This window comes from Cinclus cinclus, chromosome Z (genome assembly GCF_963662255.1).
Source record: "Cinclus cinclus chromosome Z, bCinCin1.1, whole genome shotgun sequence".
Lineage (NCBI taxonomy): Eukaryota > Metazoa > Chordata > Aves > Passeriformes > Cinclidae > Cinclus > Cinclus cinclus.
In genome coordinates, this window is record NC_085084.1 from 13,732,207 (window position 1) to 13,876,385 (window position 144,179).

Sequence of the window (144,179 nt, forward strand, 5' to 3'; positions counted from 1 at the left end):
TCCATTAAACCGTCTCTATTTCAAGCCATGAGTTTTCTAACTTCTGGTTCTCTCCCTCGTTCCACTGGTGGGGGAATGAGTGAGTGATTTTGTCGGGCTCAGTTGCTGGTTTAGACCATGACAGCACGAATATTTTCCCTAAAACCAACAAAATAAATTCTCTCACCAGGTTTTTAGGTAAGAAAGTTGACATTATTCAAAGTTGGGGTACGTGGGAATCACTTCACAGAACACATACATCAGTTATCACATTTAACTGTTTATACATTTTAGCAAACAAAGAATTGTTGTTCATTGGCTTATAGGTTATGCAGTTCTCTTCATTAATTAATATTCCATCTTCTATTGCTTACTGATTTCTCACTTCTCATGGCCATTAGTCCACTTCTTCAGTCTTCTTGTCTTTTTCTCAGATAGGGAGAATCTCAGTAATTGCTGGTTTTTTCTTCCTCTCTGGTTTCTGTAACCTATCTTTGAATTTTATAAATTCAGTATTCTTGGTGTCCAGGTCTCAACAGGAGCAGGCAGCATGATTTCCTTGGTCTCTCCTGAGCTCTCCCTTGAAAATTCTTTCAGCTGTTTCACTGGGATTGCTATCTTCCCATCAATAACTGCCAAAAGTGCTATAACTCCCATTACAACAAGATTGTTACAGTTTTCTTGACCAAACTAAGCCTAAACTGTCTCTCAGGAGCAGTGGCAGAATGACCCATTGGCTCCTGAATCCAGAGAACCATCTACTATAGAAAAGAAAATCCCTCAATGTTCCAAGTGTCACCAAAATATAAAAGAAGACATGAATGAATGCTTTGCTTTGGCAAATATTAAACATTCTCTCTTTCCTTTATGGAACGGTATATCTCAAACAGAATCCTTACCCCTGGTAGGTCTTCCTACGTGACTTCCTTTTTGTCAAACCCTGTCCTGGCTACAGAAAAAAGGGGGAGAATCTTCTAGCACTGTCTGTTCAATACTACCCACATCATTGCTGGTGGTGTGGTTTTGGCAAGACAGACAGGGCCAGAAACTGAAATTTTGCCATTTTTACTGGCTCACTCTGAACAGTGTGGGACCAGCATGAGAACCAGTTGGCTGCTGGGCAGCAAGAGAGAGCCCTGCTGCTCCGGGAGAGCTGCAGTGGGAGTGTCCTGTGCCATCCCTGGAGAGCCCCAGTAAATTGTTGTTCCAATTTATAATCTCTCCTAGTGTTTCTCTTTCATCAGAAGGATCAGGGGAAAGGGAACAGCTTGAGTGGGGTTTAATCTTCCAGATGGGTTTTGAAACACTACAGACCCCTTAAATCTTAAAGGAGCAGCACACACCATTCCTTTCAGAACATGAGGGTAACCTTCACTCCCCAGGGGACTGGCTTTAATTAATTAAACAAACACCCCAGCAGTAAACAGTATAGTACCCCTACTTCAATAATTTCATGAACCTCCCACATACTTGTTTGCCACATCTCATTTCTTTGCTTTTTTGTCATCTTTCCTACTATAAAATTCTTGTATTTAAGACTTAAGGATCAAGCTGGGCTCTTTCTACATGTAAAGCAGGAGTAATGAATACTGCCCTCTCTCTGATGCTGAAAGATATTAAAAATCTGATGTGCTCTTCACCACAGGTTGCATTTCAATGCTGAGAGATGCAATTGATACACTCAGATATTTATGGTAGGACAAAGTGATTAGATTGTCTTCTGCTGATATCTATGTTCTGGAAAGGTAGACAAGCTAAACAGCCACCTCTATACTGAAATAATACAGGGCGTAAAACCCCACATTTTCAATCAGAAAATTATACTGATATTAATATCACCTGGCAAAGCTTAACCTCTTCATTTGACCTTTATTTGAGTGCTAAGGCTTTTGATTCTTCTATATTTTCAGGATCAGGCACATAGCTTGAACAGCAGTTGCACTTGGTTTCCAAATATGTGACGTTGGACACGAACTATAAGTGTTGGGGGTTGTTTTTATTTTTTTCCTTTTCCCTCTGTGGAATTTTCCCCATTGTCATGCTAAGATACCTGTTGACTGGGCCCTGGTGACAAGGGGGAGGGGACAGAGAGGAGGCAAACCCCACGAGATTCAAACATCCAGAAGAGCAGACGGAAGGCTCTGGCTCTCCCCATTTCCCCCGCGGAGTTCAGACGAGAAGGACGATCGGTGCCTCAGCTCCATCCCTGCCATCCCAGCACCAGGAGCCATCCTCACTGCTGTCAGACCCTGCCCTGCTGCCTTCTCGCTGTAACCTGCCACCATCCAGCACTCTGCTGAGCACTGGGACCCACACCGTGAGCAGAGGGCTCTCTCCATCTCTCTCTCCCCCTGGGACAGCTCTGCCATCACCCCCAGCCCTCCTGCAGCTCTGTGGGACCTGCCCGCCCCCAGCACCGGGAACTGCAGCTCAGGGAAAAGGTGCCTGCAGCCAAAAAACACTGGGACTGAGTTACTGTTCTGTTTGTGGCTAATTTCATAGCTGTTGTTGTTCTTGTTTGTCTTGTTAGATATACTAGTAAAGAACTGTTATTCCTACCCCCATATCTTTGCCTGAGAGCTCTCTTAATTCCAAAATTATAATAATCGGAAGAATCACATTATTTTTTCAGTCCAAAGGGAAGCTTCTGCTTTCCTTAGCAAACACCTGTCTTTCAAACCAGGACAATGAGAAAACTGTATTACTTTTCTTTTTTGCAAATCTCATATCCTATAGCTTCTTGGCACCAAATCCACCCAGCACTACTTACACAATCAATTACTCCAATAACATGAGTTCAGATTCTTTTTCATTTTCTTATTAAAAAGCAGACCCAATGGCACAGAAAAAAGAAAAGAAAAAAGAAACGAAAAAACAGAAAAAAAATCCTGTCACAATTGTTTTTGGAGACTCTTATGCCTGTGAGATTAGATTATATTACAAAATTAGATTATAAACTGCAAATTTGGCACCTCTGTTTTGCTACATTTGAGTATAAAGCCCTTCACAGATTAACCCACCTACCTGTCCATGCATAGCAAGAAAGTCTGTGTCCCAAGGGTGCTGTAATGCACATTTATGGTTTTATATTGCACATTTATTTATATGTTTGCACTGAAGATGGTTTATCCCACTCCCCCTCTCGGTCTGCAGCGTGGTTCATCCCTCCCCTTGACCCCGCCCCCCCGGAGCCATCCCATTGGCTGTGATGTGTTTCTCCCCACCCCTCTCCCTGAGTTTGCCATTTCTTCCCTCCTTCTTCTCTCGCTCTCTCCGTTTCCCTCTCCCCAGAACAAACGTGTGCTGGGCACGATCCAGTGAGTGAGAGCTTTTGCTGAGTTTTTGCTTTTGTCCCTGTGGGGTACCTATTCTTTTCTGGCCTGGGCTGGCCTTATTAGTGCCAGGCGAGATTAGGGATCTCGTCACAGTTGGCGCCCAATGTGGGGCTTCCGGGAAGGTCAGAAGCTGACAAATTGGTTAGATTTCCACATTTGGAATTATAAGCTTGTGGGTTGTACAGACTAGGTTGTAGTAGATGCAAAAAGCTGCTTTTCACACAGCAGTTATAGACAAGGAAAGAGCTGGTAGCTTCCTTTGCCCAGGCAAGTTGGTTCTGGACAAAAGACTATTTTAGCACACTTTCATGGCGCCGAAGAAAAGGTAAGTAGCCTTTTCGCGGTGTGGTCGGGTGAGGGACAGCGCGGAGCCAGGTGAACTCGCGGCAGCGCAGGGCCAGGCAACGTGCGCGTGGGCTCCAGCGAGCCAGGTGCAGCAGCGCCATGGAGTGATGTAAGCTGTGCGTAGTTGCGGTGAGCGGTGCCAGGCCCGCTGCAGCATCGGGCGCGGCAGAGCAGCGCGGCTCAGGCAGCGAGGTTGCAAAGTTGGCTGTGCAAACGGGCTGTAAATGGTGCAGTGCGCGGGTGAGGGTGCGAGGGGCAGTGACCGGCATGGCGCACGGGCGGCGCGGCCAGCGCATGGCCCCTTCCAACTGAGGTTGGGGGGAGGGTGGCAGATAGCTGCCTGCGGTCGTATTTTTTATTGCTAGGATAGGTAACTGAATTTCTGTAGCTTGCTTTTAATATCAAAAATGGGCATATGGCTTTCTACACAACAGAAGAGTTTTTACAACCAAGTTAAAAAACAACTTAAGGTGATAAAAATATTAAAATATCTAAGAAACTACTAAAATGGTTTATTCATTGGATTTTGCTTGAACTTCCTAAGATTAACCTGCAAAATCTGGAGTCTATCTCTTATTAGGACAAAATCGGAAATATATTAACAGCAAAAAAGGAAAATGGAGATAAGATTGTATCTCAGCTCCTCCAATGTTTTTACTAATTTGAAAGAAATTCATTCAAAAAGAAACTGAAAATCAAGCAAAGCCAACTGCCTCGTTTCCCCCTAATTCTCCTCCTTCTCCCCCTGCCCTCGAATTTGAGGGGACACGCATGTCTCTCCAAAATGTGCAGGAAGCCTGGCATAGCCGTGGCTTCCCAGGACCCGCATGTCTCCCCCAGTACCCCGGCCCTGGCCCCACCCCTGCTGGCAGCTCCCACGTGTTAGGGGTCCAAAATGGTGCTGGCCACATGGCGGATCCCCGTGGCGGTCGCTGGCCACGTGGTGGGGGGGGAGGAGTCCACAATGGTGGCAGCCACGTGTTTGGTCCCCCGGATTACCTTCCTTCTTCCCAGAATCCCTTTTTTCCCTCTTGTCCCTCCCCCAACCCTTTCTGCTCCAATAACCCTTTCCGTCCTTCAGACCTGCCCCCTCCCTCTTCCAAGTGCCCACCCTGCGGCCCCACCCTCATGTGTTGCAATCCCGGTTCCCACCGTCCCCCATCCCACCTGGGCGGCTCCGCCCCCTCCCGTGCTCAGGTTTCCTATGCCTGTCCTCAGGGCTGCTACGGAAACGGGGCAGGGGAAGAAGGAGCCTGCCCTCTGAGCGGGGAGAGGGGTGGGGCCATCCCCCCTCACAGACCCTGCGGGGTAGGAGGGATTCTCCCTCTGGATTCCCAAGCAAGGAAGATAAGCCCTTGCCCGGTCCCCGCGACAGGCAGGAGTTGGCAGCCTCCCGGGCCTGGTGGGTTTCCGAGTTGGGGAAAGCATTTCCTCCCTTGGTTACTGCGGGTGTCCCCCCTACTGGCCCCTGCGGAGGAAGGGGTAGCCCACCTCCCGGCTCCCGGTGGGTGAGAGGAAACCTAGGGAATCACGAACCCAGGGGTCAGAACTGGAAGCTAAAAGCCATATGGTCAGTTGCTCCAGTTATATATACAGGAAGGAGAAATGAAATTAAAAAATTCCAGTACCTGTCATATCAAAGCAAGAAGGAAATTTGCAGAATACAAGAAGAATTTGGCTGTAATAGTGAAATCTTTAAAGGGATGTTGAAAGCTACCCTAACATCCAATGAATGAATCCCAGCCGACCTTTGAGATCTTTTCAAGTGTCTCCTAAGCCCTTCAGAGTTTGATGTGTGGGAAAACATTTGGAAGAGATCTCTAAGGGGACTCCTAAAAGAACTTAAACAAAGCATCCAGGGAGCAACTGATACAGATGGTAATGATATCGCCCACGAACATCTATGTGGTGAAGGGGAGTGGGCTAACCCTGAGGACCAAGCTCGGGTGTTAACCAAATTTGTTCTAGATAAAATCTGAAATAGCAGAAAAGGTTTTTAACCAACTGCCTGCATCAGAGACTATGGGTAGTTATATCAGAATTAAACAGTTTGCCTCTGAGCTCTTTTTACAGTTTATTGATCACCTTTGGGAACAGATACAGAGACAGGTTGAAGACCCAATAGCACAGGCAGAAATTATTAAGGAGATGGCCCAGAAAAATGCTAATGAAGCCGGTTGCAGGGTGATCCTGGGCCTGCCTCTAGAACCTACATCAACTCTAGCAAAGATAATAAAGGCCTGTGCCAAAAAAAACCAGAACTGTTCAGTGCACCAAAAAGGAAGCTGGGAGTGGCACAGCCAAAGATTGCAGCAGCTGTAACATAAGGAGTGGAGAAGCAGCCCATGACACCAGAGCAGCTTCAGCACATCACCTGCTTCCACTGCAGAAAACCAGGCATTTCACCAGAGACTGTCCACAAAGCCAGCAACAAAACAAGATCAACAACAACAAAAAACCCACAGCCGAGATAATTGCACGCAAAGATATAAATGCAGCAGGCTCCACACTGGCAAAAGTCTCTCTCTTAATCAAAAAGGGGGAGGAAGGGAAACAGCGTGTGGGGAGGCAGGATAAATGTTTGTTTAACAAGGTTGGGCAGCCACAAGGCCACTTTGCGTCCCCAGTGCATGCCGAAGAAAGGGAGGCCATTATCCTACACTACATGGATGATGTGCTTGTGTGTACCCCCAGTGACTCTATACTCCAACATACACTTGACCTAGTGGTTAAAGTTTTAACCTCTGCTGGATTTCAATTGCAGGAGGACAAAGTCCAAAGGATGCCATCTTGAAAGTACCTAGGCTTAAAAATAACTGCACAGAGCATTGTGCCACAGAAATTAGTAATTAATAGTAATCCCAAAATCCCAGTGGATCTCCATTGCTTGTGTGGGTCTTTGAACTGGGTCAGGCCCTGGCTAGGTCTCACCAATAAGGACCTAGGCCCTCTCCTCAATTTATTAAAGGGGGAGGGAGAGCTGGTATCTCCCAGGGAACTGACCCCAGAGGCAAAAACAGTCATAAAAAAGCAGAAAAGGCTTTGGCCGAGAGGAAAGCTCAGCGTTATCAGCCCTGGCTGCCCTTTGAATTTATTGTCCTGGGGAAGCTGCCATACCTGCATGGTTTGATATCCCAGTGGATCAAAGGGCAGAAAGATGCACTCTTAATCACAGAGTGGGTCTTCCTCTCCCATCAAAGATCCAAGACTATCACCAAGACTATCACCAAGACTATCACAAGACCTGATGGCTCAGCTGATTCAAAAGGCAAGGGTAAGGCTGCGTGAGCTGGCTGGTTGTGACGTTGCATGTATTCCTCTGCCAGTCAGACTTTCAAAGGAGGGAAAGAACTCTCTTGATAAACTGACCAAAGAAATGTTTGAGCACCTGCTCCAGAGCAATGCCAACCTGCGGCTGGATAGCTACAGTGGACACATATCAGTCCATGCCCCATCTCACAAACTGTTTAATGAGGAATTCCACCTCATTCCTTGTGAGAAAAGGAGCCATAGGCCACTCAAAGCTCTTGCAGTGTTCACTGATGCGTCTGGAGCATCCCACAAGTCACTGATTACTTGGAGAAATCCACAAACTCAAAATTGGGAAGCTGATGTTGAGTTTGTGGAAGAGTCACCCCAGGTCGCTGAACTGGCCACAGTCATGAGAGCCTTTGAGAAGTTCTCGGAGCCAATTAATTTGGTAACCAATTCAGCCTATGTAGTGTCCAGAGCAGAGCAGGCAGTTCTCAAAGACATTGAGAATAAGCAGCTCTTCAGGTTGCTCTCAAAACAAATTTATTTAGTTTTGCAGAGAGCATATATTCTACGTAATGCATGTAAGGTCACACACCGATCTGCCAGGTGAAATTGCAGAAGGGAATCATAAGGCAGACTCCCTTGCTGCCCCAGCTGAGAAAGCACGCCTCCCTGACATCTTCCAGCAGGCAAAGCTGAGCCACCATCAATACCATCAAGATGTGCCAGGTCTGATCCATCAGTTCCAGCTAACACGAAGTCAGGCTTGAGCCATTGTGGCCACCTGTCCCAGCTGCCATCTCCAGGCCATGCCTTCACTGGGTGTAGGGGTTAACCCCCGAGGCCTTGGCAGCTGTGAAGTGTGGCAGACAGACATCACACACATTCCTAGTTTTGGTTGCCTCAAATATGTACATGTAAGCATTGATACATATTCGGGTGCAGTTTATGCCTCTGCCCACAAGGGAGAAAGGGCTGTGCACACCAAACAACACCTAGTGCAAGCCTTTTCAGTGCTGGGGATCCCTAGGGAAATCCAAACAGATAATGGTCCAGCGTATGCATCCAAGGAGTTCCTAGAGTGCAGCAGTGGGGAGTGGAACATAAAACTGGCATCCCCCACTCGCCCACAGGCCATGGTGTGATCAAGCGTGCCCACCAGATGCTCAAACAGGTCCTGGCTAGACAGAGCAGTTCAACTGTGTGGATGTCTCCACAGCAGAATCTCTGCAAAGCCATGTTTACTATCAATTTTCTGAACTGTTCCTTTGAAAATACACATCCACCTGAGGTTCATCACTTTAACAGTGGCAGTCAATTCAAACTGTCCCAGCGTCCACCAGTTTTGATCAGGGACCCAGAAACTTGGGAAACCAAAGGTCCCCATGAGCTTGTTACCTGAGGACATGGCTATGCATATGTATCTACCCCCTCAGGCCCTCGGTGGATTCCCCAGAAGTGGGTGATACCTTTTGTCCCCAAACATCCAGCTCCAGCAGAAGGGGATGAGGCGCAAGTTTCAGTTGCTTCAGAAAGAAGATGCCGCCGGAAAGAAGAGAAAACATCTTCCTGAAATTTGCCTTACTGCTGGCACACACACTGACTTCTAATATGCTTTAAAAAATGTTTGTTTTTCCTTTTAGAAAAATTCTACCTCCCACCCAACCTCACGATGAGCCCTAGCCATGCTGTCATCCTGTTCACACTGAACAGCCTGACAACAGCATGGATCGTCCCTCAGCCACGTCAAAACATCTGGGTGACCCTGGCACAGATGGTCTAGCAAGAAAATAGATGCCTGTCCACTGCAGCAGCAAAGAACCTTATGTCCACCTGCCTGGTGGGGATCCTATTGCAGGCTGGAGAATATCCAGCCAGCTTTGACACACACATGCCTAACCAAGTTCCTGAGTCATACAGCACCCAACCATACAAAAATCGTCAGCAGCATGCTGTAATGATTAAGAACCCCATAGAGGAGTGGCTGCTTAGTTTACACAAAGCAGCTCAGGAACCCCAAGAATTAGAGCTATTGGGTTCCTCCCCAGTATGATATTGCATTCATTTTGCCTTCAGCCCAAAGCCTTCTAGCACCAAAGCCTTCCACAACATACTGCAATATCAAGGGGAATTCAGTGCCAAAAGGTGGTGTAATACTCTAAGCCTTGTTGCAGCAGACAATCTGTATCATTCAAATCCCAAAAGCTTCCCTAAGGGACTGTTCTTAATCTGTGGGGATCGGGCATGGGCAGGAATCCGTTCTTGGCTATTAGGAGGGCCATGTACCATCGGGCGGTTGTCCCTGTTAGCACCCAACCAAACATTAATTAAAGAATGGACTTGCAAAAATAATTTGGCTAACAAAATTCAAAAGAGAAGTGCTGACAATTTGGACTGAAACTGTGATTCTGAAATTTTTCACTGGGCAATGTCGAAGAGAGTTGCTGTGTCCCTGTTCCTTCCATGGGTCGCAGCAGCCAAAGCTCTAGGTGAATTGGGCCACCTAGAGTGCTGGATGCTCAAACGGGCCAACTTAACATCCACCGCCATCAGCTCCCTCCTAGAAGAGGGAATTACCAGGCAGACCACACTCAAAAATCATGCGGCCGTAGACTTCCTCCTGCTGCTGTATGGACATGAATGCCAGGAATTTGAAGGACTTTGTTGCACAAACCTAACCTCAAAAGCTCCCAACATCCACACAGCCCTCCCGAGACATGAGCAGCTTAATTGGACAAGTAAAGCAGGAATCTGAGGATTGGTTCAGAATTGTTCAAAGGCTGGGGCCTCACGGGGTGGTGGACTTCCATAGTTAAGACAATCTTATAATTTTTTGTTGTTCTTTTTCTAATAGTGTTGGCATTTGTAATCTTATGTTGCTTAATTTTAAAAGCCATTAATAGTCTCATTCCTTCTACCTCAGCAGTCAACCACATAGAGTTGACAAAACAAAAGCAGTCTAACTTGCCCGCAAACTCCAAGTGGTTGGCAAATCAATATTCTGAATTAAAATGAACCTAACACCTTTATTTTAACTTATTAAACAAAAAGGGAGAGATGTTGTAATGCACATTTATGGTTTTATATTGCACAATTATTTATATGTTAGCACTGAATGGTTTATCCTGTTTCCCCCTCCCCACCCTTCTCCCTGGGTTCGCCATTTCCTATCTCTCTCTCTCTCTCTCTCTCTCTCTCTCTCTCTCTCTCTCTCTCTCTCTCTCTCTCTCTCTCTCTCTCTGCCTCCCCAGAATGAAAGTGTGCTGGACACGATCCAGTGAGTGAGAGCCTTTTCTGAGTTTTTGCTTTTGTCCGTGTGGGGTTCCTACTCTTTTCTGGCCTGAGCTACCCTTATTAGAGCCAGGAGAGACTAGGGATTTTGGTAAGAGTTTACAAAGAGATCCTGACTCCCTTCTCCTCAGAAAATATAGATCAAGGTTACAGAAGTGACATCCAATTACATCATGCAGGGTCCATGAAGCAGAAGAAATGATAGACTGAGCTGGTGCCAGCTTTGCAATTAAGATACTGCAAAATCAGCTACTTTTAACAAGCATATGTGTTAATTAAAAAGAAGAAAAACCAAAACAAAAAGAAAAACCAAACAAAACACCCCAAAATACCACCTGTACGTACGCCTCAAAAACAGGACAGCCTCAAAAGTCCTTACAGATGCTTAGATGTTTACAATTCAATTGAAGAAAGGACAAAAAAACCCCCAACAGGAGATATTAAGAAAGGGAAGTGTGTGGGAAGGAGAAAGGTGAAGACCTTTTATTTTCAGCCCTGCAACATTAGGAAGCACAGCTAACTCCACCTGAACCCAAACCCTCCTTATCCTTTTAAGTCTACTGTTTCATACATGTTTAGGGACATGATAAAGTAAATCTTATGACGTGATGACAAAATTTCTGTAATGGCTTAAGGGATCAAGTATTTTTATTTTCATATTACTGCAGCAGTCTTCAAATGGGGCTAGACAGGTGATTTTTTTTGAGCAGCTGAAGTTTATTGCTTGGTTAGTGAGCTCTGAAATGTGATGTATAATACACAAAATAAATCCCCTTTATAAAGTAGCTGGTAAATGTGAAAAGTCTATTTTCTTTTTCAGAACTTCATCTGTTACTAGAGCATGCCTGAAACTGAGGATTCAGACACAATAGTTAAGTTTAGATGCCATGAGAGGACATGCTTGAATTTTGAATCCAACCAGAAGCCCCATAAAAACTGATATTTTGACAGCCTTCTTGATTTTGGTAGTACCCTCCAGGCCCTCTGACTGTCACTGCCTTTCAGTAATTCTTGATGTTTGGAATTATTACACTCCTTTTCTCTCCTTGGAAGATCAGAACTTCCCTACAGATTGCAAAATGGCTCATGGAACTGCATGAAGCCTGCTTTAAATATGACAATATTTATGACAGTATTTTCAATTGTCCAAGCTCAAGCTTATGCAAAAATGTTTCCTATGCATGATGTTCTTTGAATCCATGTAATGAGGAGAGAACTGTAGATGATCACTTCTTGTTATAAATATACACCATTTATTAGATACGGTGTTCTATTTATTTTTCTATTTTGAATTTGCAGTTCCATACACTCTACTTCATTACCTAGTGTGAAGTCCAAAAATGCAGACACTAACTAGTTATTTCCAGCACTGTGCCCTCTGTTCAAATGATTAAGCAAAAGGAAAAAAATATACTTCTTGCTGTTCTAGGCTGTGCTGAATTGGAACATCCCCATATCTTTTTTATCTCAGTCCTTCCCACCTATATGTTGAAATCAGGTTAGTAAAAGTATTATGGCACAGAGCTCTCATGCTGACTCTATGATAGCTTTTCTTTGAATTTCTCCATTATCTGAACAGCTCTGTTTACCAAACCTATTATCCTTCTCCCTTGGTTTTCAAGCTGAGAAAGCAAAAGCAACTTCTTTAATGGCTCTCAGATTGATAGTTAACAATTTACACATCCCTTGCAAGGCTGGTAAGCAAAAGAACTGCTTTTGGACAGTGAAAATACTGGAGAAAAGGAAGTGGGAGTAAACTTAGGTGGTTAAGTTAATGTGCTTCATTAATCACAATCTATCTTTTATCACGTTGCTCAAAGCCAAATCCATTCTGTTCCTTGGGAACGAGTTAGATTAAAATCAAGTGCTCTTAATGCATCTTTGACATCTGGCCTAGCAGCTGGCTATCACTAATATTGCTCTTTAGAAATGTCAGGAGCCACATTTACTGTGACCATTCTAGCCTTCTGATTTAAGCTACTGTAGAGGGCAATGAATTACCTCAAAGGAGCTCCTCTGGAAAGTCCTAAGTTTTATGCTGGATCCCCTGCCAGCCTCACCACTTCATGAGTATGAACAATCATACAATTGAACTGATTTGACTTTGCTGCTCCTGGAGTTTCATTGCCTTTAACCTTGGGATGTAATGATGGTAATGCCATGCTAAGTGCCTCTTCTACCTGGGTTTGTCTGCTCAAGTAGGGCACCCATTCTTGTTAGCTGAAAACTGCACTGATTTGCAGAGAGGGGAAATAGATTGAGCATGATTAATGCCACTATGAATGTAACCTATTTTCTTGCAAGGCTTTTGAAGGTGGTAGACATATTTATTTCTATATTAATTGTAAGCTTATTCCTAAAAAAGGGCTGGGATTTCACACTATGCCCCCTCCCCCTCACCAAAAAAAAAAAAAAAAAAAAAAAAAAAAAAAAAAAAAAAAAAGCATCAGCCTAAAGCCTCTACTCCCTCCTTTCTCCAGGCAGACTTGAATATGGACTGTATCAAATTTGGATGCAATAGTTCCCCTCTAATGAAGGTGCAGTAGGAGGAGAGTTTTCCTAGCAGTGAAAGGCAAAGAAATTACACTATGTTGCCTACCTTATTTACTATCTATTTTCCATTGCCCTCTCATGTTACCTGCTTCTGACTCAATGACTTGTAAATAATCTAGGGAATGCAATGGATACGAAGTAGAATAGTAGTTTCAGAGTCATTATTATGACTTGGCCGTTCTCAGACTGAAGGTATTTAATAGAGGCATCAACTTCCTCCACAGATGTTGTGATCTGAAGAGGCCATTGTTTGGACCCATAGGAACCAGTTACTATGCCCTGGTTTTCAGTAGAACTACTGCTTACAGGATCATTGGGGCATCTGCAAGGACATTATACACTCTAGGAGGGGCCTCTCTTGACACAGTGCAATCTAAAAGCAGGTCTTTCCTGGAAAATACCAGTGTGAGAGATGATGAGGGCTTTGTTTTATTTGTCAGCCTGTGAAACACAGGTTAAGATCCGGGTATACAAATCATTAGAGAAATGTCTCTACCCAAATGAAAGTGCAAATGAGACCATATATGGGATTTATATTTAGCAATAAATGTGAGGTAAGAGAAGAATACCAGCACGTATTTGCTAAAACTTCAGTGTTACATGTGTGTCACAAAGCATCAAAGGACATGCTAAATCTTGCCTGTGTCAATCACTGAGTCATTTAGAGGAACCACACAAAGCTGATCGAGTACAACTGCAATTTTGGTGATGCCATCTTTATAACTGAATGCAAATTTGAATGCCAAAATACAACAAAACCACCAGGATAGAGAATGCAATTTTTAAAGCCCTCTGATAAGGCTCCTTTTATTAGTCTGAGGAAACTCCAGACTAATTCAGCATTTGCTCAAAATCTGCTATTGATTAATTAGTGGAACTAGAAACATGTTACATGACACTTTATTAGGACTGGGCTAAATCTACTGATCATGGAAGTACCCTCTTAAGCTCCATAATGCAGTTACAGTTGTGAAAATTTTGAAGGCAAATCACAGCATTTATTTATAAATCACTGATAATGTCCAATCTGTTTACATTCATACACCCAAAATTCTACGCATTCATATTAAATATGGATGTTGCGCACGTAAACTTCCAGTGGACATCTGAAGACCAGCCCACAGCTGCACTGGAGTTGCCATAGGTTATTCCAAATGTCCATGTACTGGAGAAAGCTCTGAGAAGGAGCAGGTAAAGGTTATGCAAGGCACCCAAGATCAATGCAAACAGGACCAATGCACCTCTGGCCAATTGAATTGAGCCTTTACAGGTAGAACGCACAGGTGAAAGACTTGCCAAGACCATAGCATACTTTTAGTACACATCTGTAGGGGTAGGTAATACTTTTACTAGACTATCCACTATAATTGGAATAGAAGTCTTCCGGAATCAGTCTCTTCATTGGGACTAACTGAAGCTCTTACGTTGCCTATAAATTTCACTTCTCTTATATATGTAGACTATTAAAACCACAATTAATCTGCATGCATAGGAAAGTAAACAGACATTTTTGGGAAACAGAAGCATGGCCTTTAACACCAACATTACAGCTACACCTGCACTAGATCAAGTCAGAGTTTGTCCTCCCAAAGCAATCTGCAACCCAAAGGACTTTTTCAAGAGGTACTGGGTAAGAGGATAGGAAGTCAGATGAACAATAAACGACTAAGAAGGAAGAGAGGCAGAAAATTTGTTTAGCCAGATTTTGATTTACTGAATACAAACACTGGACTGTTTTTAGGATGTTGATCACACTTCACAAGACAGTTTCTGCTACAGAGATGTTGCCTGAAGTTCGTGGTAAGTTATGATTGAATACATCTATGATACATCATGATCCAGAAGGCTGCATTTGCATGGGTTTGTGACTAATTGAACACCTGTGAGTATGTAATTTTTCTGGGACTGACAGCTAACTATAATTATTTAATGTTGTTTTGTATAATGCATTTCACCACTGTCTTTCTAGAAAGCGTATATTCATCCATCTGCCTTCCAGAACCTGCAATGCGAAAAATGTATACAATAGTTTATTTCTGTGGGAGGAGATCTGTTGTGGGCCTGCACACACTGGAATATTAAATGACATTTAACCAGCACAGTAGTGTAGTAAGTTATGTCCTGTAAGACTTTTATATAACTGTGTCTCAAAATAATGCGTGTAAATGCAGCACTCCATTTATTTCATAAGGCTAGTAAACTCTTCAGCTTCATCATATCTGAAATGTAAATGTTTATTTATGAACTCCCCATTACACTTGTCTGAAATTTTTTCAAATTGATGTGAAACCTCCAAATGAGCCTTAAAGACCTGGGACTTGAAAATCTAATCAAGCCAACCTGCAATTGCAGCATCTCACAGCCCAAACTTGCTTACCTGTATTGTGCTACAGTCATGTGGAAAGGGGAGATCTACTCCAAGCCTCCTATGTGATTGCCCCAGGAAAACCTCAGCCCTTGTGCCTGACCAGTCTGTCAGCATCCTGTTGTGGGGCCTGTTGTGGGTCAGGGTCACTCCCCTGCTGCATCTCCACATCTTTACCCATTGCTGGCTGTGGAGCATCTTACTCAGTGAGGGGTGGTTGTACCCTGAGGGCAGAGATCTCAGGACAGCACCTGAGATATCCTCGGGACGGGGACCTGTGGCACTGATTTTCCCCACAGCTGCTGATTCAAGAGCGGGACATCTCCTTTCATGTCTCTCGGTTTTAGGCTGCTGGGAGGGTTATCAGCTGGAAAGGACACCGAGTTCCCTCTTCTCTAGGGTTGTGACAGAGCCTGGCCATGGTGTCTCCACTCCACCCTCCATTTAGACCCCATAGATTGTGTTGTGTCTGGGAGGTCGGGTATGCTGACTGCATTCCACCTGGGAGTAGCAACTGTATTTCCCCCCATAATTTCTGTACTGTTATCTTTATACTCTCAGTCATTTTCCCAGTGATGTGAACAACATTTAAACATTGCTGGCTTTAGGTGTAAGCACTGCATTAAGCCTGCTGAGGTCAGTACACTAATAAACATGTGCCTAATAGTTTGCAAAATGAGGCCTTTTGATATTGTTGTTTTTAAATTTACTTCTGATTTAAATTTAGGGTCCTAAAAATTTAAAGTTAGCATCATTAAAAAGTACTGCTTACAGCCTTGACAGCTAGACATACACAGTCTTAAAAAATATTTGACATATTTGCCATTTCAAAAAGAGCATATTCTTCTAAATAAAGTAACCTTCTGTTACACTATTGTGCAGTTTGCTATCACACAATTGTTTCTATGTTGTTTTGCTGTTCTACTAGCTGAAGCTTCCCCCCAAATAAACAGAGAAATAAATTAGTAAGTATAGCAATTTCCATATTCAAAAGTCACAACCGTGACTAAAAATGCAAAACAAAGCCACTGTTCTTATCAGCTGATGTTGCAACATGCTGTATACCTAATTCTTTTGGTTATAAAACCCTCTGAAATTAAGTACAGGCACCTGATCATAGAACCTTAGAGTGGTTGCAGCTGGAAGGAGATCTCAAAGTTGATCTAGTTAAAACTCCTCTGCTGTGGGTAGGGAAACATGATATTAAGAATTATTTTCTCTTTTGAAAATGCACACAGTGTACCTTTTCCTGATAGATACAGGTAATTTAAAGGGACAGGAAAAAGAAAAGCCCGAACCAAAACCCACAACAGAATTTATTTTCTTATACTTTTTTTTTTTTAATTTTTGCATTAAAGAAAGGAACTTCATCAACATTGATTGTCATTTACAGAAAACATTCAAAAATCATGTGTGCATTATTATGTAATTCTAACAGTGTTTAACTAATAATTTACAGGTCATAAAATAAGACAAAGGTCTATTACATTCTAAAGTAATATAGAACCTTTTTATTTGACAAGGATGCTGGTCCTACAAGATTCGTGATAAAAATACCCTCAAAACCCTTAATGGTCACTTTCTAAATGAATCAGGCTGTCTTTTTAGTCATATACACATAAATTAGGTCAATTATACTAAACAAGGGAGAAAGATCAGAAGAGAATTGTAAAAATTCTCTATGAACTCCTAGCACTGTTGAAATCAGTGAAGAGTTTGCTGCTGGTTTCAGTGGAGCTAGATTTCTACCCAGTACGTTGCGATTCATTTGCAATTTCTGCTTTTTGTGACTACAAGCCAGTTAAGATACATCACATTTATTACACAATTAAGCTTATTTAAAAAAAATAAAAATCAGTGTTGACTCTATGAGGCATTTGATTTTAGAAAGGAACTTTTATTTGTCTTTTGAGAGTGATTACTTTTGAGTGTTACTCATTATTTTATTAGATTGTTTATTATCATACTTCTTGACAGGCAATGCAACTCGTGTGTTACCAACAGTGGTAAACATGCTTACCAAATAAAAAACAACACACCCCTAAAATTCAAATTAAATTGATTTACAACAATGTAACTACAGCCAAGCACCAAATAGCTCAGGGCTTGGATCCTGGGTCTTAACATCTCATTTCACTCTAACAAAATGAACTGGAAATAGGATAAAAACATTAGATATTTGAAAGTGGGAAGTATATGAAAAATCATTTCTTCTCATAATCCTAAAAGCATTTTCAGGGATATTTCAAAAATATTAGAAAGCTTCATTTAAATCTAAATATCTATCTTAATTATGTTTTTATTATTTTATAAATTGGTAATCACAAAATACTAGCCATTAAAGTCACATTTGGATGCCAGAAAAGCATCTAAATACTTTGCTCATTATTTATGCTCCTGCCTGTATTACATTACAGCTGTTGGTAAACTGGACATGGTTTCTTTTTTTCCATTATGACCTTTAAAATGTGCATTTGGTGAAGATCAGTTATGGCTTCAGATTACAGCTAATGAGTGACCTGACCACAAATTTGAATAAGAAATTAAAGGCATACAAAAATATTTTGCTCATTGGAAAGAGAGAAATGTTTCTATTAATATAAGTCATGTCAGAAAGATTCATAAAAGCCATATGCTATAAGGAAGCATTATTTGCTTGAACAACTTTTCTTCAAATCAGTCAAATGCAGTCCACAGGAATTATTATAGTACTAATTGTACAGACTTGCTGGGATCATGTTTCACTGACAATCCCACATTTTTTTCCCAATTGCAAACAGAAGCATACACTAAATATCAACAGCTGGTCAAAAGGCTTTATCTATTACAATCAGTTTCCATAAAAACTGAAGAGTACATTACACTTACAGGAAGCAAGTACATAATTTGCTCTTTGATGTTTTTCCTCTTTAAAAAAAACCCAAACCATTACAAAGTCTTATGTTTAAACAGAGACATAGAAAAAATCAGTGTATTCACTGTCCCAAGTTATTTACAGCAAAAATTACAGAGACAGCATACATAGTATTGGACCTTCCACAAGCATATATTAAAAGTAATTACATATGAAAAAATATTTTATTTGTCTTCTACATTTCTACAATACATACTCAGGTTTCTTTCTTCTTGTTTTGTTTGTTTAGTTTTTAAGTAACTTCTTTAGTGTTAATCAAATGAGGCAGAGAGTGCAGCTGTAAAATAAGGGATTTTGTTGCTATTATGATTTCTAAGTTCTTTATATTGTCCATTCATTACAACTGAAGTAATTAGTTTAACATGGGAATTATCTCATAGCGATTAGCATAAATTTCAAAATATCCAATGTATTTAATTTAGCTGAGTGTTGATAACAGCTTAGAGTTCAGTTGTGCTTTATTTGTTGCCACAAGTACAATCACAGAGCCGCTCCCCAAAGTGTACTAGAGGTCACATGGCAGTCACACAAGAGGCAAAGACTATCATGGCTAGTTCACTGGCTATGCTACTCAGTGGCTTTTTAAAAATAAGTGCACAAATAAATCCCCATATACTGCACGAGAATGTGTGGTCCACACTCCGTAGGGTTAAATGATTATTCGCTTTCTTTTTTTTACTAACAACAAAACACCTTTTTTTGCCTGATTCTGACATTGAAGTGACACATTAAAAAAACCACAAATGTAGTGCATCTGAATCTGAATCCCCAAAGTCAACAGCCTAATGTAGTTACTTTGACTTATTAAGCTGTGTGTCTAATCAAGACAAGTATAAGTGCTTTTTTTTTATTTTTTTTTTAATAAGCTGGTTTTATCCTAAACAGTTGTCAAGGTAAAGCCTGTTCTTTCCTGTTCTTGGTGGTTAACCATCTGCTCCTTCTTGTGTTTCAATGCAGTTGCATTCTTGCTGCCCAAATAAGGGGCCAAAGTTTTCCTAATATTGAAAACTAGGAGCCATTTTTAAAAATTCTCTCCAGACAGAGTCTTATATTGAACATACTTTACTGCTGTCAATGTATAGCCATAGACAAAGACCTCAACATTTTCTTGAAGCACAAAACATTTTCTCAACAGCAGTATCTTAATTCATAAATTAGCAGCTATAGCCAACAAATCAAAAAAATATGCAAAATCACTGTGATATCTACATTAGTTGATTTTTTTTTATGTTATTGTACAGAAGACCACGTGCAAAGCAAACAATTTCTGCAAGTACAGTTACAAAGAAACACTTACAATTTACTTATTGCTGCTATATCCAATGCTGTTTTCTTTCACTTTCCCTATGTGCTGTGCTGGAATTGCAAAGATGATGAAATTATGCAAATGTAGTACATCATGTTACTGAACTCACTGTGAGCAGTATTATCCTTGCTGCCTGCAGTAACACCCAGGAAATACTCCTTTCCCAGAGCATTTTGTTCGGTGCCTCATCCTCTCAACAGAAATGCAATGCAAGGGTCATTTGGAGGACACAGACACAGCCACCACTGGATATTCAGCCTGCCTTTTTAGGAGAGTTACTGATCTGTGAACTACCACCGTGGAAGTTGTAGGCCTCTTCTTTTCACAATGACTCTTGTCTGCAGACTACATACACAAGTGGCTTTTAGAGCTGCTGACAAATTCTGGGACGATAGCTTACTGGGATGTTGAGCTCACTGTCACACAGTCATGCAGGGACAACACATGCAGGGACAATGCATGCAGGGACAATGCAGATAAGTGAGACCATGTAGGAAGGAGGAAAGAGCTTGCTTCCTACCATCTGGGTGGAGCCTCCCTTCCAGTTTGCAAGTACAGATCAATTTTGAGAAAGAACAAAGATGAGTCATTTACTACTCCAAGCCTCATTCACTAGGAGCTAGGAGTAAAAGGAACAGGAAAGAGAGGCAAGGTCCTCTGACCATGAGACTGAACTTTTCAATGGGAAGCTATCACGCTAACAAGAACTTCAGTCACTTGGACATGGTTCTTAGCCACCTCAAGGATTAAAATTAAAATTGCAGTTGGACAGTTGGCAAAGAATATGATGATGAAAATCCTGATGCATAGGGCTGCTGGCCTTTCCACCTCCTGAAGTTGTCCATTAGTCTTCTAGGTGGAGAGAGTTTGGAGGATGGAGGGGGTAAAAAAACCACACATAGTCACTGTGATAACAGGAGCAATGATCATATTCAGAGCTGAGGAAAACCTCTTGGTTGAAGACATGGAATTAACTTAATGACTGGCAATACAATCCACTGCAATTTATTATTCTGTGTGTGGTCTTGTAATGATAGAAAATCTGTGGTGTAAAGCTAGGAATAAGCACATTTCAAAACTCTAGGAAGTGTGAGTACTTTTCACTAGCACAGGATAAAATGGGGTAATGCTTTCTTGATGTGAGAAAGGGATTAATTATACCCATGGAGAAGTATTGCTACAGAGTCGTGGGCTAGCTATGATTTTGTGCATCCCTGAGAGAAAATGGTAGCTGTTAGCCACTTGCTCATGTCTACTTGTTCTTTACAGTCACTTCTCCATGTCCTAGCTCAGTGCTCTTGTCATACTATTGCTTATTCCATGTCTTAACCTTTCCTCTTACATGCCTGCAGCAAGTCTGAGTAAGAGCTCACATTAATGGTACATAAACCGAGTACTTTGAAACTTTGCCAGTTGTCTAAAGTCAGTAACTCATAAAAAGCTCACTTGCATTTTCTTCCCAAAAGGACCTTAACATCATGAGCTGATAGGTCAGTAGGACTCTGCTGACTGTGAAACAACAGGCAAAGTCTGACAGGTCAAGCTGAGGAAATGCTGACAGTGAATTCAGTTTATACCAATATTACTTCTAATCATAGGCTCGAAAGCCTTGTCTGGGTCATGTTCACCTGGGCAGCTCAACCCATGCCCTTCAAAGCCTCTAACATTCTCTTCCTTATGACTGAATCATCACTGTTATATTTATAGAGTATTTTTAGTAATGAAACATCCCTGAGTGGCATAGAGTGCAATGTTTGCATCAAGCAGTGATTGTCATTTACGAAGCGTGAAACTTAACGAGTAAAGAAGAGGACAGGGCCTCCAGCACACAGTTCCTAATGGATGTCAGAGATAGGATTTATTTTCTAGAGTGGAGGCAGAAGGTGCTGGCTGGTAGGTATAAATACACTATTTTATGGCCAGGGAAAAGCAAGCTGTTCAGTCTCAGGGTTCCATTCCATACATCCTTAGACATTGGACAAAAAAACAAACAAAAAAACAAACAACTTCCATGTTTCAGTTTGATCTTATGTGCTATATTCCTGGGATGTCCAAAAACAATGATTGAAAATAAGAACCATCTTTCAGACTGGACCTTAGCTCTTCTGGAAACAGCACAATCAATGCAGTGTCAGGAGGGAGGAGGACTGGGGGAGCCTGAACATCTTTCAAATGATGTTTGAAGCACATCTTCAGAGGGGTGGAAAAGTCAACAGGGAAAGGAGCTATCAGCTGCACATCTGTAACTAAGCTGCCTGACCAATTTGTGAGACTGCTGCAATCCTAGAGAAGCTCGTACAGTCTGTTGGTGGAAGGCCAAGAGGCTAGCACGCTTCGCATCCTCTTTGTGTGGAAGCTCCTACATCAGAAATCCTGCAAACTGTCCCAAAGGGAAACACAGCCTGTGCAAGCTGCCAATGTGAAACTGAACAAAGAAAATCGCATAACAAAGCTCATCTTCATGGACAGCTCTGGCAGCTGCTGCACCTCAGCACAGTAACCTGATGCTGGTATGGAAAAAGCATTGGTGCCTGAGGTGCAACAGGAGGATAAACTGACCCCTGTGAAACTGGGCAGAAATGAACTACATGGATCATGAAGTCAAGGCATTTATGAGAGTAACATATGCCTTCTGCTCAACAAAGCTCAAGAGGGACCTCGTAATGCCAAGGGCCTCCAATCTTGCGATCGGCTGAGCACCTTCTTTGCTGAAATGCCTCAATTTTTAGTGACTCTAGTTAGAGCTAAGCATCTGACAACTTGCAGAACCAATTCCTTAATGTTGTCTATCTCAAGCCAATCAAAAACCATATGTTGCTTTTGGAAACAAGTTTTCTCAACTGAGGTACCTTCTACTACCATGTTTCTTTTCTAGCAATTTCCATTAGAAGGAAATATGAATCTTGGAATTATTTATTTATAAAAAGAGCAGGCAAGAGTGATATTTACAGCAAAATAAAGTCCTTGTGGTAATATAATGAACACTGTACATCTGCTTCCTCAATGCCAAGAGTAATTTAGCATAATATGGTTGAATTAGTGGAGAGCAGTGCTGTAAGTAGTAGATTCAATTCGTGCTTTAAATATATGCTTTAAATATCCTTTTGTTACAGGTCCCAGGTTAATCAATCATTAAAAAACATGTCTCATTTGAAAAGCTTGTCACTAAAAAAGTCAACAAACTTATCCGGTTGCTACAGAAAGAAGCTGTGACAAATTTTAGTTTTAGACACTTAAAAGCTTCAGGTTCTACCGTGAAGTACTGAAAGACAGAGCAAACTAACATGAAGAGCTAATATTGTGAATTATGAATTTATTTACTAAAATTCATGCTATTTTATCTTTAAAAGTCCATGGATAACTTGAATATGTGAAATCAAGAATTTGAACTTTTGAGTGTAAGTGACTATGTCAGCAAAACCAATCACAAAAATCCAGCCTGTGGCATATGATCATTTTGTGCTGTTCTACACTCAGTCAGTGAAAGGCAAAAGAGGTATTATACCTATGTGGCCAAGTCCAAATGACAGAAAATTAAAGAAAATCTAACCGCTGTTACCACAGCAGAGTTCCATAAATAAATAGCATTTGAAAATTAATTTTCATTTTCCAAATAAATAACAATGCTATTTGCTCAAATCCTGTGCCAATAGTAACAAAAATCTGTTTGGCAGTATATGAAATTCTTGGTAGAGGTTATTGTCTATCAATGACAATGAAGATCTTGTATGCCAGAGCATTCCAAGTTTTAGGACAAAAGCCAAGAGTACAATTTTATTTCTAAACTGGATACTTCTACTTTTGTGATCTCTGACAAGTCACTTAACCTTTTATCTTTCATTTCCACATCTATAAAATGTGATCATAATCATTACAGATTGGAAAAGTCATGATATTGTCATGATATAAGAATAGTGCTTTAAGGATTAAAGGCTCTGCAGATAATGATTAGTGTCATTTTCCTTGGTGACCTGTATTTAGTTATCTTGCCTGCGAAGTAATTAAAAAGTCTCAAGGACCAATTTGCTTATTTGAGAAGAAAACAACTTTTTCAAGATGTAACACACAATTGTGAAGGACCATTTGAAGACAAACCTCTTTATTATGCAGCGCTATGAACAGTAGTATTTATCATTTATTGTATATTTCTATGGGTTGGCTAAATATATATTTCTAATGTACTGTAAAGGAATATATAAAATATTTCAAACAGTATGTGTGTGTTGTGATGGGAAATCAAGGAAAACATGAATCCCCTGCAATGAAAACTGAGCACTTCTAGAGTTCAGTACAACTCGATTTTTCCCCTGATAAATCTACACAAATAGTATGTAGACATTAAGTTTTGATATACACAAACTGGAAATTTGGGATCAAGAAGGGCTGCGAACAGGTAAATCAACTTATAAAGGAATACTGGTCTTACACTTAGAGTGGTATAAAGAAGCACCAAGAGCAATGCTATAGTATGTTAACTGAAGACATATTAAGGTAATCACTAGAGAAATGTGCTCTGAATTTGGAGTAAAAAAGGGTAGCTTTAGTAACTGCTGTTCTATAGGATTAAACAATTTTGAAGAGTATGTCACATTTGCAACAAAATTCTCACAATTAAATTTGCTGGACAGATTATTTTCTTTTTTTCTAAGTTGTAATGGACCTGCACAGAAAGATTTATTAGCTGAGGGTTTGTAGCTATTTTTGTACCTGGTTTGGTATTGCTAAAACATAACAAAGAAATTGTGATATTCTCTAGACTCAATTCTGCCACAAAATACATATATACACTTGCAAACTGACTGATGGAAGGCAAGGGAGAGCTCCACATAGTACTTGAAATAGCCTGTGAATTACCTGCTCATGCAGAAAAGAGAAGCTTGAGACCAGAGGTGCACAAAGCATGAAGTTAGCACAACAGACTGATTTTCTTCACCCACCCTAGGGCCCTGTGTGCTCCCTGTGACACTGCCCTTCCAAGAGCCTGGACAATGGGCAGGTCCTTTGTGCTTTCCCTTGCCTTGCCTCAGATTGCACTGGCTTCTCTGTGGTTTGAAATAAACTGCATCTGCTTGTGATCCTGCCTTCACTTCCTTTCTTCTCCCCTGCCTGCTTCTTGTTATTTCTGCTCTATGCCCTCTGCTGGCATCCCAGGAGGAGACTGCTGTGAAAAAGTTCACAATGGGTAAAAGTGGGGGTAAAGAGAGATGTAGCAGAAACAATCCCTCTTTCACAGCTAAAACATCTGTGTTTAGTACTACTGGCAGAATGCAGATACATTAATAATGACTGGTGATCAAACTTAATTAATCCACAAGATTAAGTCCATGCCAGCCTTCCACTCCCTCTGTGTTTGCCTTTGGTTTGCAAGCAAATGCATGTACAGTCAATTCAGAGACAGACAAAAAGAAAGCTCCAATCCTTTGTTCCACTCCTGAAATGCATCCAAAATAAATCCTATATATGCATATATATATATACACAATTATATACATACAGATATATACATACATATATGCATGTGTTTGGAACATACACAGATGTATGAGTGTAATGGAAACCATCAGTCCCATCTAGATGATGACAATTATACTGTCCTTTGTATTGACTTTCCTCTTCCTTCCCTCCTTTTCTTACTCTTCAGAGATACATTTTACACTTGCTATGGTTTTCACTGAGCTTGCTACTTATCTTTCTAGTGAGATCAGCAAAAAACAAACCAAGAATAGTTGAAGCTACTCTTCAAAGAAGTATATATAAAACAAAAGCATGTGTGAAATCAGAAAAATTTACATATGAGATTGTCTACATTTTTATTCCATGTTTAAGGTACTTCACTGAGATCAGGTCCTACTATGTTCACTTTTATATGTTCTATCCCTGTAACAGTGAGAAAATAAAAAACCCCAATCCTATTTCTCTTTTCACTAAAACCATCCAGACAAGGCTTTTGCACCATTGATACATTCCTGATGTTTGATTTACACACAGCACACATGCACTACATTACACACATCTCAAAAGTGATCCTGTCATTACATACTGGCAGCTGACAATTTAACTCTGGCAAAACAAATCTTGATTGCCCAAAGTAAATCTAATACATTACTTGGAGAGTAATAAATACATGACAGCTGGGTTGAGCATCCTTTAAATGTAGGCATGTGATCTTAAGTTACAGCATGTATGCATATAATGCATACATACATATATACGTACATACATACATATATATGTACATATATATGTGAGTGTGTGTGTCTTCCATATATGCACCATAATTTCCAAGACAGCTACAAATTTCCACATGCATTAAACTATCTAAAAACATAGAACTAGGCAGTCTAATAAGTGGAATTTTCTTAAATTATATTTGAACAATAAACAGCAAGAGTAATACTGCGAAGTACTGCTCTATTATCATGTATATCTACAATAAAATTCTAGGAACAGTTGTCTCCCAAAACATCCCCCAATAAAAGTAAACTAAAAAAAAAAGGTATCACCCAGTGTTCTATATTTGTATATTCACTGTCAGTTCAAAAATGAAAAAAAAAAAAGTAAACAAAAAGAGAAAAATTACATCCCCACTCAGAGTTGCATATTTACATTCTTCAAACTGTAGCGGTGAAAAATAATTCTATTAAGTGCAGGACATTCCTAGTGTTGCAGTAGTGACATTTTTAATAATTTCTTCATGAAAACATTTCTTTTTGTCTTACTAGTGATGCATTCCATGACTACGTGAAAATTCTATTATCCCCTTCACTTGCAGCCAGTGGTTGAGTCTGGATTGAAAAGCTCCTTGTATAATGGAGGAAACAGTGTGTTCACTATGTCTGGATGAGATTGCTTAAATACCTGCAGTTTCTCTCCGTGCAAGTTGCAAAGTGCAGTAATTGTTGGTATCTTGGCTATTAACTGTAAGACATTGAAACAAAAAAAAAAAAAGAAAAAGGAAGAAAGTGGAATCATATTCTGTAAAAATTACACTTTCCAAAATTAACTACGTTAGTGTCTTGCTGAGTAACTGAAAATGATACTCTAAGCTCTAGCAAAACCCAGCTGAAGGTCTGGACACTGCTCCTTTGATAAAAGCCTAGAAACAGCTGCCCCCCAGAGTTTTAGCCAAGGGCCCAAATTGCATTTAACAAGGAACAACCTCAATGAGCACTTTTTTAAGGCAGTTGCATTCTTTACAGGGTATGAATTAAAATTATTAGTAAATTGAACAAAAAAAAAAGGGAGTAAGGCTACAGAGACAAGAGTCAAACAAGCCTATTTTCTATGCATGGGAAGCACACAGTGCATTTCTTTTAGCTTACATTAATGTGGCAATGCATACAGGAATGGCTGTGGAAAGAGAAGAGACACACTTCAGGATTGCTTGGCATTTTCTTTAAAGAACTCACCTTTGTCAATGTCTCCTCGTCGAGGTGGTTCTTCTGAATAACATGCTGAAGTGCAAAGTAGATCTTTTCCTGAAGCTTCTGGACCTTCCTTGGCTCTATTAACCAGGCTCGATCTGAAAAAAAGCAAAACAGAAGTTAAAGAATGCACAGATGTGGGGCATGCTTACGGTGCACACAGGGTACTGTGCTGGCAAGTACAATTCCACAGGAATCATAATTCTCACGAGGAAGGACTGCATGGTAATTAAAGACATAGTTTCAGAGTCAAAGTGTCTTAATCCATTAAAGGATCACCTGAGCTCTTAATTAACACATACAAAACATCCAGGAACACAGTGTTGGCTCTGCATCTCTTATTCAAAACAGGATGCTCGGCAGAAAGATGGGAACAGAAATGTTGAGACACAGCTCAACATTTTATTATTCTCTGTTGGTACAATCAGTGTTCTAATTTCATACTGGTTAGGTGATAAACATGTCATGTTATCTCAGTGTCTTAATACATAAATAATAAACTTACTGATCAAAACAGTTCTTTGAAAATAAGAGAATATAATTATTCAAACATTAATATATCTCACTATTTACTAGGCTAACATTTTGAGAAAAAATTCATTCTAAATAAAAAGAAGTGGCTTTCTTCAAGAGAATTTCTTCAATAATTCAAAAGAATTGCAAAGTGCAAGTTTTTCATTATTTAAAAATGTTCTCTTTTCAAACAACACAAAATACAAGATTATCTGCAAGAATAACAGCTATGCAGTTGTTTTAAAACCTGCATGGCTTCTGCTGGACTCAAACCCCATGTGCAGGAGGTTGTCCTTATGATCTATTTTTCTCACAAGTCATAGGTTCTGGAGACAAATACACAGAAAGATAAGTAGCAGACCCCAAGACAAACCAAACCCATTAAAGCAGCATGCTTGCAGCACCACTGAACCTTCTGTTTTCCCACATTGCAAACTGTTTTGTTTTTCCCTTAATCCAGACCAATTCTTGGGTATAGATTTTAGTTTTCATACAGGAAATAAGAAAACTTCTTTTATCACAGGCATCAATCTTCATATACAAATTGAAAAATTCAGGAAAAACCCCTTTCACTTTTCTTTCACCCATCCCCCATCTCTAAAATAAGTCCCAGAAATTGTTTAAGTTAACCACTTCAGTGAGCACATATGCCACAAGGCTGGAACTGAGCAACATTTCATCACAGGAGTAGCACAGTTCTGCCATTTGTCTGACTGTCTCTAGGGAGGAGTGTATGAAAAGAGTTGATTGTCAAGTACTGTGAAAAGAGACAAAAACAAACCTCAGCTACTTAACAGACGATCAGGAAAAGAAAACAGTATTTAGTAAATGTTAGAGAACTGTGTTCCCTGAAAGTAAGCCAATGGATCATGTGCCATCAATGGCCATAGGAATAGAATTAGCTGAGAACACAGTTGGGATACCTTTGAGGTGGAAATCGCTGTTTGTAGGGTTGTATGTGCAATACTTTGGTGTAATCTCATGACGAGTCACTGGCTCAGCTATTTCACTTCTGAGCAAACAGTGGCAAGAACTGCTCAAACTGAAGAAAAAGAAAAAGGAGTAGAGTTCTTTCAGTAGGTGTTGCTAATGATGAGAATGAATGTGTTGATACCATCTGTGATAGTCTAATTCTGACTAACATAATCTCCAACACAGATGTCCAAAAAGCACACGGTGACCTAGAAGTCTTCAGCAGAAAACGTTGGAAAAATAATGAATGGTGTGGATTTTTTGTAAGACTATTTAAAAGGTTACCCTTAGATGAAACGGTGTGTCTACATTCCCTGAGGCAAAATCCCACACCACACTGTAAGCTTGTATACTAGATCCACCTTCTGAGTCAACTTAATCACAAAAGTCTCCTCTGTGGTCAGTCAGCCATCACTCCCTTAAATGCATGCTTGCCTGTGTAGAGTTGTGATATATGAATACATGAAAAAGTGCATGTTGCACTTCTAATCTACTATTTCTCACCAGGAACAAAGTTCAGGCAGGACTGCACACCCATTTTTACTGCTTATGTTCTCATTCCCAAGAAAAAAGCCCATCATAGTTATGGACTATATAAGCTACTCAGGGTGGTGAGCTTTGTGCTCCCTGAAAAAGCTAGGAGGAACATGTACCTCTTGAGTAACATGCTTCCCTTCGTGTGGCGTGGATGATGGCCAGCCTGCATTTCTGGTCTGCACAATTCTGCTCCATGTCTGTTACACTCTGGATCCACCTCCAGTATATGTAGTTCCTCATGGTATATTTGGGTAATTCAAGTATTCTTCTACCGCTTAATACATTGCTTAGCATTATTTATTTATTTAAATAACATTGGTTAACAGTATTACTTATTATTTATTAACAGCTATTTAAGTATGTCAAAACAGATGTGGATAAAGAGGGAAAAACATCAGTGTTTGGAATGAAAAATTACCTGGAGATATCAAAACAGCAGATGAAAACAAGGCAATCTCCTCCTCAGTCAGCTGTAAGGAGCATAAATTCTTTGCAAAGTCAAATGCTTCATTTACCAGATCATCAGAACCTGCAGACCAAAGAGGACAAAGCCAATGCTAGAAATCAGCTCTTCAACCTGCAGGGATTGTTTTTGTGTCAGAAAAAATTGTTTCTGAATTTCTGTACTGCTAAAGCAAGTGCCTTTTCCACCTAAGCTGAAAATGGCGCTCAAATGTATGCTGAAGTGGAAAGATTATCAAGAATTAGGGTCAAGTACAAAAATTGCACAGACCTCTTGGAAGAGAGTACTCTTTTCCCAGTGAGGCAAGAACTGGCATTTCTAAACAGTTATTAAACCTAAGGAGGACGAAGGACCAGCCATAAATAACTTTCATATATCATTTTACTAATTAACAGTACAAATGTTTATGAAAATTTGCCATTAACAGTACAAATGTTTATGAAAATTTGCCAAAGCATCATAAAGATAAAAATAAATCAACCAATACACATTCGTAAATGCTTTAAACTTGTAAAGAAGTAGTATGCTTATGATAGACTAAGAGAAAAAACTATACATGTGATAAGTATACACATTTGAATGCAATATCCCTCTTTGAGTTTGATCCTTAATCAATTTCTGATAATATCAGGCTGATGGATGCACAAAACACAAACACTTTTTTGTGTTTATTAACATTTCAGGTAGCACTCAACATCAAGTTGAGAAACTGATGAAAAATTAATTTTTTCAGTACATTAATCTAAATGATCTTACTTTTGGGCAAAACAGTATTTTCAGCAAGTCCTCATCTTTACTTTACACCAGTACATCATTTTAGTGTCCTCATTGCTGGGACTAAAACTGCCTTCTGTAGGACACAATTAGTGGGAGGGATTTGATACATCAAGTGTAACTGAACTGTAAAGATAAACAGCTTAGCTACTGCCTTAAACTCATGGTTCATCAAAACTTCAGATGGCAAGTGATCTATTTGAAAAAACCCTCTTGCTGCTCTTTTTTTTTTTTATTTTTTAAAATTTTCTTTTGTTAGAGAAATTTTTTTTTATTTGAGAAAAACACCTATCGTTGTTAGCACCTAATGGAGTCACCTTATTTCTTCTTTTTCTGTTCCAAACTAGACATTCGGAGACTTGGAGGTTCAACATTTACTGGAGATTTCTACTGCAAGTCACTGCTCTCATAAAGACAAATTTCTTGCTATGTGGGTCAATTAAATTGTTTGGAAGAAAGAAGAGCAACATACCCAAAGCTTTAAACATTTGCATCCCTCCATACTTTCCTTCAAACAGAACAGTATTGTTAAGTGGGTTGAAGGCACGGCACATTCTCACCAAAACCACTTCCAAGCAGCCTAGCAGACATAAAAAAGAGCAAAGGTACCAGGTATTATTGCCTAACAGCAGAGTACAGGAAATCTCAAGAAGATATTTACAAAGCCATCAGTCCTTAAAAACATCAGAAGGGACAGACACTCCATGAAGATACCTAGATTATACATCTATGAATGTGAGAAAAAAATATTTCTGTCTGCTTTGAGTATAGAAAGGGGTAATTTCTGGTCCAGTCTAACCACCTTTTCTATAGGTCGACTTTTTTACCCTTTGCAGAAAATTAGCAGCCTGCACTGAATCTGAATTTGGATCTTGAGCAAATAATTTCAGTTTAAAATACTTGATCCTGAAAAATAGGCATTTATTGAAACTCCATTTTAATAATTAAACTTTAAAAAAAATTTAATAACAAAAGGCAGCTTCATTCAAGGCATATAAAAATCCCAGCTGATTTTGGCTGGAGAGGAAGACCATCACAAAGCATTTTTAGACAAAAAGTGCAAGCCAAAGTGCTGCCAAGAGCACCCATAAAATAGGTTTTACTTCTTGTGTTTTCCCTTTTCCTTTTTACTGATTTTTGAATAGAGAAGGAAACATTTCTTTTTTACTCCTTATCTTTGTATGTTATTTCCTAACTGCAAAAATATGCAGTTGGAAAAGTGAAAGGAAAAATTTTAAGATTCCTTAACTAAATCCAGATCTCCTGTAAAATGACCTTGAATCTGAGGATTCTTCCAAAGACATGCTTTTGAAAGAAAAGTCCTCATTTTCTAACTCCTGGTCAGCATAGACAGCAAAAGAGAAAATAAAACCTGACATGTTTTTATATGTTAGAGCTTGATAATGTTTTCCAACAGTAGAATGAAATAAATATTTTCCTGAAGGTGCAGTGTTGTTGTTAGCCTTGCCAGTCAAATGAAGCTTCCTGGTACCTGCAGAATTTTCAAAATCAGTATGAGATTAAAAATAATAGTTTTTGTGCTATAGCTCTGTTTTCCTAGGAGGTTGCCTGTGTATTCCCTGTGTCTCTGTATCACTTCCCTTTGTAGGAGTGCCCATCATCAGAGCCCAGTTCCTCACCAAGACAGTCATGGTGCCATAATGCCAAGGTTGTAGGTTTGATTCCCCTATGGGCCACTTCAGAGCTGGACTCGATGATCCTTGTTGGATCCCCTCCACCTTAGAATAGCCTGTGATTCTGGTTTTGCCACTGAGGTTAGCTCAGCTGGTTGGAGTATGGTGCTAATAATGCCAGGGTTGTGGATTTTATCTCTGTTTGGGCCATTCACTGAAAAACTTGACTTGATAATCCCTGTGGGTCCCTTCCACTCAGAATAGTGTGTGATTTCTGTGTATGGCGTGTTGAATCACTTCAGCCTCAGTGAGGAGATCTTGCTTCAAATAGAAGCACTTCTTAAGTTTTAACAAGCTGCTTCACACAGCATCCTACCTTTTACACATGGAGGAAGCAAGAAACTGATACAACAGGGTAAATGTAGTCAATTACTAGTCGTGGTTCTTGTGGTTCACTCAGTCATGCCATTTTGTCCTCCTGGGCTTGGCAGTGTTACTGCATAGTCATGATAAATCTTGTCAGGATTCTTTTGGAGGACAGAAATTACTGAGTCCCTTGATGAGGAAGGAAAGCCCTTTCCCCCTTGCCCTTATCACACACATGTAAACCTGGCATGCAGAGAGAACATGGCTGGAGCACACTGCCATAATCTGTTCACATTTACTCTGAAACCAACTGGCACCAGCAGGAATTTCCCCTCCTGTGCATTGGCCATAGAGTATTTCTGTAGTCTCATTAAAAAGATTAAAGATGACCACAGAGGCAGGCCCCAGTGAGCCTGCCTTCGTTTCTTTAATGACAAGTGGGGATTTTACAGGGTGGCAGATGACTGATTGGACCAGCTCAATTTGCAGGCTCCTTCCACCACATGTCAGGTTGGAGGCTGCAGTATTTGCAATGGTTGTGTGTGTGTGTATGTGTGTGTGTGTGTGTGTGTACTTAATAACCACAACTGACTATAGAGAGAAGGGGATCAGAAGGCAGTAACATCATTAATGTGGAAAAATACAGCAAGGTTAATGTACTCACTGCAACAGACAGAAATTAGGGCTGTTTCAAAATTAAAATTATTTGCAGGAAGAGACAGGAGAGCACATTTGTAGGGTGCTGGGTGCTAAACCAGTCTCAAGCCTCTGGAGCTTACCCACCTGACTTAAGAAGGAGAATTTGGTCATTCTGGCAGAGCTCCATGAAGCCTGTTATGCGCTTTGCAAACTCCACCACATACTGGATAGCATGAGTGATCTGAATGGCACACTGCTGCCACAGAGCTTCTCTCGTCTTCCAGGAAAACACACATGGAAAAGCAAAGCAGTGAGCAAGCTGGTACATCAGTGCATTAAGTTCTTCAGGTGGCCTTGCAGACAGCAGCACTCCCCACACTCCATCCCCATACCCAGGCAGAGCTAGCAGCATCTCTTTTTTCTCTAGGTACCCAACACAACTCACTAGAAGGCTGTTTTCACAAGCCATTGCCCCACTCATCTGAACTCTGTCACTGCCTCTTCAAAGGAGCAGAATGCACTGGCCAGTGTTAAAATGTGATTCTAACGTTGGCTCTTGTGCAGGACAGACTAATAGTGGCACAAAAAATGTACACATTCCACAGCACTCTCAGGCAATGTGGCACACCACTATTAATTTATTCAACAGAATATTTTTCCTAGTTTGAGACTTAAAATATATAATTGAAGCATCTGAACACAGATTATGTAAAAATTTTGACTTCCTAATAGTTTTCTTTGCACACACGTGTGTAAATGTAAATGGATGTTGGTTTCATGTCACAGCTCTGCCAGCCATGGTTTGTTTTTGTTCTTGCTAATTCTGCATAGCCCCTCAGATTTCAAAGAACAAGCTGGAGTCTCTCCTGTGTCTTACATGACCAGCTAATGTACCAACTGAAGTCTGACTCAAGACTCATAGCTAATGAAGCCAGCTCAAGAGGCAGAGAGGTTTCTGTTGACTGCACTACATCTGAAGAGGTGGAAAGTAGGCTGAACTTGACCTGAGAATCACAGAAGCCAAACAAAAATGTAGTGTAATTAGATAATTTTTCCACACAATACAGAACAGCTTCAATTTAAGGAGTACTTTCAGTTTGTTATTTTCTACTCTCTTAAGCGACAGGTGTTTTTTATTCACATAAAACCACACGTGTTTTCAAAATTATAGGAAAACAAGTTTATGTTGTGTTATTTTCTTAAAATCCTTACAACAGAGGATCCAATCATAATCACATTGAAGTTAACTGAGTTTGTGCAGGAGGTTTAGATCTGTAATAACAAGCACAGAAAACTGGATTCCATGACCATACCTAAGCTTTAACATTAGCAATCAGCCCAATATGCTGGAAAGCTTCTGCTTCTTTTTATGAAGTGTCACTGCTTTGCTTGCAGTAACCAGTTCCCCAAAGATACTGAGAACTGTATTTCAACCTGTACAAAACTCATCAGCGTATTCTTGCCAAATAAATTACTCTGTTAACAATTTCAAGTAGAAGAAAAAGCGTATTACAGGATTGTACCTTGCTCTGGTAAACCTTTATTTCTTCATATGTGTGGGTCTGCCATGCTAGCTGATGTAATTCCTCCATTGTATATTGACATGTCTCCAAATGAGATTTAATGATATTCTGTGCAATTCGATCTGTGAAAAGGAGAATAAAAAATTGTGGGCATGAAACAGTGAACAGTGAACATCTGCAACAGCAAAATGTTGAAAACATTGAAGTTGGTGGAAAAGGCACATTTAAGAAAATTATTATTTTCTTTCCAATGCTACCTTTCTCATTTGTTTTTAATTCTGAAGTTGATTATTGCAAAATGTTTCAGTATTCAGCCCAGAGCCAAATGATCTTGATAAACAGGGGATCTGCAGATGAAAATAGCAATGATTTTTGTGAAACTATACAGATTCTTTATTCTGAGAGTGATTTAATATGTTTAAAGAAATATCATTTGGAGACCCTGTTTGCCCAATTTCTTTGGTCTGCCCAAACCTAAGCAGTAACTGGTAGACTCTTCTAGCCTGGAGAAGAGAAGGAACACTGCTGTTGATTATCACCCCAGCAGGGCACTTCCTGTTGTGTGTAGGTGTTTGCTTTCTTTCCTCATTGTCCATTTCTTTCTAGTTCTACTAAAAGGACTTGTCTACTGAACTCAGTGGTCAGCAGGTTTCAGAGCTGCCAGGTCTCTCAGAAATTGACTGACTGCTTGAATTGCCATGAACATTTGGATTACCTTGGCCTGACTCATAAAAGAAGAGGAAACAAGGAAACTGTTCCTTCCAAATTAGCTTTAAACTGGATAATTTTCTAATTGCATTTGATAAGCAAGAACATGGAGACTGGGTGAAGGGGTGGAAGCAAGGGGTGAAAGCTAAAAGTTGCATCCTGGGGTTTAGAAGGAGAGATGGAGGACATAAATCTCACACACAGCGCTAAGCTACCTTAAAGCTGTCTGGAAATTGCAGCCTTAGAAACTATTTCACAACATGGAATGCAAGATGCAAAGCAGGAAAGGAAGCCTTCAGTGTTGCCATGGAAACCCACTGAAACTATGAGTAAACTTCTTAGACAAGTATTTTAAAGCAGACTTTTTCCCCTTAAAGCCACTTGAATGGATTAAAAAAAATTCCGCAAAAACTTCCAACGTGAATTCATTGTCATTAGGAGTGGAAATATTCTGATTAACCATGTTACAGAAAATGGATGATTTAATATTTTGCAACTTTGGGACCTACACGTCTAATGAAGCTCATTGCTTCACCCTGAAAACTTTGCTTAAGCCAAAGGAACAACATTGAAACCACAGAAGTGAACTGAAGCACTTGCAGCAGAACCAGCATTGCTCAGAAAACATTTGTCAAAAAGGGGGAAAGGACATTGATGAAGCATTAGCCAAATGTGAGCATGGAAAGTGGAAAGAAATAGGAATACCAAGTGAACACTTGCTCAGATCCTCAAGTTTGCACAGAGTGTAGGGATCTGGAGCGTGGAGTTCCAAAATAAGTCTGCTTCCTTGGCCAAATACTGACTGAACCTAGAAACATCAGCAAGAAGGGAACCTGAAAAAGGAATGTAGAAGTATATGTTCCCTGTGCCTGCTAGATGAGTGCTATTAGGACGGATGCCCATGCTACTCTCACAGTTAATAAACTGAGACTCAGTAGAAAGGTGCTGAAGACAAAAAGCTGCAAGTTTGTATAGGAAAAGCAAAACTTGCTTATTTGAATTAGTACGGTTATCCTTTCATAGGTCAACACTATCTTTAAGCTTTCTGATAGAAGAATTGACTTCAGTCGAAAGATAACTAAGAATCTATATTAATAGAGTGATCTACCCACTGTTCTTTTATGAGAGGTTAGATGAAAGTCTTAACCTTTGATGGTAAGGTGTTGCATTTTATAATAAAAATCTTGAAGATAAGTGGGCATCTCTCTTACAACAAATGTCTCACATAATTTCATATTACTGCATAGATAGAGTTCTAATCAGAAAAAGTGACCTGATGTTAACAATCTGAAAACAAGACCTTTTGATTTCACGGACTTCAAAATACATTTGATTAGCAGTTCTACACTACTGCAGAGCTCCTCAGCTCAGCTCTCATCCTTTTCCTAGCATTTATGTATTTACCTGAGGAATGAAGAGCTGAGAAACTCTCCAGGGCTTACTAGCGATGGCATCCTGTGTTTTACCCCATACATCTTTTCCTTACATACTTACGCCTATGTTGAGCTGACATTAAAACCAATTTAGATGTAAAAAGGCCAGGGGCAATGACAGCAAGCAGCAGCTCTGAATGCTGACATCCAAAGAGGAATCAGGTGCAAGACAGACTTGAAACTCTTGTGCTGCAGGCTAGGCAAGATTAAGTGTGTGACAGAAAGGGTACACTGAGTCTCTGAGGAGAAGGGAACTGCTCATTCAGCAGAGGAGCATGGCTTACATTCCATGCTGGAGTCCCTGGAAGGAGCTTTATGCAAATACAGCCTACAACTGGGTGGCAGAGCTGACAGGATGCAAAAAGTAAAAGAAGTAGACACCTGTCTTGGCTTCTCAGATGGTCCAGCAACAGATGATCCAACATAGGCAGAGTAAATAATCAAGTCTCTTAAAGGGGTTCACAGACCATGACCTTTTTTTCCTTCCCTGACATTTTCAGATTTTAGCATTTTTTTTGCTAATGAAGTTGGAGTCAGTACATATCTTGGCAAATCCCAAGGAGAATGACATTCCTCAACCACTGGCAACAATATAAATAACATCTGATGTAGATCTGTCCTATCACAGGTGCAGTCCTGTACCCAAAATACATGAATTTCTGTGAGACCTGGAAGCTCTGAAAGATGCCAATCACCAAGTTCAACAGATTAGTTCTTTTAATAAAACTAGAAAGAAATTGCCAATGGGGAAAGCAAGAGAAGCGGGAGAATATCTACACACAACAGGAAGAGAGAAAATGCCTTGATGCAGATGCCTAAAGCCTGTGGAGGTACCCTGCAGGGGTGAACATCTAATAGATTGTTCTTCCTTTTCCCCAGGCTAGATGGGTCCACTAAAATTACTTTACATAGCAACATATCAAGTCTTGACTTTCAGTTGATTTTGTTTCCAAAAATCTTGGGCAATAGATTTCAAGGATCCCCTATCTTCTTGTAACTGCATGTACACAACTAGAAATCCAGTTTGGATGGACTCCAAGGACCACAAAAGACAATTCAAAAGTTGTTGTGACTTCAAAGTGAACTGCAGTTCTACTTGAAATATTATCGGTTCCCATTTTATGGAAATCAAAGCAGGTTTGCTGTATGAAAAGGAAGACAAAAGAGATTATTCTGGCCACATGGGTGGGAGAATCAAAGTCTGCAATATTTTATTTTCTAAGGACCAACTGCTTCAACTACTGAGTGAAAATTAGTAATTCTAATGGAAAGAATTCCTGAGCCTGGATGACAGTACACCACCAGCCTGTAAACTGCAGGATTTGTAAAGCTTATCTATCTGCCACAGTGCATAAACATAAATGCAGACTAGGTGCTTTATTCCTCCCCTTTTGCCTACATACTGGGTTTATTACATTGGGGCTAAATCTCCTATCTTAATCACTTTATACATGAAAATCACAGCATATCCTGGCAGATTGACTCTGTCCGGGAAACATGGTCCAGAGAAAATAATGTTCCCAGTATGCAGAGTCTGGTATATCCTGGGATGTGAAAGCATTTGCATAAGGCAGCTTCATTCTAAATTTGAGGTTTTCTTAGTGTTGGCAGTCAAGGAAACTGTCAATAATTGTAACCAATGGGTTCAAATACCAGAAATGCTCAAACAAAACACATCATGGGGTGTCCACTTACATTTCATTACTGTCCTGCATGTCTCTGACTGGCTTTCTATAATGGTCCATTATTCTAGCTGTAGAGACTCATCTGTCCTTAGGGGACAAGGAAATCCAGATGGTGTTTGTTGGCATGGCCAGAGAGCAGAAACCTGCAAGGTCAAGCTGGTCCCCACTCTGCACAGCACAGCGTGTGCTGCCCTTCCCGTAGCAGGGCCTGGTGAGGCCTTGAGAGGTGTCAGACAAATGGGTAGATAATTTAATTGTAAATTTGCAATGCAACAGTCAAAAAAAAAATATAGAAGTTTAATGTATAGTAGGAGATGTCCACAAGAAGCCGAAAATTGTACAGCAGGAAGCTGAAGAGAACCACAAGAGATCAATGCTGTTTCAGGAAAAGAAATGGCTTTTACATTTTCCTGGCCTACCTAAAACAGAAGACAGAACCAAGAGACTTGATTCTGTGAGGATTTTGCAGTGAAGTAAGCTATACAGTGAAGTGGTGCAACAAACCTGGGTCCCTACAGACGCATCAAATATCACTTGCACTCCCCCTCTGACCTCCCATCCCCAATGTCTGGGTGGGCAACAGGCATCATGCACGGGCACAAGGGGCCAGTCTGCTCAGCTTGACTGCTCATCTGCCACTGCCTTCAGCGGGGAACACGGGACTGGGTCGTGGCTTCTGCCTTTCCCCAGAGCTGTCTGTCCCTTTGGCCTACTGAGTAGTCGCTTCTCCAAAACTTGAAGGAACTCAAGTGTCTGAGGCTGCTGCTTCATTCCATTGAAGCTGGAGAGTAGCCAAAGCGTCACTGAACAGCCCTGACAGAAGGACTGGGGAGATAGAAAGGCTGTAAAAGCCCTATTTCATCAACAAAGCAGGCCAAAAACATATGTTGCAAGAGGAGAGCAACTCCTCCCCTTCCCTCCCTTTCTTTTTCTTTGTCTCCTACTGTACTCTCTAATTTTAGATTTCCAGAGTTACCTCACAAAAGGCACTCTCCAAAGACTAAAACTGCTCAACTACTTATTGCATCACTAGAGAAGAATTCACTTAAATACAAGTGCATACAGAAAACTGAACATAACTGAACAAGTTCAAACTGAACTGAACATACAGAACTGAACCTATCTAGGCTGATTGCAGCCTAGATAGCAATCAAAATCAGCATACCACAGACCCACAGGGGTCCACCATCAGCTGATAAATCAGTCCTGCCTTTTACAGGCACTTCCTTGCAATATTCAGAGATCTCCAATTACAATAGTGAGGAAAAACTCCAACTTGAGGTCAAGTACAATGCCGGTGGGGATGGATGTAATCCATGGAGTGCACACAACATTCACCAGCTGTGAATTTGGCCTGCTAAGTGGAAATTATCCACAGCAACATTTGTTTCCTACAGGCTCCTTAGTTCTTTCAGTTGTCTCTCTTTTCTCAGGAGAGACTCCAGTTTTTCTTAGCATTCCCTTCTTTTGCACAGGGAACTGAAAAACTTTGAAGTGTGTCTTCTGAAACACTGATAATCTTCTTCAATTAAAATGAGTAATGAATCTTTAATTTGCCACTTACCCTTAGGATCCAGCTGGGTAGCTAAGAGCTTATCTCAGCTTATATCCTAAGTTGAGCTCTTGCAGGGATCCACTTTGAATTAATGCTGCAGTAACATCACAGCTTTGGCTGGCTGCTGTAAGCATACATAAAAAAAAACTCCAGCCAGGCATTCTAAATAAAATCTCTGTTCTAGGACCTAAAAACTTGGCATGATAGCATTGGATGAGCACTTTTTTTGTATGCTAATTCAAGAGCATTATGACTACAGATGAAAATTTTTGAAAACTGAACCATTGAATTCATTGAATTGAGAATATTCTTAAATTCTTTGGCAATTGTAGAGACAGTGACACAGCTAATAATAATAAAAAGCCTCTGTGGTTGCTGTAAAACATGAATAATAAGTCTCTATTTTTTACATGAACTGGATGAAAAGTTTGTTTGTTTTTTTTTTTCAGAGGAACAGGAACAGTTTTTTCCTTAAAATGGTTGCAAAAAAACTCATTCTATTTTTCATCTGTTTGTGGCATTCTCAATGCCATAATGCAAAATGCATTTCCCCTTAAAAAACATGCTAGTTTCATAAGCCCTATTTGTTTAATGAATTTGTAACACTACACACTATACAGCCTAGAAAGATAGCATGAAACATAAAAACACTCATATGAGACTAAAAGTGCTAAAATTTAGTTCAGGTATAACTTTTCCTTATGTTTAAGTTATTGAATGCTTAACCTCACAGAGTGCACAAAGAGTATATGTTATGTGTGTGAATTCTCTGTTTCTTCTCTCTCTCCTTCAAAATAAATCAGTGCTGCATTTCCCTTTCTAAAAAATGCTAATAAGTTTATAGAAATGACAGTACAATGGAATTAAGTCCTTATTTTAAGGAACCTAGAGGATTGATCCAGAATTCTGTTAGATTCTAGAAGACTTTTATAAATGCTTAATAGTCTCTACTTAGCAATACTTCTCCTGGGACTCAGCCAATTTAGCATAAATTACAAAACATTTAACTGGCAGCAAAAGCACTAACCAAGGAAATAACTAGAGTTCAAATGGACTCTAAAGACACCGTATAAAATGACCACAAATTTATTGAGATGAGCTGTTTTTTAGCTTCTTCCAGCATAGGTTGCACAAATAAAACTTTATATTAAAATGAGACTGCTCTGAAGCAAGAAAGTGGTTTCAGTTTTTACAATTAAGCATACACTACCTGAAATGGACATTGTTCTCTATTCAACTGATAAATATATATGGAATAATTAAAATATTACTAGTTTTAAACCATGATTGTCAGGGGTTGCCCTGCCATAGTCTGCAAAAAGCTTGGACAGGTTAACATCTTTTAGCACTTGTTTCACCGTCACAGACTTCAAATTAGCTTTCTATAAAGATTTTAAGCAATCTATCTACAGAAACACGTTAAATAGTAATGACAAATCATTCTACAATGGTTCTATTTTTCTGTGTGGCAAATGAGTTGGATGAAAGTGATGTTAGTGTATAGTGTCAGAAAGTGGAATAACTTGGCTTCCATAAGCAATGACAGAATCTTCACTGATCAAAAGAAGAGCCATCCATGCAGTCACAGGGAAAAGGAACACAAGACAGGGCTCCATCTTATATTAACTATTCCCATTTACATGTGACTTTCATTCCTCAAAGATTATTGCACTATAAAATCTGTGTTCTGATAATCAATTTCAGCATTTGTCTCTGAGCCCTATGTCTTGTCACATTGAATTTTTCCACTGTGCACATCTATGTTACTCTCTCATGCATTTCCCTTGAATTCTTTCTCCTATCTTTTCACTTTTGAACAAAAAGGAATTGTTGCTGTTCTGTGAAATAAAATATCAAAAGCTGAATGGACTGATGAAAGACATCATCACCTATGAAAGCTGGAAGTGGCATCAAAAATGCAAAACAAACAGAATTACCTTATTCTCAGGAATGAAGTGGAAAGTAGTGAAAGGCATGAAGCAAGTGATGAAAGCTAGCAGACAGAAAGCACTGTGTGTAAAACTGGACTGTAACCTTGGAAAGGCAAACTTAGGATGCTGCATGTGTAACCCCAAACTTCTGATGCCTTCCTTGTGCCTTAGGATTAAGGAATGATCAATCAGTGCAGTCCAGCATGACAAAGAAAAATAACCAGGATCCCAGGTTAAGGTCTCAGAAAGTACAATTACCTTGTAATTTTTGGGGCTGATTTCCTAGAAACACCAGACAAAAACACTGATGGGAAAGCTCACACTAAATCCTCCAAGTGGTTACACAGAGGACAAAAGCAACAAATAACCACTAGTTCAACCCCTAGCAATTTTGGCAGATAGTATGCCATTTCCATATACTACAGTGATTCCTAAAGCATCACTGCCTTGACCTCTCGATTCTCATCTGTAATTTGCCTCTTTGTGGTCTGTGTGTGAGTCACAGCCCTGGAAGACAGCATACTTCCCTCACACATCCCAGGCCCTCTGTTCTCTAGCACCTGCTTCAGTCTTTTTTTTTTTTTCTTGAGCATTACTTGCAGAGCAAGTTTTTTTATCATTTCTTCTGCTATTGACATTGCTGCTTCAAAGCATATGACAGGGAACCAGCCAAAAGTCAGCTCTTACAACTGGCAGCAACAGTATGCCTCAGTACTTACCACACCATTTGATTTACACTGATCATTCTGTGTGATTTGTGATCTGACAATATTCACAGCACAGTGTTATTCCTGAAAAGATTGCTATGATATATGATTAATATATGGGAAATATGATATGCTATTTTACATATTTTGACTGCTACAAATGGTTGAGTTCTAACTGCTTTTATTTGGAATCTCAGTAGAATGAAGATATTTTGCCAAGTTTGGTCATGGAAGAAAACATTCTCATCTTTGCTAAAAAAGGAGCAATTTTATATTCCTTAAAGAATTAGAAATTTGATCTCTTTAAAATAACTATATCAAGATGCTTTAAAAATGTAGGTTATAGATAAGGTTTTTAATATCATCCAATGTGTATTTTTAGTTCATTTTTAAAACAAGCTGAAGTTTTAAGTGTTGTCACATGAGCTGAAATGAGTAGAGAATTGAAATAGGAACATATTCCAATTGTCATCTTTAAATAGGTAACAAAGATACAGTGCCCTGATGGTGTGCGTGTAAAATGCACATTGCATATTTTAAATGTTCACTAGATGGCAACGTTGCTTCTCTTAAATAGAGCTGCCAGGTTATAGACACCAGCCTTCTAAAATTTTGACTGTCATGTAGGTAGAAGGAATAGTAAACCATGGCCTAGAAAAGGAAGCTGTAGAACATTACACAGGATAACAAAAACATAATTTCTGTTTCACTGCGGGGTGGGTGGTGGGTTTGTAAAGGGAACATAAACATAGATGTTATTGTCACCTTAGGTAAGGGCTTTAATTAGTGAGCTCATGCATTTTGGATGTGGTTTGGAGTGCCCTTTTAAATAGCATCCAATTGACCAATATATGTTCAGTAAGCTGTCTGCTAGCATTTGATCTGGCACAGGGAACAAACCCTGGAGATAAAGAGAAGGATGTTAAGGAATGCTTATCAGACTGGAGAAGTGATTTTGCAGAGAGAATGGCTTACCACATGGAGAAGTGCTTTCAAAACCAAAGGACAACAGACTTTTAAAGATATCAGTCTGATGCTGATATATGTTTATATACTGTATATCCAACATTAAGGCTTGTGGACATCCATGAAGAGTATAGACATAGAGGAATAAACTAAATTCTTCTAAAGTTAATGAGAAGATTTCTGCTGAAAGGAGAAAGGTGAAGGACTGGCTTTCAAATAGATCATCAGCAGAGGACTTCAGAATGTTTACAGGTGAAGATCTCCCTTCAAAGAGAGAGAAATAACCCCTGCTTGCACAATATTGCATCAATGGAAATTAAAGAACTTTGCAGAATAAAAAGTTGTTCACTGTGGTCCTGAGATGAATGTATGAACCCAGCTAAATTGCGACTAACTTACATGCATAGAACGTCATTTGTGGTCACCAAGAGGACTTTTACATACCTATCCTGAGTAAGTTTTAAACAAATGTAGGGTTTTCTTTTACTATATTTTTCCAGTCTGTGTGGCCAGGTCAAAAGAGTTGTGCCTTACAATATAAGGCAGGTGATGCCTCCAGTGCATGTTAGGCATCTGTCCTAGGGACTTACTACCCACCCTAAGATATACATAGCAGGGCAGGCTTAGAAGGACTGGGGAAAGGGAAGGTCAAACCTAAGATCACCAACCTTATTTTAATTTTGGAAGAAATGTAAGCTCTCTAAGCCATTGGGCATTTTCATAGAGGTCTGATGTTGTAGAAATGTTATGTAAATATCTGTAAACAACACTTTGATCTATAATTATAGAGGCTGGGCTGTGTGATCTCCTGTACACTCTAGAGGTGTCTTACTGACTACCTACATATATACAGCTACAGGACACCCTTTAGTTTGACTTGCAGTGAACGCTTAACCAATCTATTTTCTCCACAAAAGAGTTGGCTAATAGTTTTATCTTGACCTTAAGAAATCACAGGCTGGCAATCTCAACTGCAGTTAAGGCAGGGAAGCCTTTCCATTAACTATTACTGACCAAGACTGAAGATACATATTTAGTGAGGAAAATGCAATGTTCAGGTCAGTGGCAGACAATATTATGCACATGTTTTTAAACAAGATAGTATTTTAATTTCAACAAGTCTAAAAATAAGCCTTTAATGCCTCCTAATTTAAAACCACACTTGGGAGCAAGCCCTGCCATCAGGAACTGGAGCTCCCTTCTCACTTCAGAATTTCCTGTGTGAGGAGAAAACCATTCTCAAATGACCAAATTCTTGCTTTTGACATGGCAAGCAGATTTCACCCTATGGTTTGAGCTCCCGCAGCATCATTTCTGCCTTCCCAAATGTGCAGATGGCACAGTGGTCATGGAGAAACAGGATCACTTTGCTAAGTCCCTGGCAGCATGAGTCCTTGGCATATGGGTATCTCCCATGCTGGCAGCATCCCTGGCTGATGGAACACACCTGGATCATGACAATCATGGACAGCAGGACTGGCAGTGACAGAGCCTGCCTAACTCATCTGGTCACTGCACCTCACTTATTTTGTGTTCTGACCACCCAAATCCATATCAAGTATCCAACAAGATGCTTTGAATTAAGGACAAAAATTCATCACTTTAAAGAAATGGGAACTGGACTGGAAATGCACTTGATGACAAGTTGAGGTTCTGCTCCTGTATGTGTATTTATGAGCTTTGGAGTGATGTCTTTATGCTTTGAGGGTTTTTTTTTGTAACAGGAAGTGGAATATTGATGAGGGCTGTGCCTAATGGGGAACTAACTGACTTTGTACAACTTCTCTCCATCGTAAGCTCTGACAGTTACATGAGAAATTTGTGACTGAATCTGAAAATGCTTTTTGTTATACTTAACCCTCTCTTCCATAGGAGGCATCGCCTATCCTGCTTCTCCTTGAAATCAGGTAACATGAAGCTGTGTCTTGGTATACTTAACTAGTAAAATAGTAATAGTAATAGTAATAATAATTATAATAATAAATACCAATAATAATAATATAATTCCAAGTATGTGTGACAGAGTCCTATATAACTTTAATCTATCAGCTTGTTTTTCCCTTACACCTATTTGCTAGCACAGTGTATATATATATATATGTATGTACCGGTAAGCATGCAATACAAGATAAGCTATATTTCCTTGTCATTCCATTCTAATACTATGTGTCAAAGCAGTTGCTGTGTAAAAAAATTTTGCATTTCAAAACTGTAAAGTTGGACAATTTCCATTTCAACTACAAAGTCTTCGGTAGATGAATGTATGTTTGTGAAAAAGAACACTTTCACATTCAAATGAAAGCATAGAACTGTTAAAGATCAAAGTAACTCTAACCATTTAGATTAGTTTTTGGTGAAACTAGAAAATTAACATGTGAAGAAGAGTATGTAAATGATGTGTAAATTATGTCATAGAGTATCTTAGAAAATATTATTTTTATAACTGAATCAAACTGACAGGGAAAGGAAGACTTGTTACTTGGATTTTACAGAGAACTTACTGCTGAATAGCAAGACAAATGTAAATACAATAGTAATATGTGCAATTGCAGTATTTTAGTCAGGTGCAGCAGGGGCCATTATTACTACTTATTTTACCAGCATTTAACATTTTCATAATAATCTGAAAGAGAAGGTTTGTAGCATGCTAATTAAGAGACAATTCTAAACTGAAAGAAGTCACAAAGCATCAATGAAGACTGAGAGATAATGTCACAGAACTGAAAAGATTAGAAAAACAAGAAAGAGAAAATGAGATTCAAACTTAGAAATGCAGAGTCAACTATATCTTAATAAAAAATACTCTACACAGGAGAGAAGTGAGTTTGAAACAAACAAAAGCGTTAACACCATAGGAGTAAGTGAATTAGATTTTGGTTGACGTGTAATGCAGAAACTGCATAGATTACTTTTGTTCTGAGGGCTTGTGAGGAAGTCTGCTCCTTAGAGAACTTGCAACAACTTTCAGGAGCTCAAGGATAAAAGGAGTTCCCACATATTCATTCATGAGAAAATAAAAATAAGATGGTGAAGCAAGTGGTGGTTGAGGTTGTGCTTATATACAGATATTTATTTGAAAAATGTAAGGGCCAGAAGAAAGCTAAGACTCAAAATTTCTATTTGGCAGAAAATAACCAGTGCAGAAAAGATCTGTCAAGATCTGGGATACTTAGTGGTTCACTAGATCACTAGATATGTTGGTACAAAGATATTTGATTCAGCCACAAGGATCAATGCAGTATAGTTTTTCTGTCTCCTATATATTCTGTATGATTTCATCTAACAGTTAAAAGCAGTAACATCTATTTAGCATAAGTTGAGTTTATTCCTAAATGTCACTCGAGTGAGATGCAATTCTGCGATGAAATTTAAGCACACTATAATATGAAATCAGTACATCCCAGGACTGCAAGACTGAAGCTCTACCAATGGTCCAACAATCCACTGCAGCATTAAGAGGCATTTTCTACCTTTTTTTAAACACTGAAAACATCATTTGCCTGTGCACTAATCTAAATATTTTATGGTGCATCTATTCCAGTTGTGTCAGCTGATTTGTTATACTACATTATCTCTCACTGTCACCCTTACCCCTCTGCTGTAGGTGCTACAAATGACAGATGGCAGTACTTGTATAAAATTATAGCAATTTAGGAGCCCTAGTTTCCATTTTGAAAGGAAGAGAGTTAAATCCCAGAGCCTCTGAATTTTGCCGTCATCTTAGAGACAGGCCACTTGCTATGTAATGCTCCCTCTGCTCTGTGTTTTTTCCTGCTTTGTGTCAGAAGAAGATGAAAAAACTTGGAAATGTGGGGTGGATTTAGGGCTGGATGAGTTGAAGCTAGGAGAGAAAAAAAAAGGGTGAAAACCCAAGAATGATGCATTATTTATAAGGGAACCTACAAGAGATATAACTTAAACTGATTTAAGTTAAAAAGATAACACTTTAATTGTCTGAAGTCAAAAGGTCCCATTGACTTTAGGGGGATTCTGTGGTCACTAAGGATATAGTCCAATGGCCATAATCTGTCTTTGCACTCTTTTTCTGTAGCTGAGCGCAAAACTGAATGCATGGACTATCAGAACTCCTGCATTTCTGGACCTCCTCTGAGTCTCTCTGGCAACACTTCCCTTTAGTAGTGGGTCTGCAGGGAAACTGCTCTTGAGGACTGTTTAAATTGCCTCTCAGCTGGTTTGCAGTAGTAGGATTAACTGTTGCAGGACTGAGATATGCACAAGCCACATGTGAGTAATATTCATACGGCCATGAGAGCTGCGGGGAAAGTTGGAGCAAACGTTCATCTCTAATCCTACAATGTGGGTGAATAGTTTTACTGGACAGTGGCCTAGACCAAACTTGATAAATAAACATGTCTTAATAAACAGAGTACCAGAAAAGTTTAGGTTTGTCCAGGACAATTTACAATTAAGGCACACAATGTGTTATAGGGCCCCCTACACATGAGCACACATGGGCAGAAAACATGATATCAATTTTAGCTGCAACTTCATTTTTTTTACCAGACAATAACTACTATATGTCCCACTACTGCAATCTGTATTGAGTGGAGGTCACATCTCCAGGGTTCCTCAGTAGCACTGAACACACACATACATTTACAGATCTCAGTGTACATCCATGTACATGAGAGACAGCAAAGTTAGGCCAGAACCATAGAAGTTTTTTCATTATTTGAAATGAATTAATTTGTTAGAAGTGCTCTCAAAGATGACTTATTTTCCTTCTTCTTTCTTTTTAATTAAATTCCATTAACAAAGTATTACCCTTTGATTAAGTTCTCAGCCACAACTGATTTAGCATATTTCACATCCTCAGGTATACCTAATTAGGATGCCAATCTTTGTTCATGTTATTTCTTTGTAATAACAGTAGTACTTTCCGTGGCTTTGGTGAAATACAACTAGAAGCACTAGATGAACAGAAATCCTCCTTAGACAGAAGTCACTGTAGTCACTGCATTGCTAACAGTCTCACCTCACAGAGAGGTCTCTGTCACTTGTCAAAGCCAAAAGCAAGGGACAGGCTCTCCAAGGCCTTCAGGCAGAGAAGCAGAGATATCCACAGAAATACATTCAAGTTTGTGCACTTCAAGAATTTAGTGAACTTGCTCTGCATTGACATCTGTGCAGCCGAAGTATGAACAGGTACTTTTTCACAGTAAGTACCCTAGAATTAGCAGTTATTGCGATTCTGGGTGTTGACAATATGGATGGTTGGCTGAAGAGATCATTTAGCCCTGTCAGTAATGAGCTCATTTGAAAAAAGCCCCTTCCTAATTATCACTTGGTTATGATTGATTCATCACCTGCTTTGATGCTTCTATTTAATAAACAGAAATTAACCGCTGGGTTTAAGAGCTGCATAATTTTTAGTAAAAACAGAGCTGCTTTAATATTATGTCAATTAGTTCCAGACTAATTTTCTTTCCTTTACTCTCTGTACGTGTGTGCACACATATGTGTGAACTATAACTATTGCATATCTATGTATGGAATGCCTGTACGACATTTTAATGAAGACAGTACTGGAGCTTAGTTTATACATACACATTGCACTACAGGAATAATAATTTTCCTTACCTATTTCACTCATGGATATCCCTGGAGCTAATTGCCCATTGTTGAAAGAGCTATAGGTAAACAAGTTTGGTACAGAGGTGAGGTCATAGATAGGTTCCTGCTTTATCTGTTTGATTCCAGTCATGTCTAACCCAGACTGGTCTGGGGAGGGCTGGGCAGAATCCACATTATAATAGCCCTCAGACTTTGGCAGATCGATGATGTGCCCATTTGAGTAGGTGCTGCCAGTTTCGTTATTCAGATTGTTCAAGCCATTGCTGATGCTGTTGCTGTAAACCCTGGCGAGGGCTTCTGCCTCACCACTCTGCTGCTGCCGTTGTTCCTGCAGTCGCTGCTGGTGCTTCTGCACTTCAGCGTACAAGCTATCCCTCTGCTTTTTGGACATTCTTCCAAATTTCACAGCTGAAAAGCAAAGCAGAATGCAAACCATTTTCGTCTTTAAATTTTTCTTGATTCCCCTCAACCCCACCACTCTTTTGATATTAACTTGCAGGGTTAATTTGCTGTGGAAACATCTTTTTCTGTAGAAATGAGAAAGGACGCAAAGCTTTACATCACATACATCTCAGAAAGGAAAAAATATTATGTATTTTACTTTACCAGGTGACAACAATGACTCCTATTTGCAGGAGGGCCTCAGTCAAGCAATTTACTTCCCATTCTGAATGTTAAAAAGACCATGCATCCTTTTATATCTCTGTGTTCACTGAACAACAACCCAGAGCTGTATGAAATGTACAATCTGTAAATTCATATCCATTTACTAACTTTTCACAAACCTTTAGCAGTACATTAACAAGATTAGTATTCTGGGTGAAAACAAGCCCTAAAGACTTATTATCACATCCTTTCAATGGGGTGTTATCTTCCTACTTAAAAAAAAAATAAATGTAACTTATAGGTTTGAACCTAGAGGAAAATAACAGATTTGAAGGTAAACAGCACAAATGAATGTCTTATTTTCCACTGAGGAAAGTCTTAGGGATTTATGCAATCTCCATTTTAATAATCTCCATGCACAAATCCATGCACTCCTTCTGATGAGAAAGGCCGAAAATATAAGAGGGTAAACCATTTTGCCCAGAAACAGGGTTCATTACTCTGAGATTGAAATTTTCAAAGGTGACAGGCTGATTGCTGTGGAACTAAGAGTAGTAAATTCACAGCGTGCACATACACAGCTGATCACAGCTGATTATCACTCTCCACCACCATCTCTATAAATTCTGGTCTTTTACTGGGCTAGATCTTGGGATCTGAGAGCAGAGGCAGCTGTTGATTGTGCTGTAAAACAAATGAGGGATACATTCAGTAGAATTCATCAGAACAGGACATAGCTCCAGAAATACAAACTTCCATGTATTATGAGGTATATTTCTTATACTGTGTATTTCCAGTCCATCTGAAATTTGGAACAATTCAGAATCATATTTATTAGCACAGGACTCTCATTTAGCCCTTGAGAACAGTTTGAGCCTATATGTGAATAAATGTGAAAATTCCCAATCAGGAAAAAGAACTGAAAAATTAGAGCATAATATGCAAATACAGTGTCAGAACAGCAAGGTGACAGTTGCTTTGATTTATTATTACTTTTTTTTTTTTTTACACCAAGAGGGGTTTTTTTCTTATTGCCAATTTCAGTTTAGTTGCAGCCCTACACTCAGGCTACAAGCTACCTCACACAAATTCAGCCTACCCCTGGAATCAGTGCATGGTATGCTGCATACTCTTATGGACAATGTACAATGACTGTATTTTAGATAATTTTGAATAATGCAACTGTGTATTTTCTTCAAATTTAGGGCCTCAGTAATAAAACCAAATATCCACTGTTTATCCTCATTATATATTCATTAATTGGATTCTCCAGCTGCTGTCAATTAGCATCCTGCCTCTGCATGATAAAAATGAATTTATTACATGGCTGAGAGGTAAAAATCAAATCAAAGTTTTCTGTCAAAATTTACACAGCCAATTTCAAATTTGCAAGAGCTCTTAATATTCTTAATCCTAAACAATCATAAAGACCCTCATATAACCTGTGAGAGAACAAAGTGATGCTGCTGGAAGAATCACTAAATTTGTGTCTTTGCAGTGGTCTCTGAATTACTGGTTGGGAAGATGGTACTGTCAGTCACATTAAAATGCCCCTGTGATACCTTAAATCATCGGAAGATACTACTCTCAGGAGGAAAGCATGTGATGTTAAATTGCTGAAATGTTACTTCTTTAATCACCATGAAGAATTAGGAGGCAGGGTGTCAAGTAAACTGGATGCTAGGACCAAAGAGAATTCATGGATTAAAGGCCAGATTGCAAGGCCCTTCCCAGTTTGGTAAAACTGGTAAACAATTTCAGTGAGACATAAGACACACTGAGGTAGAAGAAGACCTAATATGGCCCAAATTTTAAACAAGTTTATAGTGTGTGGACCATCTAGATAAATAGCTCTTTAAATACCTTCTCCATCAATAACTTAAATTCAAAATATACATTTTGTGTAAACCTTTTAAGAGAGAAGAATGCTTCAAGGAAAATGAAATTAATACAAACTGCTTTTAAAAACTGGAACATTTTCTTCTAATACTTTTTCACTATATAAAAGAAGTTTTTGATCTGGAAACCCCCTGCACAAGGTGTGGTGACCAGGGCGTGTCAGCTGTGGGCAACCTTGCCCAAGCCTCCCACTGTCTGCAGTTTTGGTGTGAAGTGTGATGCATGTTCTCAGCCTGCTGATCTTGGATCACACCACAGTTTGGAAGGTGGACCAGAGCTCTACCACAGGATCCTGAGATGGCATAGACTGTGGAGCTTTCATCTGGCATAGGATCCATTTTCAGTGCTAAATGAGGAAATGGTTTTCTCTAGACAGAGACAGGAGGCAATGTGCAAGCAAAAGAAATGGGGTTTCTTCCAATGCAAAATATTTGGTCAAGTGCTCTGAATAAAACAAACAGAAACCCCTAATGCTATGAAGGTGTAAGTTTGTGCAGGGTTGTGCCTCCTTAGTACCAGGCCTTTAGAGATCTCAGGGAAATGAATGCTTTCATATATCAAAATTAAATGTTAAGATAAATGCTGATGTTTAATGTAATGCTTAATATAAACCCACCTCTCCAGAGGTGACCTTTCTGTGCTCTGTGCTTTTGATTAGAATAACGTTTTTTCACTTCTGACTCTCTGTTCTAAACTAATACTGCTCTCCATTTTGTGATTTCCCCTATCCTTCTCCACAGAAATAGCCTTCTTTGTTAACCAGATGGCAAAGATCGTCTCACAGTGCACGCATTACAAAGCACAGAGCTTCTCTCTCTTTGTGTAGAATTTTTTTTCAGAAATTTACAGGGAGTTTAAGTAAGTCAGCAGTGGGGAAAAGTTTCAAAGGGCTTAGATGTGAAGCATGAATTTGACTCCTTACCATCTCGAGACATTCCCAGGGCAAGACATTTCTGCAGTCGGCAGTGTTGGCAACGATTTCTGTTGGTTCTGTCAATTAAACAATTTCTCTGTCTTGGACAGGAGTAGGATGCATTGTTCTGCTGACTCCTCCTAAAGAATCCCTTGGGACAAGAGAGCAGGAAAGACCAAGTATTACCATGAGCATATTTATGTGCATGTGCACACATGAGTACACAGACACACACACAAAAATGTGCATGCAAACAACTACAGTAAACCCTTATTTAATGCAGAGCTACTTATGCTGTGGCTCTGTAGATATGATGGCAGTGTATGAAAGAGCATTCAATTATAATAAGGAGAACTGCCTATTATTGTGCAAAGAATATAATTATACTTTGTTAAAACCTAAATAATGTTACAGAATGCATTTTTATTGTGCCATAACAGCCCTGTATCATCAGCTTGCTTCTAATAGAGGAAAAACTTGTCAGCATTTGTAAGAGATGACTTCAAAGTACTTGTTTTGACATTTCTCCCTTTAATGAAGAGACTGGTAACTGTTACTGGGTACACATAGCCTGAGAAGCTGAAGTCTGCTGTTCACTTTGACCTGGCAAATGTTGATCTGATCTGGAGAGGCATCTGATTCTGGAGTGAAGTAATTAAAATTCAGTCTTCACAAAAGCTAGTATATAATGGCTGTATCAAGTAAAGCAAACACACAAAGGAGAAAGTAACACCTTTAGATGCCACCATGAGAATGTAATGGCATTTTCCATCGGCTGTTTGTCTAGTGATCTGAGGGCTGGAGGGGAAGTATATACACCTAAGTCCCTATGAGCTTCCAACTGCTATGAGGTGGTGCCAAGAGCAGCCCCAAAAAGTACTGTTATGGTGAAGTGACATGAAGAGCTGTGGTAACAAGATGAATGAAACCAGGGGGTGAAGAGAAACAAAAATAAATAGACCTATACTAAATAAATAATAATTTTTAAAAAAAAAAAGGTCAGGAGTATCTGCAAGTCCAGAGAGAAAAAAACAAAATAGAGAACTTCTCTAACCAGTTTAGCAACTTTAAATGTAAGCAGCTGCAGGTTGCAGTGGGAAAGTTGAAGGATAGCCTGGCCACTGCAGGAGGCTATGAGTAGTAAAACAGCAGAAATATCTGCACTTTTGCATAAATTACTTCAGTTACACCAGTCACCAGAAGTGGTACCAAAGCACTTGTGCTATTCTGGGGTGGCTTGCAAACACCTTGGAAAGAAGCCAGAAAGCAACAGCTGACTTCATTTATCAGGAAAAAATAGTGTATCCCTGCACAGGCTGATGGATGTTAATACTGAGCAGTGGATGAAGTCACAAGGTGACAGTGCTACAGGCCTTAATTAATTTGCTACAGCTTACACATGAATTCTCACTCAGGTCCTATCAAGCTGAGTTAGGGTGGTGTGCGGTGTCAGTAACTGTGACAGGCATGGTGTCCCATCTAGGACACTGTCAGTGCTAGTTCTTGAAGTCGAGCATAGAGACCCACTTGAACTGGCTTGAGCTTGTTCTAGCAGTGATTAAAGTGTGTCTAAAATATAAATTAAATTTTATGATTTGTACTTTTCAGAGAACAGATGTCATTTGGGGGAACCCTCAGAAAAATTCTGGTGGAAACTTAACTGATCTTAGCTGACCAAAACTTTCCTGATATGGTAGAGGTGCCTTTAAGACTAAATGGTTGCTAATAGCAGATGTCTTTGCTGAGCTTTATAGCCAATCTTGGTTTTTACTTCTGAAGGGTTTTCTCTTTTCAGTTTTAGATTTTAGCAGCATCTATGTATTTCAGACAACAAATTAATTCATCAATGTTAAAAAATATACACAACCACTTAGCACTGACAGTGCCCTCTCCTGCAGCACCTTTTTGTTCACTTTAAGGTTGATCTCATCTCAGAGGAATTAATTTCATCTTTTCCCTCCTTAAGAAAGAAAGATGATACTATGTATCACGGGTTACATAAGAAAATTAATTTACAGCAGGTAATTAATTTTTCTGAGGAGAATTTTATGTTCTCATTTTCCTGCATAAGATCTAAATGTTGACTTTTAAAGTAGAGATAATTATTTCATTTTATTTTTATGGTATCTTTATATAGATTTGCCTACATTATTCTACATCAGAATAATTCCATTTTGTGTGAAGGAAGATGTATTTCATTACTGAGTAGCTAAAGAGTTAAAGACAGATTTCCCAGTACTTCCAACATGTACAGCAAGTCTTTCTGCACCTTGAACAAGTCACTTCACCCACCACCCACAGCCAGTTGGAGAAAGGAAATTGCTGAATGAACTACTTTCTAATTCATGACAAAACAATAGTAGACAGTACTTTGCTTTGGGAGTAGGCACAAGGAATGATAAAAGGCTTAGTGAAGAAGCAGCCACAGAGATAGACGTGACGCAAATTCATCTTCAGGTTTCACTCTTTCTGTACGAATAGTGTCAGGGCTGCAAATTTGGTGAGTCCAGCAGGTCCACTGCATATGCACGCTCAGCATAAGGCAGGCATGTATGCAAACCAACAGTAATACTTCAGATGACCCTTAAGTACTTCGAATATGGACTTGCAGCAGCATAGATAATGAAGGGACACTGAGTTAAAGGATTTTCTGCTCCTTGAAGTTTGTAGCACCGCCACTGGCGCTGTAATTCTCAGATGTTATATCCTGAAATGCTTTCACTGCCTGGTGCCTGGCTCAGCATGTGTGCATGCTTGTGGAGTGAGTCTACCCTCTTTCTTCCACACATGGCCTCCATTCTTAATCATTTCAGGTTTCCAACAAACTGAGAAAAAAAGAGCCAGAAATGACCAGTATGCAGGCTGAGTGAATAGCTATTTAAATGCTGGGCACTTAAATGGATAGAAGAGCTGCACTGCCAAAAACAGTGCTTACCTTAACAGGGAGCTCTGACAGACTTAGATGCCTCCCAGTGGAACTGACGTGAAAAACCTGCACCTTTTTTTCACACAGCTCAAAAAACAAGATTAGACTAATTGATCTGATACAGCAAAACTGGCACAAACCCAACAGGTTTAAAACTGTTATAAGTGGAAGAGAATCTCTTTATCTCAATAAGCAGTCTACTCACAGAGCACAGTGGAATCATCTCCTCTTGAGGCACACACAAGGGTCAGCATTAACCCTAATTACTTCTGCAGGAGACTATACCCCTAGACAGTCCGTGGGCTCTGAATACTGAGAGAAGATGCTTTTTCTGCTTAAAGTAATTTTCTTCCATAGTTTTTGTGTCAATTTTGAACTATCAGATCAATTAGTTTAATCCTGTTTCATCTGATTGTCATAAGATGTTTATTTCTAGTCCAGTGCCACAGTAAGACAAAGACAACTGCAAATTGTTCTGCTTACGATTGTTAGTTAATGTTCCTGAAAATAAAACTAATCTTTACCAGCTGGTTCTCAGTGTACTGGCATTAAAATATTTCTCCTGCATTTGGGTGTACCCAAATTTTCAGATTTTTCAGCTGTTCTAATACTTTGTAAAGTGTTAGGCACAGACTTGTGATTTCACTCTGCAAATTGGCACCCATTTTCAAATGTCAGTTTGTGTGTTTCCACATACAAGAAATCAGAGATGCTGGCTCTCCATTTTGCAATTTCCCATTTACAATTAAAACTAAAATACCAACATGTAGTATGAAACTGCATGAATAATATCGCAATTCCTTAGATAATAAAATTGGAGGCAATTTTAAAAACTGAAAATGTAAGCCTTTCTTCTCTTTGCTTGCGTCTGATTTGTGTTATTTGAACTAATGCCTGAAATAATATGTTGGTATGTCTAAGCAGCAAGTCTGTGCATCTCCACCGCCCAACTTTTTTTTAACCTCCAATTCCCAGCAATTTCCCCTGAACTAAAGCCTACAAAGAAGAAGACAAAGGATCCTTTTACATTTCTCATAATGTGAGGCATTCTTTCTTTTTGAGATTACAATTTGGTCTGCAGATTGTGCAAATGGAGATAAAAAAACCAGGACCAAGCTCACACCTGTAAGCTCTTAAAAAAGGCTGACCAGAAGTAACATGCCAACTGTAATGCTACAGTTGTACAGTAAACAAGATAAGAAATCCACCTCTTTCAAAGCTGATTTAAGGTACAACAGGTGTGACTTACAGTTGCCAGCCTCTGTTGGTGTCAGCACTTACACTGCATCAGATGTAATTAATTCATGTTTCAAACAAGGAGGCAGCTCTAAAGACTATTTCATAAAATGGAAAGCAACTAGGAAAATTAGGCATGAAAGGCATCTTTATCAACAGTAGGCTTTACAGCCTTTGGCACCACTTGTTTGAAAGCTTGTAAGAGTGTATCATTGTACACAGGTGCCTGAGGCTAATGCAAATGATCATGACTATGCTGCATTAAAATCTCATACCTTGCAGCCTTCACATGTGATGACTCCATAGTGTATTCCAGAGGATTTATCACCACAAATTTTGCATGGTATCACTTCAATTTGTGCTGAAAAAGAAAACAAGACAGATATTTTGGGTTTATAATTATATTTAATTTCTTTTTTTCTCAAAAGGACATCTTTAGAAATAGAGGGCAGATAACCAGTTGAACCCAAACAATACAAAAATGCTTTGTATTGTGTATCTACTACTGAATGCTTTGGTTTGGCAAATTTTAAGTGCTTCACATCATGTAGTTTCTGCCACATCCCACAAAACTCTTCAATATTTTAAAATGTCTCCCAATTAGTAACTTTTTTTTTCATATTTCTTTTTTTAAGGTGGCAATTTCACTGGTTAATTTTATAATAATTTTTGCTGATGACAGTCATTAGGGGTCTTAAACAATAATCTGGATTGTCCTTTCCTACATACTTCAAATATTTGTGATTTTCATTTTTCTGAGGTAGAAATACATTGGTGTATTTTATACCCTTTTTAAAGCAGAGAAGAGATGATGAAGTTTTCACTTTCTTCAAATTACATCCAGGACACAAAGGTACTAATATGTACTATACTAACACTGTCAGAGATTGGCTGGTAAAATCTTGCTTAATCTTCCTGTCTCTTCAAACTATTTGTTTTAGCACAGGGTCATTGGCAGGCAAGACCCACAGATGGAGTTTAGGTAGCCAATGGCTGCGTACTGGGAGAGTCAGGTAAGGCCTGAAAATCTTTAAATATGGATGTACTTCAGATCCTTCTGTAAACATAGTGGTCATCTGATTCTGAGAAGGAAAACACATTTCATTCAAGACTACATACTTAGAGACATAAAGAAGAACTGTGCCAGATGTTTTAGTCAGAAGAACTGAGAAGAAATGTTAAGATTATTTTCTCTCCCTTTCATTTGTTCTAATGTGCAGGATGCATATGCCTCCCTGCTACTCTTCTCCTGCTTGGAAGCAGCATCACATTAGGAAAGTACTCCTGACTGATGTTGTTTCTCCATGCCCAGGCCAGGAACAGCAGCAGTTCTCTGCAACTCAAGTCACCCATCAAATCCTTGAGTAGAAAAACTTTTTTTAGTAGAGCTAGCCCAAGCTCAAGGATAGGCAGCTGTTAGTACTTTTACAGGACACGTTTAACTCTAAAATGGATTGAGACAGGGAAACACGATTATTGTCCAGATGCTGATCCTAAGAAGAGCATCCCATTTCAATACTGTGGGCTGTTGAAAAGATTAAAAAAACTGGAAAGAACCCATGCTTAAAAATGACTGCACATTGTAAGCTGAGCATCAAATGTGCTAGCACAGTGGATACAGTGAAAATATAACCATATAGCCTGGATTATGCCCCACTTCTACTTATAATTGTAATTTGCCTCTTTTAGCAGAAGGTAGAAGTTTCCTTCCTACCACGTTCTTCTTCCCACCACCTTGCCACCACAACCAAAACTCAGTACTGTGTCCCAGCAAGCCACCACCACACTTCCCACTGAAAGGTGCATTGCATACTCTACTCCTTCATCCTCCTACTTAGTGTAGAGGGTAAACTGCACAGGGTGAACACTAGCAGGCCCTCTACTTTGGAAAGTCAATCAACTATTCTGTCAACTATTCTGGATATGCTGTCCCAAGGGACCCAGGCAAAAGGAACTTTTATATGGATGGCTGAAGAGATTTTAGCTCCCCACTGTGAGCTCATTTTCCTGACATACTCCTTCTGATCTAGCATAAGTTTAGGCATTGCTCAGACAAGAAAACCAGTTTTAAAGCTGCTCCTAATCAATGTTGTGTAGAGGGAACTCCTTAACAGACAAGCACCTGCAGTCCTTTGGAAATTTTTCAAGGTGGATCCTGCTCAAAAATTCCTAAACCTTATGCCACTGGGATGATAAAAACATTTAAACATGTGTCTCCAGGCACTGCTGTTTGTGAGGCTGCTTTTAGTAACTGCTCACAGGTCTCTGCTTGAGAGTCATGTGGATGGAAAAAGTCTCAGCTCTGGGACCATGTGGTGCTTTATGTTTCAAAGACATGTCAATGTCAGAGGCAGGAACTACAATAAGAATGGAAAGAAATCTGCAGGAAAAGACAAGACAGAGGGAAAAAAGACACACAAAAAAAAATCAAAGTACTTTTAATGTGACTTGCATATACCACTTGTAACTCTGATAGGAAAAGAGAGAAGAATTGATACTGCGACACTGATTGCATTTAACACAGTACTTTTTACTGTAAGCAAACAATAATTTCATGCATGAGTTTCAATTATAAGCTATAGATTCATTGTATTTGTGGATCAAGTCCCTAAATGCTAAGGCTTTGGGTTTCAATTAATATGCAAATATTTTAGACTTGCGACTCTTCAGTCAATTCAAACCTTTATTTGAAAATAACCATTCTGTAAATTAGTAAATGTACGTTTGTCTAGGAAATTGCTACCATTTCTCCTTAACAGAACTCACAGAGAAGACATCCTAAGGACACAGAAGGCACTTGAAAAAGTTTGGAAAACTGTATTTTTGCTACTGTCCCCAGACTTTTTTTTTTTTCATAAAACAGCAGAAAAATTGCAGAATTCCTAACAGAAATCTTGATTGTACAGGCCAGATTAAAAAAAAAAACCACATTGTATTCACAGAAGGGCTTTGGGATACTGTAATGAATATAGTGTGCCATGTCTCTTTTGCAGATATAATCTCAGGTCACAGATTGCAAAATATTCTTGAAAGGGACCCACAAGAATCATCAAGTTCAGCTTCTAAATGAATGGCCTTATAGGGATTGAACACACAGCCTTGGTATCATTGGTTGACACAGGGTACTACACTTTTTGCACATTCTGTTTTTATTTGTCCACCTATGATTTTATGTTGCTTTTCTTACCCCATTCATCTATTAGACCAACAAACAGTTCAGGGAGCTGTTTATCTGACTCTCTTTACAGCCATTACAAAATAAGAAGCTTTCTTCTGAACTCCTTAAAGATATAAAATGCATTGATCAAGTGCCACTTCCTAAATATTCAGGCAAAAATTGAATGAACAAACAGTAGTGGATTTGCCTTAATGATAACTTTTACCAGCACATGAACTGAGCTTATTTTCTCCCAATGTAGTTAACATGGGGAAGGAAGTAGAGCAAAACTACTTAGCTCTACTTTGAAAGCCTTTCCATTTGCCTTCTCACCCATTTTTTCTTTGATACTCCGAGCAAGAAAAATGGCTACAACCTCCTTTCAAGTAAGCCTCAACCTGAGGCCACTTGTCCAATTTTTCAGCAAAGCACATTGAGATGTTCCACTCAATAAAAGCCTGCAAAACCCCTATCACCCTGATACCTAAGAAAACATTTATAATGTTTGGATATATGCCGCATAGAGTCTGCACCCCTACCACCCACTGTAGCATCTTTCCTCTGTCCCATAGGGTCATGTCTCTGTAGTATTCATCTCTTATTTTATACTTAAGTTGAAAGTTCTTTAGGACAGGAAACTGTGTCCAGTTTTATGGGACAGTCTACACATTGTAATGCCACAATGGAAATCAATTAATTCTACATGACTAGTAATTATAACCCACAGATGATGGGATAACCACCTGGAACCTAATTCATTCTATTGTGACAACAGAAAGTAGGGAAGGATTCTATCAAGGAAGCAAATCCAAAATTGTCTCACACATTTGAAATGAGCACTTACATATAAATAAACAGGTAACTAGAAACATCTCCAAATGAAACATGTGCCCCAAGAAGAATCAGAAGTACACTGAGCTGTCTTTCTTTTGTTTTTTTACCAATAAGACACTTACACATGGGCACAAAGTTCATTATCCCAAAGGCAGGAAAATAATCAGATTTCCAAAGTTGTTATACAGGTAAAATTAAAAACGAATCTGTAATGGGAGGCAGTTGCTTTTTTAATTCCTCTTGAAAGAAAGGTTAGAGTCAACAAGGCAGCTAATGTGTCTGTGTGTGTATTTGTGGGGATTGTCACTCACATCCTTATGATGCTAACAGAGAAAAAACAGAGCTCACATTTTATATAATTTCAATTTAATATCTGAAGAACTTCACTTGGGAAAGACAGGATTATAATCTTGCAGACCGGTAGATTTGGTTTAAGGGGGGAAAAAAAGACTTGAGCTTTTAGTATGTAGTTCTTGATCAAAAGATGATAATAAAGCATGCCAGGCATAAACTTTGAAAAGCAAGTTCTTTCTTTAATTTGCACATTCAGGAAGGGTTACACTTGGAAGCATCAAGGCTGATAAGAAAACTGATAGTAGAAAACACCAGTCGCTTCACCTTTCAAGAATTCCCATTATCCTTTTGTTGGAGTTCCTTGAAAATTGGTGGTAGATTGGCCTAGTTCACTTCCACTTTTCTATTCCTAACTGATTTCAAATTAAGTTCATTCATCATTTTTATCTACTTGCCAACTCTGTCTTTTTTATCCTGACCTCTGAGCAGAAAATACTATTTTTCCTTGCATGCTACTGTCAGTAGAAGTTTCCATGGTAAGTTAGGCTGCCAACAAGATCTTGGCATCCCCTTTGCTACTGGAATAGATGTTCTCTAGTGTCTCAGCAAGACTTCAGGTGCTTTGCATTTAGCAGTCTGAAAATATACTGCTGAGGATACTACTTGTGTTTACAGCCTCTGTCACACCTCATGCACTGAGATCTATATAGTTACTAGTGTCTCAGCAAATTAATTAATTCCAGATGATGTTAATTAATGTCTGTAGATATTTTAGCTGTCAATCATATCCCAAATGAGCTATTTGACTAAACCAAGATTGTGAAGTTCACACAGAAAAGTAAGGTTTCCATAAAACCTTATCACTTTCACACAGAGGTACATTAAACTCTGACTGTGGGTCTGGCCCCTGGATTTGTTACAGCAACAAAGACTCTGCAAAGATGATGGTTCTCAAATAAGCCAGTCCTACATCTCATGAGCACAGATATACAAATCTCAAGAAGCAGCAGTTCTTGTATATCTCTGTGTCTCACTGGGCACAGGTATTAGATATCATCTGTACATGATATATAAAAATGTGTTATGAGTATCGAGGTAAGCAATAGCCCTAGAATATGGATATTAAAAAAAATGATTGATAATTTCTCAAAATATAAATTGGGTAAATTAGTGCAAAAACACAGGGGTTTTTTTATAAATGTGTGCAATTGTCATATCTGATTTCTTTCCTTGTCTCATTCTCTTAGCTGAAGTCCTTTTAGTTTATAAAATAGTTATATATTTATGAAAGTATTATAAATATAATATATGTAACCATAATATAACCAATGTCACTTGGAAGGTTATTTGGTAATAGGTTTGCTTTTCCTCCTTCCTCTTTCATGGTTTTCCAGTGGGGAAAAAATGAACAAAAACACCCCCAAAACAAAAACCAAACCAAAGCAAGAGGAATTGTATATCACCTCTCCTTACAGATCAGCTCTGCCTTTTATTGCATGCCTATTTTAAAGACTATTGAAAAAGAGTATTTCAAAACATAAAGCTTTTTTAATTGCAGGTTTTTATGTAGTTACTCTGTGCATCCTTCTGTCTGCCTTTAAAATCAATTGAAACAAAAGATCAGACCTTAGAAATGTGTGTGATAATATCTGTAGACTGAGGAAAAGTTTTAAAATTACATGCTACATATTAGCTTTTTTGCATATGAAGAAATAGGCTTATATCTTATTTTAAGAGCAGTGATATGATGTTGGACATAATGGTATATTTTGGATCAAGTATTTCTTATTTTATGCAGACCTGATTATTTAAATTAATTAAAATAATTTGTAAATTAACAGAAAACCTGGATTTGGATTGTGTTATTACAAGACAGTGGTGGTGATGCAATTTCCTGGACTCCAGAAAAATACTGTACAGCTTTGTTGCCAAGAACATCAGCCCAGCACTCAATGAAAAACTAAGAGATTATTAGAATTAGATTATCAGTATCTGACAAAGGTACACAAATTGCTTCCTAGAAGCTTAATTTTGACAAAATAGACTAGCTGAAGTGCATAACAAGCACAAGGTGTTCAGAGCTTTTCCAGATTTTTTGGAATGGTTCACAGGCAAGGAAGCCAGCAGAAGAGAAGCAGAACTGTCTGTATCCTCTGTTGGGCAGTGATGACTAACACAAAGTACAGCCCATCATCCAGATCCCAGAAGACAGAACTCAGGTGTCTTGTCAGAAGCTACAGCTCAAAATGTGATTACTGAAAGTCTGTGCTCACAGAGGTAGAAAGTGCCAAGTGATGGCTCATCAGCACTTTGCAAATCTGTATAGAAGCATTTTCATTGTCTCTCAGTGTGACCTTCTCTGTGTCAGTCTATGAACTCTTTTCCCTAGTAACTTAAATTCATGGAAATTATTGTGTAACTTCAAAGGATGCTACTAGAGTAACACAAGTTATTATACAACAAAAACATGTTGCCTAACTGATGATTTGGGCTCCACATGTGAGTTAAATAATTTATTTAACTAAATTATCAAGGCCTTATTCTGGGTCCCCTAAGAAGCTCAGAAACTTGCCCTATTCATAAAGAAAGACATAAGTATATAATATAAGCTGAATTATTACTTTACAGTTACTGCTTCCTCAAAGACCAAAGCAATGGTTCTGCTGATACTGCACACTTTCCTAAAGAGATTATTATGCTAATCCCAAATATTATACTACCCAAGCTATCCTATACTTGACCTCATCAGATCCAATGTTCTGCAAATAATCTCTAGCAGCTTTAGATAATGTTTATATAAGATGGTCAGGATGACTGAGTAGTGGTGACCATGTTTTCTTTGCAACACTCTAAAACACTGAAAGTGCACTCAGTCAAAAAATAGCAGCCTATACAGAAAATACATTTCAAAAATCTTTCCTGTGAGAATTATACTTAGTATTTACTGTTTGTCATAATTTTTGGATGTTTCACATAAAATATTTTACAATATATCAGGCACTTAGCAGGAAATATTATTTTCCCTCACTTCTCCTTACAGGAAGTTATTTAAGAGTGTGCTAGGTATTTCTGTTGTTTCCTGAAGACAACAATCCATGGCTGCATTCTTTTACCTTCTGAATAAATGAACTAATGAACTCTGCAAAGGAAGAGTTCAGATACCATGATAAATGTTTACAGTCCATTTTGCCTGTTGAAGCTGACTGAAATGGTCATTCAGTAGTCAGGACCTTAAAAGTTAATTCTTTGACTAGACAGGCAGAGATCTCTGCTGTTCAGTTACAAAGCTGAGCAACACAGAGAGAGATGCTGCAGGAACATGCTGTGAAGACCTGTTTTCCAGGCTGTGGTATCACACACAACCTTTTCTTTCCTCACACCCAGCCAAGTGTTGCTGCTTGCTGGAGTGGGATGGAAATGAACTTAAAACTTAATTAATTTCTTAGTGGAAGGAGGGTGTGGTGGTTATTCTTAGCTCTGTCTGTAGCAGCACCTTCTTCTTCAGCTCTTTGCTACTGGACTGCAGCTGCAGCACACTGACAGTCTTTGCATCCCTCTTCTTCTTCCCCCTTTACCTGCCCAGATTCTTTTGAATGTTCACAAATCCCTATACATTCAGTAACACTCAAACCCAGAAGTCTACACCATGCAAAATCTTCAAGGGAAATGAGGACTGTTGCACTGTTAGATTATAGCACTGCAGCAAAACGAAGGTGTAACTTGCATTATCTGGGATTTTGTGTGGCTGCTATCACAGTCAAAGGAACAATTTGCAATCCACTTTCCTGGACCACTTTTCTTGCAATACCTTACTTTAGATACAATATAACTCCTACAAGGCAAAATTAGGAGAGACACAGGCAATAGAAAACAAATAATAGTAATTTCAACCTGAAATGACTGAAATCAATCTGATGTTCCCTTTTTAAAACTTTCTGAACTTCTTCATATTTCTTCATATTTTTGATTATCACTATGGATTTTCACTTTTGCACATTCCTATTTAAATCTTTGCTCCATCCTTTGAAAAGGATTTAAATCAGCTGGAGATATTCTTGGATTTGCATCTGTTGCTGTTTGAAAAAATGTTGTACTTACCAGCTGTCTACTTACCAATTTAATCTGCCATCTTTTAAAGACAGTAGGAAGAATTAACCTTAGTAAAACTCCAAGTACAGTTGTCTCAAGGGTAGACTTATACAACATGTTTAATATTTCTCTTTTTATTTTTCTCTATGATGTCCCATATTGTTAAGGAAGTGAAGAATAAAAATATTTCGACTCACCAGTTGCACCAGTTTTTATTTTGATTTGAATATCACACATTTTGTTGTAAATTGATAAGACTTCCAGGAGCAGAACAGTAGTCTTCCTACTAGCCTACTTATTCACAGTTACACCTGTGCTGTTGCAAAAGTGGAGTCTTAACAGACTGCATTAACAAGATTAAATGGGAGAAGTAATAAGGCACAGACTGTTCAATTTCATTAAAGAAGGGAAGAGGTGCTGGAGGCACTAAGTAATAAAACAATATTTTCTTTCGATACTCTATTAATGTATGCATTTCCTAGTTCAGTGCAATGATTGTAATTTTATCTTCCTGGAAATTCTGAATAAATCTCAGTTTTCCTTTGTCATCCGTTTTTGTTTCAGATCTATATAAAACATGGAGGATTAGAGATCTAGATGTAAGATGCCAAATTATTACAGATAAAACCCCCATGTTGTGAAATGCCACCTATATCTTGCCTACTTTCAGCCAGAGCCAAAAAGTAAGCTTTTTTCCAGTGTTTTCAGATGTCATGTGACAGATCTGCCTGAATTGCCCCTGCTGAACATCCATTGCATTAAAGGAATATTAACTGAATCCCAGTTGCCCTTAGGTTGTACAGAAAAGGGGAACTTAGGGGTAAGCTCTCAGTATGAATCTCTATCAGAGCTGCTCAAAGCCTGGAACTACTATATTTTTTCCCCCTTGGCTTCCACAGTAACTAGAATTGCATCCTGTTTCATAGGTTGCACTTGAGAAGGCATGCAGTGGCAGTTATGTACCAGATGTGGTGCAGCTGAACACAAACCAAGATTTACACTGGATCTCTGTCAAAAATAAAACAAAGCATAACAGTACCTAAGAAGAGAGCATTTCTACAAGACAGCTAATGCATCACATGCCCTGCCTCCTGCTAATCCACTTTTCCTTTCCAAGTCTTTGTGGATTTCCTGTGCTTTGAAAGAATTCCTCTCACCTCCCTGTTACATATTCCCAGGCTCTTCTGCGGCATTGTTACTTCACTTCCAGGTAACCTTTCATTTTTAATCCATTTTCTTGTGCCCTGACCTTTTGCAAAAAGAAGCTGCTGGAAAAAGGGATGATTCAGATTCTAGCAGTTCTGTCTTTCTAACTCTGCATATTAATTTCCTTGGAATTCATGCCAAAGATAAAACGGAGAGAACTTAAATTTCAAGATTCAGTTAGCCTGATACATACAGAAGACTGCTAATCATACATACCACTGGGAAAAAAACCCAAAAAATCACATTCAGAATTGCCACATCAGCCATCTTTGTTTTGAATGCTTGTTTGGTTTATATAAAACAATTGAGGAATTTTCAAATAAAGAAACTAATGCAAGAGGAAATATTAGGGGGGAGTTCTAAAGTTTATGAAAATAAACAGAATTATTGGAGATTGGGAAAAGTACAGAAAACAAACAAATACATGAGCTGGGAATAGTCAGGCTGAAAATATATTTTCCCAGTAACAGAGAAAACATTATTTGAAGGATAAAAAGGATGAGTTAATTATTTGTAAAAACCTATTTAAATTTGCATCGGCATTACACAGCTATTTTTTTCCTGTCTGTTCCTAGAACCAGTCACATATAGTCACATACATGTGTTGGTCTGGGTTTATAATCCTAAATGCAGTCTCAAACTCTTGGCCTGTGGCATTTTGATGCATAAACATTTCCTGGCTTGGTAAAAACCAGTTCACTCTCTATTATTTCATTAATTGAAGCCCTTTGATGTTATGGAACATAATTTTCCCTGACTGGGTAAATAATTGGTGTATAATTGTCCTTCTGTTGCAACACTGTTTCATTCTGCTGAAGTACTGATTGCCTAAGAAGATCTTTAAGTTTCACTGTTTCATGAAATATTTGAGTTTCCTATTAGACACACCACTTTCAGATAAAAAACATGGATCAAAGAAATGGCCGAAAGAAATGAACAATATTTAAGTGGGTTTTTCCCCTGTCTTTTCCCTCTGTAATTTGTGTAACTGAAAATTAGTTCTGCATGAGTCAGGAAGAAATCAATAGATTGCTGCCAAACACTGCATATCCTTCTGAGGCATGATTTAGTACCAAACTCGTGCTGATCAATGACTCCAGACACACCAGCTTTCAAACTATCATTTTCAACTATCATTGACTAGTGGCCTAATAAATCCCACCGTAAATCCTGCTGGATATGCTCTGCCTCTACAAGGATTAGGGTGTAGGGACCTCAAGAATGAACTGCCTCAAACACTGTCGAAGAAGGAAGATCTCATAAGACAAACCACCACAACAGGAACTTAAGAAAAGCACAGATGGCAAATAGGGAGGCATCAATACCAGACCTAAATGTAGGTGAAGGTTTGGAATTAGCACATTGGACAAATTCCACTGTGCAAACTGTGGGAAGAGTGCAGATGGCAACAACAGGAAGATGCCAGGCCTGGTGAGGCACACCTGGGTAACCTACCCAAACAAAAATTCCCACCATGGCAAACTGAGAAAGGAAACAGCTCCTTACACACATGCCATTCCAAGTTATGGGAACAGCATCTATGCCAAATGGATAGTGAGAACCTGGACCTGGAAAAGAGTGGTACCTCCAGGAGAACATTTTGGGACCCTCAAGCAGCATTCCAGAAAAATCCATGTGGTGGTATCATTTGCTGAATCTCTCACTCTGTTTGTCTTTCCCCTCTTCCTCCTATTACTATTTCTGTCTCTACCTCACATTTACAATTACATAAAATCTGTACTATTGATTGTGGTGTATAGTCTTTTTTGCACATTAATTCAGGCAGAGGAATCTCTTAACAATCAGTCACTAACACAGAGTAGGCAGAACTTGGATGCAGAAGTCTATGCAATATTTCTGAAATATTTCTGTATACTTTTTGAAATGAGACCTGAGTTCCAGGAGAAAAAGGAAGTATTTTAACTCTTACAGAATATAATGATACAACATAATTTTTAGTTTGTACTTCTAGAAATGTATCCCACTCACTCTCAGCTGAAAAAATCTCCTACACTGAAAAATAATTTCAAGAGACAAACAAATACAAAATGAATACTCCCCTCATCTACAGCACAGGTTACAGCAAGCTCTGAAATCCATGCATTATAAACTCTCTTTTGACCATGAAGCAGTCTAGTGAGCTGGCTTAATAATCTGAACCAACAGTCTCAATAAGCGGCATCAACACAAACTTAGCATTCATTTTAACTGCTTGAACACAAAGAGATCGTAAAAGCATAGAATACTTTGGTTGGAAGAGATCTTCAAAGGTCATGTTGTTCCATGCAATGAACATAGAAAAGTCATATTTGCACATTCATGACAAAATATTGCCCAATTGTGTTAAACGGAAAAGAGATTTCTTTTTTTATATGAAAAAATATTTTTGAGGTAAGGGGTTATAGAGAAATGGGGTGAAGTTTCTAATGCTGTTTAATTCTGTACCACCCATACTGTGGTGCAGGTATGGTTTCAGGAGGGAGCCACGGCCACCAGCAGCAGGGTTGCCACTTTTCATGGGCTCAGGAGAGGAGGTATGCAAGTTTTGGGATCAGCCTGGCACAGCCAGCCCCTCTTTGCCACTGGCAGTCTTCTCCTCATTGCTCTGAGCAGCATCTTTTCTGATTTGGTGCTAAAAGACACAAAAGAACCAGGGCAGCAGCAGTGTGGAGTGGAGCCCAGCCCAGCTGCATGGGAGTGAAGCTGGAACTGCTGAGCACTCCACTCCTGCTCCCACAGCCAGGCCCAGAAGAAAGGTCCTGCTTCAGAGCCCTCTCAGGTCCCACCAGGTTTTGTCTTGTCCAAGTTCTTCCAGTGTTTTTGTGCTGGGGAAGTTAAGTTGTGACTCTCCCTGACAATATCCCAAAAAACATGTGGCCCAGCACACCACCCATCAACATTTTTGCCTTTGCCTGGGAAAACCACACTGGGCACTGTCTTTGGGCAGTGTTTTTGTTTGTTCATTGATGAGCACCCATTTTTTTGTGTGTGTGAGCAAAACACTCTCTTTTCTATGCTCTTTTATTAATACTTTTGTGGTTATTGTGATTTTTCATTAAAGTGTGACTCCATTTCATAATCTTTCCTCCACTGTCAGAAGAGTGGGGGAAAGAGAGTAGCTTGAGTGGGTTTAATTTTCCTGCTGTGTTTTAAACTACCACATTTCGAAAGGAAGGAATGTGACACCACTGAACAGTTTGTAATATAGCTTTATTCCTAAATGAGTTAATTCTCTCATCAGCCTAATTTGCTGAGCAGTTAATAGCATCTTATAATACCCACAATCACAGAATGAACTATAGAAACAAGGAATGTAAACAATTCATCCGAGTAATTTAGAAAGAAAACAAAGTCTAGAATTTTTTGCACAGAATCTGATTATCAAAGCACAGTAAAAAACTCCCACAAAACGAATAGTATTCTCCTGAAAGACAAATATATTAAAATTCAAAAACTGGGTAATCCTTTTTTTGCAAAAAACTACAAACACTCAGCAACATGGTCTGTTGAAGCCACCCTGTGCAATTCCATAGCTCAGGGAGTCCTTCAGCTCCTTGTAGATAAAATCTGGTTTGGTTGATAGCCAAAAAAAGGTAAAAATTATTTAGCTAAAGCAAAGAAAACCTGGCCATTACTTTAGAGACAATAAACGTGGAGAGCAGGATGGAGGTACAGGGGAATTCACTTCCACCTAGCAACCTCACTCTTATTAAGAGCAGATGCAAGATACACCCTGTCTTGGTTCTGGGTATGTTGTTAATTTTTTCAATAGAAGACAGGGGCCATGGGTAGGACATAGAAGTTATTCTCTACCAGCTCACTGGTGGCAACTACTGTTGCTGGGGGAGGAGGAAGGGGAGTCTCATCTGGGAAGAAGGGGGTCCTTCTGGTTGAGTAAGTATGGCAGAAAGAGCAGTCAGGTAATGCTGGTTCTAAAATGGAGTGTGAAATTGGGAAAGGCTATTTCCAAGCAATCACATGTGAATCCTTTGTCTATCTTGTACACTTTGTTATTAGTATTGATCTCATTTCTCTGTCCAGTAAATTGCTCTTTTATCCTGCTCTGCTCTGCACTGAGGCAGCCTCATTTTAGGCATTATGTGCAGTTTTGGGCATTAAGCTGTTAGAGAGCATCCCAAGAAGGGCCTTGAGGGCAAGCTGGGTGAGGAGCAGCTGAGGTGTCTTGCCTCATTGTAGTCTTCAACATCCTCGTGTGAGGAAGTGGAGGGGCAGGCACTGATCTCTTCACTCTTGTGGCCAGTGAGAGGACTCAAGGAAACAGCATGATGCTAAGTCAGAGGAGGTTTAGGTTAGATATAAGGAAAAGAGCATAGTACTGAATGGGTATATCATATTCCTTATCATACACCAGCCTCCGGGAAAGTTGAAAAATATAATGGACTTCTAAAAAGCACATTGAAAGCAATGGGTGGGGGGGACCTTCACACACTGGGACCTTCATTTAGAGAACACCACCTGGTTAGTTACCACTAGAGGCTCCACCAACTGAGTTAAACTGGTCCTGCCCAATCTTCTCAGATTATAGAAGGGATAAAGTCCCTCTGTGGTGCATTTGATGAATGTGTTAGGGAGGACAGCTTGAATCAGTCCTCCTTTAAACAAAGGCAAACCCATCTGTGGGACTGTTTTTGCTCAAGGACCTGGGTGCACTTGCTGCATAATGCAGATGGATGGGGAAACACAATGTGTACATGAAGGTGATTTGATTTTTATGTGAGAGCACTCTAATGTTTCATTGTATAATATTAGTAGCTGAATGACCCTGCCACTGTGTGCCATAACTACCATGGACAGCGAGTATGGACTGCTCCAGATACACCAGTCATGAGCTTGTGATGCAGCCTGCAACCACCTGACAGCACACCTCCTGCCCTGGAGGACATCTAGGACAGACACTGACCCCACAGCCACAAACTCAGTGAACTCAAGACTATCTTGGAGGGACAGATGTTGACTATGGAAATTGTGGCTGTGTATATTATTTCTACAGATATGTATAGAGTTGGAAAATAGGTTCAAGATACGATATTGATAGTATAGGATAGGGCTGCAGAATATCTTAATTGCAGTCAGGACAGGGTTCATTATTTGCAGTAGCCAGGAGGGGCCATGGCTAGGATCCCGAAGTTATTCTATTCCACCTCAAGTCATTGGCAGGGGCAGGAGTAAGGAAGTCTCTTCAGAGGAGAATGTGTTCCTTCCAGTCAGGTAAATGGGGTAAAGGGCATGGTCCTGTAAATCTGGTTCTGAGGCTGAGAATGGTTGGGTAACATACATTCTGAGCTATCATGTGAATGAAAAGCCTGACTTTTACACTTTATTATTGTTGCTGTTACTGTTAATTTTCTTATCACATTGCTGTTTCCAGTAAATTGTTCTTATCTCAAGCTGTGACTTTTACTTTTTGCGCCTTCAATTCTCCTCTCCATCCCACAGTGGGAGAGTGAGCGGCACAAGCAGAGTCTCTGTGGGAGCACTAAATTAGGGAGTACATTCCTAAACCATGCCACATTCTGCTGTTCTTGGTACAAAGTATCCAGCTCTCTGGATGGCTGTCTGGGGAGTGAGAGAAATGAAAACAAAGAAAAAAGTGTGTTTATCTGTGTACAACCCAGACTAATGGTTCAGAACCTCATTTGGTATGGACAGATGCAGGGTTGCTACAGTCAGTGAAGCTGTATCAAATGATATTAATTATATTGACTATGGGTCAGCTCCTCTTTTCATTTATTCTGATATCACACAATAGTTGAAAAATAGAGTGTTATATAAAGATTGTAAGTAATTGTATGATTCTCCTTCTGAAAGCTGACTATGATATATCCCCCTGGTCTTAACTGCCAGAACTGTAGAAAATGGAGCAGCAGCTTCTAGATTGTGTCCCCGTACAATTATAAAGAAGGTGCTTCTGTTAATTTATTTTAGGAAGTAGGTATTGTCCTTGGGGAATGTGATCATATGAACCTTGCTCTGTCTTTTGCTTTGTATACTTTTCAGCCATGTAAGCTCTGATCAACCTTGCAAGTGCCCTTTCGGATGCTGGTCTTCCTCCTTTGCAGATACAGAACAGAAAGAAAAGTCTTACTGTATCCTGAAATCCTTGTGATCTGTAAATCTAAGTCTCTGCAGCCCTAGGGACGTTTCAACAGTGTGAATCAAATTCTATTCCACTTGCAAGCTAAAGATACAAAAATGGTGATGCTACTTTCTAGTTTAAAGAAAAATCAATAGAAACTTATCAATGCTGGTGCTTTAATCAGAGCTGCTATGTATGATAAAATATGGATGGCATAATATATATGTGGCTCCCCAATCACAGCAAAAGGATTAGTGCAAGAAATTTGTAGCAGGATTTTCTGTCAGCTCTTTTTATATTCTATTTTATTTTTTTCTGGTGAAAAGTGATCCCAGCAGACTGCATGAAGGGGAGCCATGAATGAAAGAGAGCATGCTCTAAAGGTCTATTAGTCCACTGTGCAGTACATTTTAAGTCAAAAGACTTCAGAAATTGTAAGAAAGGCCATACCTCTATGTACCGAAAATAAGTATCTTTGGACAACCTTATAACATTGAGGTGACAAGCTTCTTCTGTTGATATGAACTCTTTAGGTCTTTGAAAAACACTGAATGAGTGTTAAGAACTAGGGACCAGAGTACACTCCATGGAAAAACTGGAAAAGAAATTATGGACATGTATGAAATAATATCTTTGAATATCAGTGGAAGTGGTGACCTAATAATAGGGTGGTCTAATATTATAATTCCCATTTAAACTTGGAAGATTTATGTGACTTGTTTTGACTGACTTTGTCTCACCACTTGCTTATTGTTTTACCACCCAAGGAGTGACTGACTACTCTTGATAAAAAAGTCTCCTTCCTAAAAAGGATGACACATGTCCCTGACATACGTAAGGAGAAATTCACAGCTAAATACTTTCAGGAGCAAATCAGGTATTTTAGACTTCTACAGTCCAGATGTTCACACATCACCTAACCAGGCTACCAAACTTTTGCTGTAGGAAACCACTGACTTTCCAGAAAAATTGTTGCTCTTTTCATTATTTCAAGCATCATGTGTCACATGTTGTGTGTGTCAATATCTTGCTGCTGGATGACAGTTTTGGAGGAAATTATTTGTAATGGGCTATTGCCTGAGAAACTATTATTTCTGTAGGCCAGTTTAGTTTTTTTCTAGTGGCCAATAGACTTTGCTCCAATCTTCACTGCTTGCCCAATTTATTGATATTTTTACTATGATTTCAAAAGCCAGTACATTTTTAAATTGTGAGTCACCTTTTGAGAAAGAATACTTTAATAGCTGCTTCTAAGTTGAAAGCACAGATTTATATTACACACTTTTTGCTTGATAGTCTGAATTTTAATGTCATAGTTTGGACACGTAGAGCTACATTTATTTACCTGCACAGGACAAATAGCTACATGCCCCAAATGTTGAACATTAAGGGAAATTATTTTGATATAGCTCTTTTCTTCCTTTTGTGTTTTGACAAATTTCAGCTTTATACAGCAAGACAACCTTTGTTTCCTGAGCACTTGGTCTGACCTGTTAGGAGAAGCTGTGCTTTACATAGATTTATGTCTCACAAGAGAAGCAGAGATAAATCTAAGGTGGCATTTTATTTTTTTTTCCTCTAAGCAAGAGTAAATGGCATTATATAGCTTTTTATAAATTAGAAAAATCAGCAAACTGAATATTTTTCTATAGCTACTTAAGTGATCTATCAAGAAGCACAGTGGTTACACATTGAAAATAAAAACCAAACTGGAAGGGTTTGTAAAATTAGATAATTAAATAAATTGTATTAAATGGAATTTTTCAGAGTTTTCTAGTATCTAAATATAATGCAAGCCTTACTGATTTATAGTTTAACCAAAGTATGAAATGAACCCTCTTTATTTAGGTTTTATTCCTATAAACTGCTGTAACCACACCCTGCTTCTTATAATGTGTTCCAGTTTAAACTCTAGACTCCCTGTAACCTTAATGTCTTGTTGGAAACCTAATAAAGTGAGACAATATATCTGTCAATGACAACAATCACTGTGCATAATTCAGTGTGAGACCTCTATATTTCCACTTTACTGTATGGAAACAGTAAATTCTCTCTGGGACCTCTTCATTATATGCATTAGCAAATGGTATTTGACTGGCAGCAATGCTGCTTCTGAACTGTACTTGTATCATGTCCCTTCAGACTGTCAAGCCCCAGCACTGGAACTGGAGAGGTGAATTGACAAACACATCAGAAATATTTCAGTGGGCATCCTGAACCTAATGAATTCATACTCCATCTCGCTGGGAGGAGAATGGGGATTTTGTGTCTTATGTAGAAGTCAGGTAGTTTTCACTAACAAGAACACTGCCTGCCATATTATTAGGTCAGTCACAAAGAAAAGATCATTGCTGGGTTTCTAATAATGAATCTCATGCTCATTTATAATACACAAAAGAACACAGAGCCCTTCTAGAACAACAGGCCCGGAGCTTTGCTGTAATACCTCTGCCAGCACTTCTCCTCTGTGCTCCTGAAGACACATAATGTGCTTTTGACAGAAAGAGTGAGTGTTTTTAAGTCACTCCTCTAAATACTACCACAGGCTTGTTTCCAAGCACAGCATGTGAATAATAGATGCAGACTTTAACAAATTAAGAACAGTGAAAAAAATTATTAACTAAAGATCATCGTTGCAGGCAAAAGACATGTGACAGAGTGAGCATGAGACACTCAACGTACAGTGCTGCTATTTTAGTTATTATATACAACAGAATCTTCAAGTGCATGGCAAAGATTGTGGCATTGTCCTTCAAAGTCCTCCATGAAGGTATGAAATGGAGAGAAACTCCAATCAGTACAACAGATTTATTCAGACTCGTGACATGAAAAAGATATTCATCCACATTGAGATACACTAGGGTCAGAACAAAAAAAACCACCAAAGAATAGAGACCCCTAAGAATTTAGTACTCAGACACCTGCCTCTTGAGACACTTAAAGAGGGATTAGTAAAATTCTATGTGCTTAAATGTTTCTGCAGGGTATAGGCAGTCCAGTGATTTGCCATTGGGTCTGGGTTTTGAACTGCTAACACACAAATGCTGGAGAAGAAAAGATACTATCTTAGGTGCCTTGTGCAACATATCTAGGGATGTATTTAATTTCAAACATTTGCTTAATTTTCTTCTCAACAGCAACTAACCAATAAAACTGTACCAGTGATATACTAGTGAATTTCTATATATAGGGGAAGTAAGGAATGAGCTATTTCTACACAATCATTAGATTCACCAAATGTAAGCATTTGCTTACAGTATTCTTTTTGTCCCTTTGCCTGAAGTACCTGACATTTTATTTCTGACAAAACTTTAATGACGATAGCTGTAACTTCATTAAGGCTAAATGGAACACAGCTTTGTCATCTTAGCTATATAAAACACGCTGGGTGTTTTTGTCTGTTTGTTTGTTTTTTAAAATTTGTTTTCTTATTGCTACAGGACAAAGAATAACCTGATTGTAAGCACATACCTAGCAGCCTCTGGGATGTTGCCACATCTGAGGCAAACCACTATGGCTTGTAGGCTCCAAACAGTGATGAAGAAAAAGAAGTGCAAAATGTTTGAGCCAGATGGAACTTCAGAGACATTTAGGTAATTAGGCAAATGTGTAGTGGTGCACTAGGAGCAATATATCAGAACACTTTCACAGGACATGGTGAGAGGCCTCAATAAGAACCTCCTTTTCATCAACTGATAAAACCCATCGCTAGCTACAGAACAGAGGGAAGGAGTAATATCAAATGAATCACAAATACAGCTTCCTGCCATGCTACTGAAATAATACATTCTTGTCAGAAGCCTTTCATCCAGACATTTTAAAAGTAATGAGAGCAAGCTGTAAGAAGAGAAGAGACCACTAGAACAGTGGTGTTACTGTAACTTTTTATCAATGTCACACTACTCCCTCATTATATTAGGTATACTTTTCTGGTTTCCCCTTCCAGGAGCTGCCAATGAATTTAGAGAAGTGAAATAAAAAACTTTTATTATCTACCTCTTAGATTAAAAAAACACCTCAAAATAACCAAACTAAGGAAAAAATCTAGTTGACTAGCAGTGTTAGTCATCTTCATAAAACATAAAAGTGTGCAGCAGAAGGATTCTGATTTATGGTTTCCTAGGCTATGAAATATAACCCTTTTTCACTGGTTCATATTGATTGTTCCTGAAAACAATGCAACTTCCTCATGAGGTAGACTAGCTTATGAAATCTAAGAATCCAGTAAAAAAATCTGGAGAACTTAATTTGCTTTAAAAAGTTAAATGAGTGGTACAGTAGAACAATCATATTTATCAGTGTTACATACTACAATACTGCCTGTTGCATTCTTAAAAACAGAAGTAGAGTTGTGTTTCAGATGCCAAAAATGGAATTGCTAGTAAAAATGTCTTAATGGTACTGTATGCTCAGGTCTGCCCACAATCACCTTTCTACTCATTTTTCTTCTCCCCACAAATGGTATTCTGTGGAAAGAAAAGTGTGTTTCATCTAGCCCTCCACACAGGTGCCATGCACAAGGTAATTCCTGTGATTTTCTGTACCTCAAAAGTGCAACAATTTCCCATAAATACACAGAGAAAGAAAATGACCCTAACTCAAATTACTGTACAAGAGACAGTCCTTACTAATATAGCTCTTATTACCTAAGATGACATTGAATAACTATGGCTAGCATTAGTACTTTCAATTCAGGTGGATCTACACTCAATTATTAACCAACTCTACCTCATGTTCCCTTGGACACTAATTACTTCTGATCATGTAACTCAGGAAATCTGAGCAAAACTGTAATACTGGTCCCACTGAGAACTACCTACCTAGGTAATGGGGCAAACAATAAGCCAGGGATATATCCCATAAGTGCAGCTCATGCTGACATCTTACTCTAGCTTTAGTTGTTAGACCCAAGAAGCCAAAAGAAATAAAGTTTTGCAGTATTTGGAGGTTTACCTCATACTGTCTTAGGAAGCATTACTAAGCAAATCTGGCATTCAAACTAAAATGTACTGCTTTGCAGAAAAATGCTGAAAGAAACATTTTGAAAAATCTCATGGAGATTATTTTACCTGGTAAAAATCATAAACATTAAAAAAAGTAAGAAAAGTAACTCAAACAAGATGATTTCAATATGTCTACATGAAACATTCTGTAACAAATGTCTCTCTCCACATCATAGGTCTAAAGCTTTCATTGGCAGACAGTAAAGTCCGATGGGAAAGTAACAGTCTTTTAAAAACCTAGGAATGAAAAGAAAATTGAGTTATCACAGTGTAAATTGCAAGTAATTATGCAATGCCAATCCTGTTTTACACTGTTCAGTCTTTAAACAACATGTCTTGGAGAAAATATGAATCTCCTTTCTTCAAGCAATTCATGCTCTTGTCTCAAGAAGTAGTCAGGGCTATTACATGTAACAACAGGCTCTTTGCTTAAGCACTTCTCACATGTGGATGATGCTAACAGTTAATAGGCAATGCACAGGCAATGTACAATTTCCTCTTGTCACATCCAAATATCAGTAGCTGGCTATGAGAGAACAAGTCTTCACTGGGCAAATTTCAAAATTATCTTTTCTGCAGAAAGAATTTCTAAGATCTCTGAGAAAATGCCCCCACATGGAGACATAAAAGATTGAAGTTTAAACAATATGTACTATGCAACTGTATATTTTCACTCATACATTTAATATTCTGCTGAAATGCAACTAGATCTGTGAAAAGAAACAAAAAAAGGAATTTTAGATGTTTTGTGTCACACTCCTGACTGGTATAATTTCTTAATTTCCTACATCTGCTGTTTTTGTAGCACCACTTGTCCTTATGACATGTACACTGCTTCAGCTGCATGTCACTTAACAGACTCATCATCAGAGAAGGCTTCTACAGAGGGGGCAAGACAGGAAGCCAGAACTTTCTCTCTACACCTACCTGACAGGACACTGCAGTCAGGTGCGAGTCAGCCTCAGCCCAGGCAGCCACTGAAAGGATGAGACGACAAGGTGCACTTGGGCTGGACATCTGGATGTATTCTTTATGCAAAGGGTTGCTAAATTAATCATTGTAACAGATTCTCCTGGGAGTGGGTAGAGTCAGCATTCCTGGAAATGTCCAAGAAATGACTGCATGTGGCACTTAGTGCTATGGTCTAGTTGACAATGTGATGGTCATTTAAAGGCTGGACTCAACGACATCAGAAGTATTTCAAAATCTAAGTGATTCTATAGCTCAGTGTCAGATAACAGCTAATTTTTCTAAGCAAGATGGTCATGTGATACTGTAAGGACTCTAGGAAATATTACCTATTAATTTAACTTTGACTAATTTCCACTTATAAACTTATACCTTATATCATCCCAGGTGCAAAAATAACCCAACAGCCAACACTCATCTGCATTCTGTGTAGGAAAGACAGAAGATCCTGGTCCACAGTGGTACATTTACTTGAACAAACTCGGATTATCTGTGATGATATGGCATCCGAGTCCTTTGCATAAGTAATGCACCAAAATATATTCTTGGTAGTATCATAGACACTGAGCTCATAAAACAATTACTTGAGAACAGCTATTATGAGTATTATTATCTTTTGTTACAGGCCTCCATTCTTACCCCTAGCAGGGTGCATGCATTTACATTAAAATGTACTGGGTATTATCAAAGATGATAACCTCTGACCACTTAAGTTCTCCAAAAAGGGATGGATTACAAATTCTCCAGTTTAGATTGATGGTGAATTTGAATATTTTCTTCTGTCAGGGTACCTGCAACCATCTGGAAAACAGCATTTGGGGCTTCTTTTGCTTTTTCTTTCTCTTCAGAAGAAGTGAAATCAGCACTGTTGCTTAGTGTTCAGTTTCCCTTCCCACAAACTGGGTTGTCTCCCTGCTAGCTCCCCAATACTTTAACTACCCATCTTATGCTCAAATCCTACTTGCTAACTTCTTTCCTGACAGTACTCATGGATTTTTATAGAGCCATTTTAATAACATAGCTCCCTTCTGCTTTCCAGTAGAAGTTGCATGCATGAATTCTTCCTTTCAATTTCCTCTTTCCTCCTTAGAGCCAGAATAAACAAGTAAGAGTCTGCCTCCATTTGCCCTGCTACTGCCACCTCTGGCTCCACATACAATGTGCAGTTTAGGAAGTGGATGGTAGGTTTTTACTGGAAGGATCACCTGATTGCCTACCCACCACTGTGCCAATGACTCGTTTACCTGCCCTATGCACAGGTCACTCCTTGCACCTATGCTACATCGTGCTCTGGGATGTTTTCTATACTTTTTTCTCAAGTGTTTCAAAATGTTCTGTAAGTTGAAATATTTATTTGTACACAGCAAATAAGCACAGTACCAGGGCCCAGATCTTGCCATGTGGAACTGACACAGAAAGAGTCCTTGGTAAGTATTTTCAAATGAAAATTACCCAGCCACAGACAGTTAGAAGAAAAACAACAGGCTATTGGAAGATGTCAAAATTGCAGAATTATTAGCATCCACCCATAGTGCTTCAGTAGTCAAAATATATTACAGATGCTTGTAATAAAACCCCCTATAACAGAATTGTTTCAGACTTCAAACACAATTTATTTTAAATCAAAACTAATAATGAAAATCACATCAAGGGCAAAAAAAGAATAAATGTCGTGTTCTGAAGGACAATTTTCACCAATCACCTGGAAGAGAGTATCTTGTTACACAGACTCAAATGAAAAGTTAGCTATGGGTTTTGAAGCAGCAATCATATTACATTTGATAATTCTGTTTTTGTAGACTGTAAGTACCTAAAAGGATTTCTTGTCTAAAGCTAACACATTAGTTATAGCTTTTCTTTACAGAAACCTCAAAACAATGCAAATCAATCAACTTTTAGAGCAGAACAATATTTATGTGGTATTTAAGTAGTAGTTACTAACATATTCAAGAAAACTATCCTGATTCATGAGTACCTGAACTGTCATGTAATCACTCTAATTATTTCAGCTCTGTGTGTGTCCAGAGTTTCTGAAATGTTGACATAATATAAGACATGCCATGTTTCTTCTGATAAAGACATTTGGACTGTAGAAATGTAAACCTATTACAGAGAGTACTGAGATCTAAAGACTGTGTAGCCTAGACAACTCTCCCTGGTACGTAATTAAAACCAAGTTATTCACAGCACTAGCCTTTTATTAAATGAACAAAATGTGGTCTATTCTACTCCAGGGTTCTTGTTTACTTGATGTTTGTTTACTCTAAGAAACCTGTTCTGGAAATATAAGCAATAATTTCCTCTTAGGAAAAACTGTTTATCAGAAAGGAAAAGAATCAGAAAGGAAATGGAGATGCTGATGCTTCCTTTTACCCAACAGATCTGTTAATGACTGTGGCAGGCTAAGTATTTCTTGTTGCCTAAGGGATTTGAAGGCACATCTCTTTTGTAAACTACTTAAAATGCCTCAGCAAAGCCTAAAATGGGATTTCTATCTCACTCAGAACTGAAGAATATAAATTCTGGAGCTGAAAAAGCTTTCTTCTATTCCAGGACCTGGGAACTTTACAGTATATGAGAGGTTTCACATGACCAAAACCACCAAGCGTGGGAACAGTCATTTACTTGTATCTTCTGTAAGGAGATTTCAGTTCAGAAGACAGAAGTACAGAGTCTAGTACAATGGACTGCCCTTGAGTGCAGAGTGCCTTTAATGAGTCAGTCAGTGCAGCTACAGAGGAATCGTGTCTGAGTCACTCCTACCTGCACTCCATATGCTAAAAGAGAAGAAGTTGCAATCAGAGTTCAGACAATGCTTCAGTTTTGAACACTTAGGGAAAGAACCTTTTTTTTTTGAAAAGTACATTGCTAGGTTTAGCCACTTTGAGGTCAACAAAGAACCAGCTCATTCACGGATCTTAGCAAATCAGTCCAAATTGTTATTGTTGTCATTAAACAGGGAGCTAGACAAAGGTAACAAGACTAAGCTCCTTCTGACATGAGTATTCAGAATGAACTAAAGAGGGATAAGGCCCCTGGAGAATAGAAAGGTGGTAGTTGGAAGAGGAAGGATTTGTTTTATTTTAGGGATGATGCTAATATACAAGAATAAACATTTCTCCTGAGAAAATATATTATTCAAGCATACTTATTTATTTAGTCCTTCTGGATTACATTGCCATTAATCTCCACATGAAGCAATAGATTCAGCTTTTTCTTTAACATGTACTCCACTAACAGAGGCTTCTATGAACTTTCTGATTTACAGGAAAGCTTATCAGGTGCTATAGCTCTATGTGAGCTCTATCTGTCCTTTGCTGGCCATGGCTCATTGGGAAGCTTAGCACAGCAAGTAGCAAGAACCGTGAGAAATCCTTCTGTGGGATTAATGGAAAAAATATTTGTGGCTTCAAATCTATATTACACTTGTGTACAAGTCCTGACCAGAAAGATAATTCCTTAGATCTCTCGCTAGTATTTCTATTTATTTTACTCCAGAGGATGACTTCAGAAAGACAACAGATTTGTGAACTATAATTGAAAAGGAAATCATCAGAAATAATGTAATGTTCCAAGATGTGTCCCATCCAATTGAATGTATGAGGCAGGATTAGTTGTAGGATGTTTGGAATATTTAGATTTATATTTTATATACTTGTTAAAAGGGCTTAATGAAACAGTAGGAAAGCCCTCAACCCCTCCTCCTTCCTTTTCCATTGCAGATGGACTTTTGTTTCTATTTCTTTAACTGTATGTCCTGAAATCTCAGCACCGGAGAATCCAGCAAATTCTTTTTTATTTCATAAACAGTATGTTTATCTAGAAAAATAACCTTTATTTCTGGCTCCTCTGTCTTGTGATTAGCCTTTGGTGACATAGAAACTGCAAGCTCCTTACCTGAGTGCCTGTAACTATTTGAAATTTAAAAATCAACCTGCTGAAACACAAAAAACAAGTAGAACACAGTTAGCCCCCCTCTCATTTGGTTTGGAACTTAGAAGTTCAGTGAAAGTATAAAGGCTTAAAACGTTCAAACTGAACATTCCTTTTGGACTAAAGTTGCTATAGAATTTGAACACATGAATTTCAGTCCAAAGTTTTCATTACAGAGGCTCCAGTAAAATGGTATTATAAACAAACCAAAAAGTTACAATGAAGAATTTATTACAAGAAAGAAAAATGAAAATCTGGAACACAAATAGGTACCTCTCAAAACTGTAAAAAGTTTACCTAGCTTCATACACTACCTATATTCTTTTTTTATCTACAGTGAATCAAAGGTAAATTTTCTCTAGATTTAGCCTGCTGAGTAAATGAATTGTCTGTTTTAATCTTGATACAACTATGAACTAATTTATACAACTATAGCTTAAAAAATATGTTTTCTGTTTCAGAAACAACTTGATCTTTCTAAAATGCACTGTTTAGAAGTAGCAAATACCAGGTTAATTTATTTGTTTTCTTAAAATATATCCTTCCCATGATACTGATTAACTATGCTGGAAAGCACTGATGATTATTTTGATCACAGGAGGCTGATGTCAGTCCACCAGTGGGCTTTTTTGCAGTTTTATTGTGCTGTCCCTTCACCTTGAGAAGGATTCAAGATCTTTTTAAGTTCCTGAGTCACACATCAAGCCCAAGCTTCCTTAGAGCAATACAACCCTGATAAAGTATCACTTGAGGCAATACAACCGAAAGCTGGCATTAGCCAGTCAGATACCAATGATCTGCAAGGCTGGACACTCCTTGTGATGGGTAAGTTTTTCATCACTGTTTCCTGTTCTCTGGTTTCTAAAGCTCTAGTGGCAGGCGTTGCTGCCCATGGCAGAGGGAATTGGGACTAGCTGATCTTTACGGTCCCTTCCAACCCCTTAACATGCTATGATTCTGTGATTCTCTTGGCAAAACAGGCCCAGCTGCTGCAGTCCCTCCTCACAGGACAGATGCTCCAGACGTCTCATCATTTTTGTAGCCCTCTGCTGGACCCTGTCCAATAGCTCCTTGTCTCCCTAGCTACAGAGGATCCCAGAACTGGACTCCAGATGGGTAGTAGTCCAGATGTGGCCTCACTAGGGCTGAGAGGGAGGATCATCTCCCTCCCTGTGACCTGGCGGCCACACTCTTCCCAAAGCACCCCAAGATACCATTGGCCCTCCTGGCTGCGAGGCACCCTGCTGGCTCACAGGCAACTTGTCATCCGAGTTAGCCTGTCATCCACCAAAACTCCCTGGTGTTTTTTCTGCAGAGCTGCTCTCTAAATATGCTCTCCCTGATCTGTACAGGGACTTGGGGTTACGGCACCCTAGGTGCAGCACTTACCCTTGTTTATCCTTACTTGCCCGTGTCTAAGCTTATTAGGTTTCTCTCCAAACAATTTCCCAGCTTTCAGGTTTATCAGCCACTCCTCCTGGCTTTGTATCAACAGATTGTATGCATCTTTCATCCATTGAGGAGACCCAAATACAAAATTAATTGTTCCAAGATACAATGGTGGTTTGTGAGTGTCCAAAGTTCTTTGGACCCATAAATGGACGAATGCCATATGTTCTCATCTGTAAGCAGTTTATCATATATACACCTTAACGTACATATAAGGGCAACTTCAAAGAGACAATTCAAGTAGTGTCCAATGTGGGTAACTTACGTAAATTAGAAACATTACATTTGGACAATTTCAGCTTCTGATGTACCTTTATTCTGCATCAACAGGTACACCTTACATCTCTCTGGACATCCTAAGTGTCAAAATTCTCAGACAGAACATCAAACCTACACACTGTAATTTTTGAGTACACAACTCATGAAAAAACACAAGCAATGAAGGTGAAACAAGTATTATATAATTTGAAGGTTGTGATGTTACACTAGAATAATGCACTTCTACTTGAATTATGTGTTCACTTTGCTAAAATTTATCAGCCATGTACGATAGGATGAAGTGAAATAACATACAGCTTAAGGGCTGTTTGCACAAGCTGACAACAAATAATAATTATATTCATAGGATAATCTTTTATCTCTATGTACCTGAACAGTTATGTTTTTCTTCCAAGCATTTTGAAATAAACACCTAGTGCATTTGGACAATAACTTGTGTTATGATTTTGAAATGGTGTTCTCCAGTTTAGTAACTCTAAAACTACATGCTGCTCCTCTTCTCCCCTCCACCTCGAGTGCACCAGAGCAAGGAACTGGGGGCACAAAAGGTAACGACTGCGGGTTGAGGTAAGAACAATTTACTGGAAACAGCAATGACATAAGAAAACAAACAGTAGCTGCAACAATACCAATGACAGAGGGTACAAAAAAGGTAACTTTTCACAAGAGTCCCCCTACCCAACAACAGACAATAGTGGATGGCTCTCTGCCATGTTCATTTGTCTGGAAGAAGCCCCTTCTACTTGGGAAGCAGCCCCTTGAAATGTTGTGAAGTGCTTCAGAATAACCTCCACGTCCAAGCCATGCCCTCTCCTGGCTACTGCAAAAATTAATCCTGTCCTGGCCAGAACCAGGAGAATTTTTCACTGATATTGTTAGGGGATAAGGCAAATTCATTACTCAGCATGGTATACTGTATGATAAATGTATGCATCCCATGCCAAGAAATAGCTAAGACCCAGCTAATTAGCTGTTTTCTTTAAGCAAAGACTGACATAAGTTTGCTGGGGAGCTGTGACCAAGACAAAAACAGAAGGAACAGCACAGTATAAATGTTTCAGCTGTTTTTCTCAGACAAAACAACAGAGCAAAAGGAAATACTAATAGCAATTAAAAAAAAAAATGTGTTGAGGTGGTCTGCTCTACACCAGGGTACTTAGATGGAGTGTAAATGAACAGCATTTTCACAAGGAATATGTACCAAACGTTTGCCATGGCAACCTGGCATTGGACCAATATGGAAAATTGACCCTGAGGGAACAAGTGCACAGAGATGCTCTTCAGTTATCTGGGACAACATTGTGTGACTGGAATTGGTGTTACATGAAGCTGGCAAGTCAAGGTTTTAGAAATATGCATGTATAGCTACCAATAAAATGTACCTAGCAGGAATGTTTTCTGCAATATCATGCAGAATCATCTACTTAACCTAAAAGCCCTGCATGGTTTATTTCAATCTCCACCCTTAAAGACAGACTTTACAAATAAACTATCTTCTCAAAGAATTGATGGCTAGTGACAAAACTTTATTTGCAGGGAATAAGGATAAAGCAATAGATAATCCAACTTGAATAAGATACCTCAGTGGAACCCACGAGTAGGTATATTTTATCTTTCCCCCTCAGCTGTTCAAAAATAATTTTTTTTTACTTTGTCATTTTGTTGCAAAAACAGCAAAAGCAACAATGGTACTCTTCATGAGAAAAACCAAAGCAAATAAAGCCAAAAAATCCCACAGTATAGTTATACAGAGTAGTAATAGTGACTGCACAGATTTCTAAATATTCATCAGCAGAACCAGGCCCAAAGGGAAGTAGATTGATCTGAAAGAGCAAAAGGGAAAAAATGGTAATTAAAATCATCACTGCATAAAATCAGCTTGTCAGGGAGAGATTGGAAAGTTCATGCTAATGATGACCTGAAAATGGACCACTCTTTACTGATTTTGTCTTAAGAAAAGGCTCAAATGGAATATGTAGTATAAATTATATTAATGATATATATAAAATTTCATTTACTCTATAGCTAAACAAATGGCAAGAGAAGCCCTCCTGGTGGTGTTTAGCCACTCTACTTAGAAACTCTGAAAAAATCTGAAAGTTCAACACAGCTGACCAGCAGAGGAAACACATCAAATGTCTTTTTGAATGATTTTTTTTCAAAGAACCTCTTGAAAGTCTTCATTGACAGTGGATGCTTCCCCTAGAATCAGCAGTCTATTAGAGGTTGCTTTGAAATGCTGTCTAAACAATCAAATAATAATTTAGTTTTCTGTGATTTTGTATCAAATCTTATTTTGAGCAAATCAGATATTCCATAGAGAAATATTATTGTGAAAAGACACTTAAGAGTTTTGAAGAACAATCTAGTAGATGAGGAAGAAATGCTACAAAATCCACAGCAAGGGATAAATATGATAAATTTAAAAAAAACATGATCCATAATCTACATAAAAATGAACTAAAAAGACCCTACCATTTAAAAAACACAATAGCTATGGTATGTGAGATTCAAGTTCTAAGGAGATGAGTTCTAACTACTAGAGACTTTCTTTGAGTGAAACAGAAAGGATCAAGAAAAGATTTGAGAGAAGGCTCAAACAATTTACTCTGGTAAACAATTTATCTTGATATAATCTACAAATATATTTATGCTGTTTATTTCAAAGGACTTCTGAGAAAAATGGGACCTTTGCAAAAATTGCAAGTTGCTAATAAAATGCTGTTTAGGAACTAATGCAGCTATTTATATTCAATGTTATCTTAACAATAAAATTCTGTTGCAGTTACTTCTCAAAGAGCTAGAGCAGACATATTTCTGTAGCAAGCAAACAAAAATATGTATTTCAACATAGATATTGAAATATTACATTGTAGTATGTATGACATGAGAATTATGCACTACCAGTACACAAAAGTACTGAGTGCTATAAAAGGTTGCCCAGAGAAGCTGTGGATGCCCCATCCCTGGAAGTGTTCAAGGCCAGGCTGGACAGGGTATTGACACTCCTGGTCTGGTGGAAGGTGTCCCATCTTGTGGTGCTGGGGGGGTGGAATTAGATGATCTTTAGGGTCCCTTCCAACCCAAAGCACTGAGAGATTCTATGAATTCAGTTCACACAAAGTGCAGTCATTGGTCATAATCAGCATGGGTTTACAAGGGAAAGTCCCCCTCAACCAATTTCATTTCCTTTCAGCTTTAAAATTCAGAGACAAAGTTATGCTCCGATTTTAATGTTTAAAAGTATTAAAAATGCACAGATATCTTTGAAAGTATACAGCAAAGAAAAATCTAGTTCATTGACAATACCACATAGAAACACATTAATTGACCATGGTACTTCTTTACCCCAGTGCAAAACCAAAGGGGTGATGGAAGTCAAAACAGGTCATAAGTGAGCCTGGCTGAACAACCTTACACATTTTAGAATTTTCTTCCAAGTGTCAGTACTCCACGGAGAGAAATATAGCAAATGTGAATAAAATGATAATGACAACAAAATATATTCTTTAGTAGCTTTATACTTTGACAGTTTTAGATAACCTTACAGGACTGCACTGATCAAATATTCTCTCTTAAATTACAAAATACCACCTTCATTTATGTTCGGTCTTTGCTAATGTCTATTCTGTCATTGCTATAGTCACATTCAAGGTGACCTGTATGAGATCCTTTCAGACAGTATATTGATGCCATTCCCTACAATGTTTTAGGCAGTCTTAAGCACTAGTAAAGAATAACACAAATTCTAGTCACATCAAGGCCTTTTAGAAAGTAATTTTCTTTCTTCTCTGCTCTGCGTGGCAAAGCAATATCTGCCGATAATACTTTTCTGTTATGAACTTGGCTCTCAGCTATGATATTCATTCATGGATAAAAGCCATCCCCATATATTTTAAGTAACATTTCCTATTTTATGTTTTCTTCCAATGAAAATAATCGCTGCTTCTTCACAGGATGTAAATATTTTCTTTATAACTACAGCATGAAACTGAAACAGGTTGTTATCATTGTGTCAATGAAATTTTGCTTAGCAATGACAGAGATCTTGTTTCCTCAGTGCAGAAACCGATTATTGCCTTCAGACTGTCTAGCAAAGGAACAGTTCTGATTGTGCAAAAACAAATTTTTACAAGAGGCTCATATTGTAGGTCACTGTTTTTAAGTGAGGCCCAATTTAAGAGACCTGAACTTCACTGGAATAGTTAAAATAGCTTATTAGAGAATTTTAACTGACTGGCTTAGACTGCGTAACAGTGGATACGTGAATCACTCAGAGAGCAAAATGCAACCATCTTTATTGTCTGTTGTTGACAGGTTTGTGGAACGAGGAGAATTTGGGTTTGCAAAACATAAATGGTGAGCTGCCTTACCCTCCCTTCCCCCATAAACCTGCACCATAATAAGAAGCAGTCTGTAGCTTTTATGCTATTTAGCATGCTTTCTTTTGCTACTGGGCAGCTCCTGCCACCCTTAATCTACTGTTCACAACAACCCCTAGTAGCATTGGCTACACTTGCCAGTGTTCGTATATAAAACTTCTTGAAGTTCAGTCTTTCTCTGCAAAAGCTCACTAAACATAGTATTGCGAAGCTCCACGTGCACTCTTTCTCCCAATAATTACCATTCTAGATGTATTCTAGTTTAAAGTAAAAGAAGTGAGTTTGTTTGTCATTTTTAGCTTTGTAAGCACAAATACCTACAGTGTCCCAGTGAGTCCTTTTTGTATGCTATACTATCACCTGGATAGTGCCTTTAAAACAGGACCTTTTAAAGCTGTGGTTACATCTTCTATTACAGTCATATCATGCGTCCCACAACCCCTCTCATCTTGTGCCCGGCCCTTGGCATGAATTTCTCAATACCTATGCTGGTAACAGACAGAGATGAAGAAACTGTCCCCCAATTAATGAAATTAGCCACTCAATATCTAACTCTCACATTTTTCTTGGTAGCAACTGCAGACTTGACTGCCAGTGCAGTTTTTAACATAGGAATTTTAAATATCAGTTGCAGAATGTGACACACTTTTCGCTCAGGCAGGTGATATGTGGCTAGGACTACATAAGCAATTCTGCTCTTATCTCTGGGAAGATATTTTTTTCCTTTAAAAATCGTAGCTGTAGCATTTGCTAACAAAATGACTTGCATTTGAGCAGTGACAAAAATAAACTCTGGAATTCTGAAATTCAGCAACAGCAGTGACAACTAGAATAGCCTTTTTTACATCTCCTCAGTCCTCACTAGATGGTTGCTTTCTTACCACTTTGTAGCTCTACAATGAGCAGAGACCTCATTAAAGCTCACAGTGCACAGCATAAGACTCCATGTTGGTGGGCATAATCTGATTTTTGTAAAAAAATCATCACAATGAGTACTTAAAGCACTAAAAGAAAAAAAGTCAGTTTTTTTTTTTTTCATGCTGTGTTATGTACTATGGAGAATTTAAAATACACAAGACGCATACAGAATCATCTTTTCAAACATAGATAATTTTTTATTTATTTCCTTCTGAAACAAGGTCAAATCACATATCTAAAAATTGAAAAAAAGAAGTTATCTTATGTCCACCACAGAAAAACACCTAAGTAAACCTTAAAAGAAGTCATTCAGCTAAATGGTAGAGTGCCAGCTATGCAAGGACACATGCATTTTTATTTCTTGTAGCCAGTTAGATGTACTGTGAAAGATTACCACCCTACAAAACTGGCAAACCATGACAACTAATCATACACTTGTTGGTGAGTTGCTATCAGATGTCATGAGTTGTATATTAAACTCCAGTGATGCAGAAGCAATCCCCAATGATGCAAGTGTTGGATTTCCACTTGTACCCAGGTTCCCTCCCTTACACAGGGTACATTTTTACACATAAAAGTGCAAATACACAGTGATTTGTCTGCGTATGCCTGTGACCACAAATTCAGTTTTAGCAACCAATGGTTATTGCTCAATAACCCAATGATTATTTCTTTGCATGGTAGTTACTTATGCTACCATGTGTGCAGAATGAATATGTAAAATTAAATTAGGTGGCAGCCTTGATTCTTTAAACTTACATATTAGGTATACTCTTATAAATTCATTACATGTCTGTTGGCCAAGTTCCAAGAAGGATTTTTTTTCTTCTTAAATATCATGAAAAAGGGGCCTGTTTCTATTAAATTAGAGGGAAAGGGTAGTGGGATGCAAAATGGATCTTTATCTGCCTGACCTATGCACCCTCATCTAAGCATTTCACTTTCTAAGCAACAGTTTTACATGTAAGACAGTTCATCACCTGTTTATTTTAGAAATTCAGTGAGGCACTATGAGGTAATACAAAGAAAATTAAATATCCAGACGTTGAGCCTACTTTATTTTGAGCTGACATAGTGACCAAGCACAACAATTTTATAAATTCATTGCTTTGAGGGTTTATCACATACAAATAGCTACATAAATAAGAGTTATCCAAAGAAGAAAAAGGTTTAAGAAAGAATAGGAGAAAAGGATGATAATGATGTAGCATATTACAGATTCTTGGTGATATTTCAATCCATCCAATACTGCTTAACAATATAGTACCATTCAGTAAAAAAATTCAGACCCTGCATTTCATAAAGAACATTTGTAGAGCTCACCTTTGAACAGTTCTTACCACATTTTCAGTATCTTAAGAAAAAGGATTTAAGAACAACTCAGTGATCTAATTTTAAGAAGAGTTCACAACATCCAAGGCTTCCTGCCATTCTGAAGAAAAATACAACCGGATCCACTCTTTAAGATAGAGTGAACCTTGAGGACTCATAGTATTTGTACAATTAATATTTTATAGGTGATAAATTTTAATAACTCCCAGAGATATGATGGCACTGAACACTCACCAGAGGGTGGGCTCAGTCATGCCTACAGTAGTAGACAAATGGGGTCAAGCTGCCATTCCACATTTCATCACATTTGACTTCCTCAGCTCAGATTCAGTTTTAATGCACCTCAAAATGCTGCTTAACTTGCTTTTTTCCCTAGCTAAGGAAGAACATTTTAAATTTGAAAAGGCCAGGAAATACGAATTTGATAGTCATGTTCACCTAAACATCTCTGTCCTAACAGGGATCTCCTCTTCCTCTCCAGGAAGGAGAGGACACCCTAGATTCATCCCTAGCTCTAGGAGCATTCTCAATCTCTTCCGGCAATTTTTTTTGCTAAGTGTCCAGGAATCTGGTGTATCAGGTTTTCAAGATCCATACATGGCACTGAAGTCATAGTGGTCTTCCCAATATCAGCTAAACAAGTGGATGTAAAAGTGTAGAATGGGCAGCACCTAAAATCTCTCTTGTGTATTCATTTTGAATACAGAACAACACTTGGAGTGTCTAAAGCAAATGGCAGAGTTTGATAAGTGAGAGGGAAGGTCTAATCTGGTCCACCCCACAGGCCTAGCACGATTGTCATGCAAGACGGAGCCTAGGAGATCTGCTGCTGCATCTTTCCTCTAACAACCTTGATCCAGTTTTAACTTACCTACCTATTTTTACTGCACCTCAGTAGATTGCTTCAGCTTCAACTTCCTGGAGAGAGCCTCCTGCCCTATCTTCCCTCCAGACCTCATGCTATATTGGTATTCAGGCATGCAGTCTCTGAGGGAAGTGGGAAGTTTCCTCTTCCCTTTTGCAGTCTTGTGTGAATGGATTCAACCATAAACAAGCAAAATTCAAGTGCCTGTCATCAGCAGTACCAATAAAACAAATCTCTTGATCAAAGAATTTTAAATACTTCCACAGCTCCCCACTCACAGTGTTCACCTACCAAAGCCTTTATTTAGAGATGCAACCTTTCTTCCATAGAAAAGTAGGTCAAGTAGCTAATAGAAAGATACTAACATCTGAAAATTCTTAACAGTGAAGTCAAAAAGTTAAAAATTTTATTTTGGAATATGGACCAAGTCTGAATTTGTGATTTTCCTCAGGAACTGGTAACAATAAAGAAAAACCTCAAATGTATTTTCACTTAAGCAAGAAACTACACGCTCTCAGATAGCTTGTCAATTCTACCTCATTATAAATAAACCTGTTACTTTGAATTTGTTTCACAATAGGTGTCTAGTTGTCATTAGCATTTTAGGTAAAAAGAAGCAAAGCAGATAAGGAAAAGGGATTACATGGCTTGTATGAACATCCAGTTCCACTTTAGTTCTGGGTAAGGAAAGAAAAAAATTCTTTATTACTGGTATTCACACTGCTGCCTACCTAAGATCAGGTTAACTACTACTACTACTACTACTACTACTACTACTACTACTACTACTACTACTACTACTACTACTACTACTAACTTAAGCCTTCAGTGTAAGAGGATTTAACAGTGAGAAAAATTCTCTCTAATTCTATTACCCCTGTAAATGGCTCCAGTATGCTTACCAAAGGAGGAGCTTCCACCTCTTAACCATGGGTATGCTTGCAATCACATTAATTGCTCCACCTTCTTTCTGCGTTCTTTCACATTGCTACACCTTCACACTTACTCAAAGTCTTTCTTCTGCAATTAAAGCTTTCAAACTTTCTGCAGGGCCATCTACTTGGTACATACCCATTGCTGTTCTAAGCAGACTGGCTAAAAAAGGCTCATAATTCATGATTTAATTAATTTATTCTCTGGTCCTTTTATTGCCATTGGGGCAGTGATGTAGTTAGATCTGGAAACAGAAGGCCAAACATGGGATGCTTGGTCACTTGAATGTTTACATCATTTTAAGTGTTAATTATCAACTAGATGTATTTTACTCCTTCAGGAAAACCATGGGACTTGTTACTGCCTTTTCACAGATGGAAGGCTCCACTGTATGCTGAGCAGGTTACAATGCACCTTTCCACAAAGTCTAAAGTAATCACTACATGAAAACAAAATGCAGAACTTGGGCTCCAATGCAGTATGTTCAGGAATGGCAGGATGCTATGATTTAATTGTTTTCAATAGAGCAATTCCATATAGTGCAAATCATTCTCTTGGTGGAACAGACAATATTTGAAAGATCATCTTAACTTTGAAAAACTCGCAACAGGAAGGAAAATACTTCCTTTCCCTCCAGAACTAATCATTTCACCATCTTGTAGAAGGTATAGGAAACAAATAAATATTAAAACTTAAAAATAATTAGAGAAATTGTGTGACAACAGTAATAAATTGGTATTTTCAATAAACAATAAATAATATTTACACCTCCTCTAGCTCTTACATGGCACTTTCAGAGACAGATTTTGGTAATAAAAAAATTGAGTTCCATTGTGATCATAAAAATTGAGTTCACTTTCTTTGTTTTACATTGAATTACTTCAGGCTTACCAGCATAACCAAGACCAGAGGCAGATGAAGTGGCTTTCCCAAAAGGCAATCATGAATACAAAACATCAGATTTTTGAATACAAAACATCAAATCTCTGCAGGTCCAGTCTCCTCTTACATTAGTCACCATATATGGAAAATGCAGAATATAATCTGATTCATCTGATGAAGCAAACTACTTTATTTTTGAAGTGTTCCTGACATAACATTTGGACCACACTGAACCATCTCATGGTCTGATAATGTCATCATTCATGATACAAAATATGCATAGCACACAAGAAAAGGTTCAAGTTATCCGAAGATAGGAATTACCAGAAACAATTTTCCCCTCTGGTGTGCATGCATTATGATAAAACTGTGAATTACAAGACTCAATTATTGTTCTCTGCAGAGGTCTACCTCACATAATACACAGGGTGAGTGATGTTCATCAGAAAACAATGAATCAATAGCTTGTTTTCTACTAGTTCAGTGTTTGGCCTGGAGTCTTATTTACTATACATACTACATGATACTGCTCCAGAAAGAGAATTATTTGTTTTCTCATTAACCTTTCTTTTTTTAATATATTCATTGGTATCCTAATATTTAAAATTATGAATATACCTATTCTTACATTATATTAATTAGATAAGCATATGCCAACATTAGAAAGCAGCAACGGAGTAATATGGAGACTAAACTGAAAGAAGTAAACTTCTTCAGAAGTTTCTGTAATCAGATGGTTTATCTTCTAAGACGCTGATTTGTCAGCTCTTTATGAAAACGATTATGAAACCTAAAGGCTGTGTTAATTTTAAGATGTTTGACATTTTCTGACCACCAGAAGCTACAGAAAAGCTAATTACCAGGGAAGAACGACACAACAAAAGAAGTGAATGTTTTAAGTCTCTCACAGACCTCGGGAAGGCAACACCAACTGCTTACCAAAAATTTCAAGCAACTAGCCATCTACTAGCCATGAAGCAGTTGTCTCTACAGCACATGTGCAAAATATACTGCCCTTGGAGTGAACCACCATGATATGGAATTATATGTATATCTGTGAATCAGGGAACTCTTAAGGAACTATCAGTGCTTTGCAGAATATATGAAGTTGGAAGGGGCCTATAAGTATCTTCAAGTCCAACAGGCTGCTTCTGGAAGGACCACATAAAACTAAACCATGCCGCTAAGAGTTGTTCAGAGGCACCATGAACTCTGGCAGTCTTGGTGCCCTGCTCAGTGGCTGATCACAGTCTCAGTGAAGAACCTTTTATTTCCATCCCATCTAGACTTCCCCTGACTCAGTTTCATTCCTTTGCCTTGTGTCCTCTTGCTGGTCCCCAGAGAGAGAAGACCAGTGCCTACCTTTTACCTGCCCTAAGAAGACAGGGATGCTGATGGGGTCACCCCTTAGCCCCTTTCTCCAAGGGGAACAAAACAAGTGACGTCAGCCACTCCTCATGTGTCGGCCCTTGAAGCCTTTCACTGTCTCAGTCACTCTTGTCTGGACATGCTCAAGGAGTCTGATGTCCTTCTAGGAACAAGGCACCCTTACACAGCACTTAAGAGTAAGGCTGCACCAGTGCAATGTAGTTTGCTCCAAAAGATGATGCAAAGGGTTAAAGGGCATTTCTCCCTCTTTCCCCTGTTATGTTAATGTGCCTGATGATTTGGACAATTTGGTGTACAGCATAGTTCTTACAAAGCAAGTCAGGATGTGGTGAATTGCAGCATAGGGGCATAAATGCCTTGATCAGCTCAGTCTTAGAAGAAAATGTCGGCTGAGAAGACTGAAACTGTAAATTACTGGATTTGGTTCCAGATTTACTTTGGAACCCCTTCTAAGCTGCCATAAACAGTGTGTTACATGCATTTGCTAATATGACAGGCATGTCTACACCCAGGGCATATCTACAATCTACAAACCAGAGCAAATCTGAGGAGCTCGGTTACTGGGGTTAAGCAGTAACACAGTTCAATTTTGGTCATGGCTTCAGGTTGGACAATATGATGTATTGTTTTCAAACCTTCATTCTGTAAGTGAAATTCTCGGCTAAAATTTTCCTGGAGCACTCATTGATAAGGAAATATTGAGTTTTGGGGAAAAATTGGTTCAAATGATTCAAATTTTATAAAGTTATCATCAATTGAAATTGAAGTCCTATGATATCAGCATATAACACAGATTTTATATTTACACATTAATGTAAAGTGTGTTGTGCAAATGAGAGGTGTCACATCCACTAGGAATACAACTATTTTAAAATATTAAATTCTCACTGTAAGTTAATACTGATATGTTGGTACAGGACTGTAAGGAAACAATTCACTTTGAATGACAAATATATATTTTGTTGGAGAATTACTGTTGGACTTGTCAATGTATTTAAAGGGGAAATAATTATTGTTATTGTTCTGCAATTCAAATGGGGACCGCCTCATTTATGCATTATGAAGTAGATTTTAACATGATCTACCCCCCAGAAGACCTCACCTACACAGTCAGGTTTACAAAGTGACCAGTAAATGGAACACAGGCACCAGAGGTAGTTGAGGCAGATGTCACACACTTTTTGCCCTGGTGGGTGCTTCACCAGAAGAGCTGCTGTGTTTGTTTAACTGCTCACTTGACAGAGCCCAGCCCAGCAGAGGATGACTGCTGCAGCCTGGACAAGGCTCCTGGTGCCCGAGCCTCATGCCCTCAGCTTTTAGGCTGCCCGAACACTCTGCGGTGTGGCCAGCTACGGATCCACTGCTGGACCAGGCACATGGGCAGCTGCCAACTGCACGTTCCTAGGATGTGTAACACCCACCAGCTCAGCACACGGGGCAGTGTCACTGGGTCTGGGGGCTCACAGGGCGTACTGCCCAACGTGATACTTTGCTCAGCATGTTGTCATCTGCTGCTGCAGTTTCCACTGCTTGCTATGCCGCCGAGTGGTTTTATAAACCACTTCAAGAGCACTTGAGGACAAAAAAGCTTGTATTTTCTCTCCTGTCACCCCCATTCCAGTAATACACAACACATTTGTTCAGGGATTCATTAGCAAAGAGCTCATTAACATAAATCTAGAGAAAAAATCCAGCAGTGGTTCCTTAAGCTATTGCTCCATTAACATTCGGTGTAACTAGTCTGCAGGCTGGAGATTGCAAAATGCTTTGTCCTTTATACTTTGCCAAGCATTATAACTCATTAACAAGCCCTTGCTAATTGAATTTGATTTAGTGTCAACACTGTCACAATCACACAAAAGCACACCACAGAATTTCAATCCTGCTTGCTGTGATCATTAAGTCCCATTGTCAAACAGAAGCTCTGCTTTGTGTGAAGGTTGTCAGATCAGACTCACAGGAGTTTTGCATTTCAGTTGCTATGTGAAACACATGAAGAGTGACAAAGCTACCACCTAAAATTTAAGATAAATAGAGAAATTAATTAGTTAAAATTACATTAATAAAGCTGCTATTAGCTACTTCTTCCATTTCTGATCTCAGTTATCCTCTTCAAAATACAAAACCCTGTAGACCAACAGAGATTTGAAAGAATGAGTGTGCTAGGAAAATGACTGCATTTTTTTCTCCTATAAATCTCCTTTCAAATAAAGAGAACAAAAACATGGAAGGAAAAAGTAGATTCAAAATAGGTCACTGATAACTACAGATTTTTTTAATATTCTGAGCTTGTTGGTAGATTTAGGCTAGATATTTTTCTTTTCTTTTAGCTCTTTGTCCAAATCAAATAGATAGGCAGCAAAAAATTGTTTCAAATACTCTATCTAGGGAATTTTTTTAAACAATAATACCATTACTAGTAATGAAACAAAAGAAAACTCAAGCCTAAGAACAAATATTGTTTAGATTCTGACCCTAATGAAATCTGAAGGAAAATATTAGAAGTCTGAAAGTTCTATTCAAAGTTGTAAAAAATAATTCATGGAACTGACTGCCCAAGCTGGCTTTCCACTTTGGCCCATGACTGGCCTAAGGAAACACACTCTTCCTTTTTAAGACTAATGAGTATTTAATCACTTATATAACACAGTTTCTTCTCTCTCCAGAGGGAGACGTTCAAAACCACTGGAATTCACGATACTCCATCACAATTTTTTATTTCAGTATTTTACATGCAGGCACAAATCTATACCTCATCAATGTGTGCTTGGGCTTCTGTACCTCAGCAGTAGTATCATTAAATCTCTATCTCAAAGATCACAGGAAAGTGACATAAATACTGAAATACAAGGAAATTATGAAGTTGTACTCTTGCAGCTGGGGGACACCTGCCTTATTGGCATTAGGCAATACTGTGAATCAATTTCAATCTCCTCCAGAACCTCACCAGGAAACTAATAAAAACCCCAAAAAGCAAAATAAACAATCAACAAAAAAAACAAACAAACAAACAAACAAAAAAACAGTGAAAACACTCCCCAACCTCACAGTGGAAATACTGAGATCTGAAAACTTACTACTTTATATTGATCCTGCTCCTTGTCATTTTCCACAGCTAAGTTCCTGCTTTACAGAACTTCAGTTATTATTTACTCAATTATAGACTATAACATTTGTATTACAGAATTTCACCCCATTTTTATTCTTATTATGGCCATGTCTGTTTTTCTTATAGTAGATCCCAAACATTCACCAACTTAATAAACTTCTCTCTTTTGCTGCGTCAATTATCCCTAATAATCATGCCATAGTCATTAATGGAAATATTCAATAAAGTCAGCACAGAAACTGATGCCCAAGGAACTCCCCCCAGAAAAATTATTCTATTCATTCCATTACTGTATATCCCTATCAGCAATATATCACTTTGCCTTACATGGAATCCCAAAACCCTGAGATAATAAATAAACCCAAGTTCATGTTCTAGATTAATCTAGTTTTTCCACTGGTAACTGTCTGTTTACTGCCTACTTGTGTTTTGAATGATACTTATCAAACACTTAAAACTCAGCACTGCTCTGTGCAGCCTGGACATAGCCTAAATGTTTCCACTATGAAAAGGTAACTGGCTGATTTTTGCAAGTTTCCCTTCTAACATCAGTGTTCATTGGTGTTACACACTGAATAATTTTCAGTTGTGTGGAATTTCCTCTGGCAAGTTTACAGCCTCACTTTTTCAAAAGCTTTGGTCATAAGAAGAGTGCAGTAAATTATTGAGGACTATTTTAATATTCAGAGAACAATTCAGTCAAAAACTGCATTACATAAGTGCATCCAAAAATACTAACTACTGGTCCAACGTAGTATATATGCATACTTCATCTTGCAGAAAAATAAAGCAAAACAACACCTGAGCAATCTGCATGCTCTTCTGTCCTGCAACTCAAAATCTCTTGGATAAGCTCAATTTTTTTTCCTATTTGTTGACGCTAAAATGCTATTGTGTGTGGTGGCCCCAGAGCCTCTCCCAAAGACAACATGAAGTCTCTGTGCCCTGGAAGGAAAGGCCCTAGGTTGCCAGACGGACGTCAAGGCATGGAGATGAAACACTTCTTGCGACAGTCCTTTGCAGGTTTCTGTTAATGTACCCCAGTTCTGCTGTCCTGATCGGACCATTGGCCCAGACCACCCTTGTCTCCCCATAGGGCCTTTCCCTAGAATGTTCTTCCTTTCCCTGATCGCCACTGGTCCCAGTTTGCTGCAGTGTCCCACCCCTGTCACCTCATTCATTTCCCCAGTCCCTTGCCCCGCCTATGCACCATTTCCCCCTGTTCCCATTGGTGCCTTGTCCCCTACTCCACCCCTCTTCCCCCTATTTAAACCCAAACGTCTCCATGTTCTCTGCCTCTGGACCTCTTTGGTGTGCAGCTGCTGATAATCCCTATCAGCACTCCATACAAAGACCCTCCCTGCCTTTTGCTCACTGGCTTCTTCCCAACATCAGGAGTTATCCTGTGTGTGTGAGTGTGTGCCAGTCTGCCTGCTGGATCACCTCTACCTGGGGACACTTTCAGAAGGTAGTGGTCACTGACTATCACCTTCATGCCACTATGATTGTGTATTTATTTTTAAATGCAGAACCCCCCACATCCGAGGAACTTGCTAGTCTTCTTCACTCTAAAATACATACTCTAATGATTGTACAGTCTGTCCTTTCCAGATAGGCAATGAATACAATAACTTGTCTGTTAGATTGTTCTTTGTCTCATCTATCAGACTCCAAATTTCTTCTCTCTTAGACTGGAAATGATTCAGCTTTGTTAAGAGGCAATACTGTGCTGCTTACAGATTGCTTTCACCCAGGCTGGCCATTTCCTCCTCTTTTCATGAATTCTGTGGACTCTTATTCTGTATCTGTGAGAACATCCCTCCCTATCATGGTTTTTAGGACAAGTTGCTGTCATTTCTCCAGAACTGAGTTGTAGAAACTTGCCAACCAGCCCTCTCTGTGTTCCCTTTTCCTTCTGATCCCTCTTGAGTCCACAAAAGTATGCTCTTACTATCCAAGGTCAGAATAATGTGATTAATCACTTGCTATCTTTCATCCTTATGCTACGTTGTACATAGAGAGACTCAAGATGCTTCTGAATTTTTTCTCTTTTCCATATCCAAATCTTTTGGTGGGAGAAGAACTCAGAAACCTGTTTTAAGCATTTGCTCCCCAAACTGCGTGTGGGCTGCTGCCTCACTTCATTCTTGCCACCGTCTAGACTATTCTGTGAGAAAATCTAGTCGTTATGTAAAAGAAACAGACCAGACGTCTCAGTTGTCTAGTATCTATTTTTAAATTGTGCAACTTTCTGTCATTCCAGTTAGCAACAACTACATGAAGTATAAAAAGATGTCCATTTTTAAGCTGCCGAAACCCAACCACTTACATAAGACATGACTAATTACCAAGAGGAAACCAAACTTCCACAGCACAATTTTGCTGTTTTAAGTTAAGCACCATTCTCCCCATCATCTGGCCAGAGGACCTAATTGCCAATTGCCTGATTGGAAATGCAGGGATATAAAGACTTAATATCAGCAAAATCATCAGAAAAAAGGCTGCTGTTGGTCCTTACTCTGGTTTGATGTTTTCTGATCTTTCTAAGATTTTTACACCTGATGATTTAATTATCTTTACACTGGGGATTACAACTGCTGGTATGGCACTACAGTTTAAAAATAGAAAATATTTTCCTTTCCATAACATTTACAGACAAAAAATGGTACACAGCCCAGATTCTTTCACTAAAAATGGCTTTGAAAGAACTGTGAGGGAAAATAAACATCCTTTTCTTCTGTTCTCTCTAAACATGTATACCCTGATATTTTCTAAAGGGCCACAAAAGATCACAGAAGATTCTGAGCTGAAAAGGGCCAACAAGGACCAAGTCCAACGCTTAAGTGGATGGCTCATATGGAGATTGAGCCCACAACCCTGATGTTACAAGCACCATGCTCTAACTGACTGAGCTAAATTCTCTCTATTTTCAGAAGGAAGATGATGAAAAGACCATAATGGGACTATTTAATATATCTTGCCTGATTTGAAAAGATTTTGCATTAAATGTTTACTGCACCAAAACTTTTTTCGTAAGTAAAGAAGATCAGGTATTTACACATACATTTTAGTTGTTGTATCAGTAAGACCTTGGTATTCTGACAAGGCAAAAACTCAAGATAAAGTCAGAAGTGAAGTAAGTCACAATGCTATTATACTCTTAAGACTGAAACAAAGGTTTCTAAGATAATTCCTATAAAGCCATATGTCAGGTTAGTAAATTAAACAGCAATTCTTAACAAAGAGTAAGTAATTTCAGACCTGAAATCTTTTGGTAATGGCATTAGTGGTTCAAGAAATGTGTTAATGAACTGTAGTGTATGCACAGTAACATACAATAAGCAAACAGTAAACAATAACAACAATAAACAAAACAGTAGAGATGTATTTTTGCATTCAAGTCTAAGGATCTGATAGCACCATGGCAAACACTTATGTCTAGAGTTACCAGATAGTGCAGAAATTTTGAGAGAACTGCAGGATAAAGCTCTACACTTTTGCCTCTCATGTTACATACCTTTAAGTGTGGTCATTTTTCAAACTGCATGTCAACAATTTTGGCACTGCCATAGAGAACTTCATACTAAAAATATTTCTGAAACTGTATATATGGCAAACTGTTCCCAGCATAGTTCTCAGGTAGCTGCCACATCAGCTCAGCATGACAAACTTTTCAGCACAGCTGGAAGTTGTGGTATAAAGCTTATGAAGTTTGAAGAAAGTGGAAAGGGCCTGGAATAACAGACTGATTTACAGAAATGCCTGCTTAGATTCAAAAATCCCAAAAACGCAAATAAAAACATATGGCTTCATCTTTCTAGCTCTCGCAAGTGTCATATAAATATATCTGTTCTAAAGTGGGGAACAGACACCCAAAACCATGTACAGAATCTTGAAACTGCCAAGTGAACTGACAAGTCACAAGAAGATGATCTCAATCATGCCTGGCCAGGTACCTGGCTTCAGCTACTGCAATCTACTGACTGCAAAGGATTCCTGAAGTTGTTTCAGATGTGGTGGGAAGGTATTTTTCCCACCTGTGGAAATTTTGGGTATTTCACAGGCCTTCTCAGTTTGTAATAGGAATCAACTTCACAGAATCATCTGAGCTGGAAGGGACCCACAGGGAACATCAAGTCCAGCTCTTCAGCGAGTGACCCAGGCAGGGATCAAACCTGCAACCTTGGTATTAATTAGTACCAAGCTCCAAACAACTGAGCTAACCTCTGTGGCTTAAATTCAATGTCTCTTTAGATGTAGTCTATGAAAAATATGTCAGATACATCAGCTTTAGAATAGCTCAGGACTTGGGTAAATTACTTACAAGAATGTAACAAAATTTAATTCTCCGTTCTGCATCTTCCAAGAAAAGATAAAATCTGTCCTCTTGTACAAACTAGTATTGTAATACTTCTTGCAGTAAAGACTCTACTAGAAAGCCATTTGGCCATTTCACCCTCCAGCAAACACTGTTTCCCACAGGAGAAGGTTTGCTAGTTTTCACTTTCAGTCTTCAGGGCTTTTGTTCTGATCCAAGTACTTTCTCTTTGTAAATGTGGCTTGCCTGTTCCGATAGACAATTTTGATTTTGAACGTTAAACACTTTCAGATTGAAAAAAAAAAACACCTAAAAATCACTGAATATGTGTAATGAACTAAAAAGTTTAGGAATCTCAACCTAACAAAAATTAATTGCTTTTCAAAATTATATCTGTCAAACTTACTGCATCAATATCGACGCTAGTGGAGGAAAAGTAATTTCAGTACAATCTATCTCATTGAAATGCTACCTTATTTCATTGTGTCACGTCTCAGATTTGGTTATAAAATATGACAAAATGGAGGACCTACAGGTATATTAAACTAATTTAGAGGAACATCAGACAAAAGTTCTTTTATCCCCTCAGACTTTAAAGTATTTTTTCTAATGGGAATTAATATCACTTCAGTGATGATACTTAATAGTATTACAACTACATTTGCCTACTCAGACAAACAGTTTTGGCTCCCAATTCTGACTATCAGTGTAGTCTCTCATCACTGTCTGGGGTTCTACTTGACCCCCACAAGTTATTAGGTGACTTGTATTGTAGAAAACGCAGTTTACAGTTTTTGCATTTTCTCTTAATTTCCTGCTTTAAAACTAAGCTTTCTGACCAGAATGCTTTTGTAGTGGGTCCCAGCTTAATTCCAGCACTGACACTCTCCCTCTTTCCTTGGGCACTCTCAGAGTTTGGAGACAAGCCCAGGCATATTCAGTTACTTAATTAAAAATACATCACAGTTATTTCAGAAAACGTCTGATTTCTTTAGGCTACAGTGTTCCTGTTAATTGTCTAATAAATATCATGCACCATAAGCCTTAAGAAAAGTGTGGAGCCTTCATACGTTCTATCTTAATACTATGACAACACAAAATTCCACTCCATGTCTTTCTCCTAATGTTACAAGCAAGAAAAACTCCAGGGCAAACCCTTAAAAAAATAATTATAAGACAGGAAAATCAGGATCTAATTAGAAACTTACAATGTTAAGGCTCAGTCAGAATTACTTTTTCACAGATTGGGTATCAAGTAAAATGCAATGTGCCCATTTTAAGGTACTCATGAATTTATGACACCAGCTGGATGAAGCTATCAGCTGTATGATGAGTCACTGAATCACTATCAGCTGTATGGCTGTATGGTGCCATGGGTATTTGCACAATCCTAAATATGAAATTTACAAAACAGTATGTAAAAAATAATCTGAAAATAGTTCTTTTATTTACAGTCAAATTCATTGGAAATAGGTCAAGTCTAGCGATAAAAAGCTTGAGCTTCATCCAAAGGTTGTATCTTCCCATATAGAAAGGCATTCTATTTGTTGATTATTGTTGACTTTTCATGGTGGAAGATGATTTTTATTTTTTTTTTTCAGTCTTCCTGACCTGAAGCTGTGGGATGCTCTTTCTCTTGTACTTTAGCATCCAGAAATCGCAAGCTAAGATGCTTGCAGCTATTGTAACAGAAAGCACATACCAACCACTGAATCTTCTCAATAGGATGATTGTCTCCATCCAAGTAATGACACTAGTATCTGTGTACTAGCCACCAGAACCTTGGCTGCTCTAAGACTACAGCTCAGTGTGATTATTGATTTGCTGATTCTACCACATATTATTAATTTATCTAGCTGTCTGGCTGCAACTTGAAACTAATTAAACTAACTTAAAATTTATTTTCCACAATTACTCTTGCATAAGGATAAAACCATGGAAGGAGAGGTCATCTGTTATTAATGGATAGCTTCATAAATATCCAATGGGGTTCACTTGACATGGTTTACTACAATAGCTTAAATGCTTTATATTGATACAGAAGCATGCCCAAAGCCTAGCTGGTTCCATCTAGTGGAAGTTACTTGACTTGCTTGTAATTTAAATGCCTATGAAACATTACCAACCATCCAAAAATTTACATATCGGGTCATAAATTAATAAATCATTAAAAACTGGCTAAATGTATCTGAATATAGGCTAAATAACCCACAATATCATATGAGAAAGCAAAACAAAATTATTTAGGGTCTCTGGAGATTGAGCTTAGATCCACAATAAATAGTTTTTGCAGAATTGGGTTCCCTATCCCACTCTAGTGACAGCTTGAGACAAATTAATACTTCTCAAATGACAAGCACACCATTGGCAGGAAACAACAGGAACATTTTCCTAAAGGTCCTTTCTTAAGACTTGTTGTGCTTGCATTATAATATTAAAAGACTACAGTAATTTAGGAAAAAAGACCATATTAATTAGATAATACTAATCTATGTGTTCACATTAGGTTAGAGGTGTGTATGTACCTGTGCATACTCTTACACATGCATTCTTCTCCTCTCAGTTGCAAGAGATGTGTCACTGCCGTGGGTGAGAGGTGTGAGGGGTGGTCTTGGCCTTCTCTTTGTGCACTGTACTGCTTGTAAGCACGTGGAGTACCTTCCAATACTTGTACTTCAGCTACATGTGGAGTACCTCCCAATACTGGCCTGTCACCATCCAGCTGTGTGTACCCTACAGGTGCCTGACCTGCAAAATCCATGCCAAGTAAAACTCTACACTTCAGATTTACACTTGTAGTACACTAATATTACACTGACCCTAATGGAGCTACTACCTCACCTCAGCTGAGAGCCTGGCAAACTTTGCTTCTATGATTTCATATTTGAGAATTACAAGATTAAAAATGTCATCTGTAATGTTTTTTTTTAAACTGGTATAGAAGGTATTAACAAAATCTCGTGTAATTTGTTAATTAGTTACTTGTGAGTTCCGCTTTATATTAGGCTATGTTATTTATGAATACAGTCTCACTTTTACAGCATACCAGCTGTACAAGAGCAATTTTTAAAAATGTCTCTGACGACTACCTCACCTTCCCTGCAAACATTCCCTGTAAAGCACCTTCACAGAATATGACAATGACAGCTTGCATGTATTCAGCAACATTTGCTTTTCTTCTGAATTTTTCAGCTGTGCTAAGAATAATGTTAAGAATAATGAATTTCATTGTTTGGATCCACAGCATAAATTCCAGAACATCGTAGGTTTAGAAATGCTTGCAGTATATTTATTTTTCTTGATGACTCAAAGTAGTATTTTGTATTTAAAAAATCCCAGAATGTTAAACAGCAGTACATTTCTAATTTGCCTTTTTTTTGTTTGTTTTAAATTATGAACAGAAGATTGAAGAAGATACTTATTATGAAAATAAATCTGTTATGTTCTAATTGGATCTTCTAGGGAGAACAAGTGATAGTTGTGTTTATAGATAGATTTTGTCAATTTCCTGTATCACTAGATAAAATAAGAAATATTATCATCATCATCATAATCACATTGACTTTAATTTCTGTAAAATTAATGTAAATTAATGTTGCACTCACACATAGAAGTGAAGCAGTTTTTATCTGATTCATTAGTTTTTCAAAAAAATGCTGTCTGTGCCGAATTGTATTTAATTTTGCATTCTGCCACGTCATACATATTCAATGTCATAACTGCAGACTGAATTTTGATATGTGTTTCTAGGGGCAGAGATGGGAAGACAATAGATACTATGACATTTATCAAAAGGATTAGTGGTTTTTGCTGCTGAAAGATCATAAATTGTTTTCCAGTTCACCACCTATGGTGCAGAAGTTTTAATAGACAAAATGAGAATCGCTAGTTAAAAAACCTTCTGCTTTCAGTCCTCACACATAAAATGCAGTCCTATTGTACAAGAAACCCCAATGACCTGAAGTTCCTTAATTTTCAGGATATTTGAACAGGTAGCTGAAATGTTAGATGACCTGGTCCAAACTGAGAAGTGGGAAAAAAAAAAAGCCCTCAGAGAAATCCAGATAACCAAACACATGAAATTGAAGTGGGAAGGAATTGTTGGCTGATACTAATGTGACAACCATGACAGCAGACTTTTCTAAAAGCAAAGAGCATGGCACTAGGGATTTTAGGGCAGTTGTACAAGACATCTTTTTAATTTTTGCGTTCTGTGAATTGCAAGAATTTTTCCTGAATTATATATATATATATATATATATATATATATATAAAATGAAATTGTAGATAGATCTGCTAGGAGTTCAGAGCCTGTTACCAAATGCAGCACTTCCTCTGGATATCTTCTACTCTCACACCAGGAAGTAATATCAATTTCTGCATCCCTACAAGCAAGAGTGATTTGGATGTTATATAAAATTGTGTGCATGCTCCAGTGTGTATAATTATAGCAATAACTTTCAACTTTAAGGTCCTTAAATGGTTTGATTTAGTTAAAACTCGGGTTCTGACATACCAAGTATTTCCTAAGGCTTGCTCCCAGACAAAATTCTGTGTGAGGAAAAATAAATAAGGTTTTTACATGTTGCAGTTCTACAGAATCCATAGAAGAATCAAGATGAAGCTTTGAAATTATGTTGTATTTTTGCCTGCTCTTCTTTTTGGTGTCAGCTTAGTTTTTTTCCTTGATAATCATAAAATCTGAATTTGGTTAACAGTATAGTTGAGTAGAAAAATGTACAAGTGTAACTTAAATTCTCCATCAAAGCACTCCTTAAAAATATCATTCCTAATCTTCTGTTTTAATTAAATTCAGCACATTTTACATGGCTCTAACACTTCTGAATTATACATTTTGACCCCAATTATATGACAACTATTTGATTACATAATTACCACAGAAGTAGCAGAAATAACAGACCCACAGGAATCTTTATAAATTTTAAATTATCACAGATTCTGTGAAACATTTTTGACGATTAAAACAGGGTGGTGTGCAAAATTCAAGGCCAAGTATTATTAAAAAAAGGAGAAAAAAAAAGCTTAAGTATTTAAAATTTTGTGAACTTTTAAAAATTATTTTTGTGTTTTTTTTCTTGCATCAAAATGAATTCATATTTTTCTGTTTATTGCAGTAGGTAATTTTGCAGAGATTCTAATTTAATGTACAGGTCAGCTAATACTGATCATTATCACTGTGCCATTAGGAAATAGCTGAATAAAGTAGATAGCTTGGCTTTTTCTACATTAGTGTGCATGTGCATACACACACACACACACACACACATACACATACACAACAATGTGTTTAGTCTTTAAACAGTGATTTATACTGAAAAGTATAAACTGGTAAGAAATTTCAATTTCTGTAGGAAAAACTGAAACGTACAAATTTAGGTCAAGGTACTAATTATGCTGACATTGTCTAGCAGGCTTTATTTAACATACCATACCTAATAAAATCATGCAACCTTTCTTTTTTCTGGCTCCCACCTTCTTGGGCAACATTATATTCAATATTGTAATGCAAACATATATTTTCTTTGTGGTGCTTTCTGTCAATTGAATATTTTCTACTGGTTGATGGAGACATTATCTAGTTACAAACAGATGAACATTAATTTCTCTGAGTGAAAACAACTCACCCTAAAGCTTGTAAATTGCAGTTAAACACATAAGTTCTTACTTGGACACTCACCTAAACTTAGAGAATCCCAAACATTTAGTGTCAATGTGAGTTAAAAATATCCAGTATAAAACAATTATAAATTATAAGAATTTTTTAATATGAAAAATTTATACAATCATCTCAGTATGAGTGTAACTCCTATCTTTGCATGAAGCCTACGTAAATAACAAGATGAGTAGGCAGGGGTCTGAGCTGAATGTCTTTATAAATTCAAGCACTGTAGAGGGATAATCTGAAATTAACTTCACTTCAGATGATTATATAAAGAAATGAACCCTAAAATGTGTTAAGAATTTCAACATTTCCCAAACGTTTTATTCTAATGTATAATTTAATTTAAGCTTCTGCAAATGTTATTCACCAATTTATAAAACAGCACGTTTTAACCAGCAAACAACACTGATTTTAATAATCCCATAATTTTTTCTGTTTTCGCAGCCTCTCACCCACTACCTACAGTTTTCCCATATTTTTTCCTCTATATTTATTTGTGATAGGAAAAAGCCCAAACCTCTGCCCTGCACTTAAATTTGTCAGTATACGCAAAATTCACTCTCCTACATTTTCACAGCTTCACAGAATAACACAGAATAACCAACCAAGAGAAAACTCTTCATTCATTGTTGTTTCACCACATTCATTTGCATTTTCTGCATTGGACCACTGTGTTTAGAGAACTAATGGGTTTGTCTTAGTCCCTATGAACTTCTTTGAACATGTTTTTAATTATACCAAAGCTCTATTTTCTTTTCACTGTGCAAATGAACAAAACTTTTATTAATATTCCTAATGAAATCCACATTCAGACTATTGAATGTAAATGTAAATGCGAATGTAAAATGCATGTTTATCCTAGCTGTCTGCAGGATAATTGATTGACCTGTGCACTCTATGGATCAACAGCAATATCAGCAGGTTATTAACCATTTATATTTGCAACTTACTGTAAGGAGGAGCAAATGTTACACTGGCCAGCTAAGCCTTATCAGTCTGCAGAGATCAGGAAACCTATCCTGTGCTTCCAGGGAGATTGTGGCATTAATAATAATAATAAAGACCTTGGCACAATGTTTTCTAGCTAATCTATATGAAGCTTCTTAATGGCTCAGAAAGTCAGTGTAGAATTGGTTAACTCCATGGTTTAAGTCTTCCAAAATGCCTTCCTCAGAAATCTAGGTTAGAATGACATATAGGCAGAAGATAGATGACACTTAGTATCAATACAATACATGATTTTAGGGAGTCTAGCTAAATCTTGGCAATACAAATACAGTAACTGACAGGACTTTCAGGCATAAATATATAATTTAAGTGCCTAAACTGTGTATTCAGCACTGTTGGTTTGATTTATGTCTTCTACAGAAACTTCTGGTAGGCTTACAGATACTAATTCCTTCTTTTTTTCTGACATAGAGAAGCTGCCATGTCAAATCCACATTCAGAAGCAGCTAAACATGGCATTATTGGCTCTTGTTTACAGTCTAAGCCCTGGTTCAGTTTTGTAGTACTAGAAAAGTAAAAATTTTCAGGAATTAAAAAGCATAGTTACTGGACAAAATACTGACTTCTTGACCACGATGGCTTTCATAGTTATGTCTCCAGACCTGTAATTTTGTAAGCAACATCTGCTCAGTATTTTTGAAGTAATAATGAAATAAATATAAATATTCATTGATTTCTATTTCCTTTGGGTTTTGTTTGTTTGTATGGGGTGTTGTGTTTTGTTGTTGCTGTTTGGTGGTTTTGTTTAGAAACAGAGTTTTACCTTCTCTCTGCACTCTCCCTGGACTAGTTAAGTTCCTCCTGAAACAGCTCCTGAACATGAGTCCTTTTACAGCAGAATAAAACCTGGTGAATCACAAGGGACAAAGATCTCTATTGCAGTGTATGTAAAAGGAAGACAGCCAGTCATATGCTGCACTGTGCAGCATTGTTGAATAGAATATAGCATACTGCCTCTTTGACAGACTGAAAGAAACCACATGCCAGCTCTGATTTCAGACTTGCACAGGAGGCAGACCGTGTTCTATCTTCAGCACATCAGGAAATCAAACAGTCAAAGAAATAAGGAAAAGGGGAACTGGGAAAGAAAGGAAGGTTCAACCTGATTTTGTTGTTGTCCTACATAATATTCCCAGCTTCAGCATTTCTCAATTTACATGTTCCTCAGAGCATTAGATGGCATTTTTTTGCTTTTAACATAATTGTTTAACACCATTTAACCCACACTGTCTGGGGAAATTGTCACCCAATCTCTTGTTGCTTAAGCACTTTGGATCATCAGAACAGGTAGGTTAGTTTTTCAGCTACTTTCTGTTTCTTCTGGAACCATCTGCTTTAATTCATTCTTTAACGAAAAGGGAACTTATCTACAAGTTTCAATCAGATAAGGATTCTGTGAAAGGAATAATGGCCTAGCATTTATTTCTTAAAGATATTTGAATTAAATTTTCAAAGAAATTAAGTCTCAGTTAGCAGCATGTTTTGTCCTCATTTACTAAGGATTTCCAGAGAAGAAGGATTCAAAATTATGCCACAGAGGTGAAGCTCTGACTACTATCCTGAACATTCAGGAAAAACAAGACAAACAGCAGAAAAAAATTAAAATGTTTAGATGTATACAGGACATGACAAAACAGAAAAAAATCATACAGAATATATTCTGACCCATATAGTCTGTTATGCAACAAACATAATCAGTGAGCTTGATGGAGAGAATGTATGGACTATTCTTAAGAATATATATGATTTTCAAAAGAAACATTGTTAAAGTTTTACAATTTTGCATTAATTTCTCTCATATAAATGACTTCTAGATTGAAGCTGGTAACTGATACATCCCTGTACTGTCAAAGTACAACATGGCCAAAATGGCACTTGTAGGTCTTAATTTCTCTCCTAAAATGGCGATATTTAAAAAGTTAATGGCAACTTCTTAGTAGTTTGAGTTGTTCATGCTTACTCCAGGCACAACCACATTTTATGTATCTAGCATAAAAGTTAGCTCAGATTTTTAACAGTTTATTTCCAGCCCCCAAATAAGATGATAGTATTTGTTTAAATGTATTTATACTGAAGTTGAACCACACTCAAAATCCCAGTTTCAAAAATACCTAGACTTCAGCAAATGATTTGGGAAGCTGAATGCAGATTCTGACTAAAACATTATGCAAAATCCTTATTTTCTCTCTCATCTCACTAGAACAATACATGACCTTTTGATGCATATCTGGATGCATGGACGTCTTCATTACAGGCATTTACTGTAATCTACAGTCTTCATTTACAGGCATTTTACAGGTGCAGAAGGAAAATTTTTTAGAGACAGACATACCCCTGCAAATGACACTGTACTCACATCTCTTCATAGTACATTACTTCCTCTGATCGCATCCAAGCCTCCTTCCATTTGCCTGCATTACACATGGCAATTAAAGGGACTTCATCTTTTGAAGCCACATCTCATTGGCTGAATTACTGCAAATTGTTTAACAATAAGTTATGCAGGCAGCAACTAAACTGCAATACACTTAAGAAAGTAGTATAAGTCATACAGGATCAGAGAAGAGAGTCCAACATGCTCCTTCCATACAGTACAGTCCTAATTCTTAAGGGCAATGTAAAAGTATCCAGAATTTCACAAATCTCAGCCTTATTTACAGAGCTGGCAGAACCCCTGAATCACTCAAGGTGAAAGAGGGCTCTGGAGTCCTCTTGTCTGACCTCCTGCTTTAACAGCAAACTGAACAATGCCTTCCTGACTCACAGCATCACTGAGTTGATAAAAGAATATGGAACTTTTCTAATGGTCTCTTGTAATGCATACATGAGCTATCAGTATTTCTGGACATCAAATGGCCCACTATCAGGCAGTACTATCTTAATACAGGTTTAGGCTGACCTCTCCTTTTATCTGTGAATGATGGAAAGTTTATCTCCATCAGCATACCCCAGCTCCTGGCACAATATAATGTACTTAAAGGCTTCTACAGATCAGCTCATTGTTTGGGTATGACTGTGTGAATTTTATTATTTCATCTTGAAAAGCATTTCAACTCTACATGATTCCCTGAAGTTGTGGTCCTGTTACTTTTCCCCCAAATTATTGTTACTTATCTGCAAGACAGAAAGGAACTAAAGAGAGGTCCTGTCTCATTAAAGGTCATAAAAACTTAATTTAACAAGTGCATGACTACAGAAGAATAAAGACAGAAGACCTTGATTCCCTTGTACCTTATGCCAGCATAAATTGATTTCCTTAATGCAGAAAATGAAATTTAGGACAATTTCCTAATTCATGTTTTTAGGAACACATCTATAAATCAGACTTGCTGTTGCATCCATTTACAAATCCACTTCCATCTGCAGTTTCAGTGGAATTAGTATGAAATTAAAAATAAGAATATGACTTCCCCTCCCCTTCTCTAATACAAACCATAAAGCATTTCTAAGCACACTAGTAACTTTTTCTTTTTTTTTTTTCCCTTAGGGATTTATATTACCAACTATTCATTGACTTATTCAAATGAAAGGGACTGAAGGTATTCTCCTAAGTAAAGCTTTCTGTTCTCTGAAAAAGCTTAACAAGAAATGGATACTTTAGCAAGGGATCAAGGACAAGAGGCGTTTCACATTGAATGGAAAAAGAAATCTTTTATAAACAGTTTATGTTCTGCCTAGCACATATCCAGTGACTGTTTGATTGTGTACCTGCTTTTACAGAGGGTAGTCACTAGTTTTAACTAAATCTTTGTAGAATGTTCTCACAGATTTGCACAATGACTTACAAAATCACTGGCAGAAGGAACACTGCCTCTTTCCCCCAAATTTCACACTCTTCAAGACTCAGATCTTACCCAGGCATCTCCCTGAGAAGGCTGTTTTTTTGACAGTTCTGGATCAACTACACAAGTTTTAGCTCCTGACCAGATAGATCCCAGCTGTGGACTCTAACATTTGTTACATCATACCTTGCTTTCTTTGGCACAGCTGACCCTGGATACCAGGCAGAACTGGTGCTCTTCTTCCCTGAACACTGGTTGGGTGGCTGTGAGTCACTAACATGGCACACAATAAGTAATCCATCTGCCACAGAGATCTTGGAAGTGCTGAAGCAACTCTGTTTCCCAGTCTTTGTACTGCCTTCAGTGCAACAGCAAGCACCGTGACAGCATTTTCCCTCTCCCTAAAGTAAAGAATAGACGTCGAAGTTGCAAAAATCCCACTGAATCAAAAAGCCCATAGAGTGAAATGTAGGAACTTAAAATACCTTAGAATATCCTTCAGCAGTTAAAGGTGAAACAGTTAAAGAATGTTCAAGTTTCACATGAACACCTGAAGATAAGAACACTTTGAATACATGCTTCCCTTTTGAAACTAAGGAGTAAGAAACTTGAAGAAAAATCACCTCATGGATTTACTGCCATCTTTGGAAGGAAACACTTGATGACTAAGAAAATACAATTTTGTTTACCTTACTATTGTGATATGAAAGAACAAGATGCACTTTTGACTCAGCTTTATGATTTTGAATGTTGCTTTTGCTGAATTGTGTCTACTTTGCCCCACAAAATGTGAAAAGAACAGAGCATATGGGTAGCTCCCAACCAAAGTCACACAGTATTAATACATAACTGCTTTTTCAACTATCTCATTATAGCATGCCTGTATGAAGGGCAAGTAAAACTGATCTTGGACAGGGAAGCTAGCTGAGTAGCAGGTAGTTAAGGTTAAAATGGAGTTCTGAGAACTGTATAGCAGGTTCTCAAAACAGGTGGAGGAGAACAGGACTGATAATTCTGTAAGTATTCACATACCCTGTAACACCTCTGGAGGCTGGAACTTGCTTATTTACTTTTAACTTCTACCCTCACTAGTGACTGAATTACATGTCTCTGGGGTTCTTAAAGTCCTATAAAATATAACTGACCAATGCCTTGCCACCCCAACTAAAAAAAAACAAAACCCAAAAACAACAAAAACAAAAAAAAAAAAACAAACAAAAAAACCCAAAAAAAAAACAAAACAAAAAAAAATTTGAGAGTTATGTATTAAGTTATGGAAGGAAGATAAATCGTAGACAGCTTGCATTCTGGAAACTGTGATTTAAATTTGACTGCCTTCAGAGTTATCTCTTATGATCTGCCTCTTGGAACCCCTGGCATGTGGACATTTTGAACATGGCAATATCATGTCAGAATTTACAGTGCTGCAAAAATATATTTTTTTCTCACAAGAGAAGGATAGTTTCTGAGATTATGTCCTATTTCATATAAATTTAAAATATTATTTCATTTTTACCAAGATTCCAGATTTAGGTATATACCAAATATGTTGCTGAACTAGGTATTTCCATCTGTTATGTTCACTAAAAATATGAAGTCTTTGAGGCTTTACCCTCTCATGAAGAAAGTAAGCCATTTGCAAGTGTATGTTCTTGCTTGACTGATAGCCCAGACCATCATTACAACCAATACCATTTCAGGCCTACCAAACCAGGGATCCAGAACAATACACCCTCCATAATTACAACATTGGATGGTTTCAAAGTTGCTATTTGAACCTGAATTTTCTAGTACCAAAGGTCTGTCTGGCTTCTGTGCCAGTCTCAATGACCGAGACTATGATGTGTTCTTTTATGAGTCACTCTCTGCACAGGCTGCTACAGCACAGTGCCATTCTCTGAAATCCTGCATGCTGGCACTTCAGAAAACAGCAGTTGCCTCTTGGGCTGATAAGAGTTGTTTCAGGTCCAGCTTGGAGTCTCTTGGATCTCCACCAACAATGAAACAGCATTTTCAGGCAGGGGATGACACTGTAGGAAACTAGCTAAGCATACTTATATACAAACTGTAAAAATAATAATAAAAAAAAATCTTCAGATAATCCCATCAAGTGCAATTTCAAGAATGACATCTCCAGATTAGTGCACGGTCTGTCAGTTCATGCTCTACAGCATTCAGCTGCTCCAAAGATGCTATTACTTTATTTTCATTTAAACAGAGCTTTAAATTACAAGTTTAAGGCTAGGGCTGAATAGTGATCCATAAAAAAAATTTGAATACCATTTAGATATAGTGATCAGAGAAAGTCTGAGAAGTATCATATGAAATGCAATATCATAAACACTATTTTACTTGATAGGCCCATGCTGCAATGCCATGTGCAGATCTCCATTAGATTCACATCATATGACAGAAAACAGAACAAGTCTAACATGGAAGTTAAACTGTTAAGTTTTATAATCTTATTTATTAATTTGTCTTTCTATATATCTCCTCTCAGATTTCTGAACTGACAACTGATTTATTTTAACTAACATTTTCAAAAGAGACCATAAGACTGACACAACTAGTTTTCAGTATTTTCAGTAGTCTCACGTTAGAGAGAATAAGCACATTTCATTTGTGCCTCATAGCTTTTGTCATCAGTAAAAGTGCTTGAAAATCCACTTAATTCTTACTTATTTTAACTGGAGTTTTATACATTTCAACTCCATATCACTATTTCTATGGTTACTAATGGCTTCATTCAACAACAAAACATAAAATCCACATGTTCTTCAAGAACTCTTTGAAATATCTTGTTTCAAGAGTGTCTGTTCACCTACCTCTAAATGAGAGTCACTGCCTTTAACTGGGATGGGTTTTCTGGCATGTCCAAACATTTTAATAATTCAAATTCTGCAGACAACCAATGCAACCTCTAAAGCTACTTTAAAAATATCTCTTATCCATGTCACTAGCTTCTAACTAAACCGTATTTCCCTGCCAAAGACAGGTAATGGTACTTACCATATCTATACTATTCTTCTCATGACTATCTATCAATTCACATACCCAAGTCTTTATCTCAAGACTGTGGTTTTCAGATTTGTATATTAAAGTTCATATAGTAAGAAAGAAATCCTCTTTTAAACAGTCCTGAGCTGAGAGAACAAAAATATGTTACAGAAAAATAAATACACATTACAGAAAATTTATAGTGATAGGTTTGTTTTCATTACTTCCTTGTTTGGCTTCTATGTACTGGGAAATATAGAAGTATATGACATCTTATTGAGAAAGAATGTTTTGGGGGAATTAAGGGGATTAAGTATAAAGTATTGGAATGGAAAAGGCTGCTGTTTTCATGTAAAAAAAAACCTGGAATGTTTTACCTTTTACTCTGGGCTTCCAAATTGCCAAGCTTGTGATGTGCTGTCACAACTTATGCGTGACTGACTGGTTACAGAGCTTGCTGATCTATATGGAGAGGTGAGAATTTGTCACTGTGCATAAGCAGAGAGATCAGTCAGATATAGTGATAGATCTGTTCTTTGCCTAGGTTCATATGCTGCTATATTATGGTGGCTCAGTGGCTGCCAAATCAAATTCTGAGCCTAGTTTTGTGGTTGAAAAAACAGGAAAAAGAGATAGGGATGTCCTGACACAAACACTTTCTGTAGAAAAAAACCTCTGTAGTGCTGTGCTCTATCTTCTAGGGTAGCCACAGTGATTCTGGAGTTATTTAATAATCTCCTTCTGCCCCTGCAGTTCACTCACCACCCAGTCCAACACATCACAATGTGGAAGCAGGTATCTGCCTCTCCTGGGGCTGTCTGTAGTGAAGATATTTTGTATAGCTAAATGTGTCACTACCAAAACACACAAAACAGTACCATAACACTGTAAAGAAAACCTGGAGATGAAGAGCCTTCATGCTGTGTTCCAAGTAGTGAACAATGGTCTACTTGATTTTTTTAAGGCTTGCCTTAAAACTGCAGAGCCATTGCTACAAAAAAAGCAAGCCCTGAGTGGTGTACTCAGACAAAACCACCCCACCTGGAAGCACTCTTAGTGAGGCATTCAAGATGTTTGGATGACACTGAATTTTTAGGTACAGGCATTGTCACATACCAACATTACTCAGTGGTCTGAGATAGTTTATGCCTACCCCAGTAGCGAGTTCAGGTAGCAGTAAGAATGAAAGGAAATCACAGTCTCTGCTCAAATCTGCCCCCCCAGACAGGATTTCATGTGACCTGCAAGAAGAAGAGCCCTTCCAGTGTCTACAAATCTGCCCTACCTCAAGGAGATGCTGTGATGTCTCTACTAAGGATGCAGGTTACAGCTTACGGAAAAACACATGCAGCATCCACTCAAAGTCAAAAATAAAAACACACAGGAGTGAAGAAGGGATAACAGTATGAAGAGGGATATGCTGGGTGCCTGCATATGTAATGTTCTATTCCTGGCCTGTATCCTCCTATCTGTTCTTTCTTTTGCAGCTGGTCCTGTGACTCTCTCCACTGCAATCTTTCCAATATGTACTTTGTCTTCACCATAGGCCAATTAGACCTAAAAGCTGAAAAGTAAACTTAAATACTTTAATAAAAAAGTACATCAAAATTACAATTATCTTGCAGCTAGAGATAAATTTCAATAGAACTGTTGTGGCAATTAAATTGATAAAGTGAGGTGAAAGGCTCATGAGATTTACAGAAGTCTTTCCCAGTCCTTCTCTGTGCTTCTTCCAGAAGACAAACCTGAGACCACTGCCCTAATGTAAGTCAATGTCTGACCCTCTTCAGGGCTTTGAGACAATGTTATCTATGCCTTTCTGTGCAATTTGGCTGATGGTCTCCTATTTGTGGTGGTGCTTTATGGTCACAATTATTTTTTAAGCTAAAAATGAAGGGATACCTTTAGAATCACAGTATCCGCTTTATCAAGTGTATTTAATCATACTGCTTAAAGGCTGCTTTTTTGCAGATGGACAGAACAGCCCATTCAGAACATCATGTTCCTTACCACTCATTAAAGAAACAGCAGTAGAATGCATTTTACCTTTTCCCCCCACTATGTAATAGTAGCTGTATTAATTTTAATTTCTACAGATTAATGTAACTTGTATGTAGCAGTTTGTATTGATGGGACAAAGAGCCTCTGCTCCTCAATGGTATTTCCAGACTTGACTCTGACTTGCAGCTTGATCTGGGGCAAAGCATTTACCACATCATCCACATGGACAACTGTGCTAGGGCTCCAAAAGCAAATTCAGCACAGCTGGGATGCTTCCCACTGCCTGAATGTCCCTGCCAGTCTTCAAAGGAGAGACCTTGCTGCAAACATAGTGCACAAACTTGGTCATCAGTTTGCTAGATGGTTTGTACATTACCAGGGCACCATGAAATGGGCCAGTCACTCACCACTATGCTATAGCTGAAAAGCAACATACTTCTCTGTTGCCACAGAGTGAAATAACCATTGCCTTCACACCTGAAGCACAATAGTGTTACAAACACTGTATTGTTCACAAGAGGCTTTTATTTGGGGTTCCACTGGAAGTAAAAAGAACATGGGCTTGTCATAAAGTAAGCACAACCCCCAAAACACACCATGAACAGGACTATTCTAGTCCTCCAACAAATCCTGAATGAAAAAAATATTGCACATTTTAGTTCTGAAAGCAGCAGCAGCAGCACCAACAAACAGTAAACTTGTGAACAGTTATTGTTACATGTTGTGCTGTTCCTTACAGAAATGTTTGGTTGCCACCAGTGTTGATTTAATCATGCCTGTTATGCTGGGTTTTAAAGCTTAGTAAATACTTTACAAATCCACTCTGGTTTTAGAGAGGCTTGTTCGTTGTGGAAGCTCAAATGACTGGATTCATCAAGGGCAAACTCCATACACAGTGCAGGCCTAATCTTTCTGTGTACTGCAGTATGATGAAAACCAAGGTGGCAGGAAGTGAGTACATCAAGGAGGTTGAGTTATCCTCTTGGTTTTCTTGCAGTACCTTCTTATTTTTCTTTCATATAGAGCTGAACATTGTGCTTGACATGTAAAATAGCTGTCAAATACATAAACTTGTTCATCCTGAATATTACAACTGACATGCAGTGCCACATTTAACCAGAGCTTATTGAGTCAACACACAAGAATAGGTTCAGCAAAAGGATTTGCATATAAATATATGTATGCACCCTAAGGGAACATGATGCAGTTTCCCACAAAACTGCACATGGGTGATGACACAACTTAAGAAAAGAACATCATTGTGAAATCTATAGTATTTTTGATTAATAAAAAACTTCCATTATTTTGGTTTTTATATAATAGAATGAAATACTAATTAATGGTGCAAACAGAGAGAAAGGTGATGGAACATGGCCAAAATATTCCCCGAGATGTGTCTATATAAACACATGTACTTCTCTGTGTATACATACATATTAGAATAGGTATTTTATGTATTATTTATAAATGTATACATATATATAGATACACACACAGATAATTTCAAGTAGGCCTTTCTAGTATGGCAGCAGATTTTCTCAGAACCTATAATTTACCAGTGATTAGATGTTAGCAATAGAGAATATTCCCACTTCACTTCGTGCAATATCAGTAGATGCATTATTATATACACTGCATGGCTTTTTTAAGAATTGACAAAAGATAGGGAGAGCTGCTAAAGAAAAGTAGCTTTGACAGAATTCACACTCTGAAATCTGGTTTCAGCACACCAGATCAGTTTATTTTCAGCTAGAGAAACAACATGTCATCTTGGCTAAGAAAGGTCACAGGGATTTCTTTATGTCATTCTAGCTTTAGAAAAGTTTAAGAGATACCAAAAATCTCTAAACCTGTGCACTCCAACATGAGCTGAGCCAGTATTCTCAAGATAGACTACTTCAACATACAAGTGGCTCCCTCTACCCATGTGACTTACAGATTGACTGACTATCAAGTACTGTGTGTATGGGGGGGAGTGGGAGATCCTCAGACCACTGGAAAAACTGCTGCTTTTCAAGGTGAAATAGTGCAGTAACTTTTGATGTGAAAATTTTGTGATTTCTAACCTTTCCACTTTCCACAGAAATAGCAGAGAGCCATAAATAATCCAGCCATTCCCTAAAATGTAAAATTTCTTTTTAAAAATTGCCAAACCAAATACAGAAGACCCTCTGTATTTCAAAATAATTCACATCATTCATACCTGGAGAGATTTCTCTTCAAAACACTTGCAGGGCTGACACCTAACTACATGCAAAGTGCTACTATACCGAAATATTATATTGAAAAGTACAGTTACAATGAAAGCATTTTATATATATATATATACATATACACTCTCTCAGTATATATGTATTTATTCATATACCTGGATGCTTGGCCTAATTTTCAAATGACTCTGCATCTTCCACTGAAAATGTTTGTTTAGATTAAATGAAAGAGTATCTGAAACCAGGAACATTTGGGGCTGACCTTACAGTAGTTATTCTTTGAAGGTTAGTAAAGCAATCTGCATTCAAGAAGTGCTATATTCACATCTATATTTTATATTCTATATGGTATATAGGGTGAGAAAGAAAACTCACAAAACCCCAAAGCAGGTACTGAAAGCAACCAGTGCAACCACTAGGCAGTTCAGTTTGATTAGTTGTCATCAGCTTGGTAAAATAATTAGAAAAAATGCCAGTGTGCTACTTGTCAGTTTACAGCTTTAAAGAGGTGTTAGCTCATACTGCTAGACAGAACTGCTCTTTCCCAGTACAGCAAATGCAAGAGTACACTATAACAAACCCATAAATATTAATATGTACCATCAGATTTACCACTTAGGAGTGTCACCTTGTGGTTAATGGGCTGAGAGCCTGTGAGCTGTAAAGCAAAGCTGAGCTGAACAAGATGTGCTGGCAGGCCAAAATATCATTCCTATTGCACAATTTAGCACACTGGCAATTAAAAGAATAAAATAAAAGAATAATAATATTAATCATCATATACAGAATGATTAATTGTTTTGTGCTAGCATACAGAGGAAGACTCCTGTTCCATTTCAGTCAGTTTCACTACAAAATATCTTTCATGCACAGGCTAAATTCTTACTTGCTCTCTAGAGATACTAAAGCTGCACTTACATTTTTGGCAAATGTCAGTATTTGCCAAATTTTCCAACAGGCAGGCTTCTCTTTCCTTACTAACTGCTTCTTCAACTGCACTAGGTTTGATCAGTGCATAAGCACTTATAAAATCTCACAGGTAGACTCAACATGCACAGGTAGACTCAAACATGGTGACACATCCAAATTTCAGGAGATTTTCAGAACCTTTTGAAGACCTGAATGTATGCCATTGGGTGAAGAGCTACTTGATATAGTATGCTTAATGTAAGACACCATTTATGAGTCAGACTTCTCACAATACAGCCACTATTTGCACCAGGAACCTGCAGAGGGTTCAGCTTCATGACCGAGCTATTTAATGTATTGCATATCTATTTAAATGGTGGGATCTTAGAGCTTTTATGGACTATTATGAGAGGGATTGGAATTACTGACTTCACCACCATGAAGTTCCTAATGCCATGCAAAAGGAATTATTTGCTGCAACACTGTAACCTCTTTTTAATATGGATGTATTTGTTAATGGAAAACTTAATTTTGTGTTCCTTCAAAAAAAAAATTATTTGAGATCTAAGTCTTGTTTCTTACAAAGGTTCCTATAAAAAGAGAGTTACAATGTATTCCCGCAATTGCTTCCATCTTATTTTCTGAAAAGATTAAAAACTCTCTAAAGAAGGAATGTGGAATGTGGAAAAATGAAATAATGATGGCAAAGGACCCAACTGGAAAAATTTGTTCTCCTTACTTATTCCATGTCATCCCCATTGGCTATTATAGAAAAAAAAGCAACCAAACAAACCAACCCCACAAAATAACACATATTTCAGTGTTAGCTAGTAACAGCCATAGCACATTCACCAAAGCTGATGTGCTGTGTGAGATAATCCAATTATTTACAATAATGTGTCATGTATCAACTAAAATTTCTTTTCTAATATATCCCCACATCAATTAAGAATTGGAAAATTCCCCTTCTTTATATAAGTCTGTAAGAAATATAGAGAAGAAATGTGCCCAAACCCTTTCTCACATATTTTTCCCAAGGAGTGTTTCAGCCTCTGGCTAGTCCACTGCTTCGATCCTACCAGAAGAAAAAAAATGCAACACCACACTTGTTTTAAAACAGGGATGGAAATAATTACTACTGTAAGCTCCTGTGGTACCTCCATGCTACTGTTCTGGCATGTGCAAGTCTGATTTAGAAACAAACATTGGTTTCTGTAGTTCAGCCTTCGTGATACACACCATGCATCTGTGTCTGTGCATGAACAGGATGGAGAGCTGGAATCTGGATTTACACACCCAGACAATGAAATTCAATGGCTCATCCTCCTCCACATAAAAGTGACAAATCCTTGTATGCGCATTCTGTCAGGCGTGAATTTGAAACTTAAAGTCCATGCATCAGCTGGGAAATATTACACTATTAGCAGTCTGGAAACAAGAGGATACTCATATTTAGGAATGAGTGTCCACACAATCTTAAATGAGGAACATTAATGATAAAATTAATGGCCAGTGATTAATTGGCCGTTAAGTGAAGAACAACCAATGTTTGGTTTACCTTCAACACAATCACTAAGGAAGTTTATGATTTTCCTTTTAATATGGTAAAAACTTTTCCTGTCTTTACATACAGGCAAATCTCTTTCCTTCCCTTTCTTGCTTCTCAGAGCCACCTTATCTAGGTGCTATTGATGATCATTGGGGTGAATCAGCCATCTTGCTTTTTTTACCAAGGTATTCAGGGTTCCTCTGTCGCCAGGCTCTTTGTTAGTGCTAGAAGCACTATCACGACCCAAAAGCACTGTGCAAACATTGTGTAAAGAATTCACATTAAATGTATCCTGAAAAGTTGCAGGAACTTTGGGTACATGTCTGTAAATGCAAGCACAGACCTCACAGACAACTCCTAGATTACCATGTCAAGATAGACCTATTTTACTTAGATCTCACCAGTTTCCTTCATTAACATGAATCAATAATTATTAATTCCTTACAAAATTATTTTCTTATATCAATTAAATACTATCAGTCTTCTAAAAGGCAAGAATTTTGCTTGCATTCAAGAGATAATTATAGGGCTTATGTTTAAGCCTCTCATATAGAATTACTACCATAAGTAATTTTGAGAAGCAAGTTTTCAGATTTCTTAATCTTTCTCCTCTCCCTCTAGCACTTATTTTGTGGTTGTTCTGGGTTTTTTTCTCCTTCCTTCAGCAACTTCCCTCTTTTAAACTAATTTAAACATGAACAGTTTCTTATTAATTCTCCTCCCACTATTTTGAGTTCTATCCTGCCTGAAGTTGTCTTGCTGTCAAAATACTGAGAAGCTGTCAAAATACTCCTTTTAGTTGTCTCCTCTCCCGACTTGTAGCATCATCCTGGATCGCTTGCACTCAAGATCTACTTATATGTGAACATCAAACTTAATTCTGGACTACAGAATTAAGCACCAAGAGCTATATTATTAGTCATTTAGTTATTCAGTCACATAATGTGTGTTATAATAGTAGAACCAGTATAATCTTAGTGAATAACAATGTCAGAGGTAATTATACAGCATTATTTTAATTATTCCATATTTTCCCTCAAACAAGAGTAGGAAAGCAATAACACTACAACAACTTGGATAAGTTACCTAATTGCAGACTGGCAGGTTTTTGAGAGTGGCCAGTATTAAAATATTGTTACACATTATAGCATTACAATACTGCATTCAGTATTAGAAATATTTAATATTGCAATACTCACTTTGTAAAATGCCCATGTTCTGCATTTTAAAGTTACTTTTAGTGTGGATACAATAACTTTTCATCCTAGCATTACATACGTAGATCCCATAGATTTACAGCAGAATGTAATCTTTATTGTGATATTTTTAATATTCATTGCATATGGTCTTGTATATATGATAGAGATTGTATTCTACACTATATTTTTGAGGTCACTGACAATACTTTTGAAGGGTAAAATACAATGCTTAACAGGGAATAGACAAAACCAAACTTTCCTTTAGTATTGACCAACACAAGGTCAGTTGCAGAGTAATAGAATTAGATTATACAGGATAAAATAAACCTCAGTAACCTGAAGAATAGCAGTTGTCTGAAAACAGGAATGGTTGAGAAATAACCAGAATACTCCCAGTATAAAATCTCCCTTATGAAAGGTCAGAATCAAAATTTAGTGGGGAGCATCTAAATAGGAAACTTTTCTAAAAACATGTAGATGTCAGCAAGGTTACTTGAGTTTAGGATTTTGATTTTGATTTTTTTCCCCGCTTTCAGCTTCTTAGCAAAATTCACCTGAAAAATCAATGCCTCAGTGGTTCTGAGGCAACTCAAGAACAGTCTTCAAATGCAGGAGAAAAAGACACATGGCTATCTGATTGACACCTAATTTCTCTCATGCCATAGGCTTGGACTTGAGAAAGTCAGGCCCTGCATCTCACCCAAGAGGACCAGTAAGGCAGAGGTGCTACATGACACACCACACCCCATATGGTTACAGGCACACAGTTGGCAGAACTAGGTGTCATGTAGGTTAAAAGTCTTTTATACGTAAACAAGCTACCCAAGAAAAACCTTTCTGTGTAAAATTTAATGCCTGCCTTGCATGATAAGGAAGCTGAGGATCTGGGACAGTAAGTTCAAGAATGGATGTGTCCAGCCTTGTTCTAGGTGGGAAGTCTGGAAAACCAGGCAGTCTGCATCTAACCTACTGATGTCTACATTTGCCCCTGCACACTCTAAATCAATCAAAAGCATTTGGATTTCTGTTGGTTTTCTTTTTTTGTTTATTTCCCATAACTGACAGATTTCCTGTTATTTGAAATACAATGCCTCGAGTAAAGTTTAATAACTGTCTCAAGAGAGCTGTTCTTTTTTTCAATGGGAAGCCAAACAATGTTTGTTCAATTTTTAATAATAATCTCATTTAGGTAGTAAAGCTACCAGAAAAAAAAATGTTATTGGGAATATGCAAGTGTCAGAAATTACTTAAAAACCAGCAGAAACAACACAGAGTCATAATGTTCTGGAAACAGAGCACTGGCAATCAGAACCCTGCGATGTACAAGATGTATTTGCAAATGATGTTTCATGAGGTTTAACTGCCATCCACAGCAGTGGCTTTGTAACCTGTGAGGCTGAAAACTGCGCTGTTAAATTCACGGGAATTCCCATAGAAACTTGGCAACTGTCATTTCCTTTCTAAAAAATTAGGCATCTAATGGATGAACAAGGAAGTCTTCTAAATATAAACATGCATAAAGCAGCACAGTGGGTGCTTATGTCCTTTGAGAATTCTGTGGCTACACCTCCATGGAAATTAGAAGCCCACACTCCAGTCACTTAGAGTAAGACTATATAGCAACACAGATGGTTCTGCAAAATTCACACTAAATTGTAAATGACCGGAATAGGTATTTGGGCACTGAGAAATCTCTGCCAGTGAAACAAACAAGATTTGAAGCAGCTGCCTTTCCAGCTACTGCCCTTGGGTTCTCCAGAACAGCAATTTTGTATGTGCTTACAATGAGCATGGCATGAAGTCTGTGCATCAAGATAAGAAAAGAACAGTTTTATTTTGTTTGCCTGTTTATGAATTTATTTATTTCTGTGACAAAATCAACAACACAGCAACCACGGCTGGTGCCAGAAATAGTCTGATATAGCCCCTTTAGTCACAACTGAAAAATTAAGTAAACAACTGTTCAATTTAGGAAAAGGTTACTTAGTCCAGAATTAAATTTAAGGGGTCTAATACTGAAAGGTGATGATCATTCCCTTAGAGCACTGAGAAGCTCATGTACCACAGTAGCAGGTCACAAAACAACTTCTCATGACCACTACGTACTACTACGGGACAATATTGGCACACTGTAGTTATAACTTGAATTTTTGTTTTTTTCTTTTCTTTGTGTATTATCTGCCTGTGTGCAGCTCTGTGAGAGAGTTTCGCAAAGATATAATATTGACAAATAGCTAGAAATATTTTCAGAAATTATTTCAGGGGGAAAAAACAGATATATTTTAGTTTCTTTGTATACCTTCCACACTCACTTTCCAAATTTTTTTTAGGAAAAAGCCCCTACTAACTTCCATTAAAAGTTGATTTTAAAGAAATATGAAATGATGCTACAGAATTTTGAATTTATGAACACTTACACTAGGAAGTCACTTGCTAGAATTGTTTTAATTAGTTAAAAAACATGCCAAATTTTTGAAAGAAAATGAGCCCACCTGGAATTTTAAATATCAAATATTGGAAAAAAACACTTAATGCACACTCTAGAGACCTTAGATTATTTATGGAGGAAATTCAGCAACTAAACATGCATAATTGAAGGAAACTGCAGTCCCATTTTGTACTGCAGGCATTTATTTTGTTTTTTTTTCTTCATTATTTTTTCCAACTATGTGAACTATGTGCTGATGTTTCTGTAGTAATAACATACTGAACTGATCACTGTCACTTAAGTTTGACAATTTTTTTTAAATTACAAAATTATGATAGATTCATTGCTTTTTCAACATTTTTTGTTACTGATTATTAAAAAGTGCATTGTCTGCCTTAGCTTTAGAATCCATCTAGTTTAGAGTTTGTCAATACTTACATTGTCTCTAATTTAAGAGAACATTAAGCAAGCCTTGACAGACTCTAAACTCCCATCTTAACTATGTTTCATATTCTACATACTATGTGCATTCATGGAACTTGGAAACCTATTTTTTTAAATTTCAACCCAATTTCCAACTTGACACAAGTAAATTTATGAGTTGTTTCTAGTTTTGCAGTTGAAATGGAAAAGGGAAAATTCCAGCTTCTTCATGGTATGAAAAATAGTGTCTCTGCTGAAAAGCTAACGTAAATAATCTGACATAAAGAAAAACAGTATTAGGTTGGAATGAGAAGCAACTAAGACCATAATCTTCCCATATTCCCACACCCTGATTTGAACAACTTGATCACTTTTCCACAACGCTAAAGCTTTATTTTGGCACAAAAAAATCACTGCAATGGGAACTCTATATACAAGGAGAGGATAATGTGGTAGAAAATACAGATACATATATGAATTACCAGCCTGAACATATTCCTCCATAAAATAGTTTCTGAAGTCAAATGGCATATGTAAGAAACATAAAGGGTATCTGAGTAGCACTCTTGACAATAGTAACAATTATCATAATGCAGATTTTCCTGTGCCAGAGTAAATACGCTGAAGTTATTTGCCAAACCCCACAGATTTTAATGAAAATTCTGAGAATTCCCAGAGACCTTGTGACCAATTAAGGAAAGCAATGAGGAACTGAATGTCTGTGCAATTGAACTTCAACATTTTTAGTATTAAAACTCTAATAATTTCAATTACACACATTTCTGGTTAAAATAAAAATAACATTAAAGAAACTCCACCAATGTAATGTGGTGAAACTGCAAACATTTTGATAGCTTTTCTACATCATTCTCTTTCAAAATATTAATGGCCTGCAAAAAGGTCTTACTTACTCTGTGCTGCACTGAAGGCAAAAAGAGTAAATGAGCCAAAAATGCAGGGAAAGACTCCAGAGCCTTTTTATGTCTAATGAGCCAAATGTTTGATACATGATTCTGGGAAAAGTCCCAACAGTTTATTTAGGGCAGTGCACTAACATCAAGTAAAGGCAATCGGGTATCAGATGACTTCTTTGTGTGGTTTGTTTCAGAAGCATTACAACAAATTTTCAATTTGGCAAATTCTTATTGTCACCCTGCCTATTTCAGTAGGAACCTTCTCTCCCTTCCCACAACTTTTCCTCTTCTTTTTGTGATCTCTCTTCATTTGTATCAGTGGGTAATATGGTGTGGGGGGAAAGTGTTGACTGCATTCAGTTTCAGCCATTGATGTTAGAATGTCCCAAAGGAAAAATCTCCTATCTAGTAAAAGAAACTTAAAAATTACCCTGACACTGATCTAACAATGTGCAGATCTCAGCAAGGTAACAACCAAATGTCGCAGGTGTACAGAAATTGTTACTCCTACTTTACAAAGGAATAAAGCTGAAATGTAGCAGGGTAAAGAACATTAGAAAGTTGAATCTTGCACATCTTCTGAACATACTGCCCATCACTTCCAGTTTCATGAGAAAATTTGGAGAAGAGTTGGTAATTCAAATACATGTATGAACAAGAACACAGGGGGAAAGGCTCTCATTTTATTGGCTGAACTCAGTTACAAACAGCTCAGTTACCAGTCACTCGCTGACATACGACAGGAATTGGCAAATGTTATGATCCAGCATCTTAAATAACACACTATAAAAAAAAAAGTCACACAGGGGCTGATGTACTTTGAAAGGTATTGGGAAATTGACTTTTCTTTGTGGAGAACTAACAGCAAAGATAGCTTTCTTACCAAGTGCAGTTCAGGCATACAAGTGAACGCAGCAAACTTAAACAGTGGCAAAATATTCATTAAAACAAAACACCAACAGAAAGTTTAGAAATAAAAGCAAGGGCAAAAAGGCAATAGAAGCATTAATAAATTATTACTACAAAACCCTACAGAAAATGGGTTTTCCAGACTAGAGGTTCTTACAAAAGCTATTGAACAGAAAAATTTTATCATTAGAATACTCGAGGCTACTAGAGATGTCATGATGTTACTATTTCATGTAGTGACACCAGAATTTGGGATATTTAATACATCTCTTTTGGTCAGAAAGTCTGTATTTTTACAGACTACAGCCATTACATGTCTGATTGTGTTTTGATTGTTTAGCTGTATTTCCCCAAGAGGAAACCAACACTACAGAATAGCTTTTAAAAAGTAACAAAGAGCAGAGCTAGCTGGGTATGCAGTTCATTACATTTCTTGTGATTTATTTAGTAAATGTTGCCAGCATACAGAAAGAGATGTTATCTGTTAGACAATGTATCATCATAGCTTGAGAGAGACATTAGGATACAGTTTCCAATAGGTCCATCATAAAAGCACATCTGGGATAAGAGAAGAAACAGAGGTAACTGCTGCTAATCTAGAAAAAAGATCAAAAGAAGCAGACCAGAGGCCCAGCAGGACACATTCCATAAAAGGCTTATGGAATTACTTTACACAGCAAAGTAATTACTACATGGTTAAGTACAGTCCTATTATCTGAAATGGCAGGTGAAGTGTATGGAGGAAAGGGAAGCTAGAGAACAGTTACAGGCTTGCACTGGCAGTGCCCTACTGCAGGGATGGGGGCAACACAAAATACAGAGCCAGGTTTGCAATATTACTTCAGTGTCACCACACCTGTGCATAATCTGAACAACAGTCTTAAGCAATGGGAAGCAGGCTTTTACTCAGACATTACCTCCGTAACAGCAGAGAAGTGATGTCTAAACACAGGCTGTGCTGCACACGCTGTAAATGCTTCCCAGGAAAGAGACATCACTGGCAGAGTAAAAATGCTTGGGTTCAAGTTTATTTCAAACCTTAACAATGTCAGAAATAGCTGGGAACACCCAAATAACAGCAGAAAAGACAAGAAGATTGCTGAAGGGAAAGGACCTGAAATAGTGCAACTCACTGAAATAACTTGGTAATGCAAGGAAAAGTGTTTGGAGACATATTCAGAGATAAGAACAGAAAATGTTAGGAATACACAAGCAAAATTCCATACTGCACTGCTCAATCCTGCATGCAGACATTGTTCTGAGTATTAAAAGAAAAAAGGGGGAAATCAACAACAACAAGAAAATTGCAAATTGATTGCTAGGACCAAGGCCTTATTTTTTTCAGAAGCAGAATTTTAAACAAAAATCTCATCTTCAGTTATCTCTGTTGAAGTCAGCTATACAGGTTGAATCACCGGTGTATCTTTGCATAACCTCCATCTTTGTCTTACAATTAGCAAATTGAAAAAGACTGAGTGAATTTACTCAGAAGTCAGCCATGAGGATCAAGTTTAGTTTATGTAAAAGAATAAATTATTCAATTGGCTACCTAATATTTTAGGAGAAATCACAATAAATCTGCTTAAAATTCAGTCAAATATCTTTATTGTACACTGGAAACAAAAGGGACAGAAATAGCAGATACTTTGAGATGAAAATATACCTCATATTAAGTAATACTTGCTCTATTGTCTCCAGTGAATTCAGTGGGGGGGGGTGGAGGGGGGACGGGGACTGTTTGAAGAGCAACCTGATAGACAGGATGGCCCACAGATTAACGTGCATTAACTTGATTATGCTCAGCAGTATCTTGGTGATGGCGTAGGACAAGAAGTGACTGAGATCCCAATCCTGCTGCTCTTCTGCTGACCCACTGCCCACAGCTATTCCTGCTGCTAGTGACAGAACTACCCTCTGGGGACAGCACTGTCCTGAACTGCAGAAGCTACTGCTGATCCACAGCACTCAGCAGAACACCTGAGCCAAGCCTGAGTTTGTGAACTTTGTGATCATTGTGGATGCATACACCATACATAACTAGGAACTAAGATGCTTTGCCTTGCTACAGTGCATGCGGAAAAAAAACCCACTCTGAACAAAACAAGTCATCCTTATCCAGCTTCGTTTTTGGGGATTTTGACAATCCTTTAACATCGCAGTTAAATGTTTGCCATTTGAAGCTACATATTTAGAAGATACCCTCATCATTCCATTAAAATTTTATGATAACTTTTTATTTGGCACAGATGTCTCAATTATTGTTTTTTTAAAAATTAGTACAACTCACCCATCCATGCAAATTATCAGCTAGAGAAAATTATCATAACTTCAGCATTTTCAACAGAATAGTGATGATTAATACAAGTTGAAAGTCCAGACAATTATTTTTAGTGCCAGCAGCTAAAGCCTGTACATGTTGAGGAATGAAGACACTATAGCATTCCCCTTTATGGACTCAACCAAGGTTTCAAAGACAGTATGAGGGGTCATTAATATTTTCAGTTTTTTCTCATGTCACTTTTCAATTTTGAAGTACCTGTTATTTAGTAAAAGGGGTCCCTTTGAAGATAAAAGGACAATGAGAGAGAGCATGGTTCTTTAGCATTGTCAACAAGTCTCTTTAGGGGGAGATCTTGGTTCAGTTCCAGACTCAGTAGCTACTTTATTCAGTTAGTTTCCAATTTGGAAAATAGATCCAAGGTTTGAATATGTAGTCTGGATATTCAGTCTTTCTCTCTGAGGCTAAAGGATCATGCTTGCCCTATTTCTGACTCAGTGAATCTTTGAAAGTATTATAAATTAGGAGCATCAGTGGTCAGTATCTAGCTTGCTCTGTTAGGTATATTTTTGTGTATTCATGGATTTGACCCTCAAAAGAGCACAGTGGAGAGGAACATTTTCTGCACTGTATGAACTATGCTGAGAGATACAAAAAAGGCAGCAGAAAATAGGAACTTTTAATTTCTGCAGAAATGTGGAAAGCAAATGGGCTCACAGAGCTTAAGGATTGTGCAGCCAATAAGAGGCTTTTAGAGTAATAATTCTGTAGTTGAACACCTATCATAGGTGCCAAACTGAATTTATAGTTATTTGGTGGATAATGATCTGAGTTTTTATGGCATCAGAAAAACATTGGTTTACTTGCACCAGCACAGACTTACCTTCAAAATCAGTAGTGTTACAGTGAAATCAGTACTTTCTTTTAACATGTTTAACCTTTATGGAGACAATATGAGCTGTGTAGACCCACCAAAGAGCTATATATGTCCAGGATAACCATTGAGTTATTTTGCAGATGGACCATCAATGATGAAAACATTAAACCAACTAACTTAATCTCATTAGAAAGCCTGAACTGCATGCATCATGTTTGGTGACTCAAGGGTTTAGAGAACATGACCATAAGAGCTATGACTAATGAAAAGTCATATTTTTAAGGGCTAGAGCTATGGAGGAGAAATAATCTATGTACATGGAGAAAAGATGACATCTGGAGACTGAAGAATAAAAAGTAACTGAAAGTGGAGAAGAATGTAGAAACACCAGATGAAAGAAAGAGACTAGTAAAAGAAACACAGGTGAAAACAGAAGAAAACTGGAACAGATGGCTGGAAAGCTTTATCAGAGGTTGGCAAGAACACATTTTGGCCCTAATTTATCCTTTTCACCTAGTTCTTGCAAATTTAGCGTTGAGAAGGAGTCCTCAGACACTCAAGGTAATGACTTAATTGCAGCAGAAGCAGTATTATTCTCAGAAGAGTCACAGAACAGAGTGAAAATGGGGAATGTTGACTTGCTTGACTTGCTTGACTTCAGGCTATGCCTTCCAAATGTACACTTCAGAAACTTAACACAACTGTTCCTCTCGACTTCTTCTGGTTGGAGGAGGTATCACAAAATTATCAAGAGATGGTGAGAAGCCTCCTAATGACACTGACTCATTGCCAGAGTGACTTGGTCTTGAATTTGAAATTCTGAAAAACTTTTAAGTGAGTATTCCTTACAGACAGCAGACTCACCCAATCTCCCAGTTTGTTCTTTGGGTTTTACTGAGCAGGTGAATATAATGTTTGTCAGTGCAGGTGCCTTCTGTATGAGCCCTAATTTTGCTTCTTCAACATGATAAATGCTTGAAAAAAGAAAACACAGAAAAAAAAAAAAAGGAGCAGAATTTATACCATGCAGCTACATGAAGGCCAGCAATAAAATAATACCTGCATCTGTTAGTAGGGTTCTGACATACACTGCTTGCACACTGCCTATTTGTCTTTAGATGGTCAGAGCATTTCTGTCAATCACAGTTTATTCTACAGGTGTCCCATGGGTCTTCTATCAGTCCTACTCAGTTTGCAAATTTAAGAGAATCTAAGATATTATATACCAGTGTGATGAAAAATCTGAATTACCAGTAATATTTGTAATTTGCATCTACATTGTCCTGAGAGAACACAGCAGGGAAACTTGCTCTGGGCAAAATTTGTTGTGTATACTGTTTTTGCCTTTGGGCCATACCTGAAGCATCACTTCCTGAGCATCCCTAAACCTGCCAAGGAGCAGTCTTAAAGGCTTGCCACAGACACCAGCTCCATAGATACATCCCAGAGTGATGACCAAAAACATCTGTTCTTACCGCAATCGGTTTTCCGTGGCCTATCTACAACTGATTTCTTGCAAAACCAAACACAGCTTCCAGAGGATCATTCAGATGGACTTGCTGAAATGTGCCACGAGGAGAAAGCTGAAAACTGGGCAAGGGTAACACTGACTTCGTATGATTTCCTTCCTCCAAGACGTAGGCCAAAAAACCAAGTCAGCAGTATCCATTTGATGATCTGCACATCACAATTGCTATGAAACACAGACCATACCATTTCTACAAAGAATATAGCAACAATGTTTTAGTGAAGTTCTTAACCTCAGAGATGGAAAGACACTGGATACCCTCAAAAAAGTTACTGACTATTCAGCGATAGAGATGCTACAGAGAATATTTCACTTAAAAGATAAGAAGAGAAAGTGAGTTCACAACGGCATTTTAAAGTCTTCTTCCTCTTAGAGCCCATCACAGAATATTAACAACAGGCTGAAAAGATACAAAGAAAAACTGTGAGTCATTTGTAGCTACAGCACCCCATCTGACCCCAGTCCTGACCACCTTCTCCATGCTGCAAACTCTCCTCTTTTCCTCCATCTTTTTGAATAAGCAAATAGCCAATCCACAAGACTTTATGGGTCTGACCATTACCTCAGCCTGTCCTAGTCTAGTATATGTTAAGTACTTCATAATTTGGCCATCACAGAAGAAAAAAGAAGTCCATCCTTTCCTCCTCTGTGTGTGTATAAACAGAGTCAAGATGGTATTTGGTATGGTTATATTCCAGACAAGGATCTTCCTAAGATATGACCAACAAAACCTTTAAAAATATTTCCCTAGTACAACTACTCTGGTGTTGAGATAGACAATAAACAAGTAGGCTGAACACTGCAATAACACTTAAGGCATTAAAAGAGTTAGCACATAATGCTTTTTTGGCAGGGAATTGTCCTGGTGGTTTTTTCTTTTTTCCCACCCGTGTCCAGTGTTTTTTTCATACAGACAGTGTCTGGAAAAGAAACCATTATTCTTAACCTAAAGCGAGATCCACCTTTCTTTGATGACAATGGAGTTATTTTAGTATTAACTGTTGTTGACACAGAGGTGCAATGAATTTGACAGTCTTCTCACAGAAGACCACACTGGAAGATGTTTATTTTGCTACTGTCCATTTCTCACCTTATGATCTTGGTGGCTTCAGCCTCATTTCTCAAGTGCTGAATACCATAGCATTACACAATATACCACAAATATATCCCTCATCCAATACTTTGAGCAGCTTTCAGAAAAAAAAAAAAAAAACAAAAACCACAAAACAGCAAAATCCAAACAGATATTTAAGGAAAAGCAGTTTTTTGTTTAGCTGTTGCTTTTTTGATGATGAGAGGAGTTGTAGTGAGTCTTTACCTATAGCCTGAACAAGGAGAAACAAAGTACTTAATCCTTGTCAACAATAAGCATTTTTGGCCCTTGTTGAGTGTTAAGTGAATGCATTATACTATAACCCCTCTCTCCTGTTGAAATGTCCTGGTAATTTGTTTTAATTTGCCATAATGCTCTGTGACAAACCCCTTTGGTGCTACCGAGTTCTGCTGACGTCCAAAGAGTTATATAAATTCCAGGTGGGGGGGGCCAAGAAGACAATGGAGGAAACTTTTAATGGATGGACAAAGCCATTAAATGAGACAGCAAAGACACGATATGGAGTGGATCATGGGGGCTTGTACAGAGCACCAGCCTTGGGGTAGCACTGTGATGATCTCAACAGAGATGCTTGGAAAGATCATGAATTAAATATCCAGCCTGATGGTGCCCCAGAGACCATCTCTGGTGACTAGAAAGAGAGGAAGAGAACAAACCTCAGGAATGCTTTAGGAGAACTAAAACTATATAGACATGGTTACTGAAAATTGGACACACAGCATCCATCTCTTTCTCTGCTGAGTGAAAGAACATTGTCTTCATTTGGGCAGAACTTGGTGAAAAAGCAAGTCCTTGGACACATTTATTATAAAACAAAATACTCTACAGAAAATCTCTACAGTAACACTGGCAAATTAAGGGAAACAATGGAACTACATTCTGGCAACAGAGATCAGAATACAACTTGTAATGCATGTTATTGCATTGCTGTGGAAAACCTTGTAAAATGTACTTCTCACTCACTATGATCTTATTGCTTCTTTCTTCAGTAATGTTTCTCCATAGAAAGACTAAATAATAGGTTAGGCCTATCTATTATTAGAATTTGGAGGAAAACACTAGTGCAGTGTAATTCTGCCAAGCAGGTTCTGTATCACCTTGGGTAGAGAAATGTATGTTAAGAGAGTGTTGAGGAATAGAACAAGAGACATGTCTCTAAACATGGAGTAAATGGCTAAATTCTGCCTTACCTGCCCACAAACATGATGTGCATTAGTACTTTGACAGTACAGAATGTTGACAAAAGTGCTCCTTCAATCTCTGCCTCAGACTGTGCAATTAATTTAACTTGGTTAAGCTAGCACAACTAAACCAAACTTTTATCAAGTAATACCATACCAAAACCTGCTTTTGTCACTTATGGTTTTCCAGCCATGACACAGCACATGTAGTTCTAATACAATTTCCTCTTCATAGATTTTGAGTTCCCAGCTAGCTCCTAAACACAAAAGAAATAGACTTAAAAAAAATATTTTAGAATGGAAAGGTAGTATGTTAATCCCAAGGCTTCTTGATTATTATCAGCTTTTGCTTAAGATGTGATACTTTCAACCAGATCCCAAACTGTTTTTGAAAATGTCTGCTGTGCTTCCTTCTTTGGCAGAAGACAGCACTGGCACAGTGTCTTAGAGGGACTCCTAATCATACTGTAAATTAAGATGGGATTTTCTGTTGGTTCATGTTCAGTTGTTTTTCTCATCCCACCACAGAGGGAATAAAATCTATTTTGAAAATGAAAGAAAAAAAACCAATCAATGCAAACACTAGCTTCCTCTGCAAGTTGATGTATACAAGATAAAACAGAAAGAGCTCAATTATTTGTTTAAATATTTTTCTAAGGTACCCAGAGTGAATTTACTACAGAAAACCTGAAGGAATGAAGCTGTTGCACAGCATAACTCTTGAAGTCTTTCTTTTTCCTGCTGGAGCTGACCAGCCAAAGAAACCAGCTGTATGTCCAGATCTTTAATTGAAATCTGCTGCTGAGGGGAATTGCTCTGTGCTTTCAGCTGGTTCAAATGGGGCTGCCTAGCAACTGCAGAAACAAGTTTTAGCAAGGCGTGATGACACAACCCATGACCACCTTTGTGGGCACAAGTTTGTTGAAGCAGTGTATTTACTAGTGAGACCTCTTCAGACAAGGAACAAGAAGGAAGAAACAAGACAATCAGTTGATAAAATATAAATATGACTTTATTAGTAATACACATTTTAAATGCCTTTTTTTTGAGCTGACTCGTATCAGCTTTCCATATTTTGTTGTTGATAAACCTATGTTTTAGTTATCAAATACACTTTGACAGAAATGCTAATGTTAGATATGAACCTGCAGGACAACTGGATGAGCCATAAAAGTACCAATAAAACCTCAAGCTAAGTCAACTAATGAGAGATTTAGTTAATCTAATTTTAGCCAAAAATATATCAATGCGTCTGTCTGCAACTCTGAACATCAAAGCAGTATTTCTGTATTGACAGCTAAATACTACATTACTCCAAAGCAAACTTCCCCTACATCTGAATTTTTCATATTCTACTTCTGAGATAGCCCCAAGGCACACTTGTAGAGTGGTAAAATTGAGAGCTGATGTCAATACTCAGCGGGTAAAGGGTTGTCCTGGCTAAGATTCATGGGGGTACATGAACACACAATACAACTTCATTCATGATGAAAATATGCTTGCACACAATAGGAAAAATTTATGCAAAAACATCACAACAGCCCTAAATCCAGAGGACCAAAGATGGATATTGCAAAATTATGTGCTAAATGAAGGCAAAACCATTCTGAACTCTCAAACATAGAGAGATGTTGCTCGTATAAAGGAGCAAGAAATGTCATACTCTGAAGTTTTGAGACTCCTGAGAATGAAATTTTTAGTGTTCAAAGAATTAGATCCAATATATGCTTCAAACAGTATGACTTAATTAAAAAAATAAACTTTTCAGAAGCAAAATTATTCTGATACACTTGTCTTTATTATTCTTAAATAACAAGTAGAAAACCATTAAAGGCACTGCTCTCCTAAAATACACATTTATACCATCTCCTCATCACAACTGCATAATGAAACAATACACATCTCTAAAGCTCAGCCTTCCTTTAGCAGAAAGTCCAAACCAGGAGCACTTCTTTTAAAGGATTTGCCGAAGCAACTAAAATATCAATATTTGTGGTGCAAACTTGCATCTTTGTTCTGCTTTCTCTTGTGCACTCTCTCAAATTTGCTATCAAAGCTAAATTAGGTCTCAGGAGCACTGCACTACCGAACAAAGATCTCTCCTAGCCTATTGTGATGGAAGTAAAAGTGCTCAGGAGAGAGATGTACTGAGAGGCTAAAGTGTTTTCCCCAAATTCTCTCATTTTTGCTCAGAACTCTTTACCTGACTTCACAGTATCACTCACACAGAGTCGTAGACTTGCCCCTCCTGCTTCTAATCTTATCTCTTTCTCAGATATGTAACCACATAAATTGAAATTTTTTGGGCAGATTTTGCTATGCTATTGCAACATTTATTTGATTATTTATTTATATATATTGAAAATTACTCTTTTTTCATACTTCTTATTTTCAGCACTGAGACAGCAATTTGAAGAGCCTATATCCACAGTTCAATCTCAGCCCTATTATGATTTAATAACAACCCAGTTCTGCTCTCCCTGTGCTTTCCTGACTGCTACTGTTAGTAGTAACAATGTCCTAATACTTCCTCAACTTTAACTTCACTACCACACAATTTCAAATTGCAGACATGCTTGTAATACAATTCAATGTAAAGGATCACAGCTTGCACTGGGTGGGAAACGAAACCCAATGAAAACCTGAGCTGTAAAATCTATTTCCTCCTCAGTTATGAAAACAAACAAATAATTTAAAATTTTTAAATATCAAAAATACTGCAAAAGCAGAAAGTAAAGAGTGTTGCATTGATCTGACAAGTCTAGTACATACTGTCATATATGTCACTTGAAATCTGGCATCACAGATTTAAATAACACAGACTAGTGGATGCCACCTATATTCGACACTAAGTAAAGTTTGTTCATGCATATTGCATATTTAAAATAAGAAATAAAAATAAAAAGTAACAAAACTTTTAATCTTACAGAAAAATAAAAACTGTTTCAGAATGACCGATTTAATCCTGGGCTCCACATAATACTGAAAAAAAACTTCATTCTTCAGCTCAGTTTTTTATCTCTGAAACCTTAGAAGTCTGGGGTATGTCTGAATATGTTTAAATGCTTTTGACAGAAAAGTCCTGGTAAACTAAAGATGCCCTAAGATCACATATGAGATATACATAAGAGAAGAGACTTTCATGTTTCTGTATTAGTTTGCAAAGCTTATTGTAACGCACAATTCTCTTTACCTTTTGCAAAGTTTTTATGCTCCTGTCATTCCTGCTGTTCCCTTTTTTATATGTCTGGTTAGTTCTTCAGAATTTTCCTAAAATTTGTGAGTTTTGTAAGGGCAGAGTCAAATTCAGCATCTAACCACAAGAGGAAAATATTTTATCTGTTACATAATTCTATGCTTTATTCACAAATCTTTCTTCAGAAGCAAACTTCTTCTACAAGTACAACAATTTAAAATGAATGGTAAACACACAGCCTGTATAGACAGATTACACATGAAGGTTCAACACCAGGTCAGTGGAGACTGAGCAAAATAAAAATGCCATGGTACTTGGTGGCCTGAATGAAGTAAGCTGGTGGTGTCAATCCAGTCCTCAATGGACTTTGTTCATTAGAAAGGAAAAACAAACCCCACCACATAGCACTAATTGGCACCCCTGTTGTCACTGTCAGCGGCCAGGCCAAGGTTGTAAGAGCCATAGGAAAAGGGTCTTTCAAGGTCACTCTTGAGGCACAATAGGGAAGCGGCATGGGAGAGAGCAAGCTCAGTGCCACGGGCAGTTCAGCTCCCTGACCTCCCCTAGGTCTGCCCCAAACAAGATCAGCCCGACTCAGGCCTTTGCACATCAGTTACCCCACCTATGCAAATATCTGCATGTCACAAACCCCTTCAGGAACAGGTCCTAAACCTCTGCCGGGTACAGAAGAGGTAACAATATGGCAATTGAAGAATATAGCATGTGTGAAGCCACTTAAGAGCAAAACACCGAGGAAAGTTCCAATTTATCTGACTGATAAAATTTCATCGCACAAAAGGCTTCTCCTTGTTTTCCGTAATGTACAAGATGCTGACTCTATCTGCAACAGAAGGGGAACTGTCATCTGTCACATAGGTAGAAACCATCATGCAGAAAAAGCAAATTAAACAACATAACTCAGTATGCTTTCTTGGTTTTCCTGTATATAAATAGTACATAATACCACTACAGAAAGCATTAATGAGTGTGTGTAGCTACGGATTGCTCTGGTATGAAGACTCTTCTTCAACCTACCTTTCTAATGACTCTAATGAACAGCAGGGAAAGATCATGTTCAAGTTCACATGTAACACCTCAATATTTCAACACCTCTTCTTCTATAGAGTCTGCCAGTATGCCTGTTACAGAAGCAGGTCACAAAATTCACAGCCACAAAGACCAGAAGAATATGAAATGTACTGAGAAGCAGTTAGAAATCAGAGAGCATTGGAAATGAGAATTTAAATGCATGCAACACACAAAAAAAATCTAAAAGCTGAACTGCAATAAAACCCCAAACCAATAAACATATATTGTAACAACTTGTTATGGACAACTAGTTAGGACAAAAAAATCTGGTAGACAAATAGGATTGGAATGTGGCACTTTATTTTAACTTTTCAATCTTCATTATAAACTGCAGAAATACATGGCTATTAAAGAAAAGTTTGTATACTTTGATAAGCATACATCTACTGTAAATCTTTTGTTAAATTCACATCACAGGAAAATAACATTGCTTAATTTTTAAGGGACTGTTCAACATATAAATGATCAGAATACCCTCAAAAATATGAAACATTTCTATACACACATCTAAAATCCAAAGCCTTTACAGTTAATTTCCTGAGCAGCATGTAAAATATTAATTTTTTAGTGCTCCTTAAAATATCAACAGTCAGGCTCTAAGCACACACAAAAACAGTCTTAATCCTTAAGTGAAATGTAACTCCTAAACAATTCATATTATTCCTAACAGTAAACTAGGAGTTCATCTTTTGTCTTGGTTCCAGAGTGAAACACCTATAAAAAATGCTCCTTTGGACATTATGAAAAATTAGAATATGCAGTTAACAGCATTTGTTTCCTGAAATTATTTTATACTGGTGTTCATTTATGCCCAGAAGATAATGCAGGTTAAGACTAGCTCAAAATTGGATGTATTCCTAAAACTTTCAATAATAGCATAAAGACTCTGAGATGCATACCCTCCTCTAGCTCCACTGATCCTGGGAAGGGATGAAATAAATGTTAACGGATGACAGCTTGGCTCTCTGCCTGTTTTATGCTTAGGACTTACAGAAAATTCCAGGAGGGATGTGGGAATGCAAGCAATTTCATTTAAATGTACCTCCCACACTGTCAGTATAGTTTTCTGAAAATTGAGATTTTTTTAGTTTTGGTCATGGAGATCTCTGTAATTGTTTTGTTCTGTAATAAGATCTGTGGGGCTGCTATAGAGAGTAAAGTTAGTCAAGGGTATATACTTAAAAATCACCCAGGTCTTGGAGAAATGGAGAGCATTTTAAGAGCATTGTCCATTTCTCTTTTTCTATTGAGCATGGAAAGAAGATCTAAAGATGTTTTTTCTGTCTTACAAGAAAATATTATGCTGCAATCAGATAGAACACTATTCCTTTATTGCCTTGTTTCCATCATCTCCAAAAGCTAAAATCTACCTAACAAATCAGTGCTTTTTTGCAAAAAAATAGCAACGAAAAACCAACCAAATCAACCACCCAAAACCCCACAAAACAATCAAAACCACCAACCAAATACAAACAAATAGCCAACACCAAAACACCAGATAACAACGGAAAAACCCAACCAAAAAAAAAAACCCAAAACAAACAAAAAACCAACACCCTACACAGAAAAACCCCACACAAACAAACAAACAAGAAAACCTGACAAACAAATAGAAAGACACTAAGATATTCTTTTACCAGACAGAAGGAAGAGCAGCTGCTGGAAAGCAAGAAGCAATAGACAAGCAGAGATTCAACTCTCAAGCACCTCACCTATATTTCCAAGGCTACAAACACAAAAATGTAATAGATGTACCTCATGGAGATGTAACCCAGCCAAGATTAAACAAACTGCTTATTCTTCATAGCAGCATATCCCAAGCAAAGCAAACCAAAAGAAACAAAAGTTTGGAAAGAACAAAATAACTCTCCGTAATACACAGGGATTTGTGATGTGTAGTTTAGGGAACCAATTACGCATTTTCCAACAAGTGAATGAATTTCAGTTTCCAGTACTTTTCTGAATGTACAGCTTTCTAACAGAAGTGACTGAAAAAAATTCAGAGAAAGAAAGAAAAATGAACATAAAAAAATAATAGAAAGATGGGGGAAAAATCCAACCAAACCTAATTTGATTTGATCCAGAGTTTAAAAAGATCAGGTTTGGACATATTTTGCAAATGATATTTCAATTTGACAAATAAGTAATTTGGCTATAGTGCAGTGCCAAGCTTGCACAGACAGCTTACATAACTGTATATGTGATGCACCAACTTGCAGCACTCCTGAGTAGCAGAGCTCTGGAAATACACAGTGAAATGAATGAAAGTGGATGTCTAGTGTTAGCATTTAGCTGAATTCCAAATTGTTTGACGTCCCATTACAATAAATTTACATGCAACACCAAGTAATAGAAAGTAGCACAATGAATACATTTATAAGGTAGATTTGTTATTTTCTTTATTTTTCTTCTCTTTTTCTGTTACTTACACTTCTCTCTTTCTTTCTCATTTTCAACAGCAGGCCCACTGCAGTTAACTCCACCTGCAATGAGTGGAAATTGAAAAGTCCAGCACTTTGCAGTACAGGACTGTTCACACTCAAACCCTTTCCATCTCCTCACTCTTCTGTTTTATATTGTTCTTTTCCTTTACATTTCCACTTACTTCTTGAACATAACTCTATTTTAAAACAGCACCCTTTCTATTCAGTTTGTTGCTTATAGGAATTTACCATCCTTTTTTTTTTCCTCCCCATTTTCTCTTGCTCCAGATTAAAATCCCTCTAGAAAGCATACATTTCTCTCCATCAGTTTTATGATACAGCTGCTATAATCTTCTTCTCCTCAATTCTGTTGAAGCTTGAAAATATCTTGCTGCAAAAGGTCTTATTTAGTGTTCTGTTTTCATGGTACTTCCACGAGAGTTTGTAGAAATTGCTGATTTAGATCACATAAAAAAAAAACAAACAAATATTGGAATTTGGGTAAATGCAAATCAATGATACATGAAGAAAGGGACATTTGCATAGGCACCTGAATTAGGATGGCACAAGTTCTCTCCCCTCTTATCCTGAACTCAAAACAGATTAGCTCTCCCATTTTCTAAAAATCAGTGGGTTGGAAACAACCAGTGAGAACATATTGTACCATTATTTTTACATAAGATGTTCCAGCAAAGTATACAGGGAATTAGATTTCAAAGATACACAGCTCTGCAGACAGATTTCACTCAGCTGATGTAATTTACTGTAGTATACATTTGATTGAAATACTGTCATGTAAAAGCAATTTCTCAAAAAAAAAATATTTGTGTGATTATCATTGCTTCTCTGAATGTTAGAGCGGATATTGCACACAATCCCTTTCTTTTTTTCAATATATTATTAATTAAATTACTCCTAAGTTATGGAGATTACTATATACTTTTGAAGTTTTATCTTTGATAGTGTAACAGTTGCTACAGTACTGATAATGGCTTTTCTTCTCAACCAAGTCTGAATAAAGAATTTATTTTCATAAGCACACATTTGCTTTACAAATTGTAGTGGAACATGATATTGACATTCTTCAAGCTATGGAATAATTTGTAGTTTAAATTATTCTCAATGGATTTTAATCAACCATATTTTGCCTTCACTGACATAGTGGTTTTAATCTTCCTCCTTATTCTAAGTACTCATGTGAGACATTAATATAAACTGAATTTTCAAACACTGGCTGTAGCTTCAAGGAAACTGGTATTCTAAATAAAATATAGATTTTTGATAACAAAATTCTATGAAAGTGTCGCTAATACTTTACTTTTTTCAATGCAATATTAAGTGCTAATATCCCAGTAGTTGGTATTTCTAACAAAAGATTTTTGGTGCAGTACTGGGTACATACTATCTATAGTATGATATTGATTATAGGTTTCTGTACACGAAACAAAACATTTAAGCTGGTATTTCCTGTACCATCTTTCCATTTCCATACATCTTTCAATAGAGAGAACGGTTTGTGTCATTAAAAGGAGAAGTCTGTCTTGCTGACAGACACTTCCAATGGCCAGTACTTGTACAGCTTTTATAATGCACTGAAAGAAAACAATAACAGGTTCAACATAACTTAATAAACAAACTAAATTAATTTCTCCTTGGCCCTCAGTGGAACACTTTCCACAAGAAAAGTTTCTTTTCTTCACTAAGAAGGTATCAACGTGTGGCATTGTGCCTTATTAATACATGTTTTTCTAATGCCATTACTTCTCTGTGCCACTAGACTGTGCTGCATTTGTTTATATTTGTGCTGCCACTGCATTTGAATATCTGGCCTCAATTCTTGTACATGGTCTCTCCTTTCAGTTCATTCCAATTAATTACCAAATACAGTTCATGGTACAAATACTGTACAAAATCCCTCAAACAATGTGCTCTGAAGTAAGCAATGCTTTTCATATCCAGCTGCTGCTTCATTCTTCTTCCAGACAGACAAATACAAAAAGAAACAACAGAACACCTGTTTCACTACTCAGACAGGACCTGAAATGTAATATTAATTTTCATTTTCCCATCTTGTTCAGAAAAAGCAAAATCAATGCTGCACTGCTGACATGCACAAATGATCAAGGAAAAATGTGCTAGCAGGGAAGTCCTAGGATTTCCAAAATGTACTTCTGTGGCAGGTTCTCAAATCAAAGAGCTGACTGGCAGAAATTTACCCTCACCTAGTAAAACTAGACATATTTTCCAAGAAGAAAAGAAAAGACAACACACATCAATGTCTCTAAACAGCACTTTTAATGATAATATGGTCCTTAATTTTGGTAAACCCAGTTTTATACAGTTTACATATAGTTAAATCACTGAACTGTTTTTCTCCAAAAGATCCTTATTTCCAATAAATCTAAAGGAAAATTATTTGGCCCACACTTCTCAGTCTTCTAGATAACAGATGCATGCCATGAACTTGTGGACTGAGTCTACCACTTCAAATATTTCTGAAAAAATATAAACTTTCCATGTGTAGTGCACACTAATCTAACCTCTGCAAGCTATTCAAGTGCATAAAGCCTATCACTCTTTACCTCCTGTTGTAGGGGGAATAATAATTTAAGACTTGCTTATTTATAAGCAGCTTTGTCTTTACTTCTTACATTTGAAGTTTATTTTAGGAGAACCATAATTTCACCTGAGACCA

At 38.0% G+C, this 144,179-nt stretch overlaps 1 protein-coding gene across 1 annotated transcript; it reads right to left on the reverse strand.

Annotated features, from left to right (window-relative positions):
* Positions 1-25,310: 25,310 nt before the first annotated feature.
* On the reverse strand, positions 25,311-64,959 carry RORB (RAR related orphan receptor B). Its single transcript, XM_062512913.1, has 10 exons — positions 64,920-64,959; positions 56,624-56,709; positions 52,196-52,337; positions 48,775-49,176; positions 34,189-34,310; positions 32,810-32,942; positions 30,499-30,606; positions 29,208-29,318; positions 26,753-26,865; positions 25,311-26,261 (listed from the first exon to the last, which is right to left on the reverse strand). Exons 1-10 carry the CDS (start codon positions 64,957-64,959, stop codon positions 26,106-26,108), a joined length of 1,413 nt encoding a protein of 470 aa, XP_062368897.1. The 3' UTR covers positions 25,311-26,105.
* Positions 64,960-144,179: the final 79,220 nt, after the last annotated feature.

What these genes read in the sequence shown, in the direction of transcription:
- RORB (XM_062512913.1), bottom strand. Translation starts at nt 64,959, where the DNA reads ATGTGTGATATTCAAATCAAAATAAAAACTGGTGCAACTG. An exon ending in GATATCCATGAGTGAAATAG is followed by an intron (nt 34,311 to 48,774) that starts GTAAGGAAAATT and finishes TCCTTTTCACAG; the next exon opens with ATCGAATTGCACAGAATATC. An exon ending in TAAAGGTTTACCAGAGCAAG is followed by an intron (nt 32,943 to 34,188) that starts GTACAATCCTGT and finishes TTTTCCTGGAAG; the next exon opens with ACGAGAGAAGCTCTGTGGCA.